The 144179-nt window shown below is 46.7% G+C and overlaps 1 protein-coding gene across 8 annotated transcripts; it reads left to right on the forward strand.

Moving 5' to 3' along the window:
* Positions 1-3226: 3226 nt before the first annotated feature.
* Positions 3227-95235, forward strand: c6h18orf21 (chromosome 6 C18orf21 homolog). 8 transcript variants are annotated; one of them, XM_072509595.1, is made up of 8 exons: positions 3756-3880; positions 8058-8203; positions 17755-17801; positions 24064-24174; positions 43693-43715; positions 43803-44002; positions 64985-65205; positions 88277-95235. In XM_072509595.1, exons 2-8 carry the CDS (start codon positions 8150-8152, stop codon positions 88428-88430), a joined length of 810 nt encoding a protein of 269 aa, XP_072365696.1. In that variant the 5' UTR covers positions 3756-3880; positions 8058-8149; the 3' UTR covers positions 88431-95235. The 8 variants fall into 8 exon arrangements, with proteins under 8 accessions (XP_072365698.1, XP_072365701.1, XP_072365696.1 ...); XM_072509599.1 differs by lacking the exon at positions 17755-17801 and having other exon boundaries at positions 3759-3880; XM_072509597.1 differs by lacking the exons at positions 3756-3880; positions 8058-8203; positions 17755-17801 and adding an exon at positions 3227-3318.
* Positions 95236-144179: the final 48944 nt, after the last annotated feature.

Genomic DNA, 144179 nt, shown 5'->3' on the forward strand with positions numbered 1-144179 from the left:
TTGGCTGGGGGCTCATCAGGCTGCCATATCTTGCAAGGAGAATTTTTATGGAAGCAGAAATACGCCTTTAGCCTATTGAGGTAGTTGTACATTGTTATGGCTCATTTATATCTTAATCCCATCTATTTGGCTTGATTCTGTAACCCTTAATACCCTTTGCCAACAAAATCTTATCAATATCTGTTTTGGAATTGTGGATTGGCCTAGCCTCGAGCTTTCTGGTGGCGAAAGTTCCAGATTTCCACTAGCCCTTGTCATGGAATGTTTGTTGACATCAGCCTGAAATAACATGGGCAGGATTCTCCATCAGCCAACGGCGGAATCGGGAAACTCGATTGGGCGGAGAATCTGTTTCAATGCCAAAATCGTGGCTGGTGCCGGTTTCGCGCCAAATCGGAATTCTCCGTTGCGTCAACATTGGCGTGAATGCATTCCAGAACACGCATACATTAAATGCCGTGGGCATATCATTTGTGTGCCTGACCCGGTATTCTCCACGGCCTCCATGATTCTCCGCCTCCGTCGGACCGAATTCCTGATGGCGAGGTTCACTTGTTCTTTTAAAAATCGTGAAGCTGGCGCTGTGGCTGATGAGGGAGAGAGAGGAGGTTGGATACAAAGAGGCGCAACCTTGGGCTCGCGGGCCAGGCATTGGCGGGAGTGGGGGGGTGGTGACAGCGGAGCAGGTCTTATGGGCGGGGTGACCCCACACTGGATTGGGGCAGTGTCCAGGCACGGGCTGCCATTGCTGCAGCCTGCAAAGCAATTTTGCTGCGCACCTCACTGGCCACCCACCTTGGTCCCTGGTTCTGCAGAGTCCACCAGTGGTATGAGTGCTCCCACCCCAGGCCTCACCTCCCCCACTCCCCAGCTGGCTGCTACCTGCCGCCAGTACATCAGGCGACCCATCCAGGTTAATGCTCATTGTAGCCCCTGCAGGTGAGGCACCGGATGGGGCAGCGGAGCGCATCGCTGGCAAGGGCAGCACCAGCCAACGGTACCCCTTGCAGAAGGGACGGGCGCCAGAGGCCTTCACAGTTACGGCCAACGACAGGGCCAGGAATGCGGGATTGGGGTGGGAACATGGTCCGCAGTGCCAACTGGGAGTTGGGCACGGGGTTACACACCATGCTAACATCTCGGCCTTTCACCCCCTGCAGACAATGGATATTGGAATACAACCAGCAATGGTGGCTCATCCTTGTCGCCGCAGTCCTGGGGCATGGCCTGCGGTTGTACAAGCTGGAGCTTCCCGAGGAGAAAACTGCAGCAGCGGAACAGGAAGCAGCTGCTGAGGGTGGTTCAGTTAGTCAGATTTTTGATGGGCGATGAAGACCAGGGTTATGGTGGGCAGCCTGGAAAATGGAGTTTGGCCACAATCAGATCAGCCATGATGTAACTGAATGGCAGAGTAAATTCAATGACTACTCCGGCTATTTCTCAGGATTTTATGATTCTCACACAATCAGCCCTTTTGGTATTTAATCTCTCCTAACTTTAATTTCCAACCTATCACAGATCTCTTTCCCCAATTGTTCCCTGCCTTTGTATTTAGTTAAACCCTGTGACCTATCGATTAATTTCCAATCCTCATCGCAGAGTTACTTGAAGGTATGTAAAAGTTGACTGTCTAATGTATCTCTTTTTAATACCTTTCTTCATGGCCCAGTTCGCACTGAATTCAACTCTATGGAGTGTTTTATGACCTTTAATTCTTGAAGCCGAGTGTGAGAAAGGCATGATGGGTACCACTCCTTACCATAGCTTCCCATAAACATTTGTCATGAACCATAAAACGTTACATCAAACATTTCTATATCAAATGGGAGCAAGTTGTACTGAAGTAATTCCCTCTCCACCACAATCATAATTATAAGCCAGTATTTTAACATAACACTTTATTTGTACATTATCCAACTAGCTTATTTATTTAATAACCTATATGTGCCCACTGGGCCATCTATCACTTGTTCTTAAGTTTTGCTTTCACTTACTACTGACCTTTATTCTTCCATTCTGACATCTTTGTTGCAATCTCTATCGAACCAGTTTGTCATGCCGCACGAGATCTGACGCGATCTCGCGAGATATCACAATGTGAATCGCGTCCATTGTGGACGGGTTCACTTTTTGGCAAATCTGTATTCCCATGATCTACCTAAGATGAAAGTGTAAGATCTAATTCCCTCGCCTTCCCCACTGAATATCAAGCCATTGTTTCCAAGACTGTTACTGACCTCCATCACCTCTGGAGATTTTCCCTCCACAGCTTCCAACCTCATAGTCCCCAAGCCCGCCGACTTCTGCTACCTCCTTTCCAAATTTCACAAACAGGACTGGTAGACCCATCGTGTTAGCCTGTTCCTGCCAAACAAATTAATTTCTTACTATCTTGACTCCATCCTCTCCTATGTCCAGTCTCTTCTCACCGACATTCAGATTCCTCTGATGCCCTACATCTTATTAATTTCCAGTTCACTGACCACATTGGGAGCAGCGAATACAGTGGACAAAATTGAAGGAGGTGCAAAGGAAACACTGCTCTTGTCTTTATTGCAGTATAGTTAAGTAGGTACCAGTGAATAAATTATCGGAGACTTCAGCGACCAGTGGCCTCTAATAATATAGTCTAGTATTACAAGTTTCCTTTTGTTATTTTGAATGGTGGGTGTCAGCTGTGAGTTTTCTGAACCACAAGATTCGGGGTTCAAATCCCACTCCGAGGCAAAAGCACAAAAATCAAGGTTGCCACTCCAGTGGACCGCTAAGGGAGCACAGCACTGTTAAGAGGTGCCAACGCCAAGGCCTCATCTGCCTGTTCAGATCGATATCAAAGATCTGAGCACAGTAATAAGTCTTACAGCAGCAGGTTAAAGTCCAACAGGTGCGTTTCGAATCACTGACTTTCGGAGCGCAGCTCCTTCATCAGGTGAGTCAGTGATTCGAAACAAACCTGTTGGACTTTAACCTGTTGTAAGACTTCGTACTGTGCTCACCCCAGTCCAACACCCACATTAAAGATCTGACTGTTATTGTAGAAGAGCAAGGCTACCCTGTGTCTTGGCCAACATCTACTCATCAATCAACATCACCAAGCATTATCACATTGCTAACCGCATCTCTAACGTTGGGAGAATAATAATAGGAGCGTGGAAGCAGAAAAATTGATCATGTGATGTTCCTTCTGCTTTTATTTCAGATTTCCAGCATCCGCTGCATTTTTGTTTTCATGTAGAAGAAAATGAATAACACTGAGGAGCGGTATGTCTTCAACCTGCTTCGGCGACAGAAACTCGTGGGGAGCCAGAATGGCAGCAGGTACTCAACCCGCTCCCGTCTCTGTGAAGGACATCACTGTCCCTCGCACTGCGCGTCACTACGTTCCTCCCCCACCGCCACGCCCACCGGCGAGCGTCACCACTTCCCACCCCCAGCGTGCGTCACCACGTTCCTCCCCCCAGCGTGCGTCACCACGTTCCTCAGCCTATCACCACGTTCCTCCGCCTGCCTCCCGCCACCACGCTCCTCCCGGCACCGCCTTGCCCCCTGCGAGCGTCACGACGTTCCTCCGCCCACGGTGGCGTTTCCACCCTGCAAGCGTCACTACGTTCCTCAGCCTATCGCCATGATCCTCCGCCTACCGCCACGCCCCCATGCGAGCGTCACCACGCTCCTCCCCCATTGCCGTGCGCTCCGCCATGCCAGCGTCACACGTTCCCGCGCGCCTTGCCACGCTCTCTCCGCGAACGTCACCACGCTCATTGCCCCTCTTTCCCCCCCCCTCTGTTCCACGCCCATTCCCCTCGCGCACCGCCACGCCTCCGCCCAGGAACTTTCTGAGCGACATTACCCGCTCCGGTTTCCGGCAGCGGCCCTGAGGGTGAGTGTGGCCTGGCGATCCTGACTCTCTTGAGGCAGCAAAGTTGCCTGGAGCGTTAAAGCCGGTTTGTGTAGGCCGCAATATGTGACGTGTGAGGACAGTAACAGCCGGAGTGTGAAGAGAGGGCTCGCACTCCAGGCGGGACATCCAGCAGTTTAGTTCAGTGGCACATGTTCGCCCAATCTGGGATGTTATGGAGCAGGACTCCAATCACTGATTTCTTTTTGACCCTCCCAGTGACTCATCGTACTTTGTTGGATTTTCAGCAACCCCCCGACATTATTTATCTTGTTGCATCGCAGGCTGTAGCAACACTCGAGGTCTGGAGCCAAACGTTTCTCGCCAAACCTGAATTGAACGATGCGGACCAGATTACTGATGAGCAGGTGTTGCTGTTGATTAGAAGGATAGGGCAGTAATTGGAAGTTAGATATTTCTACGTAAATAGGTTGTAGCGAGGTAGTGACATTGTCAGATAGATAGATGCCAGTCTCTGTTTAGCAGGGGTTGTTTAGCACAGGGCTAAATCGCTGGCTTTGAAGCAGACCAAGGCAGGCCAGCAGCACGGTTCAATTCCCGTACCAGCCTCCCCGAACAGGCGCCGGAATGTGGCGACTAGGGGCTTTTCACAGTAACTTCATTTGAAGCCTACTTGTGACAATAAGCGATTTTCATTTCATTTCATTGCTGCACTAGGACACCCAGCTCTGATGCACATGTTTTCAGCACATTCCAATAGCTGGAATGTTGTCAGTGTGCTGAAGATATTTACAAACATTGTAGCCTAGTTTCTTTCAATGGTGGTGCTGTTTAATGTCAGTGGGAAATGGCCACTGCCTCTTTCTTGATGTGTCACTTTTGTGGTATGAATGTTATCCGCCACTTGTAAATTGAATCCTGGGCGTTACCGGTTGTAGGTTGGTATAGCCTGTTAATAGTTTATTTGGACCTTCTAAAAGCTCTCCGCAAAATTATCAATGCTAAAATCTATACAACTCCAGGTAACGTGTGAAACTGAATATGAAATTATAAGAATTGAAACATAGAATACTTGTGAGAAACATTGTTTTGGATTACAGTGAGTTGCCGAGTAGAATATTGCAGGCAGGTTATTGCTGAGACCCTTATGGATCTCAATAAACATAAGCAGCGAAGGGGCAGTGAGTAACAAAAGCAATACGCCTATAAGGACAGAGATCAGGGCAATTTTTAAAAAAAAGTCAAAGCTGAAGGCACTATATCTGCATGAAGCATTCACTACAAATTAGTGAATAGATAGCACAGAGCGATCAAATCTATTAATTTTTAAAAGTAATTATAATAAGGTGCCCCATGGTCAGCTCATGCAGAAAGTAAGGAGGCATGGCATAGAGGGAAATTTGGCCGATTGGACCAGTAACTGGCTATCACATAGAAGACAGAGGGTGGTGGTAGATGATAAATTTTCATCCTGGAGCCCAGTCACCAGCGGTGTACCACAGCAATCAGTGCTGGGTCCTCTGCTATTTGTGATTTTTATCAATGGCTTGGATGATGGAGTTGAAGGTTGGGTTAGTAAATTTGCTGATGACACCAAGATTGGTGGAGTAGTGGATAATGTGGAGGGCTGTTGTAGGCGGCAAAGAGACATTGATAGGATGCAGAGCTGGGCTGAAAAGTGGCAGATCGAGTTTAACCCTGATAAGTGTGAGGTGATTCATTTTGGTAGGACAAATTTGAATGCGGATTACAGGGTCAACTGCAGGGTTCTGAAGAATGTGGGGGAGCAGAGAGATCTCGGAGTTCATATCCATAGATCTCTGAAAGTTGCCACCCAAGTGGATAGAGCCGTGAAGAAAGCCTCTAGTTCTAGTGTGTTAGCATTTATTAACAGGGGGATTGAGTTTAAGAGCCGTGAGGTTATGCTGCAACTGTACAAGACATTGGTTAGACCACGTTTGGAGTATTGTGTGCAGTTCTGGTCACCTCATTATAGGAAGGATGTGGAAGCATTGGAAAGGGTGCAAAAGAGATTTACCAGGATGCTGCTGGATTGGAGGGTAGGTCTTATGAGGAAAGATTGAGGGCTTTTCTCATTGGAGCGAAGGAGGATGAGAGGTGACTTAATTGAGGTGTATAAGATGATGAGAGGGATCGATAGAGCGGACGTTCAGCGACTTTTTCCTCGGGTGGATGTAGCTGTTACAAGGGAGCATAACTAAGGGGCATAAGACAGATGTCAGAGGTAGGTTCTTTACTCGCCAACACTAAGGGCATTCAAATGGTCATATGGGCGATAAGGGAATAGTGTAGATGGGCTTTAGAGTGGTTTCACAGGTCGGCGCAACATCGAGGGCCAAAGGGCCTGCGCTGTAACGTTCTATAAGGTTCATGGTGGAAGATATAGGAGGGATGTCAGAGGTAGGTTCTTTACTCAGAGAGTGGTTGAGGCGTGGAACGCACTCCCAGCTATGATAGTGGAGTCGGACACTTTTGGAACTTTCAAGCAGTTATTGGATAAGCACATGGAGTGCACTAGAATGATTGGGAATAGGTTGATTTGATCTTGGTTTCAGACTAGTTCAGCACAACATCGTGGGCCGAAGGGCCTGTACTGTGCTGTAAAGTTCTATGTTCTATTATAGATGAGAAACAAAATATTCCAGAATACATGACTTCATGCTCATGGCAGCACAGTAGCATAGTGGTTAGCACAATTCCTTCACAGCTCCAGGGTCCCAGGTTCGATTCCCGGCTTGGGTCACTGTCTGTATGGGGTCTGCACGTTCTCCCCGTGTGTGTGTGGGTTTCCTCCGGGTGCTCCGGTTTTATTCCACAGTCCATGCTCTGGTTTTCTCCCACAGTCCAAAGATGTGCAGGTTAGGTGGATTGGCCATGCTATATTGCCCTGAATGTCCAAAATTGCCCTTAGTGTTGGATGGGGTTACTGGGTTATGGGGATGTGTGGGCTTGCGTAGGGTGCTCTTTCCAAGAGCAGGTGCAGACTCGATGGGCCGAATGTCCTCCTGCACTGTAAATTCTATGGTCTATTATCTTTTAGAAGAGATATGCAAAATGGAAAAGATGGAAGGGTATCCCTGATAAAGGATTGGACAAAGACAGTGGATGAAAGGATCAAACTAGAATTAGTTTGGTTAGAGGTAACTACCAGCAAGGGGCAGGAAACATTGATTGGCGTTGTTAACATAGGGGAGGCGATGGCGTAGTGCTATTGTCACTAGACTAGTAAATCAGAGACCCAGAGTGATGCTCTGGGGGTCCAGGTTCATATTCCACCTCTGCAGATGGTGATATTTGAATTCAGTAAAAACCTAGAATTAAAAGTTAACAATGACCATGAAACCATTGTCGAGCCTGCGACCCCCATGTCCCATGAACGAATTGAAAAAATAATCTACTCCTTGACATTCGTTGTAGTTTAGAGCAGAGAATAAATCGGGAAAATTAATAATGAGGGTAATACAATAATTAGGAGATCTGAAATTTACAGTGATAGCGTGGGAGTCAAGTTCATATAATGTATGGAAAGTTTCCTGAGTTAGAGTGTTGCGCTAACAAGAGAACAGTCTATTTTAGATTGGATCGGACAATGAGGAAGGGTTAATCAATAACCTTGTAGTAAAGGGGCCTCATCGGGAAGAGTGGCCATAATATGAGAGTTTGAAAGTGATTTAGTTGTCAGAAATTATGGTCTTAAATCTAACCTCTAGCAAACTAGATGTGAGTTTCAGTGAATTGGTAGGATGTTACATTAGAAGATATGGTGGACGAGCAATTGCTAACCATTTTTAAAAAATTATTACATAATTTGCAACAAACATACATCCTTTTAAAAATCCGACAAAGAGTGAGTGGTTCATAACACGGCTGACGAGGAATTATACAATATTAGATCTAAGAAAGAGGCTTACAATATTCCCAAAAGGGGTAGTGAGTCTGGGGATTTGGGAGGATTTTAGAATTCAGCATAGGAGAAGCAAAATATTGATACGGGAAGAGAACATGAGAGTAGATTAGCAAGAGACATTTAAGCAGAGTGTAAGCATTTCTAAAGGCTCTATAACCATAAAAGAGATGAGTAAGAATAAACTTTGATAGAGACAGTGACAGAATAAATTATATTAGGAAATATGGAAATCGCAGAGAGGTTAAAATAATACTTTGTATCTATCCTCAGGGTAGGAGGCACAAAAGAACATTCTGGAAAAAAGAAAGACCCAAAGGCCTAATGAGAATGAGAAACTTGAAGAAATAATACGAAAGAAAATAATGGGACTAAGTCTCAATAAATCTGGATCTGATGCTCTCTTGGGTCTTGCTGAGGTAGTGGATACAGTAGTTTAGATCTTCCAGAATTCTGTAGATTCTGCAATAGTTCCCAAGATTGTAATGTTCCAAACATTACCCTGCTAAAGGATGAAGGGAAAAAACATGGAATCATAGGCCCATCAGATTAACACCAGTTGTACGCAAAATGCTAAAATACATTATTAGGAACATAACACTGTATTTAGAAAATCATAATTAAGCAGAGTTAACATAGATTTAGGAAAGAGAATTGTTGAGGTTTTTGAGAATGTAACTAATGAGATGATTAAGGGAAATCAATGGATGTAGAGTATTTGGATTTTCAAAAGAAAGTAGATAATGTGCCACGGTTAATACACAAAATTAAGACTCATGGGATTGGAAGTAACATATTAGCATGGATTGAGGATTTCTTAGCGGATAGAAAACAAATTTGGAAGAAATGGGCGATCCTGGGGTTGGCATAGTGTAACTACTCAAGTGCAGTGAAGATCAGTACTTGGTCCCAGCTACCTACAATCTATAATAGCGACTTCAAGAAGGAAACTGAGTGTCATGCACTCAAGTTGGTTGACAACGCTTCCTAAGTTAGGTGTGATAATAGCAGTGAGCAGGATGATACGAGACTAGACAGATTGGGTGAGTGGCCAAGATTGCGGTTGGAATACAATATGGTGAAATGTGAGGTTATCCACTTGGGTCGGAAAAATACAAAAGCAAAATATTTTTGAATGGTGAGAAGCTGAGTAATGTTTGCATCGGTCCGGGGACCAGGATGTCCCTGCATACAAACCACAGGAAGTTAACATACAAGTGGAAGCAACTAGGACAGCAACTGATTAAGGGGAATTGATGGCTGTAGATTGGCTTTTGTTACAAAGGGAGTGGAGTATAAGGTTAAAGAAGTCTTTGGACAATTATATGGGACATTGACGAGGCAACACCTCGAGTGCAGTTTTGGTCTATAAAAGGACATATTTGCCCAAGAGAATTGTAACAAAGATTGGTTCCTGGGATGTGGAGATGTGGATATGAAGAGAGATTGAGCACACTAGGCCTATAATCCTTGGCGTTTGGAAGAAAGAGAGACAATGTAAATGAAACGGCAAAGTAAATGTTGAGAAAGTATTTCCCTGGGCAGGGGAATCCAAAACACGGGGTCGCAGTCTGACAATAAGGGGTTGGCTATTTAGGACTAAGATGAGCAATTTCTTCACTCAAAGGATTGTGAATCTTTGGAATTGTCTACTCTGAGCGTTGTGAATGCACAATCATGCAATATATTCAAGACAGAGGTACTAAGGGAATTAAAGGCATTGGAAATAGTGCAGGAAGTGGAATTAGAATCATTAGAAGAATTATAGAATCCCTACAGTGCCAAAGGGAGGCAATTTGGTTCATTGAGCCTGCACTGACTCTGAAAGAGCTCCCTACCTAAGCCCAATCCGCCACCCCTATCTCTGTCTAACCTGCACAACTTTGGACACTCGGGGACAATTTTTAGGTTGACCAATCCACATAACCTGCACATCTTTGGGCTTTGGAATTGAGGTAACTGTTGAATGCGGAACCGGCTTGAAGGGCTAAAAGGCTTACTCAAGCTTCTATTTATTAAGTTCTTATGAAGGATTTTGATTTGCTACGCAACTAATTGGTCTCCCGAGATGTGGCAATGTGTAGTCGAGATAAATTTGAATCATTTTCTTCAAGCCATGTTAGAGGGTGGTGTATAAAAGAACCAATGCTGGGGCTTGGAGATGTGGATGAAGTGAGAGAAGGTAAGTGAAGAGTTGAACACGAATGGAGGAGAGGCAAGAAGTGAAGAGGCGTGTCGATGGGAAAAAATCATTTAGAATTTACAGTGCAGAAGGAGGCCATTCCGCCCATCGAGTCTGCGCCGGGAAAGAGCACCCTACCTAATCCCACACCCCCACTATATCCCGTAATCCCACCCAACCCACCTTATTTTTGGACACTAAGCAATTTAGCATGGCCAATCCACCTAACCTGCACATTTTTAGATGGTGGGAGGAAACCGGAGCACCCGGAGGAAACCCACGCCGACACAGGGAGAAAGTGCGAACTCCGCACAGACAGTGACCCAAGCCGGGTATCGAACCTGGGACCCTGGAGCTGTGAAGCAACTGTGCTATCCACTGTGCTACCGTGCCACCCTTAAAGAGGAAGAGGTAGGTCAGTTCTAAAGAAGAGGAATTCAGGTCAGTTTGGAATAAGACAGGGTTTGAGTAACCAGCCACTGGTACCAAAAACACAGTTGGCCGGGAGGATTTGTAAAATACAGTCAGACAGACAATTACCATAAAAAGAAAATGAAACTGAATATGTGTAACCTGTGAATGGAGAATTGCAGCCCATAAGACTTTGTTGTTGAGTGGGGGACAAATTGGCAGGTTGTGGAGGTTTGGAAACAAAAATGCAACCAGCAGTGAATGAATAGGTATTTGAGCTGGGGGAGGTTGGTAATTGCTGCACAGTGGTCGGGGGATTGGGCAGCTAATGGTTTTGTTTTTCAGTTTGCTTTGGGATGGGAATTCTACCGGTGCTCCAAGAAACCTCGATACCAACTAGTTGGATTTGCTCATTTCTAGCCATTATTCTGCAGAAATTTTTGGAGATGCATTTCTGGCACCAACTCTCTATTTCTGCTCTGTGGGGAGTGAGGAGGAGACCAAAATCTTTCTCCAGGGGAGTGGGTGTGGTGGCAGGCAGTTGACTGACATAAGTACTTGATTACTGTGGTGGGTGAATGCTGAATACTTGCTCAGTGTGGATCATAGAATTTACAGTGCAGAAGGAGGCCATTTGGCCCATCGAGTCTGCACCGGCTCTTGGAAAGAGCACCCTACTTAAGCCCACACCTCCGCCATATCCCTGTAACCCAGCAACCCCATCTAACCGAAGTGCAATTTATCATGGCCAATCCACCTAACCTGCACATCTGGACTGTGGGAGGAAAGCACCTGGAAGCAACCCATGCAGACACGGGGAGAATGTGCAGACTCAACACAGACAGTGACCCAAGCGGGAATCGAACCAGGGACCCTGGAGCTGTGAAGCCATAGTGCTAACCACCATGCTACTGTGTGATGGTGGAGGTAGTGAGATTTGGGGTCTATTCTTGATCAGTAAAGAGGAATCTTAATGCTTTATTGTGCATGGGAGTTGTTGCAGGGATTTCTAGTTTTGCAAACTCCACCGTTGGCTTGGAGCTTACAACCCAGTGAAAACACCAATTGATTCAACAGCAGCATTAAGTTGCCCTGTTATATCTATTTATAATCATCTAATGAATGAAATACTTCATTCTACACCTGATGATGAGTAGCTCTTGTTGAATGATGTTTACTGTGGCCCCTTCTGCTGTTTCCAGGATCGTGCCAAAATTCTCTCTCCTATTTATAATGATCTGGCGTGTGTTATTCCTGAAGGCCCCATCAAGTTGAACTGCCAGTTGAAATTGGTTGTTGAAGTGATTGTGAAACATTCAGGGAGGGATAATGTGAAGGCTTGCTGGTTTTGTTTTTTGGGTCACGCGCTTGCTGAGAGAGTAGAATCTGTTAGTTTGTATGAGTTACTTCCTCAATACCTGTTTTACAAAGGTGTCTATTGTGCTCCAATAAATAAACTGGTGTACTGCTACCCAGTGGCAAATGTAAAGTAGTGCACTGAGTTCAGATAAACAGCACAACAGCAGCCACATTAGTCACTACAGCTTTACAGTGGGTACTGCCTAACTGTAATCAACATGTTATGTAACAGCACCATCTACAAGACAGCATGCTTTTATGAAGGATAAAATCGTATTCGATTAATTTGCTGGAGTTCTTTGAAGATGTAACCATCAAAGTGGATAATGTGGGTCCTATAGATGTAATTTATCTGAACTTCCAGACGGCATTTGATAAGATGCTCTATAGAAGGTTAATACACAAGGTAAGATCCCACGGGGTTAGGGGTAATTTATTAACTTGGATGGAGAATTGACTAACCAACAGAAGTGGGGATAAATGGGTCTTTTTCTGGTTGGCAAGCTGTAACAAGTGGTGTGCCACTAGGGTTCGGTCCTCGGTGCCCCAACTATTTACAATTTATATTAATAACTTGGATACAGGGAGAGAAGGTACTATAGCCAGATTTACAGATGACACTAAAATAGGTGGGAAAGCAAGTTGCAATGAGGAAATAAGAAATTTACAAATGGATAGGTTAGATGAGTGGGCCAAAATTTGGCAAATGGAATTTAACATGGATAAGTGAGGTTATCCATTTTGGTTGGAGGAATAAAAAGGCAACTTGTTATCTAAATGGAGAGGAACTTCAAGATGCTTACCCGGCGCAGAAGGATTTGGGTGTCCTTGTGCACGAATCACAAAATTAGTATGCAGGTGCAGCAGGTAATAAGGAAGGCAAATGGAATTTTGGCATTCATTGCTCAAGGAATGAGTATAAAAGTAGGGAGGTACTGGTGCAACTGGGCATTGGCGAGACCATATCTGGAGGACTGCATCCTTGTGGAAGGATGTAAATGCATTGGAATTGGTTCAGAGAAGGTTCACTAGATTGATTACAGGGATGAAGGGGTTGTCTTGTGAAGAGAGATTGTAATGTAGCCTATACTTGCTGGAGTTTAGAAGAATGAAAGGAGATCTAATTGAGGTATACAAGATAACAGGGTAGACATGTTTCCCCTTGAATCAAAGTGCAGTGGATGCAGGAGTACCAAATAAATTTGAGGAGGTGATGGATAGGTTTACAATTAGTAAAGGGATGAAGCGTTATGGGGAGCAGACAGAAAGGTGGAGGTGAGGTCGAGATGAGATCAACCTTGATCATATTGAATGGCAGAGCAGACTTGAGGGGCTGAATTGTCTATTCCTCCTAGTTCTATAATAATAACCTTTATCAGTGTTACTAGTAGGCTTACATGGAGTTACTGTGAAAATCCCCGAGTTGCCATACTACGGTGCCTGTGCTGCATTGCCGCCCATTATGTTCCAAGTACCGTTCCTTTAGAATCTTGAAACTACTCACTGCTTTTCATGCATAAATAAATTAGGGAGACTTGAGTGAATTGTTGCTCAGCACCAGCATATTTTACATTAATTACAATTATTTTTAATTGTAGGACTAATCTTTATACTGAAAATATAGCTTGTGTTGTAGTGGATCTGTGGAAATTTGATTCCATGGCACAGTAGTGTGGGGGATCTGGGGAGCTTCAGAAGCAAGAAGATTGTGAACCACTGCACTACAATGGAAAATTTCCAATTTTAGACTTGTTTATTTTCTCCTCGTGTCCTCCAGTCTTGATTCAAAATTAAATAGCCAGCTCCCACATTTTTCTTTATTGAAAATAGGTTGAATTTTATAAGTTTTACTTCATAATTTGGAACATTAATCTCAGGTTGGTGCACCAATGTGCTACTGAAGGTCAGTTGCCTAAATTGCAGACAACATTTAAAGAGTGATAACCGTTTCACGATTAAGATAAGTTGTTTTGACATAATCACATTTGCACTTAACAATGTGAAATAAAGAAAATCTTTTTTTTCCTAAACAGGGCCCTATGCCATTACTTAACTAAAAAATGGGGAGAAGGAGTCAGGCCTATTTCAGTAGTTATAGAGCAGCTTAAGATAATTAAAACAATTGGTTTATGGTTTCACCACAGCTTTGGTTCTAACTTTCCCTTCCATTCTAGTAGCTGACTGGTGGGCCTCTACTTGGCAATTGTCAGGGTGGCAAGTTTGAAATTACACCAACACTGTTTGGGTAATTAATTCATGCTGCAACACATGCAGATTGGAGTGGCTCTTCAGATGGGATTCAGCAGCCCTGAATGGAAGAAAATAAGAATAAGGCACTGAAGAATTCCATGTTTAGAGCACAAAAGCAAGGACATTATGATGAACATTTTTAAAAATACTGGCTTTACCTCAACTGATGTTGTTGTGTCCAATTCTGTTCATCCCTCTTAAGGAAAGATGTGAAGGCTTGGGTGCAGAAAAGGTTTATAGGAATGAGGGTCTTCAATTACGAGGGTAGATTGGGGGAGTTCAGGTTACTGTCCTCCGAGAAAAAAGATTGAGCGGAGATTTAGATAGAGGTATTCAAATTCTATTTTTTTATAAATTTAGAATACCCAATTCATTTTTTCCAATTAAGTGGCAATTTAATGTGGCCAATCCACCTACCCTGCACATCTTTTGGGTTGTGGGGGCGAAACCCACGCAAACACTGGGAGAATGTGCAAACTCCACACGGACAGTGACCCAGAGCCGGGATCAAACCTGGGACTTCGGCACCGTGAGGCTGCAGGGCTAACCCACTGCACCACCGTGCTGCCCTGAGGTATTCAAATTCTTGAGGAGTCAAGACAAAGGGGATAGAGAGAAACTTTCCCACTTGGTGAGGTGGTCAAGAACCAGAAGACACAAATTTAAGGTGAATGGCAAAAGAAGCAAAGGTGACGCAAGAAAGGATTTATTAACGCAGTTAGCATCTGGAAGAGCTGCTTGAGATGGTGATGGAGGCAGATTGAATTGTAGTTTTCAAGAGGACTTTGGATGAGCACCTGAAGATATATTTGCAGGGTTATGGGGAAAGAGTGGGAAGTGGGATAAGGTTAATTGTTCTGAGCAAGCACATAAGTCATAATAGAATCCCTACAGTGTAGAAGGAAGCCATTCAGCCCATCAAGTCTGCACTGACCTCTGAAGGAACACCCGACCTAGGCCCACATCTCCACCCTATCCATGTAACCCAACTAACATTTTTGGACACTAAGGGGCAATTTAGCATGGCCAGTTGAGCTAACCTGCACATCATTGGACTGTGGGAGGAAACCAAAGGACTCAGAGGAAATCCACGCAGACGCAGAGAATGTCTGCAAATTCCACTCAAGACAGTTACAGTATTTCTGGAAGGCTGTAACACCAATTCTTCAACTGTGCTCCTTTCAATATGGTTATCTGCTGGGAATACAAAACTGATGAATTTATTCAGCTTTTGATCTATTTCTAGCTATTAAAAACTCAAATTAAATACAAAAGTGTAAATAACAGCAAAGAATTAATGTACAATTTTATTACAAGAACACGGGGCTGGATTCCCGTCGGCGGGATGCTCTGTTTTGCCGGCAGCCCAGGGTTTCCTGACAACGTGGGGCTGCCCCACAATGGGAAACCCCATTGACCAGCTAGCGTAATGGAGCATTCCGCCAGCGGGGTGAAACACAAATGTGGCTTGGCGGGGCGGAGAATCCAGCCCATGGTTCATCCAGAAGATGGGAATGAATTATGTGTGTCCAGGAGAATTTGGATCCTAAGAGATTACATAAAATAAAATCTCCCTTAAATTAACAAGCACATGTCAGGTTGGATTAAAAACATGTTTCGTAATGGGCTCCTTATGCAGAACAATAATGGGGGTGGCAACAAATAATTAAATAAGGGGACAGCAAAACATTATTGTTTAGGTGGGTGGGTGCGATCCCGAGTTTGAAGACAAAAAAATTATAAGGAACATTATGTACATAATTCAGTGTTTATTTTTTTGCATCAATATAATAATTAAACATAATTTAGCAAACCCACGACAATGATTCAGCAAACAGGAACAATAACTTGTATTTATACAGGCCTTTAACGTAGGAATATGGTCAAAAGGTGCTTTACTGAAGTATAATCAGAAAATAAAACTCGCCAAAGAAGGTGACTAAAAACCTGGTCAAATCATCATACATATGACAGTTTATGAAACAGATTCTACAGTAAAAGCTTAAAATGAATGGTAGTTCTGAACTGCAGTCTTGAAAGTGTTAACTTGGAATTTGATGTACAAACAATACCCAAAATAGGGTGCTCAGTTGGAAAAGCAACTGCTGACAGCAGTCCATTTGAGTGTGAAGGGCAAACAGAACTATTAGTGAAACAAGGAGAGTTCAATAAAGAACAGTATAACATTTTTAATTAACTGCGGACTGAGATAAGTCTGTATTCTTAATTGATTGGGATTTCTAATGATTTGAAATGAGCAACTTTGAGAAATTAAAGCTGAGTATGTGAAATTAGTCAGTGCAGCAATCAACACTTAACTGCCTGAGCTTCTGATTAATTGAGATCACACGGGATTCATATTGTCCCATTTTCAAATTAGATATTGTGTGGACGTTGTTGCCCTAGATAATCAAGGCAAATCACTGCCGTTGGTACTGGTAGGAGCAGGCTCAATTGTAATAGAAACAAATGAAAGCTGCCTGTATATGGTGTGAGCTCCACTGGCAGGCAGCGCGGTGGCACAGTGTTTAGCACTGTTGCTTCACGGCATCGGGGTCCCTGGTTCAATTCCCGACTTGGGCTGTTGTCTGTGCGGAGTCTGCATGTTCTCCCTGTGTCTGCGTGGGTTTCCTCCGGGTGCTCCGGTTTCCTCCCTCAAGTCCCGAAAGACGTGCTGTTAGGTAATTTGGACATTCTGAATTCTGCCTGTGTACCCGAACAGATGGCGGAATGTGGCAACTGGGGGCTTTTCACAGTAACTTCATTACAGTGTTAATGTAAGCCTACTTGTGACAATAAAGATTATTCAGATCTTGACATTTATTTATGAGTTGCAACTAGCTGCATATGAGCCACGCATTGGGAGGCTAGAACCAGCACCAATTCAGTTGGGAATATCACTCATTCAGGTGATCACATTCTATAACTATGAGTGAACCAAATAGGCTGTTATTTGTTGGTGTCCCTAGGAAAAGTCTGAACATTGAATAACATTGGTTTTCCATAGATGCTATCCGACCTAGAATACAGACAAACTTTTCTGTTTTACTTGTCATATTTAAAGCATCTGAAATCACTTGATTTCTGACATTTCATGCTATTGTAACTGGCCCAGTCAGTCTGCAATCACATGCAATGTCAGGAGACCAACCTGTCCTCTCTACTGTTTAAACTTGATGCCTGGGGAAAGAAATCTAAAGAACTTATCAGGTCAGCAAATAGTAAATGGGGAAAAGAGTGGACCCTTAGAATTCATAAGTGATATAATTGGAGCTGATAATACAAGAACACAAGAAATATGAACAGGAGTAGATCACACGGCCCATCAAGCTTGCACTGCCATTTAATGCGATCGTGGCTGATCTTGGGCTTAAACTTCATTTACCCACCCACTCCTCATATCCCTTAATTCCCTGGGACCAAACATCTATCCTAGCCTTGGATATATTCAACGATGGAGTATCCACAACCCTATGGGGCACAGAATTCCAAAGATTCACAACCCTTTGAATGAAAAAATTAGTGGCCTAGAACCAGTACAATTTTCCTATTGGTGCCTTGTGTGGACTTTATTCAGTCAAATAGATATTTGATAGATAAACCAGAACATATTACTATCATTTAGAATGTAATCTGTTTATATTTGAACATTAAATAGAAATATATAACTTCTGACTATGCAAATATGTCAACATTATGGAACTGTGCTAGGCACATTTTGTACAGTTTTAGATGACTCCTGTTTAATAAGACATTGGTGTATTGCAGAGGATTCATAACGTGACAGGAGCAAGAGGTGTACAATATGAGGAGAGGTATGAAATCAAGCTTACTTACATTGACGATGAAAAGAAAGCTGGAGGACAAAGAGACTTGTATAACATGATCTATATAGGTTATCTGGCTGACGGGGAGTATAGAACTAGTTCAAAATCTACCAGCCCTAAATGAGACTCGAGGTCAGAAAATGTGCTCCATTAACTCTCGCATACATGCGACATACACTTTCAGCTTGATCAAAAACTCAATTGTTGATTATCGCCTGAAGACAAATTGAGCTGGGTAAATGGCTAAAAATGGGATTAAAGATTAGAAGGAAAATATAGTTTGAATAATCCTTGAGGCTGGCTAATTCATGCCGGGTTAGTTTGGGTTAGGAAGATTGTTTTGAGCATGGAACCTGTTTTGGGGTTAATGGAAGGATAATATAGATACTTCAGATATTTTCAGGATTACCTTTGAGGCCACGGAATTGTGTTCAGAATGTTTCATTTTTGAGATTGGGGATATAGCTCAAAATTAAGAGTTGATAATGAAAGGAATGGGCTGTGGTAGTGGCCAGAATGAATGGGAAGAATTGATGAAAGTATGTAGGTACAGTGCTGCCCACATATGTTTTACATAATGACAAAGCAAGAATCTTCATAAGTACCGGCAGTCCAGGAAGCACTGTTCCAAGAAAATGAGACAAGGAGATCTATATCACTGTCTTTGTTGTGAGGTTGTTGTGTAGGTGAGATTCAGAGAGTAATTCTCTGTGCTGCTTTGTATTATTACAGTGCATGCTTCCATATGTATGAGTCCAAGTGGTAACCTAACCTTTGGCGCCTTATAGTTGTTGTTCTGCTGTTCCACCCTGTTTCGACTCTTCTGCACAAATCCTCACCCTTCGTTACCTCCAGACTTGATTGTTCTAACATACTCCTGGCCAGCCTCCCGATTTCTACACTCTGTAAATGTGAGGCCATCCAAAACCTTGCTACCCATAACCTAAGCCGCACCAATCACCCCTGCTTGTTGACCAACTCTGGCTCCTGCTTATGCAATACCCTAATTTGAAAATTCCCATTCTTGTTTTCAATAATCTGGCCCCTCCCTATTTTTGTAATCTCCTCCAGCTCAACAATCCTCTTCATCCCTGACTTCAATTGCTCCACGATTGGTAGTAGATATGCTCTCAGTTGCCTTGGTCCTACACTCTGGAATTCCCTCTATACACCTCGCTTTTCTCCTTTAAGAAATTCTTTCAAGCATAATTCCTTGATTAGTCTTTTAGGTCATTTGCCCTAACACCTTTTATGTGGTTCACGGAATCCCCACAGTGCAGAAGGGGGTCATTCGGCCCATCAAATCTGTATCGACCCTTTGAAAGAATAGTCCACCCATGCCCACTCCCCCCTATCCCCATATGCTAACCTGGACACTAATCGGTAATTTAGCATGGCCAATCCACCTAACCTGCACACCTTTGCACTGTGGGAAACCGGAGCACCGGAGGAAACCCATGCAGACATGAGGAGAACATGCAAACTCCATACAGACAGTGACCCAAGGCCGGAATTGAACCCAGGTCCCTGGCGCTATGAGGCAACAGTGCCACTGTGCCACCATGCCGTCCCATGTTCAGTATCATGTTTTGTTTTATAATGCTCCTGTGAAGTGCCTTGGGACCTTTTATTATATTACAGCACTATATTAATACAAGTTATTTTTGTTGTTGCTTGACTCCATGGCTGCCAGGTCTTCTCTAGCATTTTTGAGGGAAGTTTTAAAATATTATTTCACAGAATGTGGGTGTCACAGGCAAGGCGAGCAATTATTGCCCAACCTTAACTGCCCTTGGGAAGATGGCAGTGGGCTGCTGCAGAACATGTGATGTAGGTTCACCTACAATGCAGTTAGAAAGGAGTTCCAGGATTTTGACCCAGCAACAGTGAAGGAGGAGGGGTATAAAGTCAAGTAAGTATTATGATGCACTTTTGAGAGTGGCATAGCTATTTCCAGAGGGATGCTGAGGTTTTATGTGGCTGACAGCTTTTCAAGTGGCTCAGGTTCTGTTCTTGGTACTGAGCAGGGATCATTGGGAATGCCAGTACGAAGGTGGTCAATGTGAGGTTTCAGTTTCAGCCTATTTAACTGATAAGCTGGGAAAATATTTGTGCTTAGCTTTGTGGCTTCAGGCCTGCAGAGAAACAGACAAAGTTAAAAGTTGTACATTGATATGTTCTTTGATTTCAAAATCGATGTGGCGCAGTAATGTATGATAATGTTGCTGGGTGACGTGCCAGGACTAATGATCCAGAGACATGAGTCCAAATCCCAAAATGATAGCTGGAGAATTTAAATTCTGTTTGAATAATTTGGAAATAAAAAGGAAGTATTAGTGATGGTGGCTGTAAAACTACTAAATTGTCGTAAAAAACAATTCTGATTCTGCACTGTCATGATAGGGAAGGAAACCTGCCATCTTTGACTGGTCTAGCCAGTATATAACTGCTGGCCCACAGCAATGTTTAACTGCCCTCTGAAATAGTCTAACAAGCTAGTTGGTTGTATCACATGCCAATGGAAAAAAAAGTCAGATAAGAATAAAACCAGACAGTCCACACAGCATCGAGCTAGACATTGAACACAACAAAGGCACACCAATGCCAATCTACCCTGAGATGTCCTCCTCACTAACCTGTCCAGCAACAGCCTGACATAGTCATACTCTCAGGATTGTACCTTTCAGCCACCATCCTCCATCACTATCCCTGGCTATGCATTGCCCAACCGACAGGACAGACCCACCAGAGGTGGCAGTACTGTGGGGGAAAACAGACAGAAGGGAGTGGTCCTGAAATTCTTCAACATTGACTCTACTCTCCATGAGGCCTCATGGCATTAGGCCAAACATGGGCAAGGAAACCTCCGGCTGCTTACAACCAACTGCTCTGCCTCAGCTAATGAGTCAGTACACCTCCATGTTAAATACTGCTTGGAATAAGCACTATGAGAGTAGTAAGGGCACCGATGTACTCTAAGTAGGAAACTTCAGTGTCCCTCTATGGCTCAGCAGCATCATTACTGACCGAGCTGGCCGAGTCCTAAAAGACATAGCTACCGGCCTTGGCCTGTGGCAAGTGACAGGAGAACCTACAAGTAAAAGTCTACTTTACCTCGTCTTCACCAGTCTATCCAAGGCAGTGACAACTCGTCCACACTGAGAATATTGTCCTACATGTATGACACTATGCTTTACTAAATGGGATCAGTTCTGATCTAGCAGTTCAAAACTGTACATCCATGAGGTGCTTTTGGCCTTCAGCAACAGCAGAATTGTATTCATCTAGTTTTTAAGCATTGGGCCTAACATATTCCTGACTCTAGCTATTAACCCTGGCTTAATGAAGAGTGTAGAAAAGCATGCCAGGAGCAGCAGCAGGCATACCTAAAAATAAACCGCCAACCTGGTGAAGCTAAACAGCAGAAACAGCTTGCGACACGACAGAGCTAAGTAATCCCAGAACCAGCAGATCAGACCGAAGCTCTGCAGTTCTGCCATATTGAGTCATGAATTGTGGTTGCAATTAAACAACTAACTGGAGGAGGATGCTCCAAAAATATGCCCACCTTCAGTGATGACAGAGCCCAGCATGAGAGATCATACTGAAGCATTTGCAAACACATTCAGCCAAAAGTGCTGCGCCACTGATCGGTCTCTGCCTTCTCCTGAGACCCCCACCATCACAAATGCCAGACTTCAACCAATTTGACTCACTCCGTGTGTTATCAAGGACTGGCTCCGGGAGCAAAGGCTAGGGCCTGACAATATCCAGGCTCTTAGTGGTGGATACCCCGCTCCAGAATTAATCATGACTCTAGCCAAGCTGACCCAGTGCAGTTACATCGTTGGCACCCAACTGACAATGTGGAAAATTGCCCAGCTATGTATCTCTTGTCCACCAAAAGCATAAGTCCAACCTGGCTAATTACTTTCCCATCAGCCTTTTCTTAATCCTAAGTAAAAGAAAAATAACTTCTAGTGACTAACTTAAAGGAATCAGACAACAAAGTTTTAAGACTTTTAACAAACTGAAATCAACATCAACAAACATTACTCCGACAACTAATACTGTAAACTATAGAAAGATAACCATTACTAATGACTTAACACAACGACTAATCTCTCGCTATATAATACATTTCAGTGCACTCTGCACAGAATTGCAATTTCTGCAGGAAATTGTCCACAACCACTCCTCTTTCAATGGGTTGAATTCTCCCAATTTTGCTGAGTTGTAAGAACCCTTGGCCGCCTAAGGTCCTTTCCCTCGGTTTCCTGAGATTTCCCAAATCTGGTGATTCCTTCCCCTGGCAAATCTTCCAGTCTCCTTAAATTGCTGCAGGTTCCTTCTCTTTGACCTGCTGGCAGGTTTTCCCAAGTGTTCTAGCTGGAAACCAACAGATAAATGAGCCTCTTCCCTCTGCAGACCGCAGCAGTTGTGTTGTTGCTGTTCCCCTGTGTCTGACCCTCTTCCCAGGATTTTTTTATTCAGACTGCCTGGGAGTCTGAAAGTCTACACAAAAGCAAGAACAGCTGCCTCAGAGTCTGTAAGTCTCCCCATAGCAGAACAGCTGCCTCTGTTTTGCGGTCAGGTGTGAAATAAGTTTCAATAGCATTTGACCTGGGCCTCTGGTCCCCATGGTAACCATGTCATGCAGACAGGTTGTCAGGCAGAATTTGTCAGGCTGACATTGCTCCTTTTGCCTTGCATGAAAAAGACAGCCCAAGCCATAATAATCTTGTAAAATCTCACATTCGTAACATTATCCATCAACAACCTGCTCATGGGAACACAGTTTGGGTTCTGGGCATTACTCTGCTCCAGCCCTCATTACAGCCTTGGTCCAAACACAAGAGAAAAGATTTGAATCAAGAAGTAAGATTAGAGTCATTGCCCTTGACATCATGACAGCATTAGACCTTGTGTGGCATCAAAGAATGCGTGTTAAATTTTGTCGTAGAAATTTGGTGGGTGGTAGGGAGACTGGTTAGGATCATACCTAGAACAAAGAAAGATGGTGGGGGTTGTTAGAGTCCAATCACTTTAGCCCTAAGACATAGCTGCAGGAGTTCCTCAGGATAGCATCCTATGCCCAACAAGTTTTAGCTGCTTCTTCAATGACCTTCCCTCTATCATAAGGTCAGAATTGGGTATTTCTGCTGTGGATTTCACAGTGCTCTGTTTTCTTGCTTTCCTCAGATAACAAAGCAGTCCATGTCTGCAAAGAACAAGATTTGGGCAACATTAAGGATTGGCATGATGAGTGTGAGCAGCATTTGTGCCACACAAATGCCAGGCAATGACTATCTCCAACAGGAGAGTCTAACCAGCTCCCCATGACATTCAATGGTATTGCTGATGCTGAATTGCCCAGCATCAACATCCTAGAGGTCACCATTGATCAGAAACATGACGCAAAAATACTTTGATTGCAAGAACAGGTCGCAGGCTGGGTTAGGAGTAACTTACCTCTTCACCAGCTTCCTCTCCCCCCTTCCCCCAACTCTAACCTGTCCACCATCTACAAAGCACAAGTCAGGAACTTGATGGAAAACTGTCCATATACCTGATTGTAGCACCGACGCATTTTGAAGCTTGACTGCACTCAGGACAAAGTAGCCTGCATTATTGGCACACCGTCTGCCACATTACACATTTACTCTCTCCACCACCAATGCATTATGTACCATCTGCAAGATGCATTGCAGCAACTCACCAAATCTTAAATAGTATCCTCCAACACAGAGGTCTCTATCAGCTCGAAGGATAAGGGCAGCAGATACATGGGAATAACTCACCTGCAATTTGCCCTCCAAGTTGCACTCCATTCAGACTTGGGACTGTATTGACGGCCCTTCACAGTCATTGTTCTGGAGCTCACTAGTTTAATACCACTGCGGCTGCACCTTCATGAAGATTATAGTGGTTCAAGAAGCTGACTCGCTACCACCTTTGAGGGCAATTGGGGATGGGCAATAAATGCTGACCCTGCCAGTGAAATCTACCTCCCAATATTCCTGTTGCTCCTCAGTTGATCTGTTGGGAGCTTTGAGAAAGGGCAGTGTTGCTTCCTTATGGGATGGGGAAACGAGTGTAATGTCTTGCAAGTCCAATATCAACGGAGGCTAGAATTCAAACTGGACTCCATGGAAAGTGCACCAGAAACATTATTGCAACAAAGAAAACTTTTTCTTTGTCTCTAGCAACATTTTGGTAATTAATTATTGTTATTTATTGATTTGTCTAGATCTTTATTTCCCACTGATAACATGGCCGATGTTGCCAAAAGACTGCAATTTCTCAAGAATTCAGCTTTCCAGCTGAAGGAAACATGTCCAGCGGAGGCGCGCTACCTCTTGTAAGTAATGTACAACTGGATCATTTCAACCAACAGCTTTCACTACTGCTGTTACCATATTACTGATCAATTGAATTTAAAAATGCAATGTGGAGATTATGTCCTGCCAAACTGAGACTTTTTTGATTGATCCAACTGAAATGAAATGTAATGAAAATAGCTTATTGTCACAAGTAGGCTTCAAATGAAGTTACTGTGAAAAGCCCCTAGTCGCCACATTCTGGCGCCTGTTCGGGGAGGCTGGTACGGCAACTTTGGGAGTGACCAGATAATCTGACTGGTTATGCCTGTCTATTCATAATACCTGTTTTTAAATGGCTAAAAATATTAAACAAGTACCGTATAATATAAATTAAAACTGATTTGTGATGGCACTCTGTGATTTTGACATTTATTTCCCTCTTCAATCCTTTTATCTGTATTATCAGGATTTTCTCTCTTTTTTAAATTTATAGTACCCAATTCATTTTTTCCAATAAAGGGGCAATTTAGTGTGGCCAATCCACCTACCTTGCACATCTTTGGATTCTGGGGGCGAAACCCACGCAAACACTGGGAGAATGTGCAAACTCCACACGGACAGTGACCCAAAGTCGGGATTGAACCTGACCTCGGCGCCGTGAGGCAGCAGTGCTGACACACTGTGCCGCTGTGCTGCCCACCATTGTTAGGATTTTCAATAGTTACTTGCATTTGAGTGAGGGAGCTTGTGGCAAAAAGGAAACATGTAAGCAATCTCCATGTATGTGTAATCGCCATTTTAAACTAAAGGGTAAATTTGTTTTAAACCGAATCTTGACCACATTCGTACAAGGGAATAGTGAAAATCCAATTTTGCGCATTTTGGTGGAATGTCTCCAGAATTTGGCCATGAGTATGTTAATGATCCCCACCATGACCTATCTTGATACATTTAGCAGTAGTCTCTTTCAATATACTATTTCCCATATGGAGATGTGGAGGCTGTGTACAGATAATTTCTTTAAGTTGACCTGGAGAGAACGGTTACGAAGTGCACCCATCTCCAGCTCCTCAGAAACCGCGTTAGGGTACTGGAGCTGCAGATGGATGAACTTCGGATCATTCGGGAGGCAGAGGTGGTCATAGATAGAAGCTTCAGGGATGTAGTTACTCCGAAGAATAAAGATAGATGGGTAACGGTGAGAGGGGCTGGAAGGAAGCAGTCAGTACAGGGATCCCCTGTGGTCGTTCCCCTTAATAACAAGTATACTGCTTTGGATACTGTTGGGGGGGGGGGACTTACCAGGGGTAAGCCATGGGGTACAGGTCTCTGGCACAGAGTCTGTCCCTGTTGCTCAGAAGGGAAGGGGGGAGAGGAGTAGAGCATTAGTCATTGGAGACTCCATAGTTAGGGGGATAGATAGGAGATTCTGATGGAACGAGAGAGACTCGCGGTTGGTGTGTTGCCTCCCAGGTGCCAGGGTGCGTGATGTCTCGGATCGTGTTTTCGGGATCCTTAAGGGGGATGTACGTAAGGGGGATGTAAGGCAGGAATTCAGGGAGCTAGTGTGGAAACTTAGATCTAGGACAAACAGAGTTATTATCTCTGGGTTGTTACCCGTGCCACTTGATTGCGAAACGAGGAATCGGGAGAGAGAGGAGTTCAACACGTGGCTACAGGGATGGTGCAGGAGGGAGGGTTTCAGATTTCTGGATAATTGGGGCTCATTCTGGGGTCGGTGGGACCTCTACAAATGGGATGGTCTACACCTGGACCAGGGGGGTACCAATATCCTGGGGGGGAAATTTGCTAATGCTCTTCGGGAGAGTTTAAACTAGTTCAGCAGGGGCTTGGGAACCTGAATTGTAGCTCCAGTATACAGGAGGTTGAGAGTAGTGAGGTCATGAGTAAGGTTTCAAAGTTGCAGGAGTGTACCGACAGGCAGGAAGGTGGTTTAAAGTGTGTCTTCTTCAATGACAGGAGCATCCGGAATAAGGTGGGCGAACTTGCGGCATGGATTGGTACCTGGGACTTCGATGTTGTGGTCATTTCGGAGACATGGATAGAGCAGGGACAGGAATGGTTGTTGCAGGTGCCGGGGTTTAGATATTTCAGTAAGCTCAGGGGAGGTGGTAAAAGAGGGGAAGGGTTGGCATTGTTAGTCAAGGACAATATTACGGTGGCAGAAAGGACGTTTGATGAGGACTCGTCTACTGAGGTAGTATGGGCTGAGGTTAGAAACAGGAAAGGAGAGGTAACCCTGTTAGGGGTTTTCTATAGGCATCCGAAAAGTTCCAGAGATGTAGAGGAAAGGATTGCAAAGATGATTCTGGATAGGAGCGAAAGCAACAGGGTAGTTGTTATGGGGGACTTTAACTTCCCAAATATTGACTGGAAATGCTATAGTTTGAGTAAATGGGTCCTTTTTTGTCCAATGTGTGCAGGAGTGTTTACTGACACAGTATGTAGATAGGCCAACGAGAGGTGAGGCCATATTGGATTTGGTACTGGGTAATGAACCAGGATAGGTGTTAGATTTGGAGGTAGGTGAACACTTTGGTGATAGTGACCACAATTCGATTACGTTTACTTTAGTGATGGAAAGGGATAGGTATATACCGCAGGGCAAGAGTTGTATCTGGGGGAAAGGGAATTATGATGTGATGAGGCAAGACTTAGGATGCATCGGATGGAGAGGAAAACTGCAGGGGATGGGCATAATGGAAATGTGGCACTTGTTCAAGGAACAGCTACTGCATATCCTTGATAAGTATGTACCTGTCAGGCAGGGAGGAAGTGGTCGAGCAAGGAAACCGTGGTTTAATAAAGCAGTTGAAACACTTGTCAAGAGGAAGAAGGAGGCTTATGTAAAGATGAGACATGAAGGTTCAGTTAGGGCGCTCGAGAGTTACAAGTTAGCTAGGAAGGACCTAAAGAGAGAGCTAAGAAGAGCCAGGAGGGGACATGAGAAGTCTTTGGCAGGTAGGATCAAGAATAACCCGAAAGCTTTCTATAGATATGTCAGGAATAAACAAATGACTAGGGTAAGAGTAGGGCCAGTCAAGGACAGTAGTGGGAAGTTGTGCTTGGAGTCCGAGGAGATAGGAGAGGAGCTAAATGAATATTTTTCGTCAGTATTCACACAGGACAAAGACAATGTTGTCGAGGAGAATACTGAGATTCAGGCTACTAAACTAGAAGGGCTTGAGGTTCATAAGGAGGAGGTGTTAGCAATTCTGGAAAGTGTGAAAATAGATAAGTCCCCTGGGCCGGATGGGATTTATCCTAGGATTCTCTGGGAAGCTAGGGAAGAGATTGCTGAGCCTTATGCTTCGATCTTTAAGTCATCTTTGTCTACAGGAATAGTGCCAGAAGACTGGAGGATAGCAAATGTTGTCCCCTTGTTCAAGAAGGGGAGTAGAGACAACCCCGGTAACTATAGACCAGTGAGCCTTACTTCTGTTGTGGGCAAAATCTTGGAAAGGTTTATAAGAGATAGGATGTATAATCATCTGGAAAGGAATAATTTGATTAGAGATAGTCAACACGGTTTTGTGAAGGGTAGGTCGTGCCTCTCAAATCTTATTGAGTTCTTTGAGAAGGTGACCAAACAGGTGGATGAGGGTAAAGCAATTGATAAGGTTCCCCACAGTAGGCTACTGCATGGGATTCAGGGTGATTTCGCAGTTTGGATCAGAAATTGGCCAGCTGGAAGAAGACGAAGGGTGGTGGTTGATGGGAAATGTTCAGACTGGAGTCCAGTTACTAGTGGTGTACCACAAGGATCTGTTTTGGGGCCACTGCTGTTTGTCATATTTATAAATGACCTGAAGGAGGGCGTAGAAGGATGGGTGAGTAAATTTGCAGATGACACTAAAGTCGTTGGAGTTGTGGACAGTGCAGAAGGATGTTACAAGTTACAGAGGGTCATAGATAAGCTGCAGCGCTGGGCTGAGTGGTGGCAAATGGAGTTTAATGCAGAAAAGTGTGAGGTGATTCATTTTGGAAGGAATAACAGGAAGACAGAGTACTGGGCTAATGGGAAGATTCTTGGCAGTGTGGATGAGCAGAGAGATCTCGGTGTCCATGTACATAAATCCCTGAAAGTTGCCACCAAGGTTGAGAGGGTTGTTAAGAAGGCGTACGGTGTGTTAGCTTTTATTGGTAGAGGGATTGAGTTTCGAGCCATGATGTCATGTTGCAGCTGTACAAAGCTCTGGTGCGGCCGCATTTGGAGTATTGCGTGCAATTCTGGTCGGCGCATTATAGGCAGGATGTGGAAGCATTGGAAAGGGTGCAGAGGAGATTTACCAGAATGTTGCCTGGTATGGAGGGAAGATCGTATGAGGAAAGGCTGAGGGACTTGAGGCTGTTTTCGTTAGCGAGAAGAAGGTTAAGAGGTGACTTAATTGAGGCATACAAGATGATCAGAGGATTGGATAGGGTGGACAGTGAGAGCCTTCTTCCTCGGATGGTGATGTCTAGCACGAGGGGACATAGCTTTAAGTTGAGGCGAGATAGATATAAGACAGATGTCAGAGGTAGGTTCTTTACTCAGAGAGTAGTAAGGGCGTGGAATGCCCTGCCTGCAACAGTAGTGGACTCACCAACACTAAGGGCATTCAAATGGTCATTGGATAGACATATGGACAATAAGAGAATAGTGTAGATGGACTTTAGAGTGGTTTCACAGGTCGGCGCAGCATTGAGGGCCGAAGGGCCTGTACTGCGCTGCAATGTTCTATGCACTGAGGGTTCTGGGTCTGAGTGAACCCTCAAAGATCATTTCTCTTTGTTTAAATTTGCTTTGCGATATTGGGCATCGTAGAAATTGAAATGCTCAAAGCTGCTTGGGGGAATCGAAACATGTGCTGATCCACTTCTGTTTTGTGGTTCTTCACATACTCATCCACTGGGCCTCAGCTTTCCCCGTTGGCAGCAAGTTAAACTCCTTTCGGAGGCTCCGGCGCTCCTTCAGCAGCCCCTCTTCGGGGATTCCGCGTATCTCCTATCCACCCTCAGTATCTCCCCCACCAATCTCTCCCTCTCTAGCCTCTCCCTCTTCTCCCTGTGAGCCCTGATTGAAATTAGCTCCCCCCTGACCACTGCCTTCAGCACCTCCCAGACCACACTCACCGACACCTCCCCATTATCATTGGCCTCCACATACCTTTGGATGCACCCCTGAACCCTCCTGCAAACTTTCTCGTTATCAGATTACCTGCCTCTAGATCCAGGATCTGGCTCAACATCAGCTTCATGAACCCTGCATCGTCCCAGTTTGGGGCATACACATTCACCAGCACCACCCGGGTTTCACGTGATCAGCCGGATTTGGGGACTACCCAACCTCCTCTCTCTCTGTCTCTGTCTCTGTCTCTGTCTCTGTCTCTGTCTCTCTCTTCTCTCTCTCTCTCTCTCTCTCTCTCCCTCTCTCTCTCTCTCTCTCTCTCTCTCTCTCTCTCTTCCCCCCCCCCCGCCAACTAGCCATCTCCTTTTTTAGGCCAGCCACGTGCCCATGCCTCCCGCGCTCTCCAGGCGGAGGCTCCCTGCCCCGACTCTCCCTCTGGCCTTCAACTCCCCCTCAGTCAGCACAGCAGCAACCCAGTTATCACCCCTCCACCGGCCAAGCAAACTGCTTAACCCCCCTGCTCCCCCCATTGCACTCCCGTAAGTCAGCTTACTCCTGCTGACCCCGGCCGCGCCTGCCTCTGTCTTCGATCCCCCTATTGGATTCCCTCTCGAAGTCTCCAGCCCTCCCCCCACAAAAGTGGGGTGGCCAAAGGCCACCCCTCTATCCCCCCCCTATAAACCGATGTGGACACCAAGCCAGTACCGCCCCCCCCCCCCCCCCCCCCCCCCGGCCTCGGGGCACCCCCTCCCTCTCCCCTCCCCCCTTTTTCGTGGGAAAAAGCCCACGCTCCCTGCCTGTGCCGACCCCGCTCCCTGTGGCGCAGCTCCTTCCACCTGCAGCCTCACCCCAATCCCCTAAGGCCCAGGGCCACAGGCCCACACAACCCCAAGAAAATGTGGGGGACAACCCCCCCCCAAATAAGCCCACATATAGAAAAAACCACTCCCCAGCATTCCCCATAACATGCTACAAACCATTAATTTGAGTCCAACTTCTCATTTTTGATAAAGGTCCACGCCTCATCCACCGTATCGAAATAGTGGTGACGGTCCTGGTACGTGACCCATAGCCGCGCCGGCTGTAACAGCCCGAACTTCACCCCCTTTCCGTGGAGAACCGCCTTGGCCCGGTTGAACCCTGCGCGCTTCTTGGCCAGCTCTGCACTCCAGTCCTGATAGATGCGGATTTTGGCATTCGCCCACCTACTGCTCCGCTCCTTCTTCGCCCATCACAGGACACACTCCCTGTCGGTGAAGCGGTGGAACCTCACCACCACAGCCCTCGGCGGCTCATTCGCCTCGGCCTCCTCGCCAGGACCCTGTGTGCCCCATCCAGCTCCAGGGGCTTCGGGAAGGCTCCCGCGCCCATCAGCGTACTCCGCATCGTAGCCACATACGCCCCAGCATCCGACCCCTCCACGCCCTCAGGGAGACCCAGAATCCGCTGGTTCTTCCTCCTCGACCTATTCTCCAGGTCCTCGAACTTCTGCCATTTTTTTATGCAGCGCTTCATGCGCTTCCACTTTGACAGCCAGGCCCAGGATCTCATCCTCGTTATCAGAGGCCTTCTGCTGCACCTCCTTTATCGCCGTCCTCTGCATCTTCTGGGTCTCCACCAGCCTTTCAATTGACGCCTTCAGAGGGGCCAACATCTCTGCCTTCAATTCCGCAAAGCAGCTTCTCAAAAACTCCTGCTGCTTCCGAGACCACTGAGCCCACGCTGCCTGGTCCCCGCCCGCCACCATCTTGCTTTTTCACGCCCGTTCTCCTCTCTTCTCTAGTGCCACTTTTTTGACCGCTCCGCTCCTGGTCCACTCCATACATGTTGATTCCCAAATTTCTTTCTCTGTCAGTCTGGCCTCAATAAAAGTTGAGATGGATTTGCACGTAAAAAGAAGTTATTTATTTAGCTTGCAAGCTTAATTCATCTTACAGAAACATAAGAGACATCCAGTCTCTTACACTCCAGAAAGCGACTGAACAAAGAGACAAAAGGATCTCTGCAAAATCAATTCAAATGGTATCAAGTTTCACATACTCGACGCCCATAGGTCAGCCTATGTCCCTCCTGACCTATTTGATCTATTCTGATTGGCTCACTTCCAATCCCTTTCTCTGGCCCCTATCAATGCAGCATCACTCTCATAGACACACCTCTTCCTGTTTTTTCCATGCGGTCTCAAATCCCTTTGTCCCTAACTGCCAGAATCAAAGTGGCTTATTTCTACATTACATTAACTAGTATCTCTAAAGTAACTATTTTATATCACATTCGTCATTCCCTCCTTTTATCATTCCATGATAACCGAACTATCCAATCCATAGCTACGGTTCCTCATCTAAAAAGATCCGTCGCTGCATTTCCAATTCCTGTCTTCATCTGCCTCACCCTCATGGATTTTAACAGTTAAATTTTTTTTTTGGGTGATTGGGGCGGTGATCTGATCCAGTGCACCCCGCATTCTACCCATCACACATTTAAGGATGGCCAGGCCCACAAAGATGCAGCCGATAGCTACTACTAGATACATGGCCATATTTATCAACCAGTCCTTCCATCCTCCAAATCCCCAGTTACCCCAAGAGCCAGGATCCTGCATCCCGTCCAAGTGATCCCGTATGCGATCCATAAATTTAGTGATGTTAGTGGTCAAGTCCTGAACTCCCATGATACACTTGCCCTGTACTATGGCGCATACCCCACCCTCACGGGCCAGAAGATAGTCAAGAGCATACCGGTTCTGCATTGCAAACAACCGTAGCTGAGACAACTCCTTAGTTATTGCCCCGAGGGCTCCCAAGGTTTCATTTCCCAAGATGGTAAGGCCGCAAATAAAATAATTCCGATCACTGACAGCCAAGGAACCCCCCACACCTCCCAGTGTCGATACGCTCAGAATGCCCCACCTGGCTGAGTGGCCCCGGTTGGGTGCAAGAACCTGAGGTTTTTTCCAGTTCTCGCAAAATTCAGCAGAGACTGCCCGGCGTGCTAACTGATTATGCAGGTTCCACGCCGAAGGGCAGGGGACTGTGGTAGGGACTAGAGTCCCTATAGCAATTCGGCGGGGAAATGGGGGTGACAAAACGTTGGTCGCTGTACCATTAAATAAAAAGTAGTATCCTTGTTCCGTGTGGAGACTAGCATCACAATCAGCATATCGGTTGCGTAAGGACCTCCCAGTAGCCAGTTTATCCAACTTTGAAATGCCCATTCGGGCCGCCCAGCAATGCGGAAAGCCCTAGTCCCAACAGTGATATGAGAGACATTCGCCCAGCCACAGAGGAGCTGGAGGCCGGCGTTCAATGGAACGCAAGTGGTGTTGTAACAAACGCATTGGCCAGACGCCTGGGTGATATGGCACCTCCTGTCCGTACAGGTGGGAACCAGACATGTTATATTTGTGTCCACCTCTACCAGCAAACAGCCATATCCTTCACTGCTGAAGCAATTCTCGTACGACCGGGAATCCCTATTGGGAGTGAAGTGGCTAGGTATGTACGCCCTCCACCGTCGCAGCCTATCGTACTGTGAATGGGAATTATCCCGAGAAAGGGGAAGGCAAATAGCCGATGGTGCTGAACCCGGATCGTAAGGAAGAGTGACCTGATCGGGCAGTGGTTCGGAATGCTGACAATGAACCACCGTTTGGGGAGTGCCCCAAAGCGGTGAAACAGAAAATAACCTAGACACCGCTGCGGGGTTTGGGTAGCAGACAACCCGTCCCTGGCCATACAGACGGTGGTAAATCTGGTAGAAGAGATTCATACTACCCGGGTTTTCCTCAGTTTGGCCTTTAATTAACTTAAGTGTATCTCCCGGTAACCTACGTTCTAGCTGTACTTCCCTTCTCATACGCCCCGTCCTCTCTCTAGTCCCTTTCTCTTTCTCATAGCCTCTTCCTACACTCTTCTGACAGCCTGATTTTACCTTTATTGTACCACTCTTAACACATTCAAAATCAAATTTACATGTATTCCAAAAACAAGGCAATGTCCATATAATGTTCCCTTCCCATCGCCGGGACCGGTGCAACTGCTTCATGACTCCTGCATTCTCCTTAACTTTGATGACCTTCCATGAGTCGATACCATGTCCTCGTATATGGGGGCAGCGAAGAACATCACCTTTGCATAGGTGATGTATCCTTGTAGATTGGTTGGGGCTACACAGATACATAATATTCCCCTTTTCCATGTCCATCGCCAATAACACGCCAAGTGAAGTGAGGCCAAATATCAGACAGACGATGCGTAGCCACTCCATCATGCTCCACACCTGTAAAATAGCACTGGAGAGGGAGGCAGGTTAGTATCCGACCTTTTACAGTAGTGGAGATGGACTCAATTTGCAGTGATGTAGGTGGACCCAAGCACTTCGCCCCTCCACTTTAACTGCTGTGGGGGTGGTAAGGAGAACTTGGAAGGGCCCGTCCCATCGCGGCTCCGACCCCTTCCTAGTCCAATTTTTGACCATGACATAACTACCGGGCTGGACTGAAAGTGAGCTAGGTACTGGGGGCAATGGCTGGTGAGCCGCGCGGACTTGGCCATGGAGTTCCTTGAGCACTTGCGTAAGGGCTAGAACATAGGTGGTCATTTCTTCAGTCATCTGATGAAACTGAACCCGTCTGGGAACCTGCAGGCTCCAAGGATTTCTAAGAGGCCTGCCATAAAGAATCTCGGCGGGAGAGAGCCGGGCTGGTCCCGCAGGTGTAACCCGCAGCTGGAAGAGGGCAACGGGGAGCAACTTAAGCCATGTCAGTCCCGTGTCTGCTCTTAATTTAGCCAATTTAGTTTTGAGGGTCTGATTGTGTCTCTCAACCAACCCGGCCGCCTGCGGTCTGTAAGCACAGTGTAACTGCTGGCGTATGCCCAACTGGGAGCAAAACTCCTTGTTAATTTGTCCAATAAAATGAGGCCCATTATCAGAACTTAACTGAGCTGGTATACCGTACCGGGGAATGATTTCCCTCATCAAGACTTTAACCACAGTAGCAGCTTTATTATCGATAGTCGGATACGCCTCGACCCATCTGCTGAACACATCCACAATGACCAAAACATATTTGTAACATTGACACCTTTCCAACTCAATGTAATCCATTTGGAGCGTCTCAAAGGGACCACTGGGCAATGGGGTTTGCCCCTTCCCACAAGGGATACCTTTTCCGGTGTTATATTGCTGACAAATCAAACACCGATTACTGATACTTTGGGCCAACCCCTGCATTTTAGGGTGCCACCAAGTGTCCAGCAACAAATCACTAGTCCCTCGAGCCCCACAATGAGTTGCAAAGTGTACACATTCAATGACCCATAAAGCCAGCACACCAGACATACAAGTCTGATGTGCAGGCGTGGTCCATAAAGAGGAAACAGAATCATATGTACAACCTAACCGTTTCCACATTTGTTTATCACTCTCAGGAGCGTCCTCCTGTAACCTTATGACGTCTTGGATGGTTGGCATTGACTTGTCAGAAGCAGACATATTTATAGTAGATCGTTTAGTCTGACTTAACATTTTAGGCACCATCACTTGCTGAATTTGTGCGGCTGTTCGCGCTGCACGATCTGCTCGTTCATTACCAACATCAACTGGGGTTGTACCATTCGTGTGGGCAGCGCATTTAATAACGGAAATCTGCGCTGGCAGAAGGAGGGCCTGCAGTAGGTCATTAACTAAACCCCGGTTGGATATTTCTGTGCCTGCCGAGGTAAGGAATCCCCTATTCTTCCAGAGTTGTCCGAAGTCATGAACTACCCCGAAAGCATATCGGGAGTCAGTGTAGATATTTACCCGGCGATCTCCCCCAAGTATACATGCACGGGTGAGGGCAAAACGTTCGGCTTGTTGTGCTGAGTAAGGGGTCTGGAAAGCTGCCGCTTCTAAAATCAGACCATCCTGATCTACGATTGTGTAACCGGCCAGTCTCCGGCCAGTGGGGCTTACTAATGCACTGCCATCAACATACATAATCATGTCAGGTTGTTCTAACGGAATATCACTCAGATCGTCCCTTATTGTTGTAGTTTCCCGAATCAAGGCTAAACAGTCGTGACCAGGCGCATCCTCATGGACAGGGGGACCGCTAAGAAAACAGGCTGGATTGATAGTGGTACAATATTTAAATGTCAGACGTGGATTGTTCAAAAGGTATATCTCATACCTATTCTGACGAGCTGCGGTAAGATGCTGAGTCTGCAGTTGCCCCAATAGTGCGATTACCGAGTGGGAGCTATACACCGTAATATCCTGTTGGAGAGTGATGTTGGCAGCAGCCTGCAAACTATTGTATATCGCTGCCAAGATCTGGGTGCAAACAGGGTGGCCCAACGCCACTGGGTCGAGTTTGGAAGAGTAATATGCTACAGGCCGGTGCTTGTCCCCATGTTGCTGGGTGAGTACCGCTGTTGAACATCCTTCCAGAACAGTACAGTATATCTGGAATGGTCGGTCGTATAGGGGCCTACCAAGGGCCGGTGCTTGTAGCAAGGCCTGCTTCAGGCAACGGAAGGCCTCGAGTGCCTCGGTGGTGAGAATAAAGTTTCCCTCTTTACTCGTGTAAGGCGTCAGCAGCTTTGTATAGACAGCGATATTTGGTATCCACTGCCGACAATAATTCACCATACCCAGCCAATGACAAACCTCCTTGGCTATTGTAGGGACGGGGAATTGGCATATTGGTTCAATCCTACTGGGTTCGAGACTTCTTTCTGTGGCTGTAAGTAAAACTCCTAAGAACTTAACTTTTCTCTGAGCCACCAAGACCTTTGCTTGTGAAACAACATTAACCAACGAGGATAGGTGGTTCAATAATTGGATCACATCATCCCTATTACTGGGCTCGTCAGGACTTGCCACCAATATGTCATCTACATACTGCACTAGAGTGGAACCATGCTCCAATGTCAAGGCCTGGAGTTGGGTCTGCAGACATCTGGAGAAGAGTGTAGGTGAATTGACGAACCCCTGTGGCAGTCGGGTCCAGGTATACTGCTGTCCATTGTAAGTGAAGGCAAACAAATATTGACTTTCAGTCGCAAGTGGGAGGGCAAAGAAGGCGTGCTGAAGGTCAATTACGGCGAAGACCCGGGCTTGAGCTGGAATTTGAGCCAGTATGTGGGCAGGGTTAGGGACGAGAGCATGTAACGGCTGTGCGATGGCATTAATTGAACGTAAATCCTGTACTAATCGGTACTGGTCCGGTTTGGCTGGTTTAGGCACAGCAAGTATTGGGGTATTACATTCTGATTGGCAAGGGACCAAAATACCCTGTTTCAACAGTTCTTGAATTAATTTATCTATTGATGGAGCAGCTTGAGATTTCAGGGGGTATTGCCGAATGGAAGGTAGCTTTACATGATCCTTAATCATTACCTTGATAGGTGTAACATTTGTCTTTCCCACTTGTGATGGGTATTCCGCCCAGACCTGTGGATTGACATATTCCAACACATCATGTCCCCTGTGATGCTGCAGTCGAGTGTTAATCGTTTCAGGGACCTCAAAATATTTTATGGTAGTGCCGTCCGGCATGACTTGAAGTGCGTAGTCTGTTGGATCTGAATGATCCACTGCCCTCCTGACCATTCGCCCCATATCCCTGGCATGGTACTGGTCATGGACCTGACGTGTAATATGAGGGCTTACCGAAGCTGACTGTGGCCATAAATGTGGTGATATTGTAACAAAATCGGCTGTACCTTCTTTTCCCGTGACTGTGGCTGTAACCTTGACTGGCCATTCGGTCTCAAGTAATGGCCGGTATTTGTCCTCCAACTCCCTGTTTCATCCAGTTCTGTCATAGGCCAGGGTAACGTGATGCAGTGACTGTTCAACGTCTAACGTCCACCACTGGGGGGTGATAGAAATATAGCACTGTTGTCTCATCCTCCATGATGTAACCGTTACCCCCTCATCTCCGCATTCTAGCTGTAGCTGGAAGATACACAGTAAATCTCGGGCCAACAAGTTACAGTCCAATCCAGTAGTCACTACAAACTGATGCTCTGCAGACGTATTCTCGTAAGTGACTGTCACAGGTTCAGAAATAGGATACTCACACACCTGTCCTTGGAACCCTGACAATTGCTGCGTGTGGTCGGATATTGGTAATTTAAGTGTTGATTGCACAGAAGACATAGCTGCCCCTGTGTCGATTACAAATGAGTGATGTTGATCTCCTATCTGCAGAGAGATAATAGGTTCCCTGTCGGATTGGAGAGTCCTTATGGCTAAATTAGCTAGTCAATCCTGTGTTGGGAAACGGTTTTCCTGGGAGAAGTCAGTGTATCTCATCTGTCCTCCCCTTGGTGGGTACCCTCTCCTTTGGGTCGAATAATCTCCTTCTACTGTCTGTCTTTTAAAGGGGCATTCCTGTTGCCAGTGATCTACACGGCCGCAATTAAGACATGCATTGCTCCCTCTATTTCTGCCCCGTCCTCGTCTTCCAGTAGACCAATGGCCCCTCAGAGGGGGCTGCGGTTGTAGAGCTGTTGATTCGTTCGGTGGGCCATAAAAATGGGGTGAGGGTCCCTTTGGGTGGGTTTGGTATCCTCCTCTTCGCTGATCCACCCACCCAAAGTCACTATATTGGGGCTCCTGCTGGTAAACTACCATTTCTGCCGCTTGTTGGGGTCGCAGATCATCCTTTTTCATTACATACTCAGTCTTAACCTTTGTAACTGAGCCTCCTTCTTGGCCTACACCCTCCTTCCAGTAAAATCTGACTGCCCTTGCCATCTGGGAAGGCTTGTTCTCTGTCCAATTCATGTTATTACATTTCACAGCAGTAACCACAGAAGGTGGTAGGCAATGCATTAACATAGCACAGTATTGAGGGGAATTCTGACCATTTTGATACAGCAAATCGCCTGACTGCCCCCGGTAGATTTCATTAAAACGCTCCAGAAATTCCTCTGGATCTTCAGTCTTCTTAGGTTTTAGGTCTAAGATAACAGAAAGATTTATGGGCCTTTGAAATGTGCTATTCAACGCATTCAAGATCTGTGTCCTTCTATCGTCGTCTAACGCATAGGCCTGCTGGAGTGCGGCATGACTAGCATAATTCAGGTGGTTAAGATAATTGCGGTACTCTGCTGGGGTTAAAATCTGCTGGACTAGGGCCCAGAGGTCCCTTGAATCAGCTTGATAAATTGAGATGGTAGTTCTCAATGAATCCACGAAGGCAGCAGGAGATTTTTTTCTATCTGGGATTGTAGCCATAATAGCCATCATCTCACTGGGTGTCCATGGGAAGTAAACGTCTATCGTGGGGTTCGCTGCCGCAGTCCCTGGGTCGGGGTTTCGCATCTTCCTAATCGGTAACTGTCTCCGAATGTCACCAGGGGGCACTCTAGCTATTTCCCCTGTTTGTTCCAAGACTTCAACGTCTCTCCCTGTCACTAGGGGGAGTTCTTTCTCTTCAAACGAAGTTGTTTCAGCTTTCTTTGTTCCCAAATCTTGTGATTTCTCCTTAGTTTGGGGAGACTTAGGTGATATGCTTAATTGTTTCTGGTGAGCGTCAAGCCCCTCTCTCGCTGTCCGAGATCTTGTCCTAGAGCTAACTGGGCTTGTGGGACAGAGTTCCTTTTGCTCTTTCGGTTGTGAAGTTGGTAAATCAGGACCCACACTATCACCCAAAAGGGCTTGAGTTTCTGGCATATTTGAAATCTGGGGAGCAATGGCTGGGTATATATTATTGTACTCTGGTGGTTCTGGAATGAGCGCAGACCATACTATGGGTGCAGACGGAACTTTTACTGACTTTTCCAAATTATTGAATTTTTCTTCTTCTGTCAATTCAAGGCCAGCCATTGAACTACGTAGTTCGTCTCTTGTGTGACCCGGGTCCTTCCTGTCTCTATTTGCTCTTTTTTTAAATGCACATTCCTTTTTCAAGATCTGTAATGTTTTTAGGTTACCCTGTTCACTAATTGAAATCCCCATTTTAAGGGTGTTATCCTGCCAGCTGGACAACATAAACTTATCTTTTTCCTCTTGACAATATTGCCTCCATAATCCAATTAATTCTTTAGTTTTCATACCTTGATTTTTTTCTCCATATTTGTCCCTGGATTTTCTTAACCATTTCTAGGTCTTTGGTTCCCCCTAGTGGCCATTCATCTCCCATTTTAGTTCTTAACTGTGCTGACAATTTTCTAAAATCCTTCGCTTTGTCCGGATACTTATCACATAATATTTGCAGTGGCATGCCTGGATCATTTGTGCTATCCAAGGAATTTCCCATAATCTCAACTCGTCCTTGGAACTGCGTTTTTTCGCCACTACAGTCCAAAGAGAAAATTTTAGCTTTATCAACTATATTTTTAACACACAGACATATAGAGGTGAACCATTTTCAATTTCAAATGTTACATCTACCTCTCATAACGTAACCCAACCGAATTAACTCACAAATAAAGTTGAACCATTTATATTTTAAATGTTACATCAACAATACAGCCTACCCCAGCCGAATTAACTCACAAATAAAGTTGAACCATTTATATTTTAAATGTTACATCAACAATACAGCCTACCCCAGCCGAATTAACTCACAAATAAAGTTGAACCATTTATATTTTAAATGTTACATCAACAATACAGCCTACCCCAGCCGAATTAACTCTATGAAATCCCATCAATTAAAATGCTAATCCCCAGACTGACCTGTGATTTCGTCGAGGCGGTCTTTCTGTGCCAACCGCGAGTGACCAGACTAATCAGACGATAAGAAGAGGGGAACAATCAATGCGCGGTCGTTTTCCAGTTCTACATTGAGGGCCCTTTGTTCCCCATCCTCCTGTTCATAATCAGTCTAATTCTGATTTCGCAGTTGGATCAGGATCGCCCTGAGAAATCCCGGTTTTCGGCACCAAATGTTGATTCCCAAATTTCTTTCTCTGTCAGTCTGGCCTCAATAAAAGTTGAGATGGATTTGCACGTAAAAAGAAGTTATTTATTTAGCTTGCAAGCTTAATTCATCTTACAGAAACATAAGAGACATCCAGTCTCTTACACTCCAGAAAGCGACTGAACAAAGAGACAAAAGGATCTCTGCAAAATCAATTCAAATGGTATCAAGTTTCACATACTCGACGCCCATAGGTCAGCCTATGTCCCTCCTGACCTATTTGATCTATTCTAATTGGCTCACTTCCAATCCCTTTCTCTGGCCCCTATCAATGCAGCATCACTCTCATAGACACACCTCTTCCTGTTTTTTCCAAGCGGTCTCAAATCCCTTTGTCCCTAACTGCCAGAATCAAAGTGGCTTATTTCTACATTACATTAACTAGTATCTCTAAAGTAACTATTTTATATCACATTCATCATACAGTGCTGGGGGAACCTCACTGCTTCCTTCCCACACCGGGAACCGTCGTCCAAGTGCCGCTGGAGCTCCTTAAAAGGGCCCAAAAGTCCGTTCTCAGCAGGAGCTGCCGACCGTGCGTCCTACCCAGGCATAGCCGCAACCGGCTGCGATCTAACTACTGTTGTGTATAATTTCAGCATAACCTTCATGCTCTTGTACTCAAAATATATTCTGCAATGCTAGCATTATTTTTCCCTTGTGTCGTTGTCTTTGAGTTCTGAGTGGGCCTATATGGGCAGACGTTTCAAAGAATGTGTCGGTATTGCAAAACGTCAGCAGGGGTATGTCATTGTTTGCCGAGGGACGAGGTACCTGGGTGGCATGTGTTGTCACCTTTCTAAACCACAGTGTGTGTTTAACCCATATACGGTGGACAAACGATCACACAAGTTGTTCAGTATAATAATAGTTTATTAATAAACACAAAAGTTAAATACTAACTTTTTAACTCATGCACACGTTCATGCACATTGGACTGTAAACTAATACCCTTAAAACGACCTTAACTTAACTTCCTGGTGACTGGCAAGTACAGAGCAGATATGGCCTTATCTGGATCTGGTCGTCTGGCAGTGCTGGAGTTCTTGTAGCTGGTCGTCAGTGTCCTCTGTTCTGGTCCCTCTGTGGATGGCGTGGTTGGTCTTCTCTTGGCTGGTGATGGATTCACCGTTGTTGTTGGCTGCCGAAGCTGTTGTCTGGAAGGCGGCTGTCAAGAGAGCAAGTGGTGGGCTACACACCACCCTCTATCCCTCTAGCTTTCGGGCCCTTTTGGGCGGTCCCAGATGAGGTCCAATGGATTGATTGGGTCTCGGATCACCCTGATCGATCCTGACCAATTAGGGACGGACACCATGACAGCGGGGCGGGTCACATTTGGCCATGGCCGTTAGTGTCCGAAGCACGTGGGCCTTCCCAAATAAGAAAAGCAGGTGCTGCTGAGTCTGCCACTTATTGTCAGTTTCTACCTGGAGCCCATTGTCCCGTGAAGATCTTATAATGGCCTTTCTCCTGTGTTAGTTTCTGCATAACTCTCTGAGCTGCAGCTTTTGTACATTAAAAAAAAAAAAAAATTAGAGTAGCCAATTATTTTTCTTTTCCAATTAAGGGGCAATTTAGCATGGCCAATCCACCTAACCTGCACACCTTTGGGTTGTGGGGGTGAAACCCACGCAGATATGGGGAGAATGTGCGAACTCCACAAGGATAGTGACCCAGGGCCGTGATTCAAACCCGGGTCCTCAGCGCCGCAGTCCCAGTGCTAACCACTGCGCCACATGCCGCCCTCCAGCTTTTGTATATTTGCAGGCTGCAGCCTCTCTGTGCTCAGGCTTGGCCAAATTTCCCATCACTCTTTGCGGGCGGCCACTTTCGATGGCCATACATGGCAGTACGTTCACAAGATTTGCTGGAATGTGCCAATATTTGCAAGTCTCTTCAAGAATATACCAACATATGTTGGGATATCGGGGAATGTATTAATTGCATGAAGCGGATGCCACCAGTTTGAGAATCAAGAGTATTAAAGATAAATATAGTATTTTAAACCAAACTCTCTGCTGTACAAGTATTCATACCCATAGAATCACTACAGTGCAGAAGAAGGCCATTTGGCCCATTGAGTATGCAATGACCCGCTGAAAGAGCACCCTACCTAGGCCCACTCCACCACCCTATCCCCATAACCCCATCTAATCTGCACATCTTTGAACACTAAGGGACAATTTAGCATGGCCAATCCACCTAACTTGCACATCTTTGGACTGTGGGAGGAAACCAGAGCACCCAGAGGAAACCCATTCAAACACTGGAAGAACATACAAACTCCACACGGTCACCCAAGGACGGAATTGAACCTGGGTCCCTGGTGCTGTGAGGCAGCAATGCTAACCACTGTGGCACTATGCTGCCGCTGTTTCCTCCGGGTGCTCCGGTTTCCTTCCACAGTCCAAAGATGTGCAGGTTAGGTGGTTTGGCCATGCTAAATTGCCCCTTAGTCCAACGGTTAGATGGGGTTATGGGGATAGGCCGGGGATGTGGGCCTGGATAGGTTGCTCTTTCGGAGTGTCACTGCAGGCTCGATAGGCCAAATGGCTTCTGCACTGCAATGATTCTATGAACACAAATCCAAAAAATATCAGATATTACAAGGACAGTAACAGCAAAAAGCCCTGGGCGCTTTAACATCTTATGACCATAATCTAAATTCAAACATACAAACACTTTTAAGTATGCCACAGGTAAAGTTTTTAAAAATAAATTTAAAGTATCCAATTATTTTTTCCAATTAAGGGGCAATTTGGTGTGGCCAATCCACCTAACATGCACATCTTTGGGTTGTAGGGGTGAAACCCACGCAGACACTGGGAGAATGTGCAAACTCCACACAGGCAGTGACCCAAGACTGGGATCGAACTCGGGTCCTCAGCGGCGCAGGCAACAGTGCTAACCATTGCATCACCGTGCCACCCCCAAAGTTATATACTAATATAGTACAGATTTAAATAGTTCCACAGATTTAAAACAAATAACCAAACCTATGTTCACTTATAAATAAACACCTTTAATCATAAATTACTTTAACAACAACAGTAATGCCTGTATAAAAGAAAGAGCAAAAAATAAGTTTTTCACTTCTACATACCTTTAAAACATTTGTTAAATACGTTGAATCTAAATCTGCTGTTTAAATGCATGCCCTCAATGGACGTTCCCAAGCTTGCCCCGTCATAAGGCGGCGGGGTTGCACGCCTCTGCACTAGAGCCTGTGCGGATCGGGGTGCAGAAGGCACGAGGCTGCCGCACCAAGAGGAAGGTGAATGCGATATCCGAGCGCAGGTAAGTGCAATATTGTTCCTTCTAGAATCGACGGCCAGTGGTTTCCTACCGCTAACCAGGCAATGGTTCAGGTCACTGACATTTAGTCATTTATCTGTGCATAGATGCTGCCGGACTTGCTGAGTGTTTTCAACATTTCCTATTTGTATAATAAAGTCTGTTGGTTTAAATACATTTTGATTTTTAAGAAGTTTTGTTCTGTTTCAGGTGGATTCATCAGTCTGTAACAGGTCAGTATAAAACATGGTGCTGCTTCATTTTTGGATTAATATGCAAATTTTGAACCAAATTTCATTAACCATGCCTTTTCCTTGCAGGTATGAAAGTTAAACCAGAAGGAGTGTGTAGCCACTGCTTTGAGTGCTTTCTTCCTGGAAACCACAGAGTGCGACTGAAATCCAAAAGGAGGATGACGATGCAGATAAAAAAGCTACTGCAACGTGAAGCAGCCAATTGGAAACTTAATCTCAAACAAGTGCGACAACTGCAGAAATACAGAAACTCTAGGAGCACGTTGGTACGGTTTGAAACAATCCTCTCGATGTGTAAGAAAAGCTCCTATAACGTTTACTCTGATTTATCTCTCCTTTTTCATTGCATCTCTGAGCTTCAACAGCCGAGAGCAAATTGTGGTTTCCAGGTCATATAGAGCTGTCAGACACTGAATTAACACATTCTTATATATACTAGAAAGCCATGTGCAATTTACAAACATTGCAGAATTCAATGATTGCAACTGTGTATAAGTGGGTCCAAAGAGTGATTTTCTTTTTAGAGCAGCAGAATCTATTTGCGAGACACTGCAGGTCACTGTGCTGCACTGCAGAGCTTCGACAACATGGTACTCTCAGATCTTTCTGGAGTTTATATTTAAACCTTGGCTTCTTTTCTGAAATGCTAACCAACTCTATTAAATCCCTCACCCCTGCCCATTTTTCATTACATCAAGAATGCCAAAAACTGTGTTCATATAGCACCTTTATCATAATAAATATCTTCAGGCACTTCATGGCACCATTGGGAAACAAAATAATACAGAACCACATATGGCAATATTGGGGCTGATTACCTAAAAAGATAGACTATATAGAGTGTCTTAAAGGAGGATGACTGGGTTCATGAAGAAAATTCCAGAGTTTAGCCTGTTGAAGGCATGACCACCAATGGCAGAACATTTAAAATCAGCGGTGCTAAAGACAGGTTGCTAGAGGTGTACAGAAATATTAGTGGGTTGTGGGATTGAAGGAGATAACGGGGTTAGGAGGGGAGAGGCCATGGAGGAGTTTGAAAACAAGAATGAAAATTTTTTAATTGAGGCATTGTTTTGCTGGGAGGCAGTGTAGGTCAGCAAGTATGGGGGTGATAGTTGATCAGGAATCGATGCAAGTTAGGACATGGGCAGCAGAGCTTAGGATGACCTCAAGTTTACAGTGAGCAGAACATGGGAGGCAAGCTTGGAGCGATTTGATAAAGGTAAGCCTAGAAATAACAAAAGCATGATTGAGGGGTTCATCAGTAAGTAAGTAGGGGAGGGTGGAATTGAGCACTGTAAAGGAAGTGTAAATAGGTGTTCTTCTTGATGATGTGTACATGTGCTTGGAAACTCATCTCGAGGTCAGATCTCTAACAAGATCAAGATCTCTTGTGGAGCTCATGGATTTTGACCTCACCACGATAAGCACCCACAATTCAGCGTTCCATTATGCTTCTCTCTTGCTCATCAAGCCTCTCCATATTGGGGTGTTAATTATAATTTTAGTAGCAGCATCTTGAGTCCTAATTTTGTTCTTGGGTCTTCTGACACAGTTTCAGATGCTGCCTGTTAATCCCTAATCTGAACATTGACATCATTGCTTGTCAATATTTAGAGATAAGTATATAATTAACACACAGATGTACATTAACAAGTTAGTGGTGAATGTCAAAAAGAAAATCAATGCTCAGGTTATGGGTGGTGTGGTAGCACTGCTGCCTCACAGCGCCAGGGACCCAAGTTCAATTCCGGCCTTGGATGATGGTCAGTGTGGAGTTTGCGCATTTAATGATAATCACAAGTAGGCTTACATTATCACTGCAATGAAGTTACTGTGAAAATCCCCATGTCACCACACTCCGGCGCCTGTTTGGGTACACTGAGGGAGATTTCAGAATGTCCAATTCACCCAACAAGCATGTCTTTCGGGACATGAGAGGAAACCAGTGCACCTGGAGGAAGCCCACGCAGACACGGGGAGAATGTGCAGACTCTGCACGAACAGTGACCCAAGCCTAGAATCAAACCCGAGTCCCTGGCGCTGTGAAGCAACAGTGCTAACCTCTGGGCAACCATGCCACCCGTTGCCCCTTAATGTCCGAGAGTTAGGTAGGATTATGGGGTTGTGGGCCTGGGTGGGGTGCTCTTTTGGAGGGTCGGTGCAGACTCGATGGGTCGAATGGCCTCCTGCACTCTAGGGATTCTATAACTTCTATTGTATGAGTTAGCATTCTCTTTTCCTCCCCCTTTTGTCTTCTGAATCATGAGGACTCTGATTTTTACTGGGGTGAGTGTCAGCAGGCTTATGTGATTTAAAAAAAATTATTTCACGGGTTATGTGCATTGCTGGCTAGGCCAGCATTTATTGGCCATCCCTAATTGACTAAGACATTTGAGTCTGAGTTGGTCCTCACTTGACACTCAAGAATACTTTTAACTTTCCAGGAGAGGCCACTGGCTCACGATCACGTGTGAGAACCCTATTTGTTTTCCTCCTCCCTAGCCTAGGCACACTAAGGTTAATGTGCTAGTTATGGTGGTCAAGGGTTGGAGCATAGGGGATGCTTGATAAATGGTTGGAGTCACCACAATCCAGAAGATACCATGCAGGCCGTGCATACGTTGTCTTGTCTATGATGTGGTGCAAAGCCACTTAAATTTTTAAAGGTACGATGTACTAAAGAGACGAGGCCATGTATAATGAAAGAAAATTAGAGGGAACATTGGTGGGAGTCCTAGTGAATTCCCCTACGAGTGCTTGAAAAGCTGCAGATCTTATTTAAAATTTTGCTCTGAAGATCCCTCAAATGTAAGGATTGTATTTTTAATTTTATAGAGAGCCCTTCAGTTTGGGCTTTCCATCAACAAGCAGAATTTTGAATTAGTTGACCAATGACAGTATATCGATTATACCTATAGCGCTGTTACTTTATTCTCAGCCAGAATTGAAAATCCTAACAATTGTGATCATCATAGAATCATAGAAAATCTACGATTGAGAAGGAGGCCAATCGCGACCGTGCTGGTCTTTTTACAATATTGATGATTGGAGAGCTACGAACAATCAATAATTGCTCTGAGACTTTTTTATTCTCACTCATAATCATAAATTTAGTTGTGGTTTTCATGCCTTTTACAATCCTTAGAAGCATTTACTGCAGATCAGGGTGTCATTGCGGTCAGTTCCCATGCCACCGACAAGCCCTGGCAATCCAACTGTAACTCAATCCTATTGTACTTATATATTTCATATTTACTGCACTGTCCAGGTTGAGTTTTGAGGTTTGGAAAGAACTGTTCTTACCACCGTTACCACATAAACCAGAACATCACGATCTGTTGCAGTCAGTACCTTGAAACATTTGCAAATTATTGAACAAAAAGCTGGGCGAAGCCTTTATGAAGGAATATTCCAAGATGAAGTCAAAGGTATCTTGAGCGGGATTCTCCGACCCCCCCCGCCGGGTCAGAGAATCGCCGGGGGCTTGCGTGAATCGCGCCGCGCCGGTTGGCGGGCCCCCCCTGGCGATTCTCCGGCCCGGATGGGCCGAAGTCCCGCTGCTGGAATGCCTGTCCCGCCGGTGTGGATTAAACCACCTCTCTTACCGGCGGGACAAGGTGGCGTGAGCGGGCTCCGGGGTCCTGAGGGGGGGTGCGGGGCGATCTGGCCCCGGGGGGTGCCCCCACGGTGGTCTGGCCCGCGATGGGGGACCACCGATCTACGGGCGGTCCTGTGCCGTGGGGGCACTCTTTTCCTTCCGCCTTCGCCATGGTCTCCACCATGGCGGAGGCGAAAGAGGCCCCCTCCACTGCGCATGCGCGGGGATGCCGTGAGCGGCCGCTAACGCTCCCACGCATGCGCCGCCCGGCAATGTCATTTCCGCGCCAGCTGGCGGGGCACCAAAGGCCTTTCCCGCCAGCTGGCGGGGCGGAAATCAGTCCGGCGCGGGCCTAGCCCCTCAAGGTTAGGGCTCGGCCGCTCAAGATGCGGAGGATTCCGCACCTTTGGGGCGGCGCGATGCCGGTCTGATTTGCGCCGGTCGGCGGACATCGCGCCAATTACGGAGAATTTTGCCCATGAAACTTTTCAGTGCTTTGTGGAGGAGATTCCACACATCCCACTCCATATCATTTGGAGTACTGTGTACGGTTCTGGTCGCCTCATTTTAGGAAGGATGTGGAAGCTTTGGAAAAGGTGCAAAGGAGATTTACCAGGATGTTGCCTGGAATGGAGAGTAGGTCTTACGAGGAAAGGTTGAGGGCTAGGCCTTTTCTCATTAGAACGGAGAAGGATGAGGGGTGACTTGATAGAGGTTTATAAGATGATCAGGGGAATAGATAGAGTAGCCAGTCAGAGACTTTTTCCCCAGGTGGAATAAACCATTACAAGGGGACATAAATTTAAGGTGAATGGTTGAAAATATAGGGGGGATGTCAGAGGTAGGTTCTTTATCCAGAGAGTAGTGGGGGCATGGAATGCACTGCCTGTGGAAGTAGTTGTGTCGGAAACATTAGGGACCTTCAAGCAGCTATTGGATAGGTACATGGATTCCGGTAGAATGATGGGGTGTAGATTAATTTGTTCTTAATCTAGGACAAAAGTTCGGCACAACATCGTGGGTCGAAGGGCCTGTTCTGTGCTGTATTTTTCTATGTTCTATATCAGTTCCAAAATGTCGCATAGTATGGCTAACCTTCCATTTGATGAACACTTTCAAGATGGGAAAATGTGATGGTTAATTACTTGGCCTCAGATTTTGTCAAATCCTCTACCTCTTTCAAATCAGTGGGCAGCTGTGGTTTGTGTGTGGCACGATAGAAATGCCAGATTACATTCTGCCTCTGCAGTTGTTGACCTTCACACTCTGAAAAGCCCCTCATCCATTTGTTCAAATTGATTTTTTTATCCACAAAATTATTGTTGTTTATTTGGAGTTCCTAATTTTCTTTTCTACTCCCATGCTCTATAAGTCACAGGAAAGCACTTTAACCCAGGACAATATTGGGGTCAGGTGATCTGCCTTTTGAAGAGCCTGCTGCCACACACTGTTGAGGCTTACTCACAAATAATGGTCACATGGGTCAGATACCACGAGCAGCTATAACTAAGGCGTGAACAGTTGGTTGAAAAGAGAAATTGGCAGGTTTTTTCCCCGCACATTTAGGATTTTGAAAAGTTAGGGCTCAAAATGAGATGTAACGAAAAGAAGGAAATAATTTGGATCTGTACAGCACTTTACCACACCCATAGGGTGTCCCAAAGCACTTTGCAAACCATTGGTAATTTTGAACAGCAGTCACTGTTATAGGCAAATTAGCTGTCAATTTATCCTCTCACAGACAATGAGTTAATATGTAAATAAATAACTAGATAATCTGTTTATTGTGGTGAAAGTTGAGGAAGAATGTTGCTCCTCTTTTGAATATTTCCCTGGGAAAGCTTACATCCATCTGAGCAAAAAGACTGAAACTTTATTTAATGTGTCACCTGAAAGGTGGCATTTCCAATACTGCAGCAGTTCTTCAGTAATAAATTGAAAAACTTTCTAAATTACGTTCAAGTTTGTGGTGGTACTTGAATCTACAACCTCTGACTGCAAGGCAACAACTGACCCTAGTTCACAAAATGGAAATATTTGGCCTTCATTGCTGCCCCTAACCTTTTTCTTTTGCGATCTGTTTTTTCCCCCCTGTAAATTTGCATCCTGCTCTTATCAGTTTTCTCTTTTCTGCTCTCCTGAAGATATTTTACAGTTTCATGAAGGCAAAAGAGCATCTAATCCAAGCCCAATTTGTGCTTCCCTGCTGTATCATTTCATGTTGAAAGATTAGGAACAGTAGAGGGCAAAAAGATTTAGAAGTCCGTGTACATAGATCACTAAAATGTAGCATTCTGGCACACTAAACAGGCATGTTAACGTTGTAGCCACCTGAGTTGGCCACTTCCCGACTTAAAATGGAGAACCGCAAAGGCTGAAGGGAAATTCAGCCAACACAGGCAAAGACTAGCAAATACAGAAATCATGTGTATTGAAACCTGTAAGGAACCAGACAGCACCGAAACCAGCAGCCATCTGCATAGTAATGAGCGATTCCAAGGCACAATCGCAACAGTTAAGGTGAATAAAGCCAAGCCAGACTCCTCGGCGCCAGCAGGAGCCAAGACAAAGGGAGGCCAACGGACATTTAGGGACCGCCCAACGATCAGGGAACAACTCCAGTATTGGAGAAATCGATCCAAGTGATCGGAACGCAGTCCAATCACTTGGAACCAGGTACGGGGTCCGCCCCGAAGGGTGGGAAGCCCCTGGGGACTATAAAGTAAAGCCCCCAAGTTCAAATCGTCCTTCTTTGGCAGGGTCACTCGGCAACTTGAACCAACCCTTGACAGTGACCTGCCTCGCTGCCGCCAACCTAGTAAGTCTCAAGTCAACGCTCGCTACGAGATAGGCGCTCCTAGCTACCAGTCCATACCAGCTTTTGAATCCTGCAGACTCAGGACCTGAACGAAAGGCCATTTGTTCCCCTGACCTGGTGGGCCAGTCCGAAGCGAAGTATAGGCCTTTTAGTGATAGGAATAGCCTAGAAAGTAGAGTTTATGCATGAGTAGTGATTTACTGTGTATAATAAATGTGCTTTGAATTGAATCTTACTAATTGGTGTGTTGAATTATTGATGATTACTTGAACTTGAACCTCGTGGCGGTATCATAAAGATACCTGGCGACTCTAGAGCAAAGGTTAAACAAACAGAGCAAATTACGATTTAAGAGCCAACCAAAAGTTAGCAACAACGTTTCTAATGAGAGATCTGGAATATATTGGCGAGAAAATTTTGCTATAGCAGAGAAGAGATATATTTTGGTAGAATGACGAAGAAAAGAGTGGGGCACATTTTAAAAATGTGAGATTCTACTGCGCATCTTATATATAGTAGGCACTGCTACCGCTATATGTTGGTGGTGGAAGGAGTGAATTTTTAGGTTTGTGTTGAGGGCTTTGTTCTGGACCACCTTTACTGTCATGGGCAGATACATCTGTGACAGATAAATTTGCATGGATAAGGCCAAATTAGTTTTCAGTCTGGCACTTGCATCCTTCACGACTTTGTCAAAGCTGTGCTACTGAGCCATTCTTTGTGATGCATTGAGTCCCCGGCCCAGAGTACATTTTGTGTACTTGTCACCTTGCTATTCTCAGTGCTTCCTCCAAGTGATGTTCAATATGGAGGAGTATTGAATCATTAACTGAGTGGGGTGGTAATGTGGTGGGTCATAATCAGCAGGACGTTTCCTTGTCCATGTTTGACCTGATGCCATGGAGACTGCATGGGGTCCAGAGTCAATGTTGAGCACTTCCAGGGCAACTCCTTCCTGACTGTATGCTGCTGTGCTGCAGTCCCTGGTGAATCAGTCTTGCCAGTGGGACAGGGCATGCCCAGGGACGGTAATGGAGGTGTCTGTGACATTGGTTGTAAGATATGATTCTGTGAATATGACTAGATCAGTATGTTGCAAACTTGTAGGACAGCTCTCCCAATTTTCTCACAAGCCCCCAGATGTTAATAATTTATTCCAAAATGGTGCAGGAACAAAGAGACCAATGGGTATATCTGCACAAATTATTGTCAGCAGCAGGGTAGGCTGAACTACTGGTCAAAAAGGTATACAGGACTTTATAAGTAGAACCACAGTGTCCAAAAATAAGAAAGGTATGGGTAATCTTTTTAATATGCTAATTTAGCCTCAACTGGAGTATTTTGTCCAAATCTGGATACAGCATTTTCGGAAAAATGTGAAGGCTTTAGAGAACGTGCAGAAAAGATTTATGTGAATAATTCTAGTGATGAAGAACTTAACAGTTACGTGGAGAAAGTAGGGTGTGATACTTGGAGAAGAGGGGATTGAGAGAAGAATTGACAGAAGTATTCCGAATCATGATGGGGTTGAGATCGTGCTTCGGGGGAAATTTCTTCTGTTGTTTAAAGGATTGAGAACGAGAGGACATCAATTTATGGTGATTAGCAAAAATATCAATGACGGTGTGAAGAATTGATTACACACTGGTGAGGAGAGGGAATGCGCTGCCTGAGAGTGTGCTGGAGGCAGTTTCAACTGAGCTTTCAAAAGGCAATTGGATAAGCACCTGAAAAGAGAAAGATTTTATGGTTGCGAGTGAGTCAGACTAGCTGACGTGCTTATAACGTGAGTCAGCGTTAACACAGCAGACCGAATAGCAACTTCCAGCGGCGGATGTGAGCGGAGGACACGCAGCGGGAGGCGCTCCGACTCTACCTGACTCGTAAATAGCGCTAGTAGTCAAAAATTAAATTTAAAGGGACACAAGGGGAAATATACAGCTTCAAATCAAAACATGTCAAAAAATAAGAACAAGAGAAGGGGGAGCCAGATGTGCTCCTCAGACTCGGAGGCTTTGTTAGAGTCGGGAGGAGCCAAAATGGTGGCAGCGTGCTCCTCCTGCTCCCAGATGCCCCCATTGGCCATCAATTGAAGACATCAGCCGCATCGGGGCGGCTAAATTTAAAAAACATCATCGGGACTTAGCCGGAGAAATAAAAAGGTCAGTGGGCGAGTCCCCAAGTTAAATCTTGAGCTAGTTAGAAGGGCTGGATAAAACATTGGAAGTGTGGGGTGACACGGTCCAGAATGTGGAGGTGGCCCTCACTGACCACAGTGAGAGGATCACATTGCTGGAAAAAAACCTGTCATTGGTCCTGGATGTGAATGCGTTTTTAAAGAATAAAATAAATGACCTGGAGAACGGGTCTCGATGGCAAAACAGCACTGTCGCTTCACAGTGCCAGGGTCCCAGGTTCAATTCCCGGCTTGGGTCATTGTTTGTGCGGAGTCTGCACGTTCTCCCTGTGTCGGTTCCCGGCTTGGGTCACTTTCTGTGCGGAGTCCGCACGTTCTCCCTGTGTCTGGGTGGGTTTCCTCCGGGTGCTCCAGTTTCCTCCTACAAGTCCCGAAAGATGTGCTTGTTAGGTGAATTGGACATACTGAATTCTCCCTCTGTTCCCGAACAGGCGCCGGAGTGTGGCGACTAGGGGATTTTCACAGTAACTTCATTGCAGTGTTAATGTAAGCCTATTTGTGACAATAATAAAAATTATTATTATCTGCCTCGCGGGTTTGCCGGAGGGAATGGAGGGCAGCACCCCCACAGAATTCATAGCCGACATGCTTTGTAAAATGGTGGGTGAGAAGGTACTTAAATCCCCCCTGGGGCTAGATCGGGCTCATCATTTGCTGCGTCCAAGACGTCGAATCCCCTCAAACAATGATCTTGAGGTTCCACAACTTCGAATAAAAACAGCAGATCCTGCGATGGGCCAGGGAGCAACATGACGTTAAATGTGGGGGGTCACCATTCCGGCTTTACCACGACCTTAGCGTAGAATTAGCGAAGAAAGGAGCAGCATTTAATGGGGGGGAAATCTGCCCTATTTAAGAAGGGTGTCCAGTTTGGGCTACTTTATCTGGCCCGTCTTCGGGTTTCGGTCGAGGGAAAGGATCTCCACCGACTCTCTGAAGGAGCATCCTACCTTGGCCCTAACTCCACCTAGGGCCAATATAGCATGGCCAAGCTACCTAACCTGCACATTTTTAGACTGTGGTAGGAAACCCACGCAGACATGGGAACAAAGTGCAAACTCCACACAGTCAGCCAAGCTCAGAATTGAACCCAGTTCCTGCCGCTCTGAGGCAGCAATGCTAGCCACTGTGTCATCGTGCCGCCCACAGTTCAGGAACACGATGGAAGGAAGCAATTCAATGTGCACATCCTAATGGGTTTTGTTTGAGTAGAGATAGATTTTTTTGTCAGGTTCTTAAATTTTCTTTGTCTCAATATTTTTTTTCAGCCTATCTTGTTTAAATTGAGAAATCCATCTGAAGGCACCAGAAAGCAGAGAGGTTTCTGGATGGTTAACAAAAAACTGTCCTGTGAAAATTAATATTCGAGAATCTTGTACATTCCAGTTTGCATTGCAGATTGGTGCAGCAGATGAAACTTGTTGTTTTGTGACATCTGAGCTATGATAGTTGAGCCTGTAACGACTATAAATTTACAGTGTGTCAAGTTGCTGTTCACTTATTCATTTACAGTTTGATAAATCACTGACAGCTTTATAGCCAAAGCTACAATGTAATGAGACATTTACGTTTCCTGCCAAAGTCAAGTAACGTCACGATATAGCCAGTAACCAAAGTCCTGTGACAAGTAATTTCTTTCCAACCACTCGGGCCTGCTGGATATTGGGCAGGAACAACGTTGTTGTGGTTCATTTGGTTATCTGACCTCATAGTCTTATATGGTTAGGTGTCATTTTCTGCTTTATAATTCTGCAATTAAGCGCTTTGGGACGCCTTATTACACTAAAGGTGCTTTATAAAAATATAAGTTGTTGTTCATAAATGTTGGCTTACCTATGGAAGTGGTGTGTGACACTGGGTCTGTGACACTGAATCCAAGTGAAATTTATCATAGAATCAAACCTTGTGTAAAAGCCAAAAAAATGTAGCCCCTGTAACATTGATGAGCAATGGTCATTCCTACCTTTTAAGTACCTCAAATGATCAGTTAAAAAATTAGAAATTGGGGCTTTCATCTTGAAAATATCCTAGTGTTAAATATCTGAGCAGTGACTGAGAGAAACATTTTTGTCGGATTATTTTTTTCAAGATAAGCTTTAGTTTTGCGACCTAAATTATTAAATTAGGTTATTTGGTAAAGCAGTACATTGTATTGCAAAAACCTGCCCTGGTTTAAATTACTCTCTTTATAGTGGTTGAGTCATTATCACAGTTACATAAATTTGTCACTTTGTGTAAATCTGCTCAAGGCTGATGCTTTGCACCGTTCTCTGTATCCCTCTATGCTAATTAGAATACAGAACACCATGAATGAATTGATGATCCTCCCTTGTGGCAGGGGATTGGTTCAAAATTCAGTGAAGAGCTAACAGTGGCTACAACTAGCCCCACCCAAATCAGTACTCCAGTCTGACTAGAAGCGAATGCGTTTATCTGCCCTCATCAGAACCATTGTTCAGTACGATACAGCTGTACAGTTTGTAAATCGTAAATGTCAAGTTTCTTTTGTTATGGCCGCATTTGTGTCAGTAAGTATTCAATCTTTTTAAAATTAGTGTATTTAAAGTATTCAATCTTTTTTTCAAATTAGTGTATTTAGTTATTTACAATTACCTGTAGATAGATTATGGTATTTATGTGAGCTAACACTATAATTAACAAGCCGCCTGATAGAAACCTATATTTTAAACTGATCTGTTTAATTGTACATGAAAAGGTTCAAGTAGAATCTAGTTCGGAGCTTAAAAATGGAAATTTGGTACTCTGTGCTGCTAAATAAAATTGAACTGACCTTCAGATGTAAGCATGCAGTGCACGTCTGTTCATCCAAAGCATCCCGGAGAAACCCGTTGGGTTGAGATAACAAGAAGTGCATCAAGGAGTTTGACAGGCTGTCAGTAGCATGCTGCGTTCATAGATTCTTTGCCAGAAAAAATAGAAATCTGCCACAGGAATATTTATGGGATTTTTGTACGATCGTGCTTGTGCAGTGCTAATGAGCTTGTGTTTAAATAAAACTGATTTTTTTTTTCTGTGTAGCCCCTGGATTAGCTATATAATGCCAGTCTTGAGGCCATTTAATAAATGCTGCATATTTATACTGGTAACCTAGATATACTGTACTTTGATTTACCATTTGGCACTGAATTGTGATCGATCCTTTCTTTATAGTATTATATTGCTTAATATGACATCTGTATAATAGGGCTGTTTAGTATGCATGTTGCATGTCATGTATAAGTAATTGTTTCTCCCTGTCAAGATGTCTCTGATTTCACTCTATGTTTGGAAAGGAACAATGGTTAATGCTATGTCATAAAACAGAGTCATAGAATATTATAACCCAGAAGCAGGTCATTCAGTTAATCAGATCTGCATTATCTCCTTATGAAGTACCCAATATAATCCGACTATATTGCCACATTCCTATACCCTTTAGTAGTCCTCCTTTTCAAACGTTTTCTCTCTAAAATGGATTCTGCATCAGCAACTATTTGTGACAAGAGAATTTCACATTCATCCTTGAAATCTATAAATATTTTCCCCTATATTTTCTGATTAAATATAAAATTATTAAATATAAATTGTGATGATTCCATTTGACATTTTACCTTAAACGCTGTTTGGCTGTTATCCATTCGACATCCAAGTATATCACAATTTCCTAATTTTTATTTCTATCATTTTTGTTGTACCTCACTGTACAAAACCTACTTCACTGTTTATAAGTACTATATTCAGTTATGCAACAAATCTTGTAGGCAGGGGCTGTGGCTTAACAAAGGAGCAGTTATAAGCTTGAGTTTATTTCAAGCCATCTAATATATAATAAAATAAGTCACTAAAGGAAAATTATGTTCCCAGCCTTTCATAATAATTCTTCAGACTAATCTTTTGGTAATGACACCTTGTTAACGTTCAGGTCATACGCTCTGGTCGCCCTTTGGTAACACAATTCATTAGTGCGTGAGACTTGGCGTTATTTCAACAGACTATTTATATAGGAAGAGCATCACCATTGACTACTAATATGTAAATACCTGCATTTCCAAATGTATTTCGCAAGCGAGCAGTTACCAATTTTCCCCCTTCCTAGTCAGAACGTGTTGAGGCTAATTGTAGCATTCCTGCTGACACTTTTAAGAGAGCAGTCCAGAAGTAATTCCACTGTCCTCTCTTTCTGCCTTGACTCTATCCGTTGTCTGTTATCTTCATCTGGTTCAAATATTTATGTCATTTTTTTCTTAATTTTAAAAATTCTTTCATGGGATGTGTGCATTGCTGGCTAGGCCTGCAATTGTTGCACATCCCAAATTTCCCTTGAGAAGTTGATGGTCAACTGCCTTTTTGAACCGCTGTACTCCATCTTGTGCAGGTACACCCATAGTGCTGTTAGGAATGGAGTTCCAAGGGTTTTGATCTAGTGACAGTGAAGGAACGGCGATATAATTCCAAATCAGAGTGGTGTATGACTTTGAGGGGAGCTGCCAGCGTCAGCGGATGGTAATGTTCCTATGCATCTGCTGCCCTTGTCCTTCTAGGTGATCGAGGTCACGGGTTTGAAAAGTGCTGCTGAAGGAGATTTGGTGAGGTGCTGCAGTGTATCTTGTAGATAGTACAAATTGCTGTCACTGTGTACCTAGTGGTGGAGGGAATGAATCTTTACAATGTTGGATGGGTGCCAATCAGTTGGGCTGCTTTGCCCTGCGTAATATCGAACATCTTGAGTGTTGGAGCTGCACTCATCTAGGCAGATGAAGAATATTCCACCACACTTCTGGCTTGTGCCTTGTGGATGTTGGACAGGCTACGAGGAGTCAGGACGTGGGTTACATGCCTCATAACTCCCACCCTCAGCCTTGCTCTTAGAGCCACAGAATTTGGGCACCTTTAATTCCAAACCTGCGAAGTTCTGCTGACGCACTAAAGATTAAAATATGTATTCTACTGTTTCTTGGCAATGAGTTGGGTTTTTCAGCTGGAATTAATCTAGTATAAAATGAAGACGCAGTGGGGAGAAAAGAACAAGCAATAATGAAGTTTATAATGGAGACATGAATCCGGTGGTCCTTCAAAGTTATTCTGTTATTTGAAGGACTTGTATTAAATTCAGTTTATGAATTCTCATGTGCAAAACAGATTTTAAAAAAAATCCATTCAAGAGATGTGGGTATTGCTGGTTAGACCAGCATTTATTGGCAATCTCGAATTGCCCTTGAGAAGCTGCACCCTTGAGCTGCTGCAGTCATTCTAGTGAAGGTACACTCACAATGCTAACATAGAAACATAAGAAATAGCAGCAGGATTAGGCCATTGAGACTGTTCTGCCACGGAATAAGACCATAGATTTGAGGACAATCCCCAGAGACTGGACCACTGTTTTTCTATATATGATTTGTATGCATAAAAATTAGGTGTCAACCTGATGAAGTTACAAAATAAGGCAGCATGCATGCTAAATAGCAGAAGCCGTATGCGGTAGGGCTAGGTCATCCCACAACCAATGGCTCAGATCAGAGCTCTGCAGCCCTTCCACATTTAACCGGAAGAGCAGGCTCCACATAGGGAAGCCCAGCACATCAGTGCAAAAGACAAAGCTGAATATTTTGCATTCATCTTTAGCCAGAAGCGCCGAATGGATGACCCACCATGGCTTCCTCCTGAAGCCCACAGCATTAGAGCTACTCGTCTCAACCAATTTGATTCCCATCACATGATATCAAAAAACTGCTGAACGCACTGGATACTGCAAAAGTCATGGGCCCTGATAAAATTGCAGCAGTAATGCTGAAGACTAGTGTGGCAGAAATAGCCGTGCCCCTAGCCAAGGTGTTTTAGTACAGCTGCAACACTGACATCTACCTGACAATGTGGAAAATTGCTTTGGCATATCCTGTCCACAAAAGGCAGGCTAATTAGTGCCTCATCAGTCTACTCTCAAATCATCATCAAAGTGACAGAAGTACAATCGAGTGGTACTCAGCAACAACTTGTTCACCAATCTTTTTGTTTAAATTTTTAAAAAAATCTTTGCATGTTAGGTGGATTTGGCAACGCCCTGTGTCCAAAGTGTTAAGTGGGGTTACAAGAATAGGGCCTCGGTAGTATGCTTTCAGGAGAGTCAGTGCATACTTGATAGACTGAATGGCCTCTTTCTAGAATCATAGAATTTACAGTGCAGAAGGAGGCCAATCAGCCCATCGAGTCTGCACCGGCCCTTGGAAAGAGAACCCTCCACCCTATCCCCGTAACCCCACCCAACCTTTTTGGACAGTAGAAGTCTTACAACACCAGATTAAAGTCCAAAGGTTTGTTTCAAATCATTAGCTTTCGGAGCACTGTCCTCTGTCTTTCTGCCTTGACTCTATCCGTTGTCTGATATCTTCATCTGGTTCAAATATTTATGTCATTTTTTTCTTAATTTTTAAAATTCTTTCATGGGATGTGTGCATTACTGGCTAGGCCTGCAATTGTTGCACATCCCAAATTTCCCTCGAGAAGTTGATGGTCAACTGCCTTTTTGAACCGCTGTACTCCATCTTGTGCAGGTACACTCACAGTGCTGTTAGTAACGGAGTTCCAAGGGTTTTGATCTAGTGACAGTGAAGGAACGGTGATATAATTCCAAATCAGAGTGGTGTATGACTTGGAGGAGAGGTGGCAGATGGTAATGTTCCTATGCATCTGCTGCCCTTGTCCTTCTAGGTGATAGAGGTCACGGCTAAATCTCCAAAACAATACAGATGGATTGGTGGAGTGGCGATAAAGTGGCAGATGGAATTTAACACAGAGAAGTGTGAGATCATGCATTTAGGGAGGTCAAACAGTTATGGGGAGTACACAATAAATGGGAATATACTAAGAGGGGTAGATGAAGTGGGAGTTACTGGTGTACAAGTACACAGATCCCTAAAGGTAGCAGTTCAAGCTGTCAAGTTGTAAAGAAAGCATATGGAATGCTCTCCTTCATTGGCAAAGGTATAGAATATAAAAGTAAGGATATAATGCTTGAATTGTATAAAACACTGGTGAGGCTACAACTGGAATATTGTGTGCAGTTCTGGTCACCACATTACAGGAAGGACATTATTGCTCTGGAGAGAGTGCAGAGGAGGTTTACAAGAAGGCAGAAAAGTGGCTACATGAAGAGATTGGATAGGTTGGGGTTATTTTCCTTGGAACGAAGAAGGCTGAGGGGTGACTTAATTGTGGTGTACAAAAATATGAGGGGAGAGATAGGGTGGATAGGATAAAATTGCTTCCCTTGGTGGAGAGTTTTAGAACCAGGGTCATAGATTCACGATAAGTGTCAGAAGGTGTAGAGGGGACATGACCTTTTTACGCGGAGAGTAGTGGGAGTCTGGAATTCTCTGCCCGAGTTGGTGGCGGAGGCAGAGACCCTAAACTCTTTTTAAAAAGTGCCTGGATCTGCACCTTAAGTGCTCTAAGGTACAGGGCTATGGACTGGGTGCAGGAAGGTGGGATTAGAAAGGGCATCTGGGTGTCATTGGGCTGGCATGGGAAAGATGGGCCGAATGTCCTCCTGTGCTGTAATTTTCCTATGATTCTATGAATTAAATATGATTATCTGGATCTTGCCCAGCAAGGGTATGATTCAGATCGCGCAGGTGCCGTTGGTTAGGTGACTCGCGTGCGGTTCAGTGTGTGGCGCAAAGCTTCTTTCGGGCCTCTCCCGCGATGCTCCCAGTGCAATGGGATCAGCCCCAGGCACAACGGGGTGGTAAGTTGTGCCATGCCCCTGATCTGTTGGTTGTGATGTCACTTCGCATTGTCTAGCATGGATGTAGTCTTGTATTGTAGCTTCACATTGGTGTGATTTGCAGTTGTGGCTGATGCTGCTGTTGGAATGATGTATCAAACCAGACTTTGGTGGCGTAATCTGATGACGAATGGAAGCGTGAGGGATATGCTGGGCCACAGGTTTGAAGATTTTGGTGGAGCACAGTTCTGCTGCTGGAAGTCCAGTTTTGAGTGCTGGGTCTGTTCTCAATCTATCCCATAGAGCATAATGGTAGATGGAGGATGCCATTATGTCAAGATGTGACTTTGTCTCCCTAACGGTAGTGTTTTTTCTTATATAAATTTAGAGTACCCAATTCATTTTTTCCAATTAAGGGGCAATTTAGCATGGCCATCCACCTAGCCTGTACATCTTTGGTTTGTGGGGGCAAAACCCACGCAAACACGGGAAGAATATGCAAACTCCACACGGACAGTGACCCAGAGCCGGGATCAAACCTAGGACCGCGGCGCCGTGAGGCAGCAGGGCTACCCCACTGTGCCACCATGCTGCCCTCCTAACGACAGTGTTGTACTCCTTTCCAAGAGTGTTGTCATGGACAGATTCAACTGCTAGATTGAAGAGGATGACGCCTAATAGGTTTTTTGGCACGAACTATGTCCTTCGGGACTCAAATCAGCTTGGTCAGTTGTGGTGTAACAAGCCACTCTTGATGATGGAGATTTGATAAAAGAACAAAGAAAACTACAGCACAGGAACCGGCCCTCCAAGCCTGTGCCGACCATGCTGCCCGTCTAAACTAAAATCTTCTGCACTTCTGAGGTCCGTATCCCTCTATTCCCATCCTATTCATGTATTTGTCAAGATGCCCCTTAAATGTCACAATCGTCCCTGCTTCCACCACCTTCGGCAGCGAGTTCCAGGCTCCCACTACCCTTTGTGTAAAAAAAAAAAAAACTTGCCTCGTAATCTCCTCTAAGCCTTGCCCCTCGCACGTTAAACCTATGCCCCCTAGTAATTGATCCCTCTACCCTGGGAAAAAGCCTCTGACTATCCACTCTGTCTATGCCCCTCATAATTTTGTAGACCTCTATCAAGTCACCCCTCAACCTCCGTCGTTCCAGCGAGAACAAACCGAGTTTATTCAACCTCTCCTCATAGCTAATGCCCTCCATACCAGGCAACATACTGGTAAATCTCTTCTGCACCCTCTCTAAAGCCTCCACATCCTTCTGGTAGTGAGGCGACCAGAATTGAACACTATACTCCAATTGTGGCCTAACTTAAGGTTTTATACAGCTACAACATGACTTGCCAATTCTTATACTCAATGCCTCGGCCAATGAAGGCAAGCATGCCGTATGCCTTCTTGACTAACTTCTCCACCTGTGTTGCCCCTTTCAATGACCTGTGGTCCTGTACACCTAGATCTCTCTGACTGTCAATACTCTTGAGGGTTCTACCATTCACTGTATATTCCCTACATGCATTAGACCTTCCAAAATGCATTACCTCACATTTGTCCGGATTAAATTCCATCTGCTATCTCCGCCCAAATCTCCAAACAATCTAAATTCTGCTGTATCCTCTGACAGTCCTCATCACTATCCGCAATTCCACCAACCTTTGTGTCGTCTGTAAATGTACTAATCAGACCAGTTACATTTTCCACCAAATCATTTATATATACTACGAACAGCAAAGGCCCCAGCACTGGTCCCTGCGGAACACCACTAGTCACAGCCCTCCAATCAGAATAATACCCTTCCATTGCTACTCTCTGCCTTCTATGACCTAGCCAGTTCTGTTACCATCTTGCCAGCTCCCCCCTGATCCCATGTGACTTCACCTTTTGTACCAGTCTGCCATGAGGGACCTTGTCAAAGGCCTTACTGAAGCCAATATAGACAACATCCACTGCCCTACCTGCATCAATCATCCTTGTGACCTCCTTGAAAAACTCTTAGCAAGTTAGTGAGACACGAAATCCCCTTCACAAAACCATGCTACCTCCAAATGGAAGTAGATCCTGTCTCGAAGAATTCTCTCCAGTAATTTCCCTACCACTGACGTAAAGCTCACTGTCCTGTATTTCCCTGGATTATCCTTGCTACCCTTCTTAAACAAAGGAACAACATTGGCTATTCTCCAGTCCTCCTGGACATCACCTGAACAGTAACGATCCAAAGATTTCTGTCAAGGCCTCAGGAATTTCCTCTCTAGCCTCCTTCAGTATTCTGGGATAGATCCAATCAGGCCCTGGGGACTTATCTACCGTAATATTTTTGAATCTCAATGTGACTCAGGCTATCTACACACCCTTCTCCAGACTCAACATCCACCAATTCCTTCTCTTTGGTGAATACTGATGCAAAGTATTCATTTAGTACCTCACCCATTTCCTCTGGCTCCACACATCGATTCCCTCGCCTGTCCTTCAGTGGGCCAACTCTTTCCCTGGCTACCCTCTTGCTTTTTATGTACGTGTAAAAAGCCTTGGGATTTTCCTTAACTCTATTTGCCAATGACTTTTCGTGACCCCTTTTAACCCTCCTGACTCCTTGCTTAAGTTCCTTCCTACTTTCCTTGTATTCCACACAGGCTTCGTCTGTTCCCAGCCTTCTAGCCCTGACAAATGCCTCCTTTTTCTTTTTGACGAGGCCTACAATATCTCTCGATATCCAAGGTTCACGAAATTTGCCATATTTATCCTTCCGTACAGGAATATGCCGGTCCTGAATTCCTTTCAACTGTGATTTGAAAGCCTCCCATGTCTCAGATGTTGATTTACCCTCAAACATTTGCCCCCAATCTAGGTTCTTCAGTTCCTGCCTAATATTGTTATAATTAGCCTTCCCCCAATTTAGCACATTCACCCTCGGACCACTCTTATCCTTGTCCACCAGCACTTTAAAACTTACTGAATTGTGGTCACTGTTCCCAAAATGCACCCCTACTGAAACTTCTACCACCTGGCTGGCTCATTCCCCAATACCAGGTCCAATATAGCCCCTTCCCTAGTTGGACTATCTACATATTGTTTTAAGAAGCCCTCCTGGATGCTCCTTACAAACTCTGCCCTGGCCAAGCCCCTAGCACTAAGTGAGTCCCAGTCAATATTGGGGAAGTTAAAGTCTCCCATCACAACAACCCTGTTGCTTTTACTCCTTTCCAAAATCTGTCTACCTATCTGCTGCTCTATCTCCCGCTGGCTGTTGGGTGGCCTGTAGTAAACCCCCAACATTGTGACTGCACCCTTCTTATTCCTGATCTCTACCCATATAGCCTTGGTGCCTCTGAGGTGTGCTCCCGCAGTACAGCTGTGATATTCTCCCTAACCAGTGCATCCCCCTCTATCCCGCCTAAAGCATCTAAATCCTGGAACGTTTAGCTGCCAATCCTGTCCTTCCCTCAACCAGGTCTCTGTAATGGCAACACCATCATAGTTTCAAATACTAATCCAAGCTCTACGTTCGATGTTCTTACTACTTGCAGTGCTTCTTCCAGGTTGTGTTCACCATGGAGAAGCGATGATTCATTAGCTCAGGAAGGGCAGTATGTGGTAATGAATAAGAGGTTTCCTTGCCCATCTTTGACCTGACACCATGAGATTTCATGAGACTCAGTTTGCTGGGCTATTACAAGCACTGTTAAGAGTCAAATACATTGTTGTGGGTTTGGAATTGCATATCAGACAGACTGGGTAAGGATGGCAGGTTTCCTTCCTTAAAGGGCATTAGTGAACTGGTTCGGTTTTTCCAATGGGTTGGTAGCTTCAAAACTAATTTAATTACAAGAAATACATCTTCGTCCTCATGACATCAGTCATCGCCACAGTCACAATGCTCACTCAAGTAGTACACGATTCGGAATGAGTGATGTCAACGAGCATTTTTTGTGGAGGGGAAAGAGGGAAATACATCACATTGTGATGCCTTTCCAGGAGATCACAGAATTTTTACAGTGCAGAAGGAGGCCATTTGGACCATTGTGTCTGCACCGGCCCTCTGGTTGAGTGCTGATTGCAATCAATATTGACAGTGAGGGCCCTGTGCTCCCTCTGCATCTGTTCAAAACATAAATATTTATTTTGTTTTTATCATTTGAAGTTATGTTTTATTAATGCAAGAATGTTTAAGCATTTTCTATAATTTGCTGTGAAATATTCGGCATGTATTAAATGTACTCAATCTTATTTGTGGAATCATGGTTAGTCAACATGCCCATTTAAATTTTGTGGCCCACTGAGATGCCAGAGGGCCACTCATGTGGTCCACTGACTAGCCTAGGTTGCTCATCACTATTCTACGCTGTCCTTTACAGTTTACAATATTTCCACGTTTTGTGTAATTCGCAAGATATGCTCTTGAAATGCATTTAAGGCCATTCTTGTACTTGGAATAGGAAAGCTACAATCATAGAGAATTCAAGACAGAGATAGGGCTACAATGTTGTTGATTAAAATCGCCAAACCTTGCCCCCTGTTAGCACAGCTTTCTATCAGAAATACAGTTAGCCCTATAATGCACACGCTCAAAAACGGATGTGGTTTGTCCTTCGGCATTGGTGAAGTCAAAAAGTAATCTCATTGTAATGTAATTCTGTTCCGGCAGCATACACCCAACCAATGCACCAGATGCATTTTATCTTCAAAAGTGTGTAGATGCTGTATATAATTGGTGAGCAAAAATTAAAATTTTGCTGTAAAGGTCCCAGGATTTCGTGGATAGACTTTGAAGTTATGTCTGTGGATTTCTGCATCTCTGCAGTAGTTTGCAGGACATCAAACTTTATCTGCAGTTGCTCAAAACTAAATGTATGAGTCTAAGCATGCCTGTGTATTAACTGTATTTTTTTTTAATTCACGCAGTTGGTTACATGTTATACATGTAAAGAAGCTTCAAGATTCTACGGAGCAAATAGGGCATCTCTTCCTGTAAGGCCCCGCATCCCCAGAAGCCTAAGCAAGACAAAAACGGATATGAAGACGCTTGAAGCAAGAACGCCACAGTCCACACGGCAAGAAACCAGCTATTCCCCACTTCTGAATAAACCCGGTTCTAAAAGCAAGAGCCCAGCTATAACTCCCCGGTAAATTTATTTTATAAACTTCATCTCCTATGTGTTTGTATTTGGATCTTTGTTTCCTGTTGCTGTAACTTATTCATCAAGTCAATTAATATTCTGGAGAAATAATGAGTTAATTTTTGTCAGAACCTTTTATAGTAATTTTATAATTGTGGGCAAGTCCCTGTAGACTCTGTTTGTTCTGGTGTGCTCAATTCACAGCAAGTCAGTCTGTTGGAAAATGATGAGGTGCTGATGGAAATCCTGGCTAGTGGGACCCAGGAGCAACTGACCTTAAATCTGTTTGAACGTTTTTGTTGTTTTTCATATTATTCAGTGGGCGTCTCAGACGACCGAGATTTTGGTCTTCATCGACTGCCCAGGTGTTGTGGAGCTTTGGGTTCCTGTTAATTTGCTGATAGGATATGCAGATAAAGTTAAATGAACAGCGTTTGAGGAGGCTCAGGTAGAACATAAATTCTGCTGTGGATGAATTGAATTTGGCTCAGTTGTGCTTCAAATTCTGTGTAATTCTATGTGTTTCAACTTGTTGATGATGATGGATCTTGGAGTTTTGATTGGAGATTTGTCCAGTAATGAGGCAACAGTGCTAAAAACAGCAAATAAAAATAGAATGAAGTTAACTGGATTTTGAGGGTCAGGTGGGCTGCTATAAGAAAATGTAGGCGAAGTCTGATCCTTCTGCCATCATGCCAATCATCTCAACAACAATCGACATTTTCGAGGCCTCATCAGTGTATTTGCTGACGCAACTCGCTGTAGACTAGGCTCCTTGCCTCCACCACCTGGTCCACTTCAGCTTGAGTGACAGGTGTAATATACTGGATCTAGCCACACTCTTTCCATGTTGCTGCTTTCACTAGCCATTTCTTTGTATACAGGTGAGTACAAAGAGTAGGCTTTCAGACTCTCATTGGTATTCAGAGCCCCACTAATCCCTGCCGTTTGTGCTAGCAGCGATCAAAGGAACAAACAACGGAGTCCTTAACAGTAGTGGTAGTGATAGGGTAGCAGTCGATTGAATGAGGCGAACGATGACATTTGAATTGGGCAAATGGATGGCAAAGAAAGGAAGAGGGGAAAGGTTGGTAACAAAAGCACGGTAACTGAGGAAGTGGAGAAGAGTAACACCAAGGTGCAGAAGGAAGACATTCGGCCCTTCATGTCTGTATCTGCCAGAACAGAAAAAAATGAAATAGCCGCTTATTTTAATCCCACTTTCCAGCACCTAGTCCATAGCCTTGCACATTACAGCACTTTAGATGCAGATCCAGGTTTTGAGTTGAACATTTCAACTTCAACCATCATGAATCTTGGTATGGAGAGCAGACTGATGCCAGCTGGGTTGAGGGCCAATTTGAACTGGGAAGCTGGGTGCAAGCTTTACTGAGTCATACTGTCAAGTTGCATTCATAGCGGAGTGAGACAAAGGCCAGAACTTGGGGTGTTAGCAAAGTGCCTTAGTGAAAGGATGCGGAGTTGGATAAGCTTCAGTTTCTCAGAATTGTCACTAATGCACTAGTGTGTTTAGGAATTTGAATGTGGAGAATGAACGTTAATGTAAATGATGGTCTCGTTGGTCTACTAAAAATCCAAATGTAACTTTGTTCCTTTAAAATGAACCAGAATTCATGCTATTTAATGCAAAAAAAAATCACACTGTTTCCATTCATGATGTCTCAAAAGAGGGAAGTCTTTCATAAATTGTTTGTTTCCCCCAAGTCATCTCTATCCAACAGTTTAAAAACATAACATTGGACAAATAGGTAGCAGAGATTATGAATAATTGCAATAGATATAATTAATACCCCTTTTAAAAACAATAAGCTGCATTTATTATACTACTTTTATGATGGAGAGGTATTCCAAGGTGGGTGTAAGGAAAAAAATGGATACTGGGCTGAAACAGGCAGGAGGAGTGGCTATAAAGTTGGTCAAATAAGTGAGGTTTTGACGAGACTTCCGGTGGCAGCCATGAGCTGATCGGTCTCACACAAGATAGCACCTGCTTGGAGGCTTCGATTTTGGCCCTTTCTGCATGGGTGATGGCCGCTTTTGTTGGAGATTGTGCAAAATAAGTGGTGGGAATTGAATTCTCCTCCAAAGTGGAGTGTCGGCAGGTTAACGCACCCGGCCAAAATCGAATAAGGCAGTGGCTCCAGAGTTGGAGGATCTGTGTGACGCAGTAACAGAAACCATGGCAGAGTCAGGAGCATCGTCATCGTCCACCCCATTGCTTGTGGAACAGTTGATGATGTTGATAAGGGGGAGCTCTGGCAATATCAACAAGAGATGCAAGAGGGCTGACTCAAGGCAAAGACCGCGGGTCTTTGGAGCAGGTGGAGAAGCGTCTGAAATCGCAAGGTGTAATGATCCATGAGGTGGAAAGCGCGGTGACGGATCACAGTGATTGGATTGTGGAGTTGGAGGCAGAGGTGGCGATGTTGGGAGCAGCCTGTAAGGAGTAGACAGTACAGGTGAGCGATCACAAGAATCGGTCCAGGCAGCAGAATTTAATAATCGTGGGCCTGCCGGAGGGGGTGGAGTGAAGCAGTGCCACGGCTTATGTTTCAAATATGTTGTGAAGCTGGTTGATGAGGGGGTCCGCGAGAGGGCCGGAGGTGGACTGGACACAGCGAATGCTACGGCACAGGCCAAGAGCTGGGGAACCGCCACGGGCGGTGATAATCCAAATGCATTAATTCCAGGAGAAGGAGAAGATTCTGAGATGGGCGAGGGCAACGCGATACTGCAGTTGGGAGGGTCATTGGTTCTGAATATATCAGGACATTGGGACCAACGTGGCCAAGCGGCAGGAGGGTTTTAAACAGACCAAAGTGGTGCTTTTTTGGAATAAGGTCCAGTTTGGGATGTTTTACCAGACCAAACTCTGGGAGACGTTTATGGGGAAGGAACACTATTTTACTAAGCCAGTGGAGATGAATGACTTTATTAAGGAGCATGGTTTGGAGGATGGATAATGGTGAGAATGCCTTGGTTTTTGGTATGTTTGTACAATGTTTGCAAGTGTTTTGCCTTTGCACATATTGTCCTTTTTGGTATTATTGTGGTCGACGAGGGTGTGGTTCTGAGTACTAGGTGTCTTTCTCCTGTTGGCAGGGGAGGACAAGAGTTCGGGAGGGGGAAACAGTGGCAGGGAATCGTCGAAGAGTGGAGAGGGGAAGGCATTGTGGGGGAGGGGCAGTTTTGGCGGTATGGATAGAGACCTTTATGTCGACCTCCAGGTGGAAGTTGCCACGCTAGCTGGAATGCTGGTAAACAGAAGCAGTGTGGGGGACGGGTAGCCAGAGAGGTTGGGGGGCATGGTTAGGTAGTTTGATGGAGGTAGAACTTGGGAACGGGGAGGGGGAGATTATACTGGTGACGCAGGTAGCCTGTTGGGTGGGTCGGGGAGAAAGGAGGGGGTGGCCATTTTGTGTGGGCCTGGACAAGATAGGGAATTGAGGGCAGGGATAGTTTTGCAATGGATTGGGATGACGGACCCAGATGAAGGATTAGGTCAGGTTAAGAATAGAAATGGGTGGGTGGGGCATATGTTTCACTTGGGTTTGATTCCAAGTCGAGAGGGGTTGCGATCCTATTTATTAAAAGGGTGGAGTTTGTGATGGCCAGCAAGGTGCGGGATCCAGGGAGTTGGTACATGATGGTGAGCAGGGTTTTGGAAGGAGCGCCGGTTGTGTAAGTAAATGTCTATGTGCCCAATTGGGATGATGCAAGTTTGTCAAGACGATGGTGGTGACAATTACAGACCTGGACTCTCATCAATTAATAATAAGAGGCGATTTCAACTGTGTGTTAGAACCTCGGATGGATGAATCATAGAATTTACAGTGCAGAAGGAGGCCATTCGGCCCATTGGGTCTGCACCGGCTCTTGGAAAGAGCACCTTACCCAAGGTCCACACCTCCACCCTATCCCCATAACCCAGTAACCCCACCCAACACTAAGGGCAATTTATCATGGCCAATCCACCTAACCTGCACATCTTTGGACTGTGGGAGGAAACCGGAGCACCCGGAGGAAACCCACGCACACACGGGGAGGATGTGCAGACTCCGCACAGACAGTGACCCAAACCGGAATCGAACCTGGGACCCAGGAGCTGTGAAGCAATTGTGCTATCCACAATGCTACCGTGCTGCCCTCTATCGAGCCCAAAGTCACTGGTCAGGTCGGGAATGGCGAAGGAACTGGAGGTGTTTATGGACCAGATGGGGGTGCTGATCCCGTGGAGGTATAGGCATCGGGAGAGGGGGAGTTTTCCTACTTCTCCCATGTGCACCGTGTATATTCCTAAGTAGATTTTCTTGTGGTTGGGAAATCGGTACTCCCAGGGATAGTGGGGGTGGAATATGCGGCGATCGTGATCTCGGACCATGCGCCGCACAATATGGATGTGAGGCTTGGTATGGGCTGGGCACAGAGGGCCTCGTGAAGGATGGATTCGGCGTTGCTAGCGTATAAAAGTTTTTGTGGAGAGGCGACTTAATTGATGTAGAAATATGTGGAGTTCAACCACCACGGGTAGGTCTCGCCCTCCACGTTTTGGGAGGCATTAAAAACAATAGTGCGGGGTGAGGTGATATCTTGCAAGGTTTGCAGAGATACAGTGGAAAGAGCAGAGACAGAGATTGGTGGGGGCAATTTTGGAAGTGGACCGGCGGTATTCAGCCACCTTGAACAGGGAGCTGTTGGCAGAGTGGAAGAAATTGCAAGGGGAATTTGATTTGCTGACGATAGGGAATCTGGTGGGCCAGCTTCGGCAATCGGGGGGGGGGGGGGTCGGTCGGTTCTCTATGAGTATGGGGAGAAGATCAGCCGCCATTAGTTGAAGACGACAAGCGACTACGCAGGAAATAGTTCAGCTGAGGGATGGGGGGGGGGGGGAGGTGACGACGTTGGAGAAAATTAACAAGGCATTCGAGGCCTTCTAGGGAGCTGTACAGGTCTGGGCCCCGGCTGGAGGAGACTAAGATGGGGAGCTTTTTGGATCAACTAGTGTTCCCAGAGGTAGAGGGGCGGCAAGGGGCATTGATGGCAGGCCCCACTGGGCCGGGCTATAGGAGGTAGAGTCGATTTGATTCATGCAGTCGGGGAAGGTGCTGGGGCCGGATGGCTTCCTGGCTGATTCTTACAAACAGTTTTCAGCGGAGTTGGCCCCACCTCTTTTGGGAATGTTTAATGATTTGTTGGAGCTGGGGAGCTGCCAGCCCTGTTGGCTCATGCATCGATTTCTTAGTCCCCAAGAAAGCTTTGTGGGTCATACAGGCCCCATCCCCCTGTTAAACACAGACGTGAAGGTGCTGGCTAAGGTGTTGGCGAGGCGGCTGGAGGGGTCTGTGCCGGAGGTGGTCTCGGAAGACCAGAGGGGTGTGGTTGTGAAAGGGCGGCAGCTGTCCAGCAACATTAGACGTTGTTGAATGTGATTATGACTCGAAGGGTAAGGTGCCGGAAGTTATTGCATGGATGTGGAGAAGCGTTTGATAGGGTAGAGTGGAGGTGGCTGTCCCAGTCCTGGAGAGGTTCGTGTTTGGGCCTGCGTTTAACTCCTGTGTGCGGTTACTGTATGCTGCCTCCACGGCTAGTGTAAGGCCAAATTCGATGAGTTCAGGAGATTTCCGGCAGAGGGGCACGAGGTAGGGATGCCCACTGCCCCCGCTGTTTGCGTTGGCTATCGAACCTTTGACCATTGCACTCTGGGTATCGAGAGAGTGATCGGGCATTGTTAGGGAGGCAGTGAACATAGGGTCTCGATGTATGCGGGTGACTTGTTGCTGTACATTTCGAATCCATTGGAGTGTATGTGTAAGATCATGATACAAATTGCATGTGGCAAAAAGTGAAATGTTTCTGGTGAACGGCCAGGGGAATAGTGTGAATTTGAGTGCCCTATCATTTAGGCTTGCCAGATTCAAGTTCAGGAACTTGGGTATTCGGGTGGCCCACAATTGGGCCACCACGCGTAAGTGGAACCTGGCCAACTTGGTGGAGGGGGCGAAAGGGAAGCTGAAGAGCAGGCATGCATTTCCGCTGTCACCAGCAGGGAGGCTGCAGACAGTCAAGATAAAAAGTCCTTCCGAAGTTTTTGTTTGTTTTTCAGTCCCTCCTGATGTTCCTGCCAAAGGCATTCATCCAAAAAAGTGGACAGATTATTTGCATTTGTATGGGCTGGCAAAACGCCGCAGATTCTGAGTTTTTTTTAGACGAGACGGCGGGTGGGCGGGCTGGCGGTCCCAAATCTACTATACTGCTACTGAGTAGCGAATGTGGAGAAGGTGCAGCAGTGGTGGGGGGAGCGGAGTTGGGTGCAGGTGGAGGAAGATTTGTGCGTGGGGGTCTGTCTAAGGGCCTTGGAAACGGCCCCGTCCGTCCTCCCTGGTTAAGTATACTTGTTATCCCGGTGATGGGATCATCCCTAAAGGTTTGGAACCAGTTGAGGCGGCACTTTGATGTTGGGAGATATGTCAGTGCTGGCACCAATTTGTAGGAATCACAGATTCGCTCCAGCGGAGATGGATGCGACGTGTAGGTTTTGTGAGAGGGAAGGAATGGGGTGGGTTAGGGACCTGCTCGTGGAAGGGAGAGTTGCAGGAGAGATGCCAGTTGCCGAGGGGGACTGAGTTCAGGTATATGCAGGTGTGGGACTTTTTGCAGAAGGCGCTACTCTCGTTCCATCAACTGCCTGAGCATACCTTGCTGGACAGGTTGCTAACACAAGACAAGCTGGGGTTGGGAAGATTGCGGATATGTAACAGGTGATTGGTGAACACAGAGGGTGCCAATTGAGGAGAAAAAGTGGAAGGAAGAGCTGGGAATGGAATTGGGATGGGGGAGGTCTGGAGTGAAATTATGCACTGGGTGAATGCGCCATCGTCCTGTGTTAGGAAGAACCTGGTACAGTTTAAAGTGGTGCATAGGGCTCATATTAGCGGGTTCTTCCCAGAGGTAGAGGATAAGTGTGAAAGATGTGGAGGGGGGGTGCCGGAAAACTATGTCCATTTGTTTTGGCCGTGTCCGAGATTAGTGGGTTTTTGAGTCCGATTTTTGAACCACTGTCGGATATCGTGGGGGTGAAGATGCCGCTGTGCCCGTTGGTGGCGATCTTCGGTGTGTCGGAGCTACTGGAGGATAGGGGGGTCGATGTTGCGACCTTCGCCACTCAGATTGCCCGGCGGTGAATTCTACTGGGCGGTGGAGGTTGGTGGAGCCACCGAGGGTGTTGGCATGGTTGGGAGATGTGGCAGAGTTTCTTAAGTTAGAAAAAATGAAGTCAGAGGGTCAGAGGAAGGGTTCTTTGTAAGATGGAGGATGTTCTTATCCCTATTCAAGGACCTATTTGTGCTCAGCAAGGGGGCAGGGAAGCGGGGGGGTTGTTGGGAGGGAATGAGGGGTGTTAAAGGGGGGGAAATATGACAGACTGATTGTGTTTTGTTTACTGTGGTTTGGAATAAAAATATTTTAAAATGTTTTTAAAAAGTGAGATTTAAGGGTATATTCTTAAAGGAGAAAAGCAAATGCGTTAGAAAGGAAAAATTTACATGGGGTCCAGGTGGCTGAAGTTATAGCTGCAAATGATGGGATGAAGGAATCGAGTCTGCACAAGAATTCAGAATAAGAGGCTTGGAGAGTTTAGGGGAGGGGTTACCGAGGCAAGAGGGGTGAAGCAGTGGGACAATTTAACAGAAGTATGTGAATTTTCTATTTGGGAAATTGGGACACCATGGACAATGTAGGTCAATGAGGACAGAGGGTGATGGGACAGTTGGGATTTGGATAAAGACGCGCTGTTTGGTCACTTGGACATTCTGAATTTTCCCTCTGTGAACCCGAACAGGCACCGGAATGTGGCGACTAAGGGCTTTTCATAGTAACTTCATTGCAGTGTTAATGTATGCCTACTTGTGACAATAAAGATTATTAAAAAATGAACTGAAAAACAAAAGCAGAAAATGCAGGAAAAGCTCAGCAGATCTGGAAACATCTGTGTGAGAGAAACAGTTAACATTTCAAGTCGAATATCACTTCAGTTTCCCCACTTTGTGCATCAATTTTCTCTTTTCACCATTTCAGAACCATAGGCACAATAGCCCCAGTGCTCAAATACTGCAATTACATACTGGACATTGCCCCCTGTGGTTTAGAAACGAATCATACTTCACTAATCCAAGGAAGCCAATGGTCCAACACTAATTGCACATAACAGCAGCAGCACTGGACTAAAATAACATACTTCCCCAAACATAGTGACCCAAGCTTTATTTAAATTCCACCCAGATGGATAAATGTATTAATCCTTTCCAATCTAGCCAATTCCTTTCTGATTTACCATGAACAATGATCTGAAATTCCATTTTCCATTACAGACCAGAGGAAAAGCCAGCACAGGCTGATTACAGGATAGTGGCATTTGATGTAGTCATTTATTCCCTCATATTTTCACATAGCATTAAATGATTATACTTCTCAATCATATGGCACAGAAACACCGTAATTTACCCAATCATCTGTGCCAGCCAAAAAAAGTGATCCAGCCAATTCCCACTTTTCAGCTCTTTGTTCATAGCACTATTGTTACAGTGCTTCAAGTGCATTTCCAAGTACTTTATAAATGCGATGAGCATTTCTGCCTCGACCACCCTTTCTAGCAATGAGTTCCAGACTGTTCTGGGTGAAAATAATTCTCCTTGGCTCCCCTTTAATCCTTTAGCCAATGACTTTAAATCTATGCCCTATCAACCTCTGTGCTAAAGGAAATCAGACCTTCCTATCCACGCTAGGCTGTTCATAATTTTGTACACCTCAATTAAATCACCCCTCAGCTGCTACAAAGGAAACAACCCCAGCCAACCCTGTCTTCTTCATAGCTAAAATTTTCTATTCCTGGCAAAATACACAAATCTCCTAACTACCCTCACTCGTGCAATCATATCCTTTCAGCAATGAGGAGATCAGCTCTATGCACAGTATTCTAGTTCCCATTCATCTGCTGTATCCCGGAACCTGCAAGTTTATTTCCATCAAGTGCCGATTCAGTTTTCCTTGAAATCAGCTCCTCTGTGCCATAATGGCTCTGGCTTCAGCGAATAAAGCAAAGTATCCTCTATGCATTCTTAATCACCTTATCTACCTGTCCTGCAATAATATGGGACCATACTCTCCAAGATCTCTCTGTTCTTCCCCGCTTCAGTACCCTACCATTTATTGTGTATTCCCTTGCCTTGTTTGTCCTTCACAAATGCATCTCTTTCTGCAGTATACAGATTTTGTCCCCATTATCATTCAAAGGACCATGTTGTGATTGGTGTTCGATGTCCAAGGAATCTACCAAATAACTTGTGACTTGTCCAAACCAGGATCTTTATTAAATCACACATGGTAAGATAGCGATCTGTTACAGAGCAAGTTATCATGGAGTTTCTTTGGAACTACCCTTGGGCACGATTGTCCTCTTGTACGCCTTATAACCATCTCTCGATCACCAGATGTGCCTGCACTTATATCGGAGCGTTGTCACATGACCTCTGTCTTGAGACCACATGGTGGGTGTGTACCGCCACCTGTTGGTTGGAGGTCGCACCACCATATTGGAGGTCGCACCACCAGCCATCTACAGTATTGCTTACAGGCATATCACCACAGACCAATTCTTACGTCATCTGTAAATTCCTTCTTCGTGTCCCTACATTTAAGTGTAAATCGTTGATAACACGGACAAAGGGACCCTGAATGAAACCCATGGAACAGCTTAGTCACAAAAACATCTGTTGACCTTTTCTTTCTGCCACGGAGCCAATTCTGAGATCCAATTTATCTCTTTCCTTTGATCAATTTTTCTGACTAGTGTGCCATGTGGAACCTTGTCAAAAGCCTTACTGAAATCCTATATAAAAATTGAAAGCCTTGCTAAATAAACTTCATGTAGAAAAATGAGACTCCGTATGAAAAAATATTAAAGCCTGCCTCCCTCTACTCCAAAAGTCTAAAAATGTGTCAGCTTCAACATCAGCTTCTGAAACAGCTCAAGCTTGAAGCACTGGAAAAGGCTGACTTCTAATTGGTGCAAAAAATACTGCGCTCTGGTCAGAATCCACTAATCCAATCTTTTGCAATTCTTGAGGTCTGAGATATTTCACTTGAGTTGAAAATGAAAAGCACCAGCAACAGCTTTGTGGGGCAGGGTGAGAGGAAGTTGTGAGTTGGACTTGGTTCAAAGGCATCTTTAGATCATTACTAAGTTCATTTTTCAAACCCCAAGAACTGTTAAAACCAACAAACAAAGCACTTTTTGGTCTTGCTTAGTTGGAAAGCAGCTTCTTTGACCGGTTAAGACAAATTATGTCTGACATTTGGTTCTGTAAAGAATACTTTTTTTGAAAGCACTAAGCCACTTCATAGCAACATTTCATAGCAATTTCCAACCACAATTACTATTGTGAATGCAGCAAAACAACCGCATTTATCAGAGAGCCATTCTGTTGGTTGAAAAAGTGTTCTGATGAACGTTCACAGACCTGAAATGTTACCTGTTTCTCTCTACGACCTATTGAGTATTGCTACAATTCTGTTTTTATTTCAGAATTGCATCCCAGTCATTGTGCAAAACCTGTTTTGATCTCGAGCATAATGAATTAAAACAAATAGATTATTTCACCAACGATATTTTTTCAAATAATTTATTAACGCTACTCTTTAATAAGAAAATTAATGAATGATGCCGAGACTTCTGTTAAATGTTGAAAACGAGCAGTAGGTTAATCAGTCTTTGAATAAAGTTTTAGCTTAAATTGAGTTTCAATCTCTGGAGTCAGACTTGAAACCACAACCTTCCAAATCGGAAGGAAAGGTGCCACCCTAGCCAAAACTGTTACGCAAGTGAAAAGAAGTTCCAACATGACGAGTATTTATGCCAAGTAACATACAACATATTATTGTAGTACTAAAACTTTGTTAAAGTTGTCAGGTCCAGTGAAGATCACCAGGCCCAATCATAGGCACATCCTGAGTTCAATTGTAGTCTAGTACCTGCTGATATATTCTGAGGTCAGTTAAAGGGTAAGTGTTCTAGCTTGGCATGTGCTTTTAAATTTCTAGCCCTCCAAATTTTGAGAACAAACCCGCAAGCAGTAGGAAGTGGCTGATATTCTGTTTTTATATTTATTTCTAAAATAATTTTGCACCTGTGTCATATCAACTGTGCCACACTTGTCTCAGATAAGTGTAAATGTTATTTCATCAGTAGACCAGTGTGGCGTTGTACATGGGGAGTAAGGATCCTTCGTTTTAAATATCTGTCAAGTAGTTTCTTTTTCATGTTTTCTTTAATATGGGAACATTTGATTAAATGCATACATTTACGTATTTTAGTATTTTCCAAGCACAGACTGGCAAATGAAGTTATCATAGAATTTACAGTGCAGAAGGAGTCTGCACTGGCTCTTGGAAAGAGCACCATAACCAAGGTCAACACCTCCACCCTATTCCCATAACCCAGTAACCCCACCCAATACTAAGGGCAATTTTGGACACTAAGGGCAATTTATCATGGCCAATCCACGTAACCTGCACATCTTTGGACTGTGGGAGGAAACCGGAGCACCCGGAGGAAACCCACGCACACACGGGGAGGATGTGCAGACTCCGCACAGACAGTCACCCAAGCCGGAATCGAACCTGGGACCCGGGAGCTGTGAAGCAATTGTGCTATCCACAATGCTACCGTGCTGCCCAAGTAAAGTGTGAAGATTTGATTAATCAATTTGCAGCTGTAGGGAAGGAATCGTATAGTTATTTTTTTTGGCAAGTGGGTCATGAAGTGTTGGTGAATAAATTTACATGTTGAGTGGTACATTCAGTACTCTATTAAATTTTATATTTGCAGATTTCACCAGCAGTGAAAATCTACAGTGGATGAAATTGATATGAGTGGTTTTATGAATAAATCTGTATCTCAATATTTTTAGAAAAACAATACTGCAATACTGCAGACTCTCAAAATCGAAACTAAAAACAGGAATATTGTAAACACTCGACAGGTGAGGGAGCATTTGTGGAGAGAGAGAGGGACAGAGTTAATGTTTCAGGTCTGTGACCTTTCATCAGAGCTGAAAAAAGTTAAGAGATCTAAAATGTTTGAGCAAGTGGGTGGGTGGTAGAAGGACAAGGGAAAGGTCTGTGTTATGTTGCTACTTGGTTTATTGCTGGCATAAAGAGCTAGGAACTGTCATGCAAATGTACATCCAGGGTGCTGCATTTACTGCTATACAGCAGTCAGGAGTTGAGCAACAATGTATCATCCACTAGCCACATGCAGAGCTGTAAGAAATGCACTTGATGAAACTCCAGCATTTTGAGTCTAAAAAGTGTGATTATTTTGAACTTCGGGGAACAAGAAGACATCACAGGTGGAAGACAGGAGAGATTGAATGACAAAAGAGCTAATCTTGCAAGGCCAAAGGGAATGGTGATGGGAAAAGAACATGAACAAAACAAAAGATGTGACTAGAGCAGGCCAAAGACAGAGGTGACGCCCTGCACTTTTGCAGCATACGGCATCTGATCTTTCGATCAGGCACTTTATTACTGAGTTTCGTCAGTAACTCTGCCCCCCAATTTGTTTCCTTTGCATGTTTTGATTTTTCTTTTAATTTTGCTTTCAGTACATTTGCTGTAAGCACGTCTTTGATTATTTCCTTACCCCATTATTTCCTGTAACGCTTCTATCATTGAATCCCTGTTGGGTTCCACCCTATCACAAACCTTCCTTTGTCCCAACATTTCCCAATTCTTTTTTTAATATAAATTTAGAGTACTCAATTCGTTTTTTCCAATTAAGGGGCAATTTAGCGTGGCCAATCCACCTAACCTGCACATCTTTGGGTTGTGCGGGTGAAACCCACATAAACACGGAGAATGTGCAAACTCCACTCGGACGGTACCCAGAGCCGGGATCGAACCTGGTATCTCGGCGCCGTGAGACAGCAGTGCTAACCACTACGCCAATGTGCTCGCATTTCCCAATTCTAATGAAAGGTCATGTACCTGAGAAATTAATTTAGTTTCCCTATCCACAGAATGTTGCCCAAGCTTCGGAATATTTTCAGCATTTTTTGTCTCCTGTTTGTAGTGATTGAATTATTTAGCTTCAAGTTTGTGTGTAGTGTGGAAACATTATCAATTGTATGGTTTGCATTACATTGCCAACTGTTAGTTAATATAATTTTCATTTCCATTCTAAATATTTACATTGGAAGTTTCATTGTTAAAATTATATGAAAGTAATCCATTGGGATGGCGGGAAATATGCACATGGAATTTTTTTTTTTAAAAATCGAGTACCCAATTCATGTTTTCCAATTAAGGGCCAATTTAGCATGGCCAATCCACCTACCCTGCACATCTTTGGGTTGTGGGGGCGAAACCCACGCAAACACGGGGAGAATGTGCAAACTCCACAACGGACAGTGACCCACAGCCGGGATCGAACCTGAGACCTCGACGCCGTGAGGCAGCAGTGCTACCACTGCGCCACCATGCTACCCTTGCACATGGAATTTTAATCTGTTGATGGAGGAGTGATGTTACAAATTGTACTGACAGAAATGGTGAGAGATAATAGAATAAAGAAATCAATAAAAGCTGGGAGAGTAAAGGAATTAATATTCTGCAGAGATTTATTTAATTATGTCCCTCACCTAGTTCCTCAATGCGAAAATAAATTACTAACATTTTAGAAACGGTGGTAGAATTAATTACTGACCAGGAGAGAGATTAACATCCTGAAAAGGGGTATCGCATTGACACAGGCAACGGGCTAGCTATCGACAGGCAGAAGAATGACATGGGTGAGTAGATGTAAAGTCCGGGAGTGGGGAGGAGATCAGAATGGAGGCAAATTGTCTTGCGGGATCAGAATTGGCCATAGTGGGGGGTTAGCAGTGGTATTAAATCATCTGAGGTGTGCTGTGTGCTTCACATTTTAAGGTGGCTTGAGGTAATGGGTGGATCTGGTAGAGTCTAACAAGTTGCAGCGTTCAAGGCAGACCAGAGGCAACAGCTGGGCAGCGAGTGTTGTCACTTAGCCTGTGCACCTGTGAGGTTACACTGGTCTTTAGCAGAAAACATGAACACCCACCCTACACATCCTGGATTCCTGCTATAATATCATTGACTTTTTTTAAATCATCTGGAGGCATTTGAGGTCAGAGTCACAATGTAAACAACAAAGTTTTTAATGCTTTGTAGACTGAGCATGTGGAGGCGTTACATTACAATGAGTGACAGAAAATCTGTGCAACTGCTTGAAGAGTGATTTATGGTGTTGCAGGAAATTGTTACGTATCGGGAAGCAGACTAACATTGGAAATCTAATTTGAGCAGAGAAACATTACCTGGAAACTAACATCTACCTGCAGACATTTTAACGAGAGATTTCCCACAGGAATGTTTAAATAACACTTTGAATGGAATATGTGACCCAAGCACTAATTTTAATATGTAGATTTAAGATTTTTATGGCACTCCCCATGGTAAGTTGAAAGAAAATATGTTTTTAAAGGGTGGAATCTTTTTTAAAAATGTATTTTATTACAAACATGTATCAAAGCTGGTTGCAGCCAATAAACACCCCAGGAAACATACTTCCCAACAATCAACTATACAGTCTGTACAGATTTGTCCCCTTTTTCTTTCAGGGTGGAATCTTATATAGTATGTAAAAACCCAGTGGGCTTATTTTCTTCTACATTGTTACCTGGGTTACACATATGTTTCATTTTCAACGTCGATTATAAAGGGACCACATCTCCAGTCCTTCTGTGTTACTTCCAAGGGTTTCTCTAAGGAGCACCAGCACCTGCTGTAGGTACAAGAATTTAGAGGCTATGGTAATGAGACAAGAGTAAGAACATAACATAAGAAATAGAAACAAAATTAGGCCATGCTGTCCCTTGAGCCTGCTCTTCCTTTCAGTAAGCCTGTGACAATCTCAAAGGTATACTTGCCTTGTGGGTGCAACAAAGGTTTACTGGATTGATTCCGTGGGATGAGAGGGTTGTTCTGTAAGAGATTGAGTAGAATAAAACCTAACCCTCTCTAGTTGAGAAGAATAAAAGGTGACCTCATTGAACCAAATAAGATTCTTGGAGATCTTGACAAGGCACATTGCATGCTACGGAACTGTTTCCCCTGGCTGGTGATTCTAAAACTGGGGCATAGTCTTCAGATAACAATAGATGAGCAGGAGCAGTACACAGCGTTGTGAATAGTGTTCTTACAGGGAACAAATCAATCTGAGGGGGAGTCATTGAGGAGTCTTGTAGCTGTGGGGAAGAAGCTGTTCCCATGTCTGCATATGTGGGTCTTCAGACTTCTGTATCTTCTGCCTGATGGAAGGGTCTGGGAGAGGGAAAAGCCTGGGTGTGAGAAGATGTAGATAGTTAGTACATGGACACACACTCTTGTTTTCAGGTGCAGCACCCTGAATCTCTGGGGTTTGACACCTATAGTTACTAATTTTGGGTACCAACCAACTAGAATGATGTTAAGCCAATGGCCATTAATGTTGCTTCAGGCCTCCCTGTCATGCAGCAGAATTTGCCTTCCCTGCCCATTACTGCCACAGGTTCCCATCAGGCAGATGATTTTGCAATTGAAAATCAAGAAATGGCACACTATAGGCAGTCCCCATCAAATGAGAAGCCTCGGTTTGGGGCCTCAGCCCTGGGGTGGGGGGTCACGCTTGAGAGACAGGTGGGGCGGGGGGTTTAAAGATGGTGACATTGGTGGGAGGCTGTTTCCAATGGGCTTGGGAGCCCTTGTCCGACACCTGCCTGCACAGCTAACCTAAGGCTGTCAGGCTTCCTGACTGGCATAGACCTCCCCTTACCACAGCGGTCATCGGCACTTGGCCTCAATGAGCACTAGGGTGATAGGCGGCAGATATGGCACCCACTAGAATTTTCATGTCCTCCATCTTTAAACTCCTCTGTTGGGGAGCATAATTGCTGAGTGACCACGGTCCGGAATCAAATATTCAAGAATACTTTTTTAAAATAAATTTAGAGTATCCAATTCATTTTTTCCAATTTAAGGGGCAATTTAGCGTGGCCAATCCACCTAGCCTGCACATCTTTGGTTGTGGGGGCGAAACCCATGGAAACACGGGGAGAATATGCAAACTCCACACGGATAGTGACCCAGAGCCGGGATCGAACCTGGGACCTCGGCGCCGTGAGGCAGTAGGGCTAACCCACTGCGTCACCGTGCTGCCCAATTCAAGGATACTTGACTTGATTTAAGAGATTAGCGTCTAAAATTAAAGTGCATGGGGTAAGGGGTAGTGTATTGAGATGGATAGAAAGCTGTTTGGCAGACAGAAAACAAAGAGTAGGAATTGACGGGTCTTTTTCAAATTGGCCGGCAGTGATTAAAGAGGTACCGCAGGGATTGGGTGCTAGGACCCCAGCTATTCGTAATATATATTAATGATTTATATGAGGGAACAAAATGTAATGAGCTGGATTCTCTGGTCGCCGACGCCGAAATCGCGTTCAGCGATTGGCCGGAGAACCCATGTTTCCAACTGAATCGGGGGCGGTGCAGCTTTTACGATGCTCCGCCCCCTCGTATGCCGCGGGACGGCTTCAGGACATTGCCTGAGGCCCGCCCCCCCGATGCTCCGCCGCCAACCAGCCATGTTCCAGACGGCGTGGGTTGCATGTGGTCACATCCATCTGGAACTCGGTGTGGCAGCTGCGGATTCAGTCCAGCGCCGCCACAGTCGGGGGAGGGACAATCCGTGGGCAGAGGGGGACATTATTCGGGGCTGGGGGCACTGTGGGTGGTGGTCCGGGGCGCGCCAGCCAGCAAAAGAGGGGGCACTATTTCGGCGGCTGGGTCCCCGAGCGGCTTCCTCCATGTATCAAGGCGCGGCGCTGCAGGCCACCGCCGTGTGCATGCATGATAACGGACCCAGCAATTCTCCAGGGCATATCGGCAGCTAGATCCAGGTGCTCTACGCTGCCAGCATGCTAGGCCCCAGCAAAACGGGGAATCAGTGGCCGTTTTGCGCCATTTTGTCTGGCTTAAAACGCCACCATTCCCATTCCGGCAAGGGGACATAGCCGCAGAATCGGAGGATCCAGCCCAATATCTCCAAATTTGCAGATGACACAAAGTTGGGTGGGAGGGTGAGCTGCCAGAAGGATGCAGAGATCCTTCAGTGCAATGTGGACAAATTGACTGAGTGGGCAAACGAATGGCAGATGCAGTATAATTTGGAGAAATGTGAGGTTATCACTTTGGTAGCCAAAATGGGAAGCAGACTATTATCTGAATGACCATAAATTCAAAGAGGGAATATGCAACAAGACCTGGGTGGCCTTGTTTTTAAAATGTTTTAATTCATTTATGGGATGTGGGCGTCGCTGGTTGGGCCAGCATGTATTGCCCATCCCTAGTTGCACTTCAGAAGGTGGTGGTGAGTTGCCTTCTCGAACCACTGCAGTCCTTCAGGTGTAGGTACACCCACTGTGCTGTTAGGGAGGGAGTTCCAGGATTTTGCCCCAGCGACAGTGAAGGAACGACGATCTATTTCCAAGTCAGGGTGGTGAGTGACTTGGAGGTGAACCTCCAGGTGGTGGGGTTCCCAGGTATCTGCTCCTCCTGTCCTTGTAGATGGTAGTGGTCGTGGGTTTGGAAGGTGCTGTCTAAGGAATCTTGGTGACTTACTGCAGTGCATCTTGTAGATGGTACAACAAGGTTGCCACTGTTTGTCGGTGGGTGGAGGGTTTGAATGTTTGTGGAAGGAGGAGCAATCAAGTGGGCTGCGTCGTCCAGGATGGTGTCGAGCTTCTTGAGTGTTGTTGGAACTGCACTCCAGGCAAGTGGAGTGTATTCCATTACATTCCTGACTTGTGGATAGTGGACATGCTTGGGGGTGGCGGGGGGGGGGGAGGGGGGAGGGGGGGTGTCAGGAGGTGAGTTACTCGCTGTAGGATTCCTAGCCTTTGATCTGCCCTGGTAGCCACAGTATTAATATGGCTAGTCCAGTTCAGTTTCTGATCAATGGTAACCCCCAGGCTGTTGATTGTGGGGAATTCAGCGATGGTAATGCCATTGAATGTTAAAGGGTGATGGTTAGATCTTTTCTTGTAGGAGATGGTCATTGCCTGGCACTTGTGTGGCACAAATGTAACTTGCCACTTGTCCTCCCTAGCCTGGGTATTGTCCGAGTCTTGCTGCATTTGGGCATGGACTGCTTCATGTCGCGAATGGTGCTGGACATTGTGCAGTCATCCGCAACCATCTCCACTTCTGATGTAAAACAGGTAATTGATGAAGTAGCCTACCCTGAGGAATTCCTGCAATGATGACATGAGCTGAGATGATTGGTCTCCAACCACCACAACCATTTTCCTTTGTGCCAGATGTGACTCCAAACAGTGGGGAGCTTTCCCCCTGATTCCCATTTACTCCATGCTTGGTCAAATGCTGTCTTGATGTCAAGGGCAGTCACTCTCACTTCACCTCTGGCATTCAGATTTTTGCCCATGTTTGAACCAAGGCTGTAATGAGGTCAGAAGCTGAGTGACCCTGGCGGAACCCAAACTGAGCATCCGTGAGCAGGTTATTGCCGAGTAAGTCCCACTTGCTGAGTAAGTGCCGCTTGTACACCAGTCACCGAAGGTAAGCATGCAGGTGCAGCAGGCAGTAAAGAAGGCAAATGTTATGCTGGCCTTCATAGAGAGAGGATTTGAGTACAGGAGCAGGGATGTCTTGCTGCAATCATACAGGGCTTTGGTGAGGCCACACCTGGAATACTATGTGCCTTTTTGGTCTCCTTATCTGAGGAAGGATGTTCTTGCTATAGAGGGAGTGCAGCAAAGGTTTACCAGACTGATTGCTGGGATGGCGGGACTAACGTATGAGGAGAGATTGAGTCAGTTAGTATTATATTCGCTGCAATTCAGAAGAATGGGGCGGGGGGGGATCTCATAGAAACCGATAAAATTCTAACAGGACTAGACAGGGTAGATGTGAAAACGATGTTCCCATTGGTGGGGATGTCCAGAACCAGGGGTCACAGTCTGAGGATATGGTGTGGACCATTTAGGACAGAGAGAGTGGAAGTCGCTATGGAATTTGTTACCACAGGAAGGAGGTGAAGCAGAAGTTCAAGAAGAGCTGGCTTTTAAAGCAGACCAAGGCAGGCCAGCAGCGCGGGTTCAATTCCCGTACCAGCCTCCCCGAACAGGCGCCGGAACATGGCGACTAGGGGCTTTTCACAGTAACTTCATTTGAAGCCTACTTGTGACAATAAGCGATTTTCATTTCATTTAATTTTTCATTTTTAAGCTATTGAGTTGGATGATCAGCCATGATCATAATGAATGGTGGAGCAGGCTTGAAGGGCCAAAAGGCGGCCTCCTGCTCCTATTTTCTATGTTTGTACAGGAGATACCGACTAAATGTCTTTTAGGGAAGGAAATTTGCCATCCTTATCTGGTCTGATCTACATGTGACTCCAGACCCACAGCAATGTGGTTGACTCTTAAATGCCTCTGAAATGCAGGGCAATTGGGATGGGCAATAAACGTTGGCCCAACCAGTGACACCGACGCTGACGTAAATTAATTTTCAAAAGGCAAAATAGGAAAGGAGGCTGGTTTGCAGTTGATGAACGCTGGGATAAAGACATCAAGAAAAAACATCTTAGCTCAGAAAATCAGAATAAAGAATCAGTTTGGGTGGACCTAAGAAGCAACAAGGAGCAGGAAAGCCCTGCTGCAAGTTGTTCATAAACCCACTGAAAGTACACGTATAGTGTACAGAGTGAATTAGACATGCATGTAACAAGGGCAATACATTATTCATCATGGAAATTTAAATATCCATACAAACTGGGCAAACAAAATTTACAGTGATAGTGTGGAGTGCCTTCAAAGTAATTTTCTAATTTGATATGTCAAGGAACCAACGAGGTAACATGCTTTTTAGATTTACTGTTTTGTAATCAAACATGATAATTAATAGCAGTCAAGGAACCTGTGGGGAAGAGTGATCTCAGTGAGGTTTATATTGAGTTTGAGAGTACAAAGCTCGGGTCTTAAGTCTTAGTGAGGAAAAATCATAGTTATCAGGGGTGAGCTGGCTAATGTAGATTGGGATACTGCTTTAAAAATGTTGGTAGCTGGGCATTGGCAAACACTTAAAGGATTAATTAATAAATCACAATGATTATACCTTTCCTGAAGGAATTAAAATCCCATGGGAAAAGTGGCCAACTGTTAATGAGAGAAGTTAAAGATAATAGATAAAAGAAAGCGACTTTCATGTGACCAAAGAATGTAATATTTCTGAGGATTCAGCAAAGAAATTCATGTTAGGAAGAGAAAATAGGGTAAGAGTATGCCAAGTAGAGTTTAGAAAAGCTTTAATGGACATGTAGAAGGGAAGCTATTAACAAGAGTAAATGTGGGTCCCTTATGGCAGTGACAGGAGAAATTTTAATGGGGAATAAAGAAATGAGAGAAACAATAAACAATAGCCCATAACTTCCTGGTTCCCCAGCATTGCATTTAGAGGGTACCCAAGGATGCCATGGAGAATCCCTCTTGGAAGTTCCCACGTAAGGGTTCACCTGGAAATTGTCCTGAAGTGCTAACTTCCCCTGGACAATTGTGCTCAGCTGGGAACCATCCAACAGAAGTGATTTAAATTGCTAACTTCAGATGGTTCTGCCAGTTTAACCCTGATAGTTACTCTGCAAGAGTCCGAAGAAACACCCAGACTGAGCCCCGCACAGGACAGCCAGCAAATACACAACCCCCCCCCCCCCCCCCAAGGAGACCCTCACACCAACCCAAGCAAGTACACCCTCAGGCTGACCCTACACCGGACACCCACTTTTCCACTGGTGCAACTTCTCCAACCACCTCCTCTCCTCCTCCCTGCCCGGCCCACCTCCCCTCTTTCTTGGTCCAACCCCCCATCTCACTGACCCTGTCTCATCCAGCCTGAGTGTGGACGGTTGAGCGAGTCAGGGGCTTTGGAATTTCAACATGGGCAAGCCCATCCAGAGTTGGTATCCGCTGGAAATTATGGGCCAATCTTCACAATCAAATACACTATAAACATTGCAGAACCAAGTGAGCACCTCAAGGTCTAATGAAAATGAAGAAATTGGGGACTAGTTGAGAAATTGTAGTGCAGAAGGTTAATGGGAATAAAAGCCAACAATCCATAGATATGATGGTCTACATCTTACGGTTTTGAAAGGGATGGTTACAAAGATAAGTAGATGCATTGGTTTTGATCCTCCAAACTTCCTAGATTCTAGATTAGTCCTCATAGTTTGGAAGGTGTATGGTATTTGAAATATCTGGGGAATGAGTGTGACATATCCAGACTTGCTGAGGATAAAAGTTAGTTGGGAAAGTAAGCTTTGAGGAAGATGCGTAGAGGCTACTAAAGGATTTAGACCGTTAACTGAATGGGCAAGAACAAGACAGATGGTATATATTGTAGAAAAGTGGCTTATTTTTTTAAATGATGAGAGACTAAGAGATGCTGGTATTCAGAGGGACCTTCGACCTCACAAAATCAGCATGCAGGTACAACAAGCTATTAGGAAAGCAAATGATATGTTAACCTTTATGCCAAAGGAAGAGAAAAGCTACTGCAAATGTCTAAGACCTTGCTGAGACCACATCTGCAGTACTGCTGTGTTAATTTCCTTACCTTTGTTGTTTCTCTGATCTAACTCACACTGAAAATGAGAAAGATGGGAAATACCCTTAGAGATAGCTTGTGAGCCTCCTACTTCCCCAGGTACATTCTGGCATCCCAAACACACTACCTGGTTCCCATTGCCCAAGGGATCAGCTTTTTCAAAAAACAATAAGTTATTGCATTTTTTAAGAAGTGTTTAAGAAATTCAAAACAGTAAGCCTCAGGGTGGATAATTGCCCACAGAATTAGCAGCTTCAAGGCACAATCTTGGGAGCCAGAAGGACTGGAATGAAAGAGAAAATGCTGGAAAATCTCAGCAAGTCTGCCAACATCTGTAGGGAGAGAAAAGAGCTAACGTTTTGAGTCCGATGACTCTTTGTCAAAGCCACCAGACAGAGAAAGTGGGAAATGTGGAGTGAGAATGAAAGATGAGTCATAGCCACAGAAACCCAGGGAAACCGGGTGCTAATGGCTACAGAAACCAAGGGGAAAGAGTGCAAATGGCAGTCCCCAGGGAGAACAAAAGATGTGAAAGGCCAAACAGCAGAGAAACTCACAACAGAGGATGAACTGTAGATGTGGGAGGAGGCGAAGGGGGAAGCAAAGAGGAGAAAAGTGTGTGTGGGGGGGGGGGGGTTAAATATATATTAAGAAAGAAAGAAATAGTAAAAGACAGTTAAAATGAAATGGGATGAAAACAAATTGGTCGAGGTGGGGTAGAGCTGATCATCTGAAGTTGTTGAATTTGATGTTGAGACCGGAAGGCTGTAGCGTGCCTAACCGGAAGATGAGATGTTGTTCTTCCAGTTTGCGTTGAGCTTCACTGGAACATTGCAGCAGACCAAGAACAGACATGTGGGCATGGGAGCAGTGTCTTTTGTTAAAATGTCAAGCAACGGGAATGTCAGGGTCCTGAATGCGCACAGACAGAAGGTGCTCAGCAAAGCGATCACCCAGTCTGCGTTTGGTCTCTCCGATATAGAGGAGACCACATTGGGAGCAGCGAATGCAGAAGGACTGGAAGATGTATGTAAATAAGTACACACAGGAGATCAAGTTCAATGTGTGATAGAAACAGTATGATGTGACCTTTCTGTAAGTACATGAAGACTTTTTATCTAAAACTATATTGAAGTGAGATTGGCAACAGATTTTTAGTTGTTTCACTTATTTTTATTTGTTGGTTAGCAATGGCATTTTTCTACTAAATGCTGATTTCAGATTAAAGAATTTAATGTGTTAGAGGCCTTTCACTTGCCTCTGGTATAATGATCCTTATTAATGTAGTGCTTTAATATTATAATTTTCACATTTATCTTTTCAGAACATCTGTCTCTACGCCTTCCACATCATCGCCTTCATTGAAATCCGTTAAAGGAAAAAAGCTACACTGCTCTCGTCTAAAGATGCTTTTGAATTGTGAGCAGAAACACCAGGACAATAAAGGGACTCTTCGAGATTTCCTATCTTCAGTGTAAACTGCAATTTATGTGATCTTATCTTATTTGTAATGCTTAAACTTTGTGTCTGCACAAGTCAGAGCAAAAGTAGTAAGTGGGAAAAGGTGAATTGCCTTGGCAATTCGCATAATCAGTTGGGTGCATGACCATAACAGCTTTATGCATTTTGTGATGTTGCCATAAAATAAATTTTTCTTTGCTGTTTATAAACAATTATCAGAAATATTAAAAGAGCAAGCATGTTGGAGCTCTGACCGACAACAGTGTGTCTGCGGTACTGTGATTAAACAGAAGCATGTGCACAGCCTGGTAAGTGGTCAGCTAAGCTGCCATTTGGTTTTCTCTGAAGCATACTGCTATCTGCAGAAGGATAGAAATCCATTAGACTTCTACATGCAAAGGTTCAAATGGCAGCACCTGCCAGGACATAAATGGTTAATTAATAAAGCACAGGTCGGATATGTTATTGCGAAAGGAATGATGAACTTTACTATCTTAATATTTTCAGCTTCTCTAATTGTGTACAGTGTTCATGGAATTAAGTATTTTTTTCTCCTACTTGCCCCTGAAAGAAGTCTCAAGCAGAGAGTAGGTGGGAGAGGTCAGACTGATGACTGGCCAGTTACAGTGGAAAATAACATTGAATTTGAGTATGGTTGGAATAAGGTTGCAAAGGGTCAGGACAGATGGACACGGAGAATAATTTAAAGTTGCAGCAAAACAGGAAACTTCATTAATAGATGTAATAATATTGATATTGTATAATAAGGTTATATGTCTACTTCATGAAATGTACTTGAGCAAACATCTTGGTAAAGATGTAATTTATTAAAATACTGTCAAGTCTTGTGTTTCCGTTTAAACAGAAATTGATGCTTACAGAGGCAAAATATTGTTATGCTAGAAAATGAAATAATTTCTTAGTCCAGTGCCTGGGCCAGATACAATACAATTTTATCCCTTACCCAGTTTACTGTGCCGGAGTGATGTATTTATTTCCCACACCAGTTTGAGAGAGATTGTAACACTAGTTGACAATCAACATCCCTCTGCAACAACCTGGACGTTCCTGTGCAGGCTGAGCACCAGTCAGCCCCTTTAAGTAGCACACCTGCGTGACCGCATAAACAAATACAGGTCCCATACACTTAAATGAATAGGCTGTGCACACCAACAGCAAATGAGGGAACATTGGTTACAGTTGTGGTAGTTTTGCCTGACTTAATTTGACAAACAGTTCTTGTAGTCTGAGAGAGGATGGAATTTTCCCCCAAATTAGGCAGAGTGACGCAGTGGGTGGGAAAAATGCGGCTTTCCCCACTGTATCATTTGGCACCTAGCTGGAAAAATTATTGAGCCCATCCCACCAGAAATTTAAAGGCACCCCTATACAAGAAATTAAAATGGCATTCACCCAGGCCCCAGGCTTGACTGTCTCCCACCTGAGCAAAGCATTCACCTGAACCCCTCTGCTGAGTTCTGCTTGCCAGGTGCATGCTGTGCGAGACTTGTCGTGATTAATGTCTGTGTGCCAACGTGAATGGACAATCTATCAGGCCTCATAATGAAATTTAAAAGATTCAAATATTCATCAGGATTCCCAATATGTTAAGGGCGAGGACAATTGCTATGGAATCCTGCCAGAATTGCGTTTGGGAACCCCCAAGGGATTTTCAGCTCCCATCGTCAATCCTGCCCCTGAAAAATGTGAGAGGAAAATCTCTCTTTCTCCCCCCCCCCCCCCCCCCCCTCAACCATAGACTTGTGTCTCATTAGTCTGTTCTGAATCTGAGCCTATGTCAAAGTTGAAAAGGCAGTGTGATCCCCTGTCCTTTATTTGTAAAGCTCTTCTTGAGATAAATTTACAAATATTAGTCTCTGATGTTCTGTCTTGGCTTGGAAAATGTTTTAATACCCGAGAACATTGAGGGCATTTAAAAGTTTATTGGATAAACATATGGATGATAATGGTATAGTGTAGGTTAGATGGCTTTTGTTTTGGTGCAACATTGTGGGCCGAAGGGCCTGTACTGTGCTGTATTGTTCTATGTTCTAACAACAGATTTTGCCAGTTTCAATTTGTCACTATATCTTACAGGGCAGTGTTACTGACTGAACGGCTGTGAAATCTTTAAAAGTGCAGATTTCATTCATGCCCAGTATGATCCATATTTAAACAGTATGAGTCAATTGTACATGTAGAAAAGATGACCAAACACACTCGCCTCAGTATACTGTATATGCTTAAGTCTGCACAAACAATTAAAATGTTTCTACCTTTATTGCAGTACTGATGCATCACTGGGGGCGCTGCCTTTTCAGTGAGACTTTAAACTATGATTTGTCTGTCAGATGGACGTGGATTCAATAATAACTTTCAAAAGGAAATTAGATAAATATCTGAAGGGAAAATGTTTGCTGCAGTGCCAAAATGGCAGGGGAGTAGTGCTAATTGGATAGCCATTTCAAAGAACTAGCATAAAAAGTGATGGGCTAAATGGTCTTCTATGTTAAGGAAAGATTGAATAGTACCAGTTGAACAAGAGCAAGGAATTCTCCCAATATCCTTGTCAACACTATTCCTTCAAACATCACCTTGAAAACAGGTTCATTGCTCTAATTTACTGTTTGGTGGCCTAGGCTGTATACAACATAGAACATAGAACGATACAGCGCAGTACAGGCCCTTCGGCCCACGATGTTGCACCGAAACAAAAGCCATCTAACCTACACTATGCCATTATCATCCATATGCTTATCCAATAAACTTTTAAATGCCCTCAATGTTGGCAAGTTCACTACTGTTGCAGGTAGGGCATTCCACGGCCTCACCACTCTTTGCGTAAAGAACCTACCTCTGACCTCTGTCCTATATCTATTACCCCTCAGTTTAAAGCTATGTCCCCTCGTGCCAGCCATTTCCATCCGCGGGAGAAGGCTCTCACTGTCCACCCTATCCAACCCCCTGATCATTTTGTATGCCTCTATTAAGTCTCCTCTTAATCTTCTCTCCAACAAAAACAACCTCAAGTCCATCAGCCTTTCCTCATAAGATTTTCCCTCCATACCAGGCAACATCCTGGTAAATCTCCTCTGCACCCGCTCCAAAGCCTCCACGTCCTTCCTATAATGCGGTGACCAGAACTGTACGCAATACTCCAAATGCGGCCGTACCAGAGTTTTGTACAGCTGCAACATGACCTCCTGACTCCGGAATTCAATCCCTCTACCAATAAAGGCCAACACTCCATAGGCCTTCTTCACAACCCTATCAACCTGGGTGGCAACTTTCAGGGATCTATGTACATGGACACCTAGATCCCTCTGCTCATCCACACTTCCAAGAACTTTACCATTAGCCAAATATTCCGCATTCCTGTTATTCCTTCCTCACACTTCTCTACATTAAACTCCATTTGCCACCTCTCAGCCCAGCTCTGCAGCTTATCTATGTTGTCTATGGGTTGTCATATTTCCCTATGCAACATCACTTCAAAAAAAAGCTTGGACATTCTGTGAACATAGAGGTTCTATATAATTGCAGGTTATTTTCTTTAGTGTGTTTTCCTTTCTTAAAAAAAAATTGAGTACCCAATTCATTTTTTCCAATTAAGGGGCAATTTAGCGTGGCCAATCTTACCTAGCATGCACATTGTTTTAGGTTGTGGCGGTGAAACCCATGCAAACATGGGGAGAAAGTGCAAACTCCACACGGACAGTGACTCAGAGCCGGGATCGTACCTGGTACCTCGGTGCCATGAGGCCGCAGTGCTAACCTACTGAGCCACCGTGCTGCCCTGTTAGTGTGTTTTCCTGAGACACCATACCGCAAACATATATTGCACCTCACATGTTTCTCCAGAGCATTAAAAAATTATGATTGGATCAAATGTAATACTGATCCAAAGTTAACAAATTTGATGGAACAAACAACCAAAAGCACTTGGCATTCCCATGCTTGATCACTTTTCTATGATCAGCGATCAGCAAATTACCATGAAAAACTACCAATCAAATAGTTGAATTGCTCTAGTTACTCTCCAGTTAGCAACCAGTTAGCTTTCCCTGAGCCAAGTATGCAGAACAGACAGCTGGAAATTACCATCTTTAATGTAATGAAATGTCCCCAGGTCCTTTTTTTATTAAAAAAAACATTTTATCAAGGCATTTGTAATTTTTAACAACAATTTCAAAAGCAAACATAACACAGTGAATAGCCCCCCAAAATCCATACCCAGCCAACATGGCTTACACACACAGTTCACTAGTACCCCCATCTCCACTATGTCGCCAGGTACTTAACAGAAATGTTATTGAGCAAAATTTGACACCACGTCACATAGTGATGTTAGGGCATGTGATGAAAAGGTTGGTTGAAGACATAAAGGAGGAAAGAAAAGCAGAGAGGTGTGGGGAGGGAATCCCAGAGCCCATGGCCTTGGTGGCTAAAGGCACAGCCACCAAAGTTGAAACATTTTAAATCAGGGGTTCTTCAAGAGGCCAGAATTAGAAGAACACAGATCTTGGAGGATTATGGACTGGGGGGGATTAGAGAGATGAGGTGAGGCCCCAAAGGGATTTGAAAAGGAGGATGAGATGTTAGAAATGAAGTATTGCTTAATTGGAAGTTTATGTAGGTTAGCAAGCTTAGATGACAGGTGAACGGGACTTAGTGTAGCAATGTTTTTGGATGAGCTCAAATGTTTAGAGTTTAGAATGTGGCAGGCTGTCTAGGAGTGCATTGGAATTGTCGACGTCAGATGTAACACAGGCATGGATGACAATTTCAGTGACAAATGTGCTGAGGCAATGATAAAGTTGTAAGATATTGTGACGGTGAAAATAGCAGTCTTAGTGACGGTATAGATATATGGACTGGATCTCTGCAACCCTAAAATATTTATGAAATAAAAGTATTCATTAGTTCTAGAATAAAATGCTAGAGTTTGCCTCAGTTCCTTAAAAACATTTTCAGAAGTGTCCTCCACCTCAAACATGGCAACAACTAACTACATGGCAAGGTTCCACAAATAAGTAACTGAATGAATTTAATTCATTTTTGCTTGTGTTTGTTGAGAGATCATTGTTGGTCAAGACACAGAGAACCCTTACTCATCTTCAAAAATGTAGCATGGAATCTGTTATGTCCAATGGAGAGAACAGATAGGTCCTTGGTTTAACGTCTCTGAAAGACAATTCCTCTGACAGCAGCATTGCCTCGTCGCTGCACCAGAGTGTCAGCGAGACTATACTCAAGTCCTGAGTGATGCCTCAAACTGCTGACCGAGAAGGGAAACAAGAAAGGAAAAGGTTTAAGATGTTGGAGTCTAGCCTTTAAAAATTTAACAGTACACAATTGTTTTGATATGCATATGAACACTGATTTATTTATTTTACCAGCGCTAACACCTGGGCAATGGGGAGGAAAAGGACCCTTTTGAAGATGGGAAGATGGACAGGAAATGGAAAGAGAGCAATCCGATTGCAGGGAGGGACCCTCTGGGACTGTTGGATATGAAAAGGCCTGCTGGTGTTGGGGTTTAGGGGGCTCATGCTATAAAACAGCATTCTATATACTAGGTTCACAGTGAGCATCATCTACTAGTATTAAATTTAAGAATGTTTACCCTTCTCGCCTTGTTTTGCAAATGGCAATAATTCTGTAAATCTATGGCAACAAGGCAAAGCTCCGTCATGCTGTAACGGAGTGGATCATTTTTATATGAGGCCAGGTATTAAAACTGATCAAAACAGAAAATGCTGGATTAACTCAGCAGGTCTTGTAGCATCTGTAGAGAGAGATGACATTTTGAGTCCGTATAACTGGTCTGTAGAAGGGTCAAAATATTGACTCTGTTTCTCTCTCCGATGATGCTGCAAGACCTGCTGAGTTTATACAGCATTTTCTGCTTTTATTTCAGATGTACGGCATCTGCAGTAATTTGCTTTTATTAAAACTGATCAGTTAGCTGGGGTTGAAATGTCGAAATCCACTTCAATTCCATTAGCGATGTTTGAAAGGATTGTGACTTAGTTCCTTGTACAGTCCTCAAAAAAGTAGAAAGCTGAGGGAGTGGATTTTATGTGGGATCTGTACTCCAGTTCAAGATATGTGCAAGGAAAGGTGAATCATTGAGTAAGTCATTATCTATGCTATTCCTGACAATAAGAAATGGGTTATTGTGGTTGTTCCAGGCATTTCTGGAGCTATTTGCAGACAATATTGTCTTGTTAACGGGTTATATGGAAGGTATTGGTTGGTTAAAATTGTTGAAGTAATTGCAGTGGAGAACATTTCAAAAGGAAGACAACCATGTCAAATTAATACCTATAAATCCCAATTGCCTATTAAAAACTTTCATTGGTTCTTCAGCGAAACCAGAATTGTCTTGATGCAGATTTGATGGGCCGAAGGGCCTCTTCTGCACTGTATTTTGAAGAATCACAATAATATTGGCGTATATCTGGCCAGCGGTATTCTAGGGCTTTAAATTTTCCTGCTATGTACTACCCATTCCAGTTTCGGCATGTTAGGAACATGTGCAGTAATTGTCATGTAAAAATTTATCAGAGACCGAATTAAACAGTTACTGAAAGGTACTTTAAAGATTCCGAACTCTGTTTATTTAACTGTTTATGCATTAAGTAAATCAATTATTGTACTACCAGTTCCTTGTGAGTTTCTACATCTGTAATTCATTTATTGTAAATTTTGGCTATTAGGTTTATCATCGATGTAATGGTCCAGTATTTATGAGCTGTCAAATGAACTGGAATGCATGGTAGACAGTGTAACAAAAATAAACATTTTGTTTATACAGCATGTTATGTTATTTGCGTCCTTTCTTCTAACCCTAACCCCACTGAATTTGCTTAATCAATTAAATAAAAGATCCATTTCGCTGATACACATAAATGCAAGATCAGACAAATTGGAGATAGTTTTAAACCAGCCTACCTGTTGTGAGACTGGAATGTTGGAATGAGGAAAAGCTTTTATTCTGCATCAAGTGGGTATGCTCTTTAATGCACTGCCTAGAATTTTTGAGGAGGGCAGACTCGACCATGCCTTTCAAAAGGGAATTGGATACACATGAAAAAGGGAGAAAAATGTTGCATGGATACAGGTAATGGAACAAGCTATGTCGCTCTTGCAGCATATGCTTGGGCCAAATTGTGTCTTCCTGTGCTCCATCTATTCTATAATTCACTACCTTGGACCCGTTTTTTTAATCGTTACGGTTCACTTGCTTATTGATTGTCCATAAATTTGTTTGGTATGTATTATCTCGGCCATTGCCTGATTTCTTTACCAACATTTGAAGTTAAGGATGAGGGCACATATCTAGTAAACTGAATAGATTAAGAGGAATCCCTATTCACCCTTGCTTGCTGCAATTACCTAGATATGGGTGTGGGTAAAGGCAATCTTAATTCAGAGCGAGTGATGGCTAGATTGTGAGATTGGTCTTTGGCACTAACCTGATATAAAGTTACAGGTCCCAAAGAAAAGCAACTTGTACGGTCTCTTGTAAGATTGAGAGAGTCTCAGTCTCTTGCTCGAGCTGGTTTAGCACAGTGTGCTAAATCGCTGGCTTGTAATACAGAACAATGCCAGCAGCGCGGGTTCAATTCCTGTACCAGCCTCCCCGAACAGGTGCCGGAATGTGGCGACTAGGGGCTTTTCACTAACTTCATTGAAGCCTACTCCTGACAATAAGCGATTATTATTATTAGAAGTGTAGCGGCAAGTGATATGAAATTACATAATAGAGCTAGATTCTGCTCAAAGGAGCCATAAATCTCCCAAAGAAACCTGCTGCTTGATAGAATTTCAAGTGTTGGAAGATATCCCACGTTAACCATTCAGATCACTTTCAGTTTTAAACTTAATCATTTGTTTTGTACTTTGCATTCGGAGTGAGATTAATGTTCACAAAAGACATAATAGCAACTTCTTCATGTTCACTAATACGGTATAGAAAGCATCTAATCTTGATAGTCTTTCCCCAAACATTATGGCCTACAAACTGTTGGATTGAAAAGATAGAAGACGTGTTTACCAGTTGAGTTATAGAATCCCTACAGTGCAGAAGGAGGCCATTCGGCCCATCAACCCTTGGAAAGAGCACCCTATCTAGGCCCATGCCCCCACCATATCCCCGGAACCCAGTAACTACACCGGGCAATTTAGCATAGCCAATCCACCTAACGTGCACGTCATTGGAGTCCATTGTAGCCACCTAAAATGGCTGATTCCCTATAAATTTGGCCAACACCCGATATAAAATGGCTAACCGAAAAGGCTGATGGGAAAAGCAGCCAACAGGACACAAACGGACAGCTGCAGACAGAATAGCGTATTCGGCTCTGGGGAAGTCGGCCCAGATCGATACCTACGACTATTAGCAGCACGTCAACACAGACATCTGCAGTTTAATCGGCTAGCCCCGGGAACAATTGCAATATATTAGCAATTGAATGCCGGGCCAGACCTCTCGGCGCCTGCAGTGGCCGAAACAAAGACAGGTGAACGACCACCCCCCGATCGAGGAATCGCCCCATTATTGGAGCATATCGAACCCAGTGATTGGGAACAAGTCCAATCACTTGGGACTCGGGGTCAAGGGCCGCCCCGAGAGGCGGGAAGCTCCTGGGCCCTATATATTGAGGGGCCAAGTTCAGATCTCTCTCTCTCTCCCTTCTTCTCCTGCTCGCAACCTTCGCAAGAACATCAACCAGAAACTGTAAGTTTGACTCCAGCGATCGCTACCCGATAGAGACTCCTAGCCATCGACCCGTATCAGCCTTTTTGAATCCCGCAGGCCAGATCCAATTCGATAAACCATTCGTTTCCCTGACCTGGTGGGCCATCCCCAAAAGTTAAGTATTGGCCAGTAGTGGTAGGTTTTGATATAGATAGTAGGATTATTGTGTAAGTATTGCTGTACATAATAAATGACCGTTGATTTCAATCTTACTAAGCGGTGTGCTGACTTATTAATCATAACTCGAGCTTGAACCACGTGGCGGTATCAGAAAGATACCTGGCGACTCGTGAGCAAAGGTGACATAATTAGAGCTAATAAAACTAAGGCTAATAAGAGCAACACCATGCAGATTATTTCTAATATATTTCTGCTTCTTCAGCACCTCAACAGAATTCCATCAAACAAGTCATTTTACACTAAATTCTGCATGGGACAAATTGACTGCAGCTCTACTGTCTCGATTGTTTCCAGGTTCCTTAATCATCATTCTTGTACAGATGTAAAGAATATACCTTTAAAGGTAACCCTGCTTCCTGTAAAAGGATATTTGTTTCAAATATTTGGACCGTAATTTGGAAATATTAGTTTATGCCAACAATATTTGGGGTGAAACAAAACATTTAATCCAAGGAAAGATTTCATTATGACCAACTCTATTTAGGTAGATCTCTTTTTAACTGGAATATGAAGGATGAGAAATAATAAGTTCCACCTGTTCTGACATTTAGTTTTCTATTGGATTGAATTTGAAGTCAAACGGAAAAATAAAGTAGACATTATCAGGGTCCAGTACTTCATTCCTTGACTTCCCATAACATTTAATCATTCATTCATATGACTGCTCATGCTTAACTAACTTAGTACAACAGCAACTTGTATTTTTATAGCACCTTTAACTTAGTAAAATATCCCGTGCACTTCACAAAAAAGTATTGACAAACAAAGTTTGAACATGAGTCACATAAGGAGATATTGCACAGCTACATACATTCTATAAAGAGCTGGTTGAGCCTCAAATGGAGTGTTGTGCCCTGTTCTGGGCACCACGCCTTAGGAAGGATGGTAAGGCATTAGAGGGTGCAAAAGCGATTTACAAGAATGTTCCAGGGATGAGGAACTTCAACTACATGGATAGATTGGAGCTGTTTCCCTTGGAGAAAAGATGGTTGAGTGAAGATTTGACAGAGGTATTTAAAAATCCAGAGGGTCTTGGTGATAAACTGTTGTTGTTGCAGTAGGATTGAGAACCAGAAGATTGATCAAAGATGATAAACAAAAGAAGCAACAGCAACATGAGGAAAATTTGTTTTGTACAACGGGTTGTTGGGAATTGGAATGCACTGCCTAAGATTGTAGTGGGGATGGATTCAATTGAGACCTTCAGAAGAGAAACCGATAATTATCTGAAAAGGAATTTGCAGGACTACAGGAAAAAGGCCGGGTGGGAGTAGGGGCGTTGCTCTTGAAGAGAGCCGGAGTAGACGGTTGCAGGCTCCCGGATGGCACTGCCAGGATAAGGCCTGGAGTGTCCTTCTCTTATGAGGTGGTGAGGGGGGCTCAAGGACCCCCTAATTGTTAAATTGGAATGGGTCCAGGGGTTACAATGGAAGGTTGAGAGATACAGTGCATAGGTGAGTTGAGCTTGAGGCCTTCCTTGCCAAGGCCCCAAAAAAGAACAAAATCCCGTTTAATAGTGGGGTCGTTCTCAGCGCCGCAAACGCCAGGAAACTCCCCACTGTGTGGACTCTTTTTCCACTAAATCGTGCCCAATGGATCACTGACCTGAAATATTAACTCTTTCTCCAAAAATGCTATGATGTGGAGATGCCGGCGTTGGACTGGGGTGGGCACAGTCAGAAGTTTTACAACACCAGGTTAAAGTCCAACAGGTTTGTTTCAAATCACTAGCTTTCAGAGCGCTGCTCCTTCCTCATTCACCTGAGGATGGAGCAGTGCTCCGAAAGCTAGTGATTCAAAACAAACCTGTTGGACTTTAACTTGGTGTTGTAAAACTTCTGACTGTCCATAAATCCTGCCAGACCTGCTGAGTATTTCTGGCATTTTCAGTTTTTATTTCAGATTTCCAGCATTTGCAGTAATTTATCACTGTTCTGAAAAACCTGTCTTGTTATGAATGGCTCACAATGCCATTTTAAATTACTGTAACAGAAGCTTGAAGGTGGACATTTGAACCATTAAGAAGATAATATGGGTTCATCTGAAAGCTTCTCAACTGCACTTCAGAATTATACCTGCCTCGCTGAGACTTCACTTGTCTTGCCTGTTGACTGAAATAACTGGATGAGCACCTCCTTTCAAAACTACCAAGGAACAAATCAAAATAAAGCAAGGCTTTTTGAAAGGGAAGAAATAAAAGGCTCTAACTTTCCGATCTCTCAGGCATAATAGCTATCGTGTAGCTGAATAGAAAGGTCTGAACCACTCATCACTGAATGCCTTTGGTCACTTGGTCTTCAAAATCTCTTTAATAAAATATTTTGATTCAGAATTTTTGTCATTATGACAGTAGAAACACAAAATAATTACAATCTCAAACTTATCCTTCCCCACCCAAAAAATAGAAATCATAACCAGAGCCGCCCCCCCCCCCCCCACCCCCCACCTCCCCACTCACATCTGACAGCAGGCTGCCACCTCCAGGGCAGCACGGTGGCACAGTGGGTAGCACTGTCGCTTCAGAGCTCTAGGGTCCCAGATTCGATTCCTGACTTGGGTCCCTGTCTGTGTGGAGTCTGCATGTTCTCCCTGTGTCTGCATGGGTTTCCTCCCATGGTCCAAAGATGTGCGGGTTAGATGGTTGGCCATGCTAAATTGCCCTTAGTGTCCAAAAAAAAGATTAGGTGAGTTTCTTTTTTTTAAAATAACATTTTATTGAAAATTTTTGGTCAACCAACACAGTACATTGTGCATCCTTTACACAACATTGTAACAATACAGATAATAATGACCTTTTTTAAATTTAAACAAAAACAACAAATAAATAAATATTAAATAACAAAAAATAAAAACTAGCCCTAATTGGCAACTGCCTTGTCTCAGGCCACACCCCCCCCCCCATCCCCCCCCCCATCCCTCCCCCCCCCCCCCCCCCCCCCCCCAAGTCCTGGGCCGCTGCTGCTGCCTTCTTTGTTCTCCCCTATCTATCTATCTATCTTTCCGCAAGATATTCGACGAACGGTTGCCACCGCCTAGTAAACCCTTGAGCCGACCCCCTTAGGACGAACTTAATCCGCTCTAACTTTATGAACCCCGCCATATCATTTATCCAGGCCTCCACCCCCGGGGGCTTGGCTTCTTTCCACATTAGCAATATTCTGCGCCGGGCTACTAGGGACGCAAAGGCCAAAACATCGGCCTCTTTCGCCTCCTGCACTCCCGGCTCTTGTGCAACCCCAAATATAGCCAACCCCCAGCTTGGTTCGACCCGGACTCCTACTACTTTCGAAAGCACCTTTGTCACCCCCATCCAAAACCCCTGTAGTGCCGGGCATGACCAAAACATATGGGTATGATTCGCTGGGCTTCTCGAGCACCTCGCACACCTATCCTCCACCCCAAAAAATTTACTGAGCCGTGTTCCAGTCATATGTGCCCTGTGTAATACCTTAAACTGAATCAGGCTTAGCCTGGCGCACGAGGACGACGGGTTTACCCTGTTTAGGGCATCTGCCCACATCCCCTCCTCAATCTCCTCCCCTAGCTCTTCTTCCCATTTCCCTTTTAGTTCGTCCATCATAGTCTCCCCTTCGTCTCTCATTTCCCTATATATATCCGACACCTTACCGTCCCCCACCCATTTCTTTGAGATGACTCTGTCCTGCACCTCTTGTGTCGGGAGCTGCGGGAATTCCCTCACCTGCTGCCTCGCAAAAGCCCTCAATTGCATGTACCTGAATGCATTCCCTTGGGGCAACCCATATTTCTCGGTCAGCGCTCCCAGACTCGCAAACTTCCCATCCACAAATAGATCTTTCAATTGCGTTATACCTGCTCTTTGCCACATTCCATATCCCCCATCCATTCCCCCCGGGGCAAACCTATGGTTGTTTCTTATCGGGGACCCCCCCAGTGCTCCGGTCTTTCCCCTATGTCGTCTCCACTGTCCCCAAATCTTCAGTGTAGCTACCACCACCGGACTCGTGGTATAGTTCCTTGGTGAGAACGGCAATGGGGCTGTCACCATAGCCTGCAGGCTGGTCCCCCTACAGGACGCCCTCTCTAATCTCTTCCACGCCGCTCCTTCCTCCTCTCCCATCCACTTACTCACCATTGAAATATTAGCGGCCCAATAATACTCACTTAGGCTTGGTAGTGCCAGCCCCCCCCTATCCCTACTACGCTGTAAGAATCCCTTCCTCACTCTCGGAGTCTTCCCGGCCCAAACAAAACCCATGATACTCTTTTCTATCCTTTTGAAAAAAGCCTTCGTGATCACCACCGGGAGACACTGAAACACAAAAAGGAATCTCGGGAGGACCACCATCTTAACTGCCTGCACCCTCCCTGCCATTGACAATGCTACCATATCCCATCTCTTGAAATCTTCCTCCATCTGTTCCACCAACCGCGTCAAATTTAGCCTGTGCAATGTGCCCCAATTCTTAGCTATCTGGATCCCCAGGTAACGAAAGTCTCTTGTTACCTTCCTCAACGGTAGGTCTTCTATTTCTCTACTCTGCTCCCCTGGATGCACCACAAACAGCTCACTCTTCCCCATGTTCAATTTATACCCTGAAATATCCCCAAACTCCCCAAGTATCCGCATTATTTCTGGCATCCCCTCCGCTGGATCCGCACATATAGTAGCAGATCATCCGCATATAAAGATACCCGGTGTTCTTCTCCTCCCCTAAGTATTCCCCTCCATCCCTTGGAACCTCTCAGCGCTATCGCCAGGGGCTCAATCGCCAGTGCAAACAGTAATGGGGACAGAGGACATCCCTGCCTTGTCCCTCTATGGAGCCGAAAATATGCCGATCCCCGTCCATTCGTGACCACACTCGCCACTGGGGCCCTATACAACAGCTGCACCCATCTAACATACCCCTCTCCGAACCCAAATCTCCTCAACACCTCCCACAGATAATCCCACTCCACTCTATCAAATGCTTTCTCGGCATCCATCGCCACTACTATCTCCGTTTCACCCTCTGGTGGGGCCATCATCATTACCCCTAACAACCTCCGTATGTTCGTGTTCAGCTGTCTCCCCTTCACAAACCCAGTTTGGTCCTCATGAACCACCCCCGGGACACATTCCTCTATTCTCATTGCCATTACCTTGGCCAAGACCTTGGCATCTACATTGAGGAGGGAGATTGGTCTGTAGGACCCGCATTGTAGCGGATTCTTTTCCTTCTTTAAAAGAAGCGATATCGTTGCTTCTGACATAGTCGGGGGCAGTTGTCCCCTTTCCTTTGCCTCGTTGAAGGTCCTCGTCAGTAGCGGGGCGAGCAAGTCCAAATATTTTCTGTAAAATTCAACTGGGAATCCGTCCGGTCCCGGGGCCTTTCCCGTCTGCATGTTCCTAATTCCTTTCACCACTTCTTCTACCGTGATCTGTGCTCCCAATCCCATCCTTTCCTGCTCTTCCACCTTGGGAATTTCCAGCCGATCCAAAAACTCCATCATTCTCTCCCTCCCATCCGGGGGTTGAGCTTCATACAATTTTTTATAAAATGTCTTAAACACTTCATTCACTCTCTCCGCTCCCCGCTCCGTCTCTCCATCTTCGTCTCTCACCCCCCTATTTCCCTCGCTGCTCCCCTTTTCCTCAATTGGTGTGCCAGCAATCTGCTCGCCTTCTCTCCATATTCATACTGTACACCCTGCGCCTTCCTCCATTGTGCCTCTGCAGTGCCTGTGGTCAGCAAGTCAAATTCCACATGCAGCCTTTGCCTTTCCCTATACAGTCCCTCCTCCGGTGCTTCCGCATACTGTCTGTCCACCCTCAAAAGTTCTTGCAACAACCGCTCCCGTTCCTTACTCTCCTGCTTCCCTTTATGTGTCCTTATTGATATCAGCTCCCCCCTAACCACCGCCTTCAACGCCTCCCAGACCACTCCCACCTGAACCTCCCCATTGTCATTGAGTTCCAAGTACTTTTCAATGCATCCCCTCACCCTTAAGCACACCCCCTTATCCGCCATTAGTCCCATATCCATTCTCCAGGGTGGACGCCCTCTTGTTTCCTCCCCTATCTCCAAGTCTACCCAGTGTGGGGCATGATCCGAAATGGCTATAGCCGTATATTCCGTTCCCCTCACCCTCGGGATCAATGCCCTACCCAACACAAAAAAGTCTATGCGTGAATAGACTTTATGGACATAGGAGAAAAACGAGAACTCCTTACTCCTAGGTCTACTGAATCTCCACGGGTCCACCCCTCCCATCTGCTCCATAAAATCCTTAAGCACCTTGGCTGCTGCCGGCCTCCTACCAGTCCTGGACTTCGACCTATCCAGCCTTGGTTCCAACACCGTGTTAAAGTCTCCCCCCATTATCAGCTTTCCGGTCTCTAGGTCTGGGATGCGTCCTAGCATTCGCCTCATAAAATTGGCATCGTCCCAATTCGGGGCATACACGTTTACCAACACCACCATCTCTCCCTGTAATTTGCCACTCACCATCACGTATCTGCCCCCGTTATCCGCCACTATAGTCTTTGCCTCGAACATTACCCGCTTCCCCACTAATATAGCCACCCCCCTGTTTTTCGCATCCAGCCCCGAATGGAACACCTGCCCTACCCATCCTTTGCGCAACCTAACCTGATCTATCAGTTTCAGGTGCGTTTCCTGTAACATGACCACATCTGCTTTAAGTTTCTTAAGGTGTGCGAGTACTCGTGCCCTCATTATCGGCCCGTTAAGCCCCCTCACGTTCCACGTGATCAGCCGAGTTGGGGGGCTTCCCACCCCCCCCCCCCCCCCCCCCCCCCCCTTGCCGGTTAGCCATCATCTTTTTCCAGCTTCTCGCCCAGTTCCCACGCGGCTGTATTTCTCCCAGACGGTGCCCCCCCGCCCATCCTTTCCCGCACCCACTCCCCCCTTTCCCCAGCAGCAGCAACCCAGTAATTCCCCCCTCCCCCCCCCCACCGCTAGACCCCCCGCTAGCGTAATTACTCCCCCCATGTTGCTCCCAGAAGTCAGCAAACTCTGGCTGACCTCGGCTTCCCCCCGTGATCACGGCTCGCCCCGTGCGGCGCCCCCTCCTTCCTGCTTCTCTATTCCCGCCATAATTATCATAGCGCGGGAACCAAGCCCGCGCCTCTCCCTCGGCCCCGCCTCCCATGGCCAACGCCCCATCTCCTCTCCCTCCCCACCTCCCCCCATCACCACCTGTGGGAGAAAGAAAAGTTACCATACCGCAGGATTAATCATACAATCCCTCTTCGCCCCCCCCCCCCCCCCCCCCCCCCCCCCCACTCGTCCCACCACTTTGTCCAAACGTTCATTTTCGTAGTCCAATCATTCCAATTTTTCTTCTACAATAAAAGTCCACGCTTCATCCGCCGTCTCAAAGTAGTGGTGCCTCCCTTGATATGTGACCCACAGTCTTGCCGGTTGCAGCATTCCAAACTTTATCTTTTTTTTGTGAAGTACCGCTTTGGCCCGATTAAAGCTCGCCCTCCTTCTCGCCACCTCCGCACTCCAATCTTGATAGACGCGGATCACCGCGTTCTCCCATTTACTACACCGAGTTTTCTTCGCCCATCTAAGGACCATTTCTCTATCCTTAAAACGGAGAAATCTCACCACTATGGCTCTGGGAGCTTCTCCTGCTCTCGGTCCTCGCACCATAACTCGGTATGCTCTCTCCACCTCCAACGGACCCGTCGGGGCCTCCACTCCCATTAACGAGTGCAGCATCGTGCTCACATATGCCCCGACGTCCGCCCCCTCCACACCTTCAGGAAGGCCAAGAATCCTCAAGTTGTTCCTCCTTGCGTTATTTTCCAGTGCCTCCAACCTCTCCACAGATCGTTTCTGGTGTGCCTCCTGTATCTCCGACTTCACCACCAGGCCCTGTATGTCGTTTTCATTCTCTGCTGCTTTCGCCTTCACGACCCGAAGCTCCTGCTCCTGGGTCTTTTGTTCCTCTTTCAGCCCTTCAATCGCCTGTAATATCGGGGCCAACAACTCTTTCTTCATTTCCTTTTTTATCTCCTCCACGCAGCGTTTCAAAAACTCTTGTTGTTCAGGGCCCCATATGAAACTGCCACCTTCCGACGCCATCTTGGTTTCTGCTTGCCTTCCTTGCCGTTGTTCCAAAGGATCCGCTGCAATCCGGCCACTTTCCTCTCCTTTTTCCATCCGTGTCCAGGGGGAACACCCTTCTGGTTTACCGCACGGTGTTTTCAGCCGTTAAAATTGCCGTTGGGGCTCCTATCAAGAGCCCAAAAGTCCGTTTCACAGGGAGCCGCCGAAACGTGCGACTCAGCTGGTCATCGCCGCACCCGGAAGTCGATTAGGTGAGTTTCTAAAAAATATTTTTTATTCTCCTTTTTCACATTTTCTCCCAAATTTACACCCACCAACAATAAATAATAATCAGTAACAAATATGTCAATTCCCATATCAATAATAACAATCCCATCCTCCCACCAAACCCCAAACATTAGCCCACATGTTTACATAAACAAATGACAAAAAGGAATCAGGAATCACCCATAGTCACCCTTAATACACACAGCCCCCCTCCCCTCTCCCAACCCTCCCACCCACCCCCCCCCAACTAATGTTCGATGTTATCCAGTTCTTGAAAGTGCATAATAAATAGTGCCCATGACTTGTAGAACCCCTCCATCCTTCTCCTCAGTTCACACTTAACCTTCTCAAAAGTCAAGTATTCCAACAGGTCCCCCCGCCATGGCAGGACACAGGGTGGAGAGGCTGCTCTCCATCCCAACAGGATCCGCCTTCGGGCGATTAACGAGGCGGATCTGCCTCAATATCTGCCTCTGCACCCGTTTCCAACCCTGGCTGTTCCGACACCCCGAATATGGCCTCCCGGGGACCCAGGTCCAGTTTCACGTGCACCACCTTGGAAATTACACTAAAAACCTCCTTCCAGTAATCCTCTAGCTTTGTCAGGACCAAAACATATGAACGTGATTAGCGCCCCCCCCCCCCCCCCCCCCTCCCCCTCCCGCCCCTCCCCGGAACGTTCACACACATCTTCTACTCCTTCAAAGAATCGGCTCATCCTCGCCCTCGTGAGGTGTGCTCTGTATACCATCTTCAGCTGTATCAGCCCCAACCTCGCGCACGAGGTGGAGGCATTCACTCTCCAGAGCACCTCACACCAGAACCCCTCCTCCATAACCTCTCCCAACTCTTCCTCACACTTTGCTTTGATCCCTTCCAGTAGTGCCTTCTCCTCTTCCAAAATAGCTCCGTAAACCGCTGACACTACCCCCTTCTCCAGTCCCCCTGTCGTCAGCACTTCCTCCAGCAATGTGGAGGCCGGTTCCTCCGGGAAGCTCTGTATCTCCTTTCTGGCAAAACCCCGAACCTGCATGTATCTCAACATTTCTCCCTGCTCCAGCCCATACTTCGCTTCCAGCTCCTTCAGCCCTGTAAACCGACCCCTAAGAAACAAATCTTTTAGCGTCTTAATCCCCTTCCCCTCCCATTTACGAAAATTTCCATCCCACCTCCCTGGCTCAAATCTGCAGTTCCCCCGAATCGGCATTTCCCTTGACCCTGCCCCCAACCCAAAGTGTTGGCGAAACTGCCTCCAAATTCTCAATGAAGCTATTATTACCGGACTCCCTGAGTATTTCCCCGGGGCTATCGGGAGTGGCCCTGTTGCTAGTGCTTTCAATCCCGGCCCCCTGCACAAACTCTCCTCCATTCTGACCCACTGGGAATCAACCCTTCTGACCCTGCTCTGCACCTTCTCTACATTCGCCGCCCAGTAGTAGTACATTAGGTTCGGAAGACCCAAACCCCTTGCCTGCCTTCCCCTCTGTAGTAGCACCTTTCTAATTCTGGCCACCTTCCCTCCCCATATGAACAAAGTAATCCTTCCCTCAATCTCTCTGAAAAAAGCCTTTGGCAGGAAAATCGGTAAGCATTGAAAAATAAACAGAAATCGCGGCAACACATTCATTTTAACTGCCTGTACCCGACCCGCCAGTGACAGAGGGAGACCATCCCACCTTGCCAGATCGGCTTTCACTCTCCCCACCAAACTAGAGATGTTGCACCTGCGAAGCCCCCCCCGCCCCACTCCCGGGCAACCTGCACCCCCAGATACCTAAAGTGAGTCCCTGCCCTACGGAATGGCAGCCCCCCACACCTGCCCCCACCCCCGGCCGAGACATCACAAAATACTCATTCTTGTCTAGATTTAGCTTGTACCCCGAGAAAGACCCAAATACTCGAAGCAGCTCCAATATTCCCCCTATTGACACACTCGGTTCCGACATGTATAACAGCAAGTCGGCGGCGGCATATAAGGACACCCTATGCTCTATCCCCCCCCCCCGCACTATTCCTTTCCATGCTCCTGAACTTTTTAATGCGATGGCCAATGGCTCAATCGCAAGTGCAAACAGCAGGGGGGACATAGGACATCCCTGTCTCATCCCACGGTGGAGAGAAAAGTATCTCGAGCTGATGTTGTTTGTGCGGACACTCGCCCTCGGCTCCTTATTTAGTAGCTTTACCCAGTTCACAAATCTTGGTCCAATCCCAAACCGCTCCAGCACTGCCATCAAGTACCCCCATTCTACCCGGTCAAACGCCTTCTCAGCGTCAAATGCCACAACCACCTCTGTTTCCTTCCCCTCCGCCGGTGCCATGACGACGTTCAATACCCTCCTAATGTTCGAAAAGAGCTGCCTCCCTTTCACAAACCCCGTTTGATCCTCACCTATCACCTTCGGGAGGCACTCCTCCAGCCTACCCGCCAGTACCTTTGCCAACACTTTAACGTCCACATTCAGAAGTGATATGGGCCGATACGACCCACACTCCGTCGGATCCTTATCTTTTTTGAGCAACAGTGAAATCGATGCCTGCCCCAACATTTGTGGCAACACCCCCTTCCCTATCACCTCTTCAAACATCCCCACCATCGGGCAGCACGGTGGCACAGTGGGTTAGCACTGTGGCCTCACGGCGCCAAGGTCCCAGGTTCGATCCTCACTGTCCGTGTGGAGTTTGCACATTCTCCCCGTGTTTGCGTGGGTTTCACCCCCACAACCCAAAGTTGTGCAAGGTAGGTGGATTGGCCACGCTAAATTGCCCCTTAATTGGTAAAAAAAAAAAAAATGAATTGGGTACTCTAAATTTATAATGAAAAAAAAAAAATGTTTTTAAAAAACATCCCCACCATCAGGGGCGCCAGCGTATCCTTGAATTTTTTATAATATTCCACCAGAAACCCATCCGGCCCTGCCACCTTTCCCGACTGCATCTGCCCAATCACATCCTTTATCTCCTGCTCCACTATTGCTTCTTCTAATGTAGCTCTGTCCCCCTCCCCTAACCTCGGGTACTCCAACCCATCTAGAAATTCCTGCATCTCACGGTCTCCCCCAGGTGGCTCTGACCTGTACAACCTCTCATAAAACTCCTCAAAAACCTTGTTAATCAGATTCGGAGCCACCACCAACTTCCCTGCCCTATCCCTCACCTGAAGAATTTCCCTTGCCGCTGCTTCCCTCCAGAGCTGACCTGCTAACATACGTCCTATCTTATCTCCATGTTCATAAACTGTACCCCTTGCTTGTCTCAGTTGGCGCACCGCCTTCCTGGTAGACAGTCGGTCGAAGTTCGCCTGTAGTTCCTTTCTCTTGTTCAGCTTCGCTGGGTCCCCATCTCCTATCTACCTCCAACATCTCACCTATTACCCTCTGCCGCTCCAACCTCTCCTCTTTATCTACCCTGGCCTTAAACACAATTACCTCACCCCTCACCACCGCCTTTAGAGGCTCCCAGACAACTGCCTTCGACACCTCACCTGTACAGTTGAAACCTACATATTCCTTAATTACCTTTTCAATTTTGTCACAGAACACTTGGTTTCCCAAAAGTCCCACATCTAATTTCCACCCCAGCCTCTGCGCTACCCCCTTCTCCAGCACCATATCCACCCAATGCGGAGCATGATCTGACACTGCAGTTGCCGAGTATTCCGACCCCTAACCCCAGCCAGCAAAGCCTTCCCAACCACAAAAAAGTCGATCCGCGAGTATACCTTATGGACATAGAACATAGAACATAACAGCGCAGTACAGGCCCTTCGGCCCTCGATGTTGCGCCGACCTGTGAAACCACTCTAAAGCCCATCTACACTATTCCCTTATCGTCCATATGTCTATCCAATGACCATTTGAATGCCCTTAGTGTTGGCGAGTCCACTACTGTTGCAGGCAGGGCATTCCACACCCTTATTACTCTCTGAGTAAAGAACCTACCTCTGACATCTGTCTTATATCTATCTCCCCTCAATTTAAAGCTATGTCCCCTCGTGCTAGACATTACTGCTGAGAAAAAAAGTACTCCCGTTTCCTCGTGTGCAGAAACCTCCAAGGGTCCACCCCTCCCATTTCCACCATTAGCCCAGCCAGTGCCTTTGCACCCCCCCCCCCCCCCCCCCCCACCCCCGGATGGGACCAGCGAGCGCGGCCGTGACCTGTCCAACCTTGGCTCCTGCACCAAGTTCCAGTCCCCCCCCCACAATCAGTTTGTTGGTGTCCAAGTCGGGGATAGCCCCGAACACCTTCCTCGCGAATCCCACATCGTCCCAATTGGGACCGTATACACTTAACAGTGCCACTAATCTCCCCTCCAGCATCCCTGTCACAATCACATATCTACCCCCTTGATCTGCCACCACCTTCTCCATCTGGAAGCATACTCTTTTGCTGACCAACACCGCTACCCCTCGAGCCCTTCCATCTAATCCAGAGTGAAACACTTGAATAACCTGCCCTTTTTAAGTCTTCACCCTCAAGTGAGTCTCCTGCAGCATTGCCACATCGGCTTTCAAACTTTTAAGATGCGCAAGCACCCTTGACCTCTTGACTGGACCTCCTAACCCTCTCACGTTCCACGTGACTATCCTAACTGGGGGTCTCTCACCACCCCCCCCCCCATCCTTCTTATCCACCATCACCATACCACCGGGCCCTGCCCCATAAGCCTGACCCGCCCCTGTCCATTATTAACATCGAACCCCTTCCCCCCCTCCCCTACATTTCCTCTTGGAAAAACATCTCTCAGCATCAATCCCTTCACCCCCTTCTCGCTCGCCTCGTAGGCCCATTGAAACCTGCTATCCAGGCTCCAATGTCCACAGCCCTCCTCTCATCTCACCTCCGTTCACTAGCCGACTTTAGTTAGCTAGCACGGGTGACTCCCCCCGCCACGATATACCGTCCCCTCCCACCCAGTCCCAGTCAAAGAAAAAACAAAAGCAACACTCCAACCCATACAATTCACTAAAATAAGATATAATCGTCGCAACACAGAACGCCAATCAACCCAACCATTAACTTGAACTCTGTAACAATGTGAAGAGAAGTAAATTACAATACATGTCAGTAAAAAGAAAGTTGTAGCATTTATACTTTTTCCAGCTCCCCAAACACAGTCCACAGTCTCTCTTCCAGCTCCGCTCCTCACGCCTGTCCCAAGCCTTCTGCCCTCACAAACGCCTCAGCCGCCTCCGCTGCCTCGAAATAAAAGTCTTTGGCATTAAAAGGTTAGGTGAGTTACTGAGTTACGGGGATAGGGTGGAGGTGTGAGCTTGAGTGTGGTGCTCTTCCTAAGGGCCGGTGCAGACGTGATATGCCGAATGGTCTCCTCCTGCACTGTAAATTCTATGATTCTAACCCTTTTGCCGACCCTCTCAGGATGTACTTGACCTTTTCCAAGTACAACAACTCCACAAGGTCACTCAACCAAAGAACTTGACGGAACCGGAGTCCTCCACCAAAGCAGAACTCGCCTTTGGGCTATTAACGAGGCGAAGATGCATCCGCCTTCACCCTGGTCTATAGCTCTGGCGGGGCTGAGACCCCAAAAATAGCCACCAGCGGGCAAGGCTCAAGCTCAATCCCAAGAAGCCTTGACATGGTGCTGAAGGAGGAAACCCAAAAGCTCACAAGTTTAGGACATGACCAGAACATATGTGTATGATTCGCCGACCCCCGTGAACAACACTCGCACTTATCTCGCACGTAGGGGCTGGTTTAGCACAGTGAGCTAAACAGCTGGCTTGTAATGCAGAAGAAGACCAGCAGCGAGGGTTCAATTCCCCTACCGGCCTCCCTGAACATGTGCCGGAATTTCACAGTAACTTCATGGAAGCCTACTTGTGACAATAAGTGATTATTATTATTATTATCTTCCACTCTTGGAAAAAAAACACTCATCCGCGCCCTGGTCAGATGTGCCCTATGCACCACCTTGAACTGAATCAAACTGAGCCTGGCACATGAGGGGATGGAGTTGTCCCTGTGAAGAGCCTCATTCCACTCTCCCCGCTCATCAAAACCGGACCCAGCTCCCCCTCCCACTTCCTCTTTACCTCATCCAACGGAGCTTGCTCCACTGACAAAATCTGACCATAAATATCCGTTATCTTCCTTTCCCCTAACTCAGCCAGTGAAAGGACCTTGTCCAACAACAGAGAGGGCGAGCTTGCCAAGTTGAAGGAAGGAATCACTTTGTGCAAAAAGTCACGCACCTGAAAAAAATTAAATAGATTAGACTTCGGAAGTTGGAACTTACCCAATAAATCTTCAAAACCAGTAAACGTCCCCTCTATAAACATGTCCCCAAACCGTTTCAACCTCTCTTTCCCCCATGACCCGATCGATGAATCCAAACTGCAGGAACAAAGCAATGATTTCTGCAGATTGTGGCTGACATTGACATGGGACCCAACTTAAAATGTTGTCTGAACTGTCTCCATGTCTTCTGCGGTAAAAGGCCTCAAAAAACTCATTGATCTTCTGGTGTGGAGACTAACCTGCCACTCGAGTCCTTCACCTGTATTATGTCCCGAGAGGCAGCCTGCCGGCTCAGCTGGTGCACTACAGGCAACAGGCCTTCTCCCCTAAATGCCCCCCTCGAGCGTCGCAGCTGGAACACCACCTTGCCCGTCGACAGCAGCACAAACTCTATCTGTAATTTCTTCCTGCTCACCAACAACTCCGGTGTCGGGGCAAGCAAGTACTGGCGGTCCACCTCAAGGATGGGATGCACCAACCATTGCCTCTTCACCCTCTCACTGTTCTCTTTATGTGCCTTATAGGAGATTTTCTCCCCACTAATGACCATCTTCAGAGCCTCCCACAAGGTGGAAGGTGAGATAGTCTCACTCCTATTAAAATCAATGTACTCCCCAATAGTGGAGGACACCCTCTCACAGAATCCCATGTCCGCCAGCAACGTGGTATCCAACCTTCACAGAGGATGCTGAGCGGGGCCCAACCCCAACCCCAAATCCTCAAAATGTACAGTCTGATCCAAAATAACTATTGCTGAATACCCCGCCCCCACCACCCCAGGAAGGAGAGTCGTAACCATCACAAAAATGTCAATCCGAGAGTAGACCCGATGTACCTGAGGAAAAAGAAAAGTCCTTTCCGCTCGGATGTAAAAATTGCCATGGATCTGCCCCCCCCCCCCCCCCCCCCCCCATCTGTTCCATAAATTCCAATAGTACCTTTGCTACCCCCGAAGGATTTCAAGGACTTAGGTCTCGATCTGTCCATCCAATCTGTCCAGTACACAGTTAAGGTTCCCCCCAAAATCATTTGGTGCGAGACCAGATCAAACCAAAACTGTATCATCCGTGTTTGGTGCAAGCAAATTAACTAGAACCAGCGGAGTACCCACCAACAGCCCACTAACAATCACATCCCCCCCCCCCCCCCCCCCCCCGCAGCCCCCCAGGCCTCACTATCAAATCTCTAATGAAATGGACGGTATGTGGTGCAGTGGTTAGCACTGGGACTGTGGCGCTGAGGACCCGGATTCGATCCTTGCCCCGGATTACTGTCTGTGTGGAGTTTGCACATTCTCCCCATGTCTGTGAGGGTTCCACCCCCACAACCCAAAGATGTGCAGGTTATGTGGATTGGCCACGCTAAATTGCCCCTTAATTGGAAAAAGAGTAATTGGGTACTCTAAATTTTAAAAAGAAAATTCTGAATTAAATACTTGCCCCACCCAGCCCTTCCATAACCTTGCCTGATCTTTAATCCACAAATGGGTCTCCTGCAAAACCACCACATCAGCATTCAAGCTCTTAAGGTGCACAAGCACCCTAGATGTTTTTAATGGGCTGTTCAACCCCCTTACATCCAGGTGACCAGCCAAACAGGGAGCCGTCCACAGCCCCGCCCCAGAATTAGTCATTCTCCAGCATGTGGTGCAGTCCAGCGATTACCAGGCCCACCCAAGATGGCCGCCTCATCCAAATCCCTCATCTAAACAGAATGAAGAAAAGGTTATGGCCATCATCAGAGAGCTAACCCCCCACCCCCACCCAATCCTCCTCCCATCAATACCACACCCAAATCAACCAGCAAACAACAACAAGGCAAACAAAGGCCCCTACCCTCCCTCTCCCAAGCTTAACCCCAAACAAAATGAAAACAAAAATCCTAAGCTCATCCTTAAAAAATCCTCACAGTATGAGCTGCAGTTACCCTTACCACTCTGCTCCAGTTAATTAACTATACAGTTAGCAGGACGACCCCCGCTCAGAGTAAAAAACAGAACAAGTAACCATAACACCCATATTCAACTTTAATAGTTAGAAATAACAGACTAATGAAGAACTATACCCATCCCACAAACCAGCAGTAAAAATACAAATGCAAACTCCAATATGGCCAACAAACACACCAACAAATGCCAAATATCACCCACCCACATTCCAAAGAGACATCCTTGGGTGACTGTGTGGAGTTTCCACATTCTCCCCATGTCTGTGTGGGTTTCCTCCGGATGCTCCGGTTTCCTCCCACAGGCCAAAGAAATGTAGGTTAGGTGGATTGGCCATGATAAATTACCCCTTACTTTCCCAAAGGAATGGTGGAGTTACGGTGGGGGCGTGGGTTTAGGTGGGTGCTCTTTCTAGGGGTTGGTGCAGAGTCGATGGGCTGAATGGTTTCCTTCTACACTGCAGGAATTCTAAGAGGAAGAAGCCCAGACAAACCCGTGCTATGTAGGAGGTCAACAGTGTTGATGTTGACTTCCGGTTGCGGCGATGCATTGCTAAGCCGCACGTTTCGGCACCTCCCGTTTCAACGGACCTTTGGGCTCTTATCGGGAGCCCCAACGGGAACTTCTTTTCGGCCAAACCCACTGTGAGGTGACAAAGGAAGGAGTCCCCCCGGGTGTGGATGGAAAGGAACGGCAGTAGTGGCCAGATTGCGGAGATCCTTTGGAGCAGCGGCAGAGAAGAGAAGGGAGAAGCAAGATGGCGGCCGAGGGAGCCCAGATGTTATGGAGCCCGGAACAGCAGGAGTTCATCCGACGATGTGTGGAGGAGCTCAAGAAAGAGGTGCTGGCGCCAATGTTACTGGCAATCGAGGGACTAAAGGAAACACAAAAGGTCCAGGCGATGGAGCTCCGTGGAGTGAAGGCAAAGGCAGCCGAGAACGAAGATGAGATACAGGGCCTGGTGGTAAAAACGGAGACGTACGAGGCACTACATAAGAGGTGCATAGAAAGGCTGGAAGCCCTGGAGAACAGCTCGAGGAGGAAGAACTTACGGATTTTAGGTCTCCCCGAAGGAACAGAGGGAGCTGATGCTGGGGCGTATGTGAGTACGATGCTCCATACTCTAATGGGAGCTGAGGCCCCAACGGGCCCCCTGGAAGTGGAGGGAGCGTACCGGGTCCTCGTGAGAAGACCAAAGGCAGGGGAACCACCAAGAGCAATAGTGGTGAAGTTCCATCGCTCCAGGGACAGAGAGATGGTCCTGAGCTGGGCTAAGAAGACACGGAGTAGCAAATGGGAGAACGCGGTGATACGCGTGTACCAGGACTGGAGTGCAGAGGTGGCGAGAAGGAGGGCGAGTTTCAACCGGGCCAAGGCGGTGCTCCATAGGAAGAAAGTCAAATTTGGGATGCTGCAGCCGGCGAGACTGTGGGTCACGCATCAGGGCAAACACCACTACTTCGAGACGGCGGAGGAGGCGTGGACATTTATTCAGGATGAGAAATTGGACTAGACTTGAGAAATTGATGTCCGGAGGAAGGTAGCGAGGTGGTGGTACAGAAATGTAAAGTGGGGAGAGGGGAGGGCTACTGTATAATAATGTTGGACGGGGAATTTTTCTCCCCCACGATGGGGGACACACGAAGAAATGTGGGTGCCGGTGGAAAAGGGGGCAGGGAAGGGGAATGAGGGAACTGCGCCATTAGGGGCGGGGCCGAGAGGAAAGCACGGGTATTTTCCCGCGCTATGGAAATTATAGCGGGAAAAGGGGCGCAGGAAGGAAGGGAGCCTCATACGCAGGGAGGTCAAAGAATGAACGGGGGAAGCCGAGGTCAGCCAGAGGTAGCTGACTTCCGGAAGCAATATGGGGGGAGTAATCAAGCTAGAGGGGGATCTAGCGGGGGGGGGTGGGGGGGGGGGGATTAACTGGGTTGCTGCTGCTGAGGGTAAGGGGGAGCTGATACGAGACGAGGTGGTCGGGACGGGAGGGCGCCGTCTGGGGGACAGACGGGTGCGTGAGACCTGGGTGAGGAGATGGCCTAAAAAAGGGGATGGCTAGTCGACGAGGGGGGGGGGGGGGGGGGGTAAATGGCCCCCCAGTTCGGCTGATCACGTGGAATGTGAGAGGTTTTAATGGGCCGATTAAGAGGGCAAGGATGTTTGAGCACCTAAAGAGACTGAAGGCGGACGTAGTTATGCTCCAGGAGACACACCTGAAGTTGGCGGATCAGGTTAGACTAAGGAAAGGAAGGGTGGGACAGGTATTCCACTCAGGGTTGGACGCGAAAAGCAGAGGGCTGGCAATACTGGTGGATGAAACGTGTATCGTTCGAAGCTAAGACCATAGTGGTGGATAGTGGGGGCAGATATGTGGATGGTGAGTGGCAGATTGCAGGGAGAGGCGGTTGTGCTGGTGAACGTATATGCCCCGAACTGGGATGATGCGGGATTCATGAAACGAATGCTGGGACGTATCCCGGACCTGGAAGTGGGAAACTTGTTAATGGGGGGGGACTTCACACAATGCTGGACCCAGGGCTGGACCGGTCCAGATCCAGGACCGGGAGAAGGCCGGCAGCGGCCAAGGTGCTTAAGGGATTTATGGAACAAATGGGGGAAGTAGATCCGTGGAGATTCGCCAGACCGATGGGTAAAGAGTTTTCCTTTTTCTCCCACGTCCATAAGGTATACTCCCGGATAGACTTTTTTGTTTTGGGAAGGGCACTGATCCCGAAGGTGGCAGGAACGGAGTACTCGGCTATAGCCGTGTCAGATCACGCCCCGCATTGGGTGGATCTGGAACTAGGAGAGGAAAGGGAGCAGCGCCCACTCTGCCGATTAGACATGGGACTTTTGGCGGACGAGGGGGATGCGGAAGGGTGAGGGGATGTATCGAAAGATACCTGGAGGTCACTGACGATGGGGAGGTCCAGATGGAGGTAGTATGGGAAGCGCTGAAGGCGGTGGTTAGAGGAGAGCTGATTTCCATCAGAGCCCACAAGGGGAAACAAGAGGGTAAAGAAAGAGAGAGATTAGTGGGGGAAATTTTGAGGGTGGATAAGAAGTATGCGGAGGCCCCAGACGAAGGGCTATACAGGGAAAGACGAAGATTACAGACGGAGTTTGACCTGCTGACCACGGGAAAGGCAGAGACACAATGGAGGAGGGCACAGGGGATACAGTATGAATATGGGGAAAAGGCGTGCCGGCTGCGCCTAACAACTTCGGAAGAGGGGGGGCGGCGAGAGAGATCGGAGGAGCTGGGACGAAACGGGAAAGATGGAGCAGAGAGTAGGGAAAGTGAACGACGTGTTCAAGACATTTTATGAGAGGCTGTACGAGTCCCAACCCCCGGAGGGGAAAGAAGGAATGATACACTTTTTGGATCAGCTAGAGTTCCCGAGGGTGGAGGGGCAGGAGGTGGCAGGTCTGGGGGCGCAGATTCAGGTGGATGAGGTGATCAAAGGAATAGGGAACATGCAAGCAGGGAAGGCCCCGGGACCAGACGGGTTCCCGGTGGAATTTTATAGGAAGTATATGGACCTGCTGGCCCCGCTCTTGGCGAGAACCTTTAATGAGGCGAAGGAAAGGGAGACATTACCCCCGACAATGTCGGAGGCGACGATATCGCTAATCCTGAAACGAGACAAGACCCGCTGCAGTGCGGATCATACAGGCCCATCTCCCTCCTAAACGTAGATGCCAAACTGCTGGCCAAAGTGATGGCGACAAGGATAGAGGACTGTGTCCCAGGGGTGGTACATGACGACCAGACAGGGTTTGTAAAGGGGAGACAATTGAATGCCAATGTACGAAGGCTGCTGGGGGTGATGATGATGCCCCCACCGGAGGGGGAGGCAGAGATAGTGGTGGCGATGGATGCAGAGAAGGCATTCGATAGGGTGGAGTGGGACTATCTGTGGGAGGTGCTGAAGAGATTTGGGTTCGGGGAGGGGTTCATTAGATGGGTTAGACTCTTGTACGGGGTCCCGGTGGCAAGCGTCCTTACAAACAGACAAAGATCGGGATACTTTCGATTACATAGGGGTACAAGACAAGGGTGCCTCCTGTCCCCGTTACTGTTCACGTTGGCAATTGAACCATTGGCCATAGCACTGAGGGACTCTAAGAGGTGGAGGGGGGGTGCTTAGAGGGGGAGAGGAACATCGACTCTCACTATATGCAGATGATTTACTGCTATATGTGGCGGACCCGGTAGAGGGGATGCCAGAGGTAATGCAGATACTCAGGGAGTTTGGAGAGTTCTCGGGATACAAATTAAATATGGGAAAGAGCGAACTTTTTGTGATGCACCCGGGGAACAGGTCAGGGGGATAGATGCTCTGCTGCTGAGGAGAGTGGCAAGGAACTTTCGATACCTGGGGATGCAGGTGGCCAGGAACTGGGGAACCCTACATAAACGTAACCTGACGCGACTGGTAGAGCAGATGGAGGAGGACTTTAAGAGGTGGGATATGGTGCCCCTGTCATTGGCGGGCAGAGTACAGGCGGTTAAAATGGTGGTCCTCCCGAGGTTTCTTTTCGTGTTTCAGTGCCTCCCCATCCTGATTACAAAGGCCTTTTTCAAAAAAATAGACAGGAGTATTATGGGCTTTGTGTGGGCGGGAACGACCCCGAGGGTAAAGAGGGGGTTCCTGTAGCGCAGTAGGGACAGAGGGGGATTGGCACTGCCGAGTCTGAGTGACTACTATTGGGCCGCCAATGTGTCGATGGTCTGTAAGTGGATGAGGGAAGAAGAAGGTGCGGCATGGAAAAGGTTGGAGATGGCGTCCTGTAAGGGAACGAGCCTAAAAGCGCTGGTGACGGCTCGCTACCGTTCTCCCCGAAAAGGTACACCACAAACCCAGTGGTGGTGGTGACCTTGAAGATCTGGGGGCAGTGGAGACGACACAGGGGAGTGACGGGTGCCTCGGTGTGGTCCCCGATAAGGAATAACCACAGGTTCGTCCCGGGGAGGATAGATGGGGGATTTCAATGTTGGCAGCAAGCGGGAATTAGGAAGCTGAAGGACCTGTTTGTAGACGGGACGTTTGCGAGTCTGGGAGCATTGGAAGAAAAATATAAGTTGCCACCAGGGAATGCTTTCCGATACATGCAAGTGAGGGCATTTACGAGGCAACAGGTGAGGGAATTTCCGCAGCTCCCGACGCAAGGGATCCAGGATAGAGTGATTTCGGGGGCATGGGTTGGAGAAGGTAAAGTGTCCGAAATATACAGGGAGATGAGAGACGAGGGGGAGGCAATGGTAGAAGAGCTGAAGGGAAAATGTGAAGAGGGGCTGGGGGAAGAGATCGAGGAGGGGCTGTGGGCAGATGCCCTAAGTAGGGTAAATTCTTCGTTCTCGTGTGCCAGGCTTAGCCTGATTCAATTAAGGTTCTACACAGAGCGCATATGACGGGAGCAAGACTGAGCAGGTTTTTCGGGGTGGAGGATAGATGTGGAAGGTGCTTAGGAAGCCCGGCGAACCACACCCACATGTTCTGGTCGTGTCCGACACTGCATGAGTTCTGGGAGGGTGTGGCAAGAGTGATTTCAAAGGTGGTGGGGGTCCGGGTCAAACCAGGCTGGTGGTTAGCTATATTTGGGGTTGCAGAAGAACCGGGAGTGCAGGAGGCGAAAGAGGCCGACGTCTTGGCCTTTGCGTCCCTAGTAGCCCGGCGAAGGATTCCACTTATGTGGAAGGAAGCGAAGCCCCCGGGCGTGGAGGCCTGGATAAACGACATGGCAGGGTTCATAAGACTGGAACGAATAAAATATGCGTTAAGAGGATCGGCTCAGGGGTTCACCAGGCAGTGGCAACCGTTCCTTGACTATCTCGCGGAACGATAATGGGAAAATAGAAAGGACAGCAGCAGCAAGCCAGGGGGGAGGGGTTGGGGGGGGGGGGGGGGGGGGGGGGGAGTATTATCCCGTGTTTTTGTTTTTTGCCAGTTGTTGATATTTGCCTTTTGTTTATTTCTTTTTTCATTTGTTGTTAGTTTAATATATTATTTAAATAACGTTTAATGTATATTCCTTTATTAAGTTGTAAAAACGGAAAATTTCTGTTTGAAATGATGAGGTTGGCAAGGGTGAGTATTGCATCAGTATGTGCAATCTTGGTCCATTTTGAGTGATACAGGTCTTATTAGCGAATGTAGAGGATAATTAAGATTAGCTGTCCCTTAAAGATTATATGATTCTGCAAGGACACAGCTTTCCTGGACCACACCATTGTGCATGTCAAGCAATGCTCTAGTTATAAAGCATGTGGCTGGCAGGATCACATTATGACACATGAATGTAGGCTTCAGTTCGTCATGCACTGACCTGCTAGTTCGAGGCATCCCAAATGTATTAAAGTTTTGATTAAACCTCTGTCTCAATTTCTTTCAGGAAAAGTGATGCCACAATGCTTACAAGAGGGCCCATATAGGCAGGGTATAACCATGTAAATCCTCACTCCTTATGAGGAAGGAGAAAGTGCTGGCCCTGCTGGGGCCCAACTTTATCCTTATCCAGGAATATAGGCAGTAGTGAGATTGGAGGGAGGCCCTCGTTCCGATGAGATGGCCAAAGTATCAGACTGGTTGATAAGAGGAAATGGCTAGTGAGGGTTGGGAAAGCAATGCGTCTGGTGAATAGAGTTCACACACTGGTACCTTGAAAAGCTTCATGATCAGAAGCTACAGATAATCATTCAAAGGTTCATTGTGTCTGCGGAGTTCATTCACTCATGTCGGACTGTGAAACAGTCTATGTGTATCATGTGATAGGGCTGATATGTCAAGTGTTTAGACACCAGACTACCCACTCACATTTCTATCTGTTCTCGCTCTACACCCAGTACCATAGCAGTTACTCATACTTCAACAGGATATGGCACGTTGCGACGGGCCTTGTACACACTGGTGAGGGCAATTCACAGTCACACGTGCAGCTGCTGGAGACTGTGGTGGAGCAGACCTCGGGCAGTCGGAGGAGTGTCCAGGGTGTCATAGAGACTCATTCTGAGACGGATGATGAGCCCCTGGAATCGTCCGTGAGGTGGCCGATGTTAGAGCTCCTGCACGGGATCCATGAAGATTTGGTGGGTATATCAGAGGGATTCCATGCTCTGCCCCGGACTGTGGAGGTGTCCAACCAGGCTGTGAGTGCTGCGATTACCCAATCTTCAGAGAGCCAAGTTTCTTCTGTACATAGATCGGCGACTGTCCTGCAGACACAATCATTGGGATGCGCTCTAACCTATGAACCATCAGCCTAACTCTGAGCTCGGCCCAGAGCCAAGAGAACTGGGAGCTTGGTCACGTATCTCAGCAGTTGACAGTGAGGACCAACTGGTATTTGTGGTGGAGAATGAGCAGCAGCTGTCTCCATCTGGAAATTCCTCTCAGGGCACTTATGATGGAGGCAGCATTTCCTCTGTTCATCAGCCATTGACCCAGGCCTTGACCATTGACAGAAGACTTGCTTGCATCTCAGCAAGAGTGCCCTGGAGTGGCTGGCTGCTCACAGCTACAGCCACACAGAGGACGCCCACCAAACGTCATCCAGGGCAAAGAAGGTGGAAGATGGGCGGCACGATGGCGCAGTGGTTAGCACTGCTGCCTCACGGCGCTGAGGTCTCGTGTTCGATCCCGTGTGGAGTTTGCACATTCTCCCTGTGTCTGCGTGGATCTCACCCCCACAAACCAAAGATGTGCAGGAAAAGTAAATTGCCCCTTGATTGAAAAAAAAGAATCGGGTACTCTAAATTTATATTAAAAAAAGGTGGAAGATCTGACACCTCTCTCTACCACAGCCGCAAATGAAAGGGTGTGGAGAGCCGGGACACTCAAACACATCAGTAAATATCCACATTAGTCATGAATAAAGGTGTGGTAGTCTGTGTAGAGGTATTACGGTACCTGGTAATGCTGGAACACCATTGGTAGATATTGTATGTTTCCTATTGGCCAAGCTGTAAGGTAGCTCCGCCCTGCAAGGCGGGGTATAAGAGCCCGGCCGCCCCAGCAGCCTTCTTTCTGTACCTGAGCTGCTGGGGGAAACATCCAGCTTATTAAAGCCTTCAGTTGGACTGCAACCTCACTTTAGTAGTCATTGATCGTGCATCAATTTAATAAGCTAGATTTAAAAGGATGGAGCTCCGAATCAAGCCGGAGTGTCTGCAACTCAGCCCCCACGCGGCAAACTCAGCGGCAAACCTTCAAGCACTGGCTGGCGTGTTTTAACGGATATCTCGGAACGGCCAAAAACATACCCACGGGAGAACAGAAATTGCAAGTCCTGCACTCAAGGGTATAAGAATTGGCAAGTCATGTTGCAGCTGTATAGAACCTTAGTTAGGCCACACTTGGAGTATAGTGTTCAATTCTGGTCGCCACACTACCAGAAGGATGTGGAGGCTTTAGAGAGGGTGCAGAAGAGATTTACCAGAATGTTGCCTGGTATGGAGGGCATAAGCTATGAGGAGCGATTGAATAAACTCGGTTTGTTCTCACTGGAACGAAGGAGGTTGAGGGGCGACCTGATAGAGGTATACAAAATTATGAGGGGCATAGACAGAGTGGATAGTCAGAGGCTTTTCCCCAGGGTAGAGGGGTCAATTACTAGGGGGCATAGGTTTAAGGTGAGAGGGGCAAGGTTTAGAGTAGATGTACGAGGCAAGTTTTTTACGCAGAGGGTAGTGGGTGCCTGGAACTCACTACCGGAGGAGGTAGTGGAAGCAGGGACGATAGGGACATTTAAGAGGCATCTTGACAAATATATGAATAGGATGGGAATAGAAGGATACGGACCCAGGAAGTGTAGAAGATTGTAGTTTAGTCGGGCAGTATGGTCGGCACGGGCTTGGAGGGCCGAAGGGCCTGTTCCTGTGCTGTACATTTCTTTGTTCTTTGTTCTTTGAGGATGAGCCCGGAAATTTACACCCTCATCGAGGACGTGGACGACTTTGATGCAGCAATGGAGCTGCTAAAAAGACATTATATTCGCCCGGTAAACCAGGTCTACACCTGACATCTGCTAGCAATGAGGCGACAAATCCCTGCGGAATCGCTGGAAGAATTCTACCGTGCGCTCCTCGTCTTGGGGAGAAACTGCAGCTGCCCGCAAGCTTCGGCGAGCGACCACACAGAACCTTTGATCCGGGTGCTTTCGTGGCAGGTTTGCTGTCCTCCCAAATCCGCCAGCGATTGCTGGAAAAAGAAACCCTAGGCCTCAAGGAGGCACTGGCCCTTGCAGGCTCCCTGGATGTGGCCTCCCGAAATGCCCGCGCTTACGTTCCCGACCGCGCGGCAGCCCCCTGGGCAGCATGGAACCCCTCTGCAGCTGACCCCGAGACATCCGCCATCCCCCCACAAGCTTGTGATGCAAGGCGGCCTGGCAACCCCGGGGGGCCCCGCTGCTACTTTTGCGGGCAGGCCAAGCACCCCCGGTGTTGCTAACTTTGGTTGGCTCTTAATTTGTTGCTCGTTTCGTCTTTACTTAATTTGCTCTGTTTCTATAACCTTTTGTAGCCACCTAAAATGGCTGATTTCCGATTAATTTGGCCAAAACCCGATGTAAAATGGCTAACCGAAAAGGCTGATGGGAAAAGCAGCCTACAGGGCACAAACGGACAGCTGCAGACAGAATAGCGTATTCGGCTCTGGGGAAGTCGGCCCAGATCGATACCTGCGACCATTAGCAGCACATCAACCCAGACATCTACAGTTTAATCGGCTATCCCCGGGAACAATTGCAACATATTAGCAATTGAATGCCGATCCAGACCCCTCGGCGCCAGCAGTGGCCGAGACAAAGAAAGGTGAACGACCAGCCCCCTATCAAGGAATCGCCCCATTATTGGAGCATATCGAACCCAGTGATTGGGGACAAGTCCAATCACTTGGGACCAGGGTCAAGGTCCGCCCCGAGAGGCGGGAGGCCCCTGGGACCTATAACGATAGGGGCCAAGTTCAGATCGACCCTTCTCTCCCTTCGTCTCCTGCTCGCGACCTTCGCAAGAACCATCGACCAGCAACCGTAAGTTTGATTCCAGCGATCGCTACCCGATAGAGACTCCTAGCCATCGACCCGTATCAGCCTTTTGAATCCCGCAGGCCAGACCCAATTCGATAAACCATTTGTTTCCCTGACCTGGTGGGCCATTCCCAAAAGTTAAGTATTGGCCAGTAGTGGTAGGTAGTGATATAGAACGTAGGATTATTGTGTAAGTATTTATTGCTGTACATAATAAATGACCGTTGATTTTAATCTTACTAAGCGGTGTGCTGTCTTATTAATCATAACTAGAGCTTGAACCACGTGGCGGTATCAGAAAGATACCTAGCGACTCGTGAGCAAAGGTGACATAATTAGAACTAATAAAACTAAGGCTAATAAGAGCAACAAATTGGCGACTCCGCCGGGACCTGATATAGAAGTGGAAAACCACTCCGGGAGAACCCCAGGAATTTGAATAGAATCCAATTGGAAACAAAACCAAAAAAAACCACAAGTGTTCAAGCGATTCTGGTTAATAATTCACAATTTGGAAGTGTGTGTATGCATGCGTAACTAACAGGGTTATAAGGTAAAACTGATAGATTTTGTTGCGTCAGAACTGTCGGAAGCCGGTATTTTCGGAAATTAGCGCAAGCCGTACCTGCATCTACAACACCACCTTAGCCCCCTGTTCCAAATTCAAACAAAGCAAGCAGATAAGAGAGATGGCTATGCAGGCAACGCAACGCCTCAAGAATCCCGAAGAATTTACGGTCGCAGCGATCAGCAGCATTAAAGTGGGACAGTGTCCCATTTGGGCAGTGGAAATTCGCAAATTTCTACAGGGCAAAGGATGGCCCATGTGGAATGATTTCTGCAATAATGGCGACTCAGGTCCCGGAAGTATAGGGCATACTTGGTGGGAGAACATGAGTGAAATCCATAAGAAGAGCTTAGCAAAAGCGGGCAAGCCGATGGCAATTGTGTCCTGTCTGGCACAATTGCGAGGCACAGAGGAGGTCGTCAGGACGCTCCGGAAAGAAATAGAAGGCATACATCGTATGAGTAAAATCGATGTATGCGAGGTTCAGAAAGAGAACCTGGAATTAAAAAGGAAGTTAGCGGCAAAGGACAAAGAGATGGCTGATGCCAAACGGGGTCACCAGTCTTGTCTGGCGCATTTGAGTAGTTTCCAGTCCCAGTATGAGAAGGCTTATCAGGACACGCAGCGTGCAGTCCTGGTAAAGAAAGAGACAGAGAAGCAGGTGGAGACGCTACAGAAGCAATGTAGTGATCTCAAGGCAGCCTTGAGAGCGCTCCACGCTGCAACCACGGAACAAAGACAGAGCACCATAGACCATGCGAAGTGCCGAAAGCAAATTGCAGACCTGCAATCACTGCTTTCTGTCCAAAAGGGATTCTAAGAAACCTTTGGGGAAAGTTTAGAACAGGAAGACGGCCCTGATTGGGAAGAACTGCAGGAGACAGCGCAGAGATATGTTCAGGGAACATGTGCGCAGGGAAAGCCCCAAAGGAGGAAAGCACCCCCACCCCCCACACAGCAGGTAGTTCAGGCTCCCATGAACCCTGTCACAACCCACCACACAGCCACAGCAGACGAGGCGAAATTCCTATATTCCACCCCCCTCACAGTGAACCAATTATGGGACGCGTGTGCGAAAATCACACCGTTCCTCCCCGCTTCAGACCCACGCCATTTCTTTGCCACCGTCAAACACCAGGCGACCTTGTACGGCCTGGATGAGAAAGAGCAGGTAACGCTCATGGTCCTAAGCTTAGACCCATCGGTCGCAGCAGCCCTTCCCGAACCACAGAACGTAGGAGGAGGCACCCTTGCAGAAATGCATACCGCGATCCTGGATGCGATCGGGTACAACCGGGATGACCCCGTGGATGGCCTAAATAAGTGCAGACAGAAGAAGTCTGAACACTCCACAGCGTTCGCAGGACGCTTGTGGATTCACTTTGAAGCCGTTTTCGGCAACGTAGATCATGCCCATTTGTCCGCAGACAATATGGCCAAATGGACCCGCACCCTTATCTCCCATGCCACGGAAGCAGGACAGAATGCCTGTAGTAATTATGACCCCTCGGAGGAGGCTCATAATGAGAAGTGGGTGGTAAAAAGATTGTCCCGCGTTTGGGAACAGTCTGCTCACAATAAAACTGCCGCTAAAACCCCCGAGGAAAAGCAAGCCGCCGCAGACGTGCAGGCAGTAAGAACCACTCTTCACAACCCCGCCTGGGTAAACGAGGGAAAGAACAGCCCCCCAGCCAACCCGCAAGAGTGCTACAATTGCAGACAGTTGGGACATTTTGCCAAAGAATGCAATGCCCCTAAAAAACCACAGAGAGCCCAACAGACAGGCACTCTCAGTAAGAAAAAGGCAGAGCCCATACATAGCGTTAGCGCCCGGTCGGATCAGACAGACTTGACCGGAACGGACTGATGGTGTACAGGCTCCCCCAGTTGGGTCTGCGATACCCTTTGGGATAGGTCAGGACGACCCGTAGTCGCAGCGAAAATTCGGGGACAGCCGATCGAGCTTCTTTGGGACACAGGAGGGTCCCGCACCACCTTAAATTCCTCCACCCTTGGTCAGGACACGTGGCCCACTACAGCCACTATCACCCTCAGCGGCTTCACAGGCCACTCACAACAGGGACACATCACCGCCCCTGTACCCATCCAAATCGGAACCATTAACACAAAACACCCCGTAGTTTTAGTTGACCTGCCCCAAACAGCAGAACACATTTTGGGAATCGACTTCATGAATTCCCACCACCTCTCTTTCGATCCAGTCAACCAGTGTGCCTGGAAAATGGCGAAATCTGCTAGAGCCCCCGCAACGCTCAACATTGGGGACTATATGAACAAAATTAGCGCAGTAGGCGAGTTTTGGTTCAACCCCACCACACTCAGCACGGACAGACAGGTTAGGGCAGTCCTGCAAAAGAACAGGGCAGCATTCGCGACCCACAAGCACGACTGTGGACGGATGACTGGCTCCGTACAAATAACAGGACCGGACCCTAGACCCCAAAAGCAGTACGGATTCCCCCTGGAAGCAGAGGGAGAAATCCTAAAGGTTATAGAGAGCTTATTAGAGCAGGGCGTCCTAAGATCGGTAGCCTCAACTAATAATGCCCTGATTTGGCCAGTAAGAAAGCCCGACGGATCATGGCGCTTGACCATTGATTATCGGGAACTCAATAAAGTCACCCCCTCAGCAGCCCCCACCGTAGCAACAAGTCCCGAGACCATGCTCAAACAGGGACTCCATGCCCGATATTTCACGGTTTTGGACGTCAGTAATGGGTTCTGGTCCATTCCATTGGCAAAGGCGTGCCAGTATAAATTTGCCTTCACTTTCCGAGCGCAGCAATACACGTGGACATGCCTGCCACAAGGCTTCCACAACTCCCCCTCCATTTTCCACCGACAGCTGGCAAATGGACTAGCGAAATTTTCTCACCCCGAATGTCTGGTACAGTATGTAGATGATCTACTACTGCAGACAGACACAAAGGAAGAGCACATTGAGCTTCTGTCCGAACTCCTGGAAATATTACATTCCATTGGATGTAAAGTCAGCCCCAAAAAGGCCCAGATATTGGAAGAGAAAGTGGTATATTTGGGTACTATTATCACACACGGCAAACGCGAGATCGAGCACAAAAGAATTGACTCGATCGCTAAATTGCCCCTTCCCCAAAACGTTTCAGCCCTCCGGTCATTTTTAGGACTGGTTGGCTACTGCCGAAACCACATTGACGGTTTTGCCAGCAAGGCAGCACCCCTCTTGGACCTCTTAAAGAAAGGAGCCCCCTGGGAGTGGCTTCCGCAGCATACGGATGCTGTGGAATCATTAAAACAGGCGCTCATAGCCGCCCCCACACGACAAGTTCCAGACCCGTTTTCCCCTTACGCCATAGAGGTAGCGATCACAGACCGCACCCTTTCAGCCGTGCTCCTGCAGGAACGGCACGACCAGCTAAGACCCGTGGCTTATGCCTCCCGAATTTTAGATGCTGTGGAGCAGGGATTCTCAGCCTGTGAGAGGCACCTGCTCGCAGTTTTCTGGGCAGTCCAGTACTTTACATACATTACCGGACTGAACCCCATCACCATTCTGACCGAGCACACCCCCACACAACTTTTACTAGACGGACGACTTAAAGACGGTACCGTCAGCCAAATCCACGCTGCTAGGTGGACCCTTCTCTTGAAGGACGGGACATCACAGTCAAACGGACCAAGACTCACACATACTTAGCGGACAATTTACAGTACCCCGGAACCCCCCCATGAGTGTGAAATCATCTCGCCCCACCATAATACAGGCCCCTTTATAGCTAAAACACCCCCCAGAAAATTAGCCACTCCATCTCAGAGCCCCCCTCACCCGGATATGTGTGACCCCATTAGGATCTGTGTGGATGGATCTTCCACAGTCCTAGATGGGCAACGCATAACAGGTTGTGGGATTTATGTGGAGGACGCGCAGGGACGCGCCCTCGAGGAAATCGCATTAAAATTACCCGGACACTTAGGCGCGCAGGCAGCAGAGCTTGCGGCCATCGCTTACATCGTAGACCACCCAGATTCCTTCCCCAGCCCAGCAGACATATACTCAGACAGTCTATACGTCTGCAACAGCCTCACCGAATTTCTTCCCCTCTGGAAACAAGAGGATTTGTTTCCGCGGATGGGAAACCCCTCCCTCAGCCCCATTACTCCGCCATATTTTGCAAAAAGCCAAGGACAGGACTTTTGGCATTATAAAAGTCAGCAGCCACCATCGTTCTTCCCCCCCTGGAAATGTAAAAGCCGACGCGCTGGCTAAGGCAGGATCCAGGCATGGGTACTTTTGGAAGCCCCCCGGGAGCGCCCCAGTGAGTGCGGCAGTGAGTGCAGTTCAGGTCACGCAGACGAGGATCGAAGATCTAGTAGAGGCCCAGAAGCAAGATAGCGCTCTCACTGAGATTGTGAAAGGGAAGTTTCCAGCCTCATACGAGAGGTACAGAAATACGATGACCACACATGACGGTCTGGTGTTAAAGGACACCCTTTATGTAGTTCCTGAGCAGGATAGGAACCAATTAATCTGTTTATTCCATGATGGTCATGGACACCAGGGAATCGATCCCACCGCAGCCCACCTCAAACAGCTTTGTTGGTGGCCAAGTCTCAAGGAAGATGTATCCCATCACATTGAGAATTGCCTCATCTGCGCACAGAACAACCCAGATAGATATGCCAAAAAGGCACAACTCAGCCACACCCGACCCATTAACGGCCCCTGGACTAACCTCCAGATCGATTTTATAGGTCCATTGCCCCCTTGCTATAAAAATGTTCTGGTGGTCATAGACACTTTTACAAAGTGGGTGGAAGCATTTCCAGCCCGCACCAACACCACGGAAACACAGCCAAAATCCTAACCCACCACATCTTTACAAGATGGGGACTCCCTCGCAGTATTGAATCGGACCAAGGTTCTCACTTTACGGGATGGGTCATGCAGAACGTCCTCACGATATTTGGCATAACCCAAAAATTTCACATTGCGTACCACCCACAGTCGAGTGGTATAGTGGAGCGCATGAATCGGACCCTAAAAACCACCCTCCGAAAAATGGTCCAGCAAAACAACACCACTTGGGATTCTGTCCTCCCCTTTGCGCTGATGTTTTTGCGTAACACTGTTTCCACCTCCACAGGTTTCACCCCACACACCCTCATGACCGGACGCCCCATGAAAGGGACAGAATACTTGTTAGGTCTAGACCTGACCAGCCCTGAAGTTACGGCCCTCACCCACGAGAAAGCCGTTGAACAATTAGTTGCTAATGTTAAAACGGCTCAGGTAGCAGCCGCAGTTAAATTGGGCACCAAAAGGAAACAGAGCAAGGGCTGTTTTGATAAGGCAGTACATGCAATGGAGTATGATATAGGACAACAAGTGATGTTGTCTGTGTATAACCCCAGCACATTTCTGTCTCCAAAATACTCGGGTCCGTACTCCATTACGGATAAAGTAAGCCCATTGGTATATAAAATCAAATACCCAAATGGTAAGACTGCGTGGTTTCACTTAAACCAGTTAAAGGCTTATGGAGCTCAGTCAAACCATGCCCACCACGTCATGCTTGACGCAGCAGACCACACCCCGCCCACAGCCAACGTAACCAGACCCACCCCCACCACGTCCAGCCCAGACACGGACTCGACCCCGACTCCACCCCCAAAATCTACACTCCGCCCCGGAACGCCCACAGACTGCAGCAGCAGAGACAGCGACTGTGACTCTGACGATAGCCACAGCACGCCTCCCTACTATCCCCATGCAACCGGACCCACACCCAGCGAATCCGATTTAGACTCCAGTGATCCCTTCATGATCATTTTCCTGAACAAACCACACCACCGACCACCAAACCACACGGACGACCCCGATCTTGTCCCCACACAACTCGACGAAACTCATTGGCACTGCGACAACTCCTGCAGACTCGTCCGCAACGACGAAAGCAACCCCAACTCACACCACGCAGCCCTCTCAACATTAATTCACTCCAGAGTTTGGCACCCGGGAGAAGGGGACGACCTCGAGTCGGACCCCCAATGCGCCAACCCAGTTGCGACCCTGTTCGCAACAGAGAACTGAGGTGTCCACATGATGATTTAAAGGAGACACTTGGGAGAAGTGTTGTCCTTCCTGATGGAACCTGCAGGATGTTTTATGTTGTTTGTACATTTGTTTAAGTGTTGTTCGTCCGACAGGAGAATGTTTCTCACTGTCACACGCCCATTCACCTGAAACTTCTGAGCTCTTTCCCACAGACACCCACCGCGGCCAGACGCTTGTTCAGCGGTACCAACTTGTCCACAGATACCTGGTCAACAGACCAGACGTTTGTTCAGCTTATCTGCAGATACCTGGTCAGCAGAACACACGCTCGTTCAGAGGAACTAGCTTTTCAGCTGGTACTGGTTTGGGTATCAGACGCCCGTTCTGATTCGAGGGTAAAATCACAGCAGCAACCTCACCATGATGACTACATTTTTGCCCGTTCTTGTCGGTTGCTCAGGCAGTGGAGAAACGGCGTGAGACCCGCCCTGCCTGGAGACCCCCTCCGTTGGTCAAACACGCTCGGGTAGGGGAGATACGGCATTGGTAGCCATCCTACCCGGGGACTCCATCCAACTCTTACCCGTCGCGGCCCATACGCACCTCATTTGACATTTCATTTCAAAAAGTTTATTATTTTTTTGGCGACCTTTAGGTTGCTGCCATATGCTATTTACATCCTAGAACATTGGGATGGTGAATCAGTCCCTCACTGGGAAGTGTGTCGTGTCCTAAAATTTGTTTTGAAAAAAAAATGAGGGAGTCACACATAGTGACCAATTATAAGGGTATAATTGGCCCCAAAAAGGACACAGTACGAAGTCTTACAACATCAGGTTAAAGTCCAACAGGTTTGTTTCGATGTCACTAGCTTTCGGAGCGCTGTCTCCAACATCTGTGAGTAAAACACTTTCTTTTCTCCCCCTTTCTATTTCTTTTCTCATTCTCACCTTCAATTAGTCACTTGCAGCAATTGAAGGGAAAGGAAGTGAATCCAGCGAGGGTGCAGGCTCTGGAAAGCTTGGCCCAGGTCTCTCTCTCTCTCTTAAAGACATTCTTCATTACCACTATTACACGAGAGAACACCACCCACCAGGTACGCGGTACATACTCGTGCGACTCGGCCAACGTTGTCTACCTCATACGCTGCAGGAAAGGATATCCCGAAGCGTGGTACATTGTCGAGACCATGCAGACGAATGAACGGACATCGCGCAACAATCACCAGGCAGGAATGTTCCCTTCCAGTTGGGGAACACTTCAGCAGTCAAGGGCATTCAGCCTCTGATCTCCGGGTAAGCGTTCTCCAAGGCGGCCTTCAGGATGCGCGACAACGCAGAATCGCCGAGCAGAAACTTATAGCCAAGTTCTGCACACATGAGCCTCAACCGGGACCTGGGATTCATGTCGCATTACATTCATCCCCCACCATCTGGCCTGCGAAATCCTACCAACTGTCCTGGCTTGATACAATTCGCACCTCTTTAACCTGGGGTTACCCCATCTCTGGATCTGTAAAGATTTAATCACCTGCTAATGGTCGCATTCCTAGCATTGTTTGGCATCTTTGAATCTGTCTATATATATGTTTCTGGAACATACCTCTTCATTCACCTGAGGAAGGAGCAGCGCTCCGAAAGCTAGTGACATCGAAACAAACCTGTTGGACTTTAACCTGGTGTTGTAAGACTTCGTACTGTGCTCACCCCAGTCCAACGCCGGCATCTCCACACCAAAAAGGACAGACACACTAACATACCGGATATTATACCAAGGTAGTTACAGATACTATGCTTGTTTTACAGAACTCCAGAAGCTCCAGGGCCGGAGAAAACAGAGAACACAAAGAAAGAAAAAGAAAGAGGACAGCCATGAGGACTTCGTTCATCGTGCTCAACATTTTCTTTACAAACATTTGGTTGCGCGGGAACACGGACCCCATTACTCCAAACCCCCCTGCCGTTAATGTTTCACTGCCCCGCAGTACACAAAGCCCAGTCACCAGCGACACTGCATCTTCCTGGTGTGCCAGGTTCATAACCTGGTACTCCATGTCTTACGTAATTGAAGCACTGTTAGCGTTGGCGATACTCTGCTGTGCAGTGCAGACTATGCGCCTCCGCAAATGGAGAAGGAGAGCGTACCGCGCTCGAACCCCGATATATTGGATCCGATCCCCTATATTCGGATATGACCAGACCCCCGACCCCCGCGACCTATAATACAATAATAAAGAACATGCACTTGCGTTTTTCTGTAAATACAAAAACTGTACAAAACCTCCATATTCAAAAAATGTCTGATCCTGAGCTTGGCTGCGAAGCCAGTAAAGAGTATATTGAATGTTATGATTGTTGTTGTATGTTTAGAAAGATAGGATAATGCAATGTTTGATGAGTATAGTGTATTTAGGTAAAATTAGAGGTTCCAAGTTTTTATTTTGTAGATACATGCCTCTGCCTGACATAGCGCCCTTAGAATTGTTTAGGTAAACTTTTTGTGCATAGCTAGGGTCAGAGTAGTGGCCATGTAGGAGGTGTCCCCCCCGGTCAGGGAACGGAAAGGACAAAATTTAGGTGATCCTTCACGCTTCGCGTTAGGATCACAAGTAGTGAATGTAGCCACCTAAAATGGCTGATTCCCGATTAATTTGGCCAAAACCCGATGTAAAATGGCTAACCGAAAAGGCTGATGGGAAAAGCAGCCAACAGGGCACAAACGGACAGCTGCAGACAGAATAGCGTATTCGGCTCTGGGGAAGTCGGCCCAGATCGATACCCGCGACCATTAGCAGCACATCAACCCAGACATCTGCAGTTTAATCGGCTATCCCCGGGAACAATTGCAACATATTAGCAATTGAATGCCGATCCAGACCTCTCGGCGCCAGCAGTGGCCGAGACAAAGAAAGGTGAATGACCAGCCCCCGATCAAGGAATCGCCCCATTATTGGAGCATATCGAACCCAGTGATTGGGGACAAGTCCAATCACTTGGGACCAGGGTCAAGGTCCGCCTCGAGAGGCGGGAGGCCCCTGGGACCGATAAAGAACTTCTCTCCCTTCTTCTCCTGCTCGCGACCTTCGCAAGAACCATCGACCAGCAACCGTAAGTTTGACTCCAGCGATCGTTACCCGATAGAGACTCCTAGCGATCGACCCGATTGGCCAGTAGTGGTAGGTTTCTATATAGATAGTAGGATTATTGTGTAAACATTACTTGTTGTATATAATAAATGACCGTTGATTTTAATCTTACTAAGCGGTGTGCTGACTTATTAATCATAACTAGAGCTTGAACCACGTGGCGGTATCAGAAAGATACCTGGCGACTCGTGAGCAAAGGTGACATAATTAGAGCTAATAAAACTAAGGCTAATAAGAGCAACACTTTGCTCTAGAATCGCCAGGAATCTTTATGATACCACCACGAGGTTCAAGTTTAAGTGCTGATCAATAACTTAATACACCAATTAGTAAGATTCAAATCAAAACACATTTATTATACACAGTCAATCATTACCCATGCATAAAACTCTACTTACTAGACTATCTCTAACACTAAAAGGCCTATACTTAGCTTTGGGACTGGCCCACCAGGTCAGGGGAACAAATGGCCTTTCGTTCGATTCTGAGTCTGCAGGATTCAAAGCTGGTATAGACTGGTAGCTCGGAGCGCCTATCTCGTAGAGTGCATTGACTGGAGACTTACTTGGTTGATGCAGCGGCTAGTCAGGTCACTGTCAAGGGTTGTTTCGAGCTGCTGAGTGACCCTGCCAAAAAGGACGAATTGAACTTGGGGACTCTACTTTATAGTCCCCAGGGGCTTTGCGCGTTCAGGGCGGACCCCGTATCTGGTTCCAAATGATTGGACTAGGTTCCGATCACTTGGATCGATTTCTCCAATACTGGAGCCGTTCCCTGATCGCTGGGCGGTTCCTGAGTGTCCGTTGGCTTTCCTTTGTCTTGGCTCCTGCTGGCGCTGAGGAGTCTGGCTTGGCCTTATTCACATTAAATGTTTCAATTGTTCCCGGGGATCGCTCATTAATATGTGGATGGTTGCTAGTTTCAGTGCTGTCTGGGTTTCTGCAAGTCCTAATACACAGGAAACTTTGCACCTGCTAGTTTTTCCTGGCTTGATTGAATTTCCCTGCATTCTTTGCGGACCTCCATGTTAAGTCGGGAAGTGGCCAACCCAGGTGGCTACACCGGCAGCGCTTCCCGGCCTGCGCATCCACCTGCAAAGGATGCGGTAAAAAGGGCCACTTTGTGATGGTATGCCAGGCCCGTGCGGTCTCAGCGGTCTCCGGTGCCGAATGAGGACCGCCACCACAACCCTCTCCACGGTCCCCATGCAGCCAATGGGCGCAGCCATCTTCCTCCTCCAGGGCCACGTATGGCCCCCGGGCGCTGCCATCTTGTCCCACGGACGCCACGTGCGATGGATGGGCGCCGCCATTTTGTGCACCCTCAGCCATGTGCGACCAATGGGAGCCGCCATCTTGGATGGACTCCCAGGACCCCAGCTCGGCTGACCGCACACCGCCCAAAGAGAACACTCAACTGCTGCGATTAGCCTCGGTGACTCTGGACCAGTCCCGGCCTTGAACACTCTCAACTGCTACAACAACAGTACTAATCAACGGGCACGAGACGTCCTGCTTAATCAACTCTGGGAGCACGGAGAGCTTCATACACCCCGACACGGTAAGGCGCTGTTCTCTCCTCGTCCACCCCATTAATTAAAAAATCTCCCTGGCCTCTGGTTCCCACTCAGTAAAGATAAAGGGGTTTTGTGTAGCAAACCTCACGGTCCTGGGAAGGGTGTTTAAAAATTACCGGCTCTATGTCCTTCCCCACTTCTGCGCGGCCACTCTCCTATCTCCAATGCAATCTCCAAAGTCTAACTTTCAAATTCGACGGCCCTATATCCCCTCTCACTGTCTGCAGCCTCGCGACCCTCAAGGTCGATCCGCCTTCCCTGTTTGCGAACCTCACCCCGGATTGCAAACCTGTCGCCACCAGGAGCAGAGGGTACAGTATCCAGGATTGGATCTTTATTAGGTCAGAGGTCCAAAGGCTACTGAGGGAAGGAGTCATTGTTGCTAGCAACAGTCTCTGGGGAGCTCATGTAGTGGTGGTAAAGACCGGGGAGAAGCATAGGATGGTCATCGACTACAGCCGGACCATCAACAGGTTTATGCAGCTGGACGCCTACCCTCTCCCCCGCATATTGCACATTACAAGGTCTTCTCTATGGTGGATCTTAAGTGCTCCCCATCCGCACCAGTGACCGCAAATATACTGCCTTCGAGGCAGATGGGCGGCTCTACCACTTCTTAAGGGTTCCTTTTGGTGTTACTAACGGGGTCTCGGTCTTCCAGCGCGAGATGGACCGAATGGTTGACCGGTACGGTTTACGGGCAACATTCCCGTATCTCGATAATGTCACCATCTGCAGCCACGACCAGCAGGACCACGACACCAACCTCCGAAAATTCCTCCAGACCACAAAGATCCTTAACCTTACGTACAACAAGGATAAATGCGTGTTCAGCACCGACCACCTAGCCATCCTCGGCTACGTAGCGCAAAATGGAGTTATAGGCCCAGACCCTGAACGCATGCGCCCCCTTATGGAGTTATCCCTCCCTCACTGCTCCAAGGTCCTTTCTCTTACCATGCCTAGTGCGTCCCCAACTATGCGGACAAGGCCCTGATCCAATCCACAATTTTTCCACGCTTACATACACAGTGATAGGGGTCCTCCTTTATGAGCAATGAACTGCGTCAATTCCTGCTCAGCAAGGGCATCGCCTCGAGCAGGATGACCAGTTACAACCCCCGGGGTAACGGACAGGTAGAGAGGGAGAACGGAACAGTCTGGAAGACTATCCTACTGGCCCTACGGTCCAGGAATCTCCCAGTCTCCCGCTGGCAGGAAGTCCTCCCGGATGCCCACACTCCATCCGGTCACTGCTTTGTACCATGACCAACCAAACACCTCACGAACGTCTCCTTGCCTTCCCCAGGAAGTCCTCCTCTGGGACCTCGCTCCTGACCTGGTTGGCAGCTCCCGGACCCATCCTGCTCCGAAAACACGTGCGGGTGCATAAGTCGGACCCGTTGGTCGAGAGGGTCCATCTTCTCCACGCTAACCTCCAGTACACCTACGTGGCGTACCCCGACGGCTGGAAAGATACGGTCTCCCTACGAGACATGGCACCTGCCGGATCCCCACGCACACCCCAGCCACCAGTCCCACCCTCCCTCCCATTGGTGCACCTTACAGCCGCCCCCTTCCCAGGGCGACCCACCAACGCACCCCGCAGATGCTCCCTTTCCATGTCAACCGTTTTCCCCACCAGCGCTGTCTAGGGGTGTCGAAGCTGCCACAGAGATCGAGGCCACACTCCCGGAGCCACAGACGGCCGAGCCTCCACCGGCGTCCCCACCAAAGCTTCGACGATCATAGAGGACGACCAGGGCCCCTGGTCGACTGATTGCTTCATTTTAAAGTGTATATAGTTAATTGTGAATCTGTAAATAGTACGACAATAAGACAAAAACACTGTACGGAGGTATTACGGTACCTCCATAACTATAGTTTCTACCACGTTACCATTTTGTAATATCAAGCCACCACCCCTGCCGGACTCTTTTTTTCACAGGGGGTGAATGTGGTAGCCTGTGTAGAGGTATTACGGTACCTGGTAATGCTGGAACACCATTGGTAGATATTGTATGTTTCCTATTGGTCAAGCTGTAAGGTAGCTCCGCCCTGCAAGGTGGTGTATAAGAGCACGTGCTGTCCCAGCAGCCTTCTTTCTGTACCTGAACTGCTGGGGGAAACATCTAGCTTATTAGAAGTCTTCAGTTGGACTACAACCTCGCTTTAGTGGTCATAGGGGCAGCACGGTTACATTGTGGATAGCACAATTGCTTCACAGCTCCAGGGTCCCAGGTTCGATTCCGGCTTGGGTCACTGTCTGTGAGGAGTCTGCACATCCTCCCCGTGTGTGCGTGGGTTTCCTCCGGGTGCTCCGGTTTCCTCCCACAGTCCAAAGATGTGCAGGTTAGGTGGATTGGCCACGATAAATTGCCCTTAGTGTCCAAAATTGCCCTTAGTGTTGGGTGGGATTACTGGGTTATGGGGATAGGGTGGAGATGTTGACCTTGGGTAGGGTGCTCTTTCCAAGAGCCGGTGCAGACTCGATGGGCCGAATGGCCTCCTTCTGCACTGTAAATTCTATGATATCAAAAGGCACATAGATGAGGTTATTATTTATTGATGCTGTTACGACTTGAAAGTTTGTGGATAAACACGAAACTCACATTCCGTCATACTGTTGTTCTCCCTGATTGCTGAGGCTTTGTGACGAGTGTCCGAAGGTTGAGGGAAGAAAGCAAAGTTTGGGGGGATGGGGAGGAGAATTGTGATAGCGAACGTTTGGACACAAAGGCTACAGATCTCTCTCACTGCAACTGGGAAAACGAAGGGCGAGATTTTACTACACCCCTTTTGTAGATATAGCAAGAGACTCTATAGAAACCTTTGCCAGATTAAGACAATACTGGTGTTACGGCCATCCACTCAACCATGGCCTGGGGTATCTGTAGGTGCACCGCTGTGGTCCCTTAAATCATCATCCTCAGAGGATTGTCTCCCATCTGGCCCATCTTCACCTTCCAGGGCATCTCCCCTTTTTATGGCATAGCTATGTGGTGGGATTCTCCACTGGCTGACGCCGAAATCGCGAAACGTGATTGGGCAGAGAATAGGTTTCAACGCCAAAATCGGGGCGGATGCCGATTTGACGCCAAATTGCTGCTCTCCATCACTTCGACGTCAATGCATTCCGGAATGCACATATAGAAAAAAACATTTGCATTACATTAGCGGGCCCGACCCTGTATTCTCTGGGGCCTCCACGATGCTCCACCTCCAATGGGCCGAGTTTCCATCGGCACGGTTCACGTGTGCTTTTAAAAATCGTGAAACCGACTTCCGGTTGCGGCTATGCGGAGCTAAGTTGCACATTCGGCAGCTCCCGCAAAAAACGGACTTTTGGGCTCTTTTCAGGGCCCCCAACGGAATTCTTTCGACGTTTCCCGCTGTGGGAAGGAGAGTACAATAGTTCCCCGACAGTATATGGCTTTTACCAGGAGCGGGGCGACTAAAAGAATGGTGGTGGACCCGAAGAAGGTGCGAGGGAAGAAGAATAAAATGGCGGCAGGCAGAGACCAGGCAGCGTGGATGCAGTGGGCGCAGGAGCAACAGGAGGGTATCCAGCGCTGCTTCAGAGAGATTAAAGCGGACCTGCTTGAGCCGATGAAGGCTTCTATCGACAAGCTGCTGGAGACACAGACGGCCCAGGGGGTGGCGATCCGCGAGGCCCGACAAAAGATCTCCGACAACGAGGACGATATCTTAGGCCTGGTGGTAAAGGTGGAGGCGCACGAGGCGCTCCACAAGAAATGGCAGGAGCGGTTCGAGGAGATGGAGAATCGGTCGAGGCAGAAGAATCTGCGGATTCTGGGCCTCCCGCAGGGGCTGGAGGGGCCGGACGTGGGGGCCTATGTTGAACTCGCTAATGGGAGCGGGGTCCTTCCAGGGGATCCTGGTGCTGGAAGAGGCCCATAGAGTGCTGGCGAGGAGGCCCAAGCCTAACGAGCCTCCACGGGTGGTGCTGGTGTGGTTTCACCGGTTCGCTGATCGGGAGTGTGTGCTCAGGTGGGCCAAGAAGGAGGAGCAGCAGGTGGGATAACGTGGAGGTTCGAATATACCAGGACTCGAGTGCGGAGGTGGCGAAGAGGAGGGCCTGGTATAACCGAACGAAGGTGGTGCTGCACAGGAAAGGGGTGATGTTTGGCATGTTGCAGCCGGCGCGACTGTGGGTTACCTACAAGGACCGGCACCATTATTTTGAGTCTCCGGAGAAGGCGTGGGCCTTTGTTCAGGCCGAGAAGTTGGACACAGATTGAGGGTCGGGATGGGCGTTTGGGGATTGCGGTTGATATGTTACTTTTTGAGGGGGGGGTCCTTTGCTCTTGTTTTTTTCTTTCTGGTTTGGTGAGGGTGGTTATGGCGAGTTGGGCACTGTTTTGATTGGTTTGGTCGGGGGGGGCTCTTGGAGGGGGGTAAGCAAATGGTACAGGGGTGGATGGCCGGCAGTGTGATGGGGCCCCACGGGGGAGGGGGAGGCCCGAGTCGGGGGTGAGGGGGCTGAGCCTGTAAATGGAGCTGCGTCAGAGGTGGCGGGGCCGGGTAGGTGGTAAGCGCGGGCTTTTTCCCGCGCTGAAGCCTGGAGGGGGCGGGGCCGGGGCGGGGAAGCAAGGGTTGTTTCCCGCGCTTGGGATGGAAGGGGGAGGTGGAGAGCCTGCGGATGGGGAATGGAAGAGGAAGGTGTGCCACACAATGGGAGGAGTCGAAGGAGAGGTGGGAATGGCTGAGGTCAGCTGACTTGCGGAAGTGCAATGGGGGGAGTAAAGCAGCTAGGAGGGATCCTAGCAGGGGTGGGGGGTGGGGGGATCGAGTTGCTGCTGCTATGGTCAAGGGGGAGCTGGAGCGAGTGGGGGGGGGTCGAGACAGGGGTCTGCCGACGTGGGGAACGGGCCGGGCGTGGGGTGCGGGCGCGTGGCTGGCCGAGGAGGGGTTATGGCTAGTCGGCGGGGGATGGGGGCGGGTAGCCCCCTGATCCGGCTGATAACCTGGAATGTAAGGGGACTGAACGGGCCGGTCAAGCGGGCCCGTGTGTTCGCGCATCTGAAGGGGCTGAAGGCGGATGTGGTCATGCTCCAGGAGACACACCTGAAGGTGGCAGACCAGGTAAGATTGAGGAAAGAGTGGGTAGGTCAGGTGTTTCACTCGGAGCTGGATGCCAAAAATCAAGGGTGTGTGATCTTGGTGGGAAAGAAGGTGTCATTCGAGGCGTCGAGCATTGTGGTAGACAATGGCGGTAGATACGTAATGGTAAGTGGTAAGCTGCAGGGAGAGAGGGTGGCACTGGTCAATGTGTATGCCCTGAACTGGGACGATGTGGGTTTTATGCGGCGCATGTTGGGTCGGATACCAGATATGGAAGTGGGGGGCCTGATAACGGGGGGAGACTTTAACATGGTGCTGGATCCGCCACTGGATCGCTCCAGGTCTAGGACGGGTAGGAAGCCGGCGGCGGCTAGAGTGCTGAGGGGGTTTATGGACCAGATGGGAGGGGTGGACCCTTGGAGATTTGCAAGGCCGGGTGCTAGGGAATTTTCATTCTGCTCACATGTCCATAAGGCTTATTCCCGGATCTACTTTTTTATTTTGAGCAGGGCGCTGATAGCGAGAGTAGAGGATACTGAGTACTCGGCGATAGCCATTTCGGATCACGCCCCGCATTGGGTGGACTTAGAACTGGGGGAGGAGAGGGACCAGCGCCCGTTGTGGCGCTTGGAGGTGGGTCTGTTGGCAGACGAGGAGGTGAGTGAGCGAGTCCGAGGAAGCATAGAGAGGTACCTGGAGGCCAACGATAACTGGGAAGTCCGACTGGTGTTGGTATGGGAGGTGCTGAAGGCGATGGTTAGGGGAGAGCTGATCTCCATTAGGGCCCACAAGGAGAGGAGGGAGCAGAGGGAGAGGGAGAGGCTGGTGGAGGAGATGGTGAAGGTAGACAGGAGGTAAGCGGAGGTGCCTGAGGGAGGACTGTTGAGGAAGAGGCACAGCCTCCAGGCCGAATTCGACCTGGTGACCACCAGGAAGGCAGAGGTACAGTGGAGGAAGGCCCAGGGGGCGATTTATAATATGGGAAAAAGGCAAGCCGGATGCTGGCGCATCAGCTTTGGAAGCGGGACGCAGCTAGGGAGATCGGGGGAGTTAAGGATAGGGGAAGGAGTGTGGTGCGGAGTGGGGATGGCATCAATGGGGTCTTCAGGGACTTTTATGAGGAATTGTATCGGTCCGAGCCCCCACTGGAGGAGGGAGGGATGGGCCACTTTCTGGACCAATTGAGGTTTCCGAAGGTGGAGGAGGGACTGGTGGCGGGATTGGGGGCCCCAATTGGGCTGGAGGAGCTGACCAAAGGGATAGGGAGCATGCAGGCGGGGAAGGCACCGGGGCCGGACGATTTCCGGGTCGAATTCTATAAGAAATATATGGACCTGTTGGGCCCGTTGCTAGTCAGGACCTTCAATGAGGTAAGGGAGGGGGGGCTTTGCCCCCGACGATGTCCCGGGCAATGATCTCCTTGATCCTGAAGCGGGACAAGGATCCCCTGCAGTGTGGGTCTTACAGGCTGATTTTGTTGCTAAAGGTAGATGCCAAGGTGCTGGCGAAGGTCTTAGCCACGAGGATTGAGGATTGTGTGCCGCAGGTCATCCACGAAGACCAGACGGGGTTCGTGAAGGGGAGGCAGTTGAACGCGAATGTGCGGAGGCTTCTGAACATTATCAAGATGCTGGCGAGGGAGGGGGAGGCGGAGATTGTGGTGGCGATGGATGCTGAGAAAGCCTTCGATAGGGTAGAGTGGGCGTACCTGTGGGAGGTGCTGAAGAGGTTTGGGTTTGGGGAGGGGTTTGTCAGGTGGGTCAGGCTGTTGTATGAGGTCCCGATGGCGAGTGTGGCCACAAACAGGAGGAGGACTGAGTACTTTCGGTTGCACCGAGGGACGAGGTAGGGGTGTCCCCTGTTCCCCCTGCTCTTCGCACTGGCGATTGAACCCCTGGCTATGGCACTGAGGGAGTCGAGGAACTGGAGGGGGTTGGTGCGGGGTGGGGAGGAGCATAGGGTGTCGTTCTATGCGAACGACTTGCTGTTATATGTGGCGGACCCGGTGGGGGGAATGCCAGAGGTAATGAGGATCCTCAGGGAATTTGGGGACTTGTCGGGGTATAAGCTCAACATGGGGAAGAGCGAGCTGTTCGTGGTTCACCCAGGGGAGCAGGAGAGGGGGATTGGCGAGCTCCCACTAAAAAGGGCGGAGAGGATCTTCAGGTATTTGGGGGTCCAGGTGGCCAGGAGCTTGGGGGCCCTGCATCGGCTTAATTTTACAAGGCTGGTGGAGCAAATGGAGGAGGAGTTCAAGAGGTGGGACGCGTTGCCGCTGTCCTTGGCAGGTAGGGTGCAGTCAATCAAAATGACGGTGCTCCCAAGGTTTTGTTCCTGTTCCAGTGCCTCCCCGTGTTTATCCCGAAGGCTTTTTTTAGGCGGGTTAACAGGAGTATAATGGGGTTTGTGTGGGCACGAGGGACTCCGAGGGTGAGAAGGGTGTTCCTGGAGCGGAGTAGAGATAGGGGGGGACTGGCGCTGCCCAACCTCTGTGGGTACTACTGGGCCGCCAATGCGACGATGGTGCGCAAGTGGGTGATGGAGGGGGTGGGGGCTGCTGTTATTGGGAACAGCCATGTTGATGGCATAAACGGTGTCCGGTGTCATCAGGCCAAGAATACACTTCACAAATTGGCCAAAGCTCCTGGCCTGGGAGCCAATTATTCAGCCCATTTAAAATCTGTTTCAAGTTGTAATCTACTCCATGTGCATCCATGTATTTAATTAGCCTTGCATAGGCTATGTTCAGTGAATAATCAGTTTTCCATGGTTCTGAATCAATATACATTATCATGTAGAAATATATTTTGATGAATGTAGGAAACGTTTATATATGTTATATTATATGTGTTTTGCAGTAATATTATTAATAGAACTTAGGTTAAGGTATGACTGCTAAAGCTGTGATTAAGGGTTTAACAGTTAGGCAGGCTGTGATGTCACACATGCGTCTGTTTTTAGTTTCAACCCTGCCCTGTGTCTGTTGTTCTTAGTTTCATTTTTAGAGTTCTGCTCTGGTTTCTGAGAAAAGCAACTGGGTTTCTCAGATTCACTCCCAAGGACTTTGTGCATACATTTGTCAGCCACTGAGTGTTGATTTTTATTAAGAATTGGCATTTGACTGTGTGTGTGGATTTTGCTTAATTAAAATGTTTTTAATTTTATTTCTTTTATATAAATTTCAAGTATTCAATTCTTTTTTTTTTCCAATTAAGGAGCAATTTAACATGGCCAATCCACCTACCTGCACATCTTTGAGCTGTGGAGGTGAGACCCAAGCAGACATGGGGAGAATGTGCAAACTCCATACGGACAGTGACCCGGGGCTAGGTTCGACCCCCAGGTCATCGGCACCATGAGGCAGCAGTGCTAACCACTGCGCCACCGTGATGCCCTGCTTAACTGAAATTTTAGAAGTAGTTGGGGAAGTAAGCTCAAAGACCTTTCTTTATTTTTCTGTAAGCACTGTTTAACTGTTGATTGAAAAGATGTTTTTTTCCTAGGATATTAATGAAGTTAATCCTGTGTTAATATTAAAGTTTCTTTTAATCTCAAACATCCCTGGTTGTCAGTGAAATCACTCCTGGAATGAGTTATCCTTTCCTCACAGTTCACAAATTGAAAAATTGCTGGGGCATTGTGTAGTTTCCTGATCTAAATTGAGGTCTAGTCTGGGTACCATAACAATTTATATATATACTTACCTTAAATTCCTTTCTTCTAATCCCACTTTCAAATCTTCACTTAATCACATAAATGGCTGTCATAGAAAAATTAGTGGTTAACACTGCTGCCTCACCGTGCTAGGGACCCGGGTTCAATT

The sequence above is a fragment of the Scyliorhinus torazame genome, chromosome 6 (assembly GCF_047496885.1).
Source record: "Scyliorhinus torazame isolate Kashiwa2021f chromosome 6, sScyTor2.1, whole genome shotgun sequence".
Classification (NCBI taxonomy): Eukaryota; Metazoa; Chordata; class Chondrichthyes; order Carcharhiniformes; family Scyliorhinidae; genus Scyliorhinus; species Scyliorhinus torazame.

Coding starts and splice junctions, on each gene's coding strand:
- c6h18orf21 (XM_072509595.1), top strand. CDS start 8,150: ATGGGACTAAGTCTCAATAAATCTGGATCTGATGCTCTCTTGGGTCTT. Junction 17,802..24,063: donor GGTGTACAATATGAGGAGAG/GTATGAAATCAA, acceptor TGATTTGTCTAG/ATCTTTATTTCCCACTGATA. Junction 65,206..88,276: donor AGCCCAGCTATAACTCCCCG/GTAAATTTATTT, acceptor TTATCTTTTCAG/AACATCTGTCTCTACGCCTT.